Source organism: Papaver somniferum, chromosome 5 (assembly GCF_003573695.1).
Source record: "Papaver somniferum cultivar HN1 chromosome 5, ASM357369v1, whole genome shotgun sequence".
In the NCBI taxonomy this organism is placed as follows: domain Eukaryota; kingdom Viridiplantae; phylum Streptophyta; class Magnoliopsida; order Ranunculales; family Papaveraceae; genus Papaver; species Papaver somniferum.
The window spans coordinates 193,899,540-194,043,718 of record NC_039362.1 but is presented as its reverse complement, the minus strand read 5'-3'; the positions used below and the strand labels follow the sequence as shown (position 1 = coordinate 194,043,718).

Below are 144,179 nucleotides of genomic sequence, written 5' to 3'. Positions count from 1 at the left end.
TCTCTCTTAGTATACCAGCACCGTCGTCTATCCGCTGGACAACCCATAACGATTTTAGTTTCAATTTTTAAGTATATTCACTCTATAATTACCCAAGTTGGACTAAGTGAAGTATTGTTCATTATGGGGACATTTATAGGATCCTGTACATATTTTTCTTAACATTAAATCCGTGTTATTATGTTTAAAATCCACTGAAAATATGAGTGCGTCCAATATGTACTGATAGTTGTGAAACGAAGACTTTCCTTTCTTAGCATTACACATAGGTTTAGATAGAATTAGTTGTGTTTTGTAACGCAATCACTGTCATGGTGTGAAAGGAAGAATTTTGTTTCTTAGCATTATCCATTGGTTATATGATCTTTTTGGGTTGGTAATGGAATTGGCTTATTAAGCAGTTTATGTGTCGGTTCGAAAACGATTTTTTTTTTGGATTATACAGTATGAATTGTTATTCAAGGATGATTTTTGTAGATGTAAAACATGAACTGAGTGTAGGTATACTATCAATAAATTGGGTGTATAAGTACTGTCAAGAAATAGTTATTTGTTGCCTTCGAAAAAGAAAGGACCGAATAAATTGAGTGCAGATGTACTGTCAAGAAATTGAGTACATCATTTATAGACTGGAAAACATTTTGCAGGATTATTACTCTTCATTAGTTGGTATGATTCGCTAAACGCCTACACGTCTTAAGAGTTTTCATTGGTAATGGGTGATAAGTGCCTTAAATGCATCTTTTGAATGTCAATTTTTTATGCTTTTCTTAGTTATTTCTCTTGTATGTTTGTATATTACGTTTGTTTTATTTTGCAGGCATTTTGGAGTCATGTTACATGAAAGAAGAGGAGAAGAGGCATAATTCATCATTTTGGCTACGCTAGGTGCTAACGGATTTGAAGCCAAGGCAGTCACACTTATTAATCGGGGTAGCCACCTGCTGTGATAAGTGAAGCTTCTTGCCGTTGATTTTGATAGTTAACAATGCAGAAGATATGTACTCGAATTTATAAGTATATAAGCTATGTGTACTCAAATTTGTAAGCAGTGCAACGGATATGTACTCAATATAATAAGGGTGTAGACACACACACGTTTGGTAGTAGAGGGTATTATGGTCATTTCAATGTTTTCAATTAATTTTGGACCTCCAGATAAAAGAAAATTCCGATTGGACCCTACTATAAATAACTATATGGGCCCAGGACCAACCAACAAGGACACTTGCTGTTTTCATCAATAACATCAGAGTGTTTGCAATTGCAACTACACCTCTCCGGTGCAATTGATGATCGCCTAATTCATCTTCAACGTCAGCAATCACATCATCAAACGCTCAATTTTGAACAAATAAATCTCGCTGCTTCTTCACTAAATCCACCCGCCGCCCTGGTTATCATGGTCATTCTACCTATATCCATTAGCATTTTTGAAAAACATCACTAACTCGAAAAGAGAAATTTGCACCTTAGCGTAGACTCTCCTTCTCAAAACTGGCAATTCGCTGATGGAAGACTGATTTTCCAAATTCACACGAACAACTGATTTTTCCTTCTTTTACTAATCCAGAAACGGAACCACTCTCTTCCCTTCATGTTCTTTGTATCTTTTTCTACCTGTCAAGATACCTCTTTCCACCATGCCCATCAACATTGCTGCAAAATCCGAAAGAGAGAACCTAGACAAAAATGGAATGGGCATTCAACTCCCATTATTCCATAAAATGATAACCAATGAAAGAAAAACCATCACATACCTCTAGTTTGAAGTCTTTTAAGGAATTGTTTCTGTCTATTCCACAAAATTAATGTTGATATCCTTCCTATTAAACAGTAAAAAATCCTTCCTATTAAACAGTAAAACAATTGATCGAACAAATGACATGTTCAACATAAGCCTGAACACATTTCCACATGTACCATATGCATCGTCGTCCATATGGAACTAAAGTACATCGCTTTGAACGCGGCATTGGATATTCCTTAATGTCTTGTAATATGTCCTCCTCTATTTTCATTGACATGTCATCATGTAACTGAGAATCTACATACCTTTTTGAGCATGAGAAGAGTACGAAGAGACTATATATATAGAATATAAATACCTTTCGAGCCTCAGTTCCTTCCATTGAATCAGATGTCAACCTGCAAGGTATTATGGCAAAAGATAGGTCGTACGCTTTAGGTCATCTCATCTTATCGAGCATATGCAATAAATACTGCAATTATTTTCTTTTGCTTACATGGCTACACCCATTTTCATGGAATACTCCATTCAAATCTTCCAAGTTCCAACATCTCCTCACTGATTACGATCCACTCTCTCAAGCACGAAGTTTTTTGTTAACTTGGTGATGGAACGAAATCTGTATGGAAAACTCGGAACAAAACCTAAAAGAACTGTTTTCGCTATGAATCCCTTGGAATTTTTGGTGTGTTATAGCTTCCTTTCGAGCAGTTACTTAGAAAAAGAGTCACTACGTTTCCGGTTAAAGATGGATCCCTTTCCTATTCAGCCAATACAAAGAGTCACACCGTTTCAGCCAATGCTGCCGCATATAGAACGCTAAATGGTAGTATTAATTCGACGGAGTGTTGTGTATTTGAAATGCGTACAATATTTATGCAAATGAAGTGTCGCCACCCAAATCCAAGAAAACTTGTTCAAAAACCGAAGCAAGGCTGAACTTTGAAAACGATACGAAAGACGTATCCGGTCGTCAATGTACAGTGTCAGTGCCTTTTCGAATTTGCCACTTGGCACCGTATCTTTTGAGAAAACTCACAATTGAATTTCGTTGCGACACATCAGCTTTTACATTCTCCTTTATATAAAGAAGTATTGATTATTAGTTTTTATTAGATGAACTGATTTTGATTTTGACATTTCCAAAAATTGAGTTGAGGTGTTTTTTTTTTTTTTTTGAGTTTTGTAAAAAAAATCTTAGATTTGTTTGTAAAAAGTTCATAGACTTGTTGCTCCAAATTTCCAAACAAAACTATAGAACGTTTTAGAACAACTGAACATATACTTGTAAACACAGTAAGTACTGCAATTAGTCTTCAATAAAATAAACCATGGAGTCAATCAAACTACAAAAAGACAAAGTGAAAATAAAGACACACAAATAAGCTGGATTAACAGCTAGCTAGAAAATACCACTAATAGCTCTTTTGCCAACAGTAAACTGAACTAATAAGCTCCTGATACACTCATCGACTACCAAACAAGCTCTGTAGTCGTTGTAGTATTATCTGACCAGTTAGGTTCAATCCAGGTACAATATAAATGTTTTTTAGTGCTGTAGAAACTTGAAGAAGAAGAAGAAGACGAAGAGTATTGATCACTGCCAGCTAGGAAGAGTGTCCGATACCTACATGTATCAAGCGAGAAGAAAACAATTCGATTATTGTGTAGTCTTGGGAAGTATATCTTGTTCTTCATGCGACTAACTGGAGCGATTGCTGCGGTACAACAAGTATGACTCACGAACAACATATAATTCTCTAGATCTGTAACTTCAGCCCACGCCAGCCTTTTATTCTTTAAGGCACGTAGCTGAAAGATCTGAACCGGCCTCGTCTTATTAAGAGGTGTTACAAATACAGAGATGTTGAGAAATAAACCAAGATACTATGAAGAAGACAAAGATCCAAGTAGTGTGGATTAACTATGAGAGTTGATCCAATGTGGTGTGATGAAATGGTACAGTTGACATGAAGTGGATGGATAAACAAGTGTTGTTGATCCATGGTACAGTTTTTAGAAGTTTACTTAGGTTACAAGTATTACTTGTTTTAAGAGTTTGCTTGCGTGAGAATTATCTAGAAGTTTCTTGTTAGAGTTTGTTTTTGATTAGGAAAGTCTTTTTACTTGAGAGTCAAGTTTGTGAATCATATAAATAGGATGTTAAGCCATCAGTCGATATACATGAATTAAGTGAAGCTTGTTGCAGCTTGTTTGAGTTTAGTCTTGTGTTCTTTTCATTAAGTCTTTGATATCAGATTTTCTACATCTGGTATCAGAGCGCTGGTATCAGATTCTAGGGCTGTGGGTAAGAGTTTGAGTTAGAGGAGATGACGAGTTTAAGTTTAATTAAGGTACCTGTGTTTGAAGGTAAAAACTCTGAATACTGGAGGTTGCAGATGGAGAATATTTTCACATACCAAGAGGTATGGGATATTGTGAAAGATGGTTATGTAGAACCAGCAGAAGGAGTTGTAGTTGAAGGAGCTGCGCAAACTGTTTTAACTAAAAACAGAAAGAAGAATTTTAAAGCTACATATACTCTTCATCAAGGTATTCATGAATCTCTCATGGATAGAGTTATTTATATTAAGCAAGCTAAAGCAGCTTGGGATGGTTTGGTAAGCTACTACACAGGATCTGACAAAGTCAAGAAGGTTAGATTACAAACTTTGAAGAGAAAGTATGAATTACTGCAGATGGAAACTACTGAAACAATATCAGATTTTTTCTCAAAGACATTAAATCTTGTCAATGAGATGAAGGCTAATGGTGATACTGTAGAAGATTCAATAGTTGTTGAAAAGATTTTAAGATGCTTACCTGAGAAGTTTGAAGCAAAAGTAACTGCTATAGAAGAGTGTAACACTGCTGCAACTATGACTCTTAATGAGTTATTGGGTTCATTACAAGCATGTGAACAAAGATTACTAGAGAAGACAACTGCTGCAAAACAAGTTGAAGACGCACTTCAAAGACAAGTTAGCTGGAGAAACAATCAAGGAAAATCTAATACTGGAGATTTTCAAGGAAGATATAACAATGGAGGGAGATCAAATAATGGAAGTTATAGGAAGCCATTTGATAGATCAAGAATGCGGTGTTATAATTGTGGGGATTTTGGACATATGGCTACTGAGTGTCCAAAACCAAGAAAGACAGTTGCTAACAATTACAAAGCAAATTTCAAATCTAACATTGCAGAAAGCCAAGAAAAAAAAGAAGAAGAAAAGAAGGATGGAAATATGCTACTTGCATGTCATACAACAGAATAACAACCTCAACTTAAGTGGTATCTGGATACAGGTTGCAGCAATCATATGTGTGGAAGAAAAGATTTGTTTGAAAGCTTGGATGAGTCTGTAAGATTTACAGTAAAGTTTGGAAACAACTCAACAATTCCAGTTTTGGGAAAAGGAAGAATAAGGATTATTCTTAAGAATGGTTATAAAGCATACATCATGGATGTATATTATGTTCCAGGTTTACATCAAAACTTTCTAAGTATGGGACAATTGTCTGAAAGAGGATATTCTATGAATATTTACAATGGTTTATGTTTCATCAGATATAGAAGAAAAAGATTGATAACAAGAGTGGAGATGAGTAAAAATAGACTATTTCCTTTGAACATTCAACATCAAAAGGAAAGTTGTTACAGTAGCAGTGTGCACAGTGACTCTTGGTTATGGCATAAAAGGATGGGACATGTGAACTTTAACAGTTTACAAAACTTGGCAAAGAAGGAGATGGTGTCAGGTTTACCTTTCATAGAGATACCAGAATCAAGATGTGAAAATTGTATCTTTGGCAAGCAGCACAGAGATCCATTCCCAGTCAACAAAGCTAGAAGAGCTGATCAACATTTGGAGATTGTTCATAGTGATCTGTGTGGTCCTATTGAAGTAACTTCACATGGAGGTAATAATTATTTTATAACTTTCATTGATGATTTTAGTAGAAAAGCATGGGTTTATTTGCTTAAACAAAAGAGTGATGCATTTCAAGCTTTTAGAAGTTTCAAGGCTTATGCTGAGAGACAAATTGGTAAGAGTATCAAGATCTTGAGAACTGATAGAGGTAAAGAATATACTGTTGTTGACAAGTTTATGGAAGAGCATGGCATTCATCATCAACTAACTGCAAGATATACACCACAACAAAATGGGGTTGCAGAGAGGAAGAACAGAACCATAATGGAGATGGCAAGAACTATAAGAATAACAAAAGATTTACCAAAAAGTTTTTGGGGTTATGCAGTTGACATAACTGTGTATTTACTCAACAGATTTCCTACAAATAGTTTGAACAACATAACACCAGAAGAAGCTTGGAGAGGTGTAAGACCAAGTGTAAGACATCTGAAATTTTTTGAGTGTATTGCATATGCACATGTACCCAAAGAACTAAGAAAGAAATTGGATGACAAGAGTGAGAAGTGTATCCTTGTTGGTTATAGTTCAGTAACCAAAGGATATAAAATATACAACCCAGAAGAAGGAAAAGTGTTTACAAGTAGAGATGTGATCTTTGATAAAGATTCAAAATGGAACTGGAATAATGGATCAACAACTAATGTTGATCCATATAACAATGAATCAACAAAGGATATTGATCCACATAATATTGGATCAATATCTTCTTGATCCACCTGCTGCTGTCACAACAGTTCCATTTGAAGTTCAAGAAGAAGTGCAGATTCAAGATAATGTTGAAAAGAAACATGAAGAAGCAAGAACAGAAACAGTACAACAACAAGAAACTACAAGACCAAAAAGAAAATATATCATACCTGCTAGGTTGAATGATTATATTGTATCAAGAGATGATGAAGTGGTGAATTTTGCACTATTTGGAGATTGTGATCCTGTAACTTATGAAGAAGCATCAAAAGAACAAGGTTGGATTCAAGCTATGAATGAAGAACTGAAGTCAATTGAGAAGAATTATACATGGGAACTAAAATAACTTCCACCAGGGAAGAAACCCATAGGTGTTAAGTGGGTTTATAAAACAAAATACAAGTCAAACGGTGAAGTGGAGAGAAAGAAAGCAAGGTTAGTAGCTAAAGGTTGTAGGCAAAGACAAGGAGTTGATTATTCAGAAGTATTTGCACCAGTTGCAAGACTTGATACAGTAAGGATGATCATTGCTTTAGCATCACAAAAGAATTGTGAAGTCAACATTCTTGAATGGAGTCTTGGAAGAAGAAGTTTATGTAGAGCAACCAGCTGGCTACATTATGGAGGGGAAGGAGAATGAAGTATACTAGCTAAACAAAGATTTGTATGGTTTGAAACAAGCACCAAGAGCTTGGTACACAAGAATAGATTCTTATTTCATTAAGAAAGGATTTAAAAGATGTCCACATGAGCATACTTTATACTTGAAAGCGCATGATCTTGGCAATCATATTATAGTATGTTTGTATGTGGATGATCTTATATTTACTGAAAATAGTTCTGAGATGATCAAGGAATTTAGGGAGGATATGGTGAAGGAGTTTGAGATGACAGATCTTGGATTGATGTCATATTTTCTTGGCATTGAAGTTCAACAAACTGAAAAAAGGAATTTTTATTAACCAACAAAGGTATGCTGAAGGAATTTTGAAGGTTTCAAGATGGATAATTGTAATCCAATCTTAACACCAGTAGAAGAGAGACTGAAGTTGACAAGAGAAGGATCAGGAGAGCTTGTGAATTCAACAGACTTTAATGGTCTTGTTGGATGTTTGATATATTTGACTGTTACAAGACCTGATATCATGTATGCAGTTGGATTGGTTAGCAGATTTATGGAAGAACCCAGACAATCACATTTACAAGCTGCAAAACGTATTCTGAGATATGTTAGAGGTACAATCAGTATGGGAATTCTCTATAATGTTTCAGAACATCCAAGACTAGTTGGATTTACTGACAGTGATTGGGCTGGTGATACAGAAGGAAGAAGAAGCACATCAGGTTATGGATTTCAGTTGGGAACTGGTTTTTTCTCTTGGTCATCTAAGAAGAAACAAGTTGTTGCATTATCTACAACAGAAGTTGAGTATATAGCTCCTAGCAATTGTGCTACATAAGCTGTGTGGTGGAGAATAATGTTGAAGTCATTGTTTGAAGAACAGAAGACACCAACAACAATAGTTTGTGATAATAAGTCTACAATTTCATTAACTAAGAATCCTGTGCTTCATGGAAGGAGTAAGCATATTGATATTAAATATCATTACATCGGAGAGCTTGTCAGTAACAAGGAGATAGTTGTGGAGTTTGTTGAAAGTGAAGAGCAAGTAGCAGATATTTTCACCAAGTCTTTGAAGTTAACACTTTCATTTACTTGCGTGGAAAGTTGGGAATGATTAGTAAAGAGTATCTTGGTTAAAGGGAGGATGTTGAGAAATAAACCAAGATACTATGAAGAAGACAAAAGGGATCAACAATGTTGTTGATCCAAGTAGTGTGGATCAATATGAGAGTTGATCCAATGTGGTGTGATCAACTGGTACAGTTGACATGAAGTGGATGGATAAACAAGTGTTGTTGATCATGGTACAATTTTTAGAAGTTTACTTGGGTTACAAGTATTACTTGTTTTAAGAGTTTGCTTGCGTGAGAATTGTCTAAAAGTTTCTTGTTAGAGTTTATTTTTGATTAGGAAAGTATTTTTACTTGAGAGTCAAGTTTGTGAATCATATAAATAGGTTGTTAAGCCATCAGTCGATATACATGAATTAAGTGAAGTTTTTGAAGCTTGTTTGAGTTTAGTCTTGTGTTCTTTTCATTAAGTCTTTGATATCAGATTTTCTACAAGAGAGAAGTTTTCCGTCACATTCCACCAATAAGCTCTGACTGTAAGAAGTACAGGGGTACTAGATCGTCAAGAACTTTCCAAATGTGTGTCCCACCATCTTCATCATCGTTTCCCAAGTGGAAAACTCCTAAATTTCCGCACGTACCTAGGCAGAAGAAACGCCCCACTAGGAAAACTAGATTAGTTCGACACAGATTATATCTAAAATACCCTCCAGTGGACGCCTTTGTATACTCACGGTGAGTGAAGCCCCAAAATTCATCACCCCTTGAGATGGAGTAGATGTCAAGAAACTCTGAACCATTTCCGTTGATGGCAAACAGTAAACAATCTGAAGAATTAGGTATGGATGAGAATGATATTCCCTCGAAGTAATGATCACGTTCTGGTAACTCGGGAAGTCTGATCATATCTCCTGTGAAAGGATTGAAAAAGAATAACAAGTTTCTTCTGCGCGACTGCGACATTAGTAGCCAACCACCATTCGAACAATGAATTGTAGCATCTGGTAAGAATTCAGAGAGGTTTACGAGATATTTCAGGATTTTCTAAGGGAATAATCACTGACAACCGCGGAACAACGGATCTTGAGATATTATGATGAATAATAAGTAAACCAAGCACAAGAAACTATAATAATACGAGAAAGATAAATCAACTCACAAGACGTAATATTTATAGTGGATCGACCAATACATACAACTTTTATATATTGTCTACGTCCACTTTGAGCCGCACCAACTCAAATCCACTATGAAGAAAAAACGATTACAACGTCGTGTGAATCCCAGCAAACCCTTGGTTACACCGCAACAATTACCCGAGACGATAACCTTGTCTCTTGTTTCTTACCAATATGCTCTCACAACAAAACCCTAGCTTTAGCCCTAAAATATATACCAGAAATCTCTCACCGATCTCTTAATCGTTTTCTACATAATACACAAATTCTACAAGGCCTAACTACCTATTTATATAGGTTACAAACTTGGCCACCAAGAATTCTAAACGTTTTAGGAAACCCCTTCGCTAAATAACCACGGATAACTTTAGGAAATAATTAATTAGTCTTCAATAACTAACAATATCCCACTTTGAAGACTTATTGATTGTCTTCCATTCTTCAACTTTGGATTGACGATGCTAAAACATCTTCCTTGTTAGTGCGGCTGCCCTCCCAGATCCTCATTCTGAGAGACCAACTAAAGCCTTGCAGAGCTTTAGCTTGTCTGATGTTACTCCCTTGGTAAACATATCCGCCGGATTCTTCGAACCAAGAATCTTCTCGAGCTTCAACTCTCCTTCTTCTAAGATATCCCGAATGAAATGATAAAGAATATCCATATGCTTCGTCCTAGCATGATAGGATGAGTTATTGGATAAATGTATAACGCTTTGACTGTCGCTAAACAGAACACTATCTCCTTGTTCCTTGCCCAACTCAGCTAATAATCCTTGTAACCAAATCATCTCCTTGATCGCTTCCGTCACCGCTACGTACTCCACTTCCGTAGTAGACAATGTCACCAAATTATGTAACCGTGAGTTCTAACTCACTGCAGCTGACCCCATAGTATAAACATAACCGGTCGTACTTCGCCTTTCATCTACATCACCTGCGAAGTCTGCATCCACATAAACCCTCAAAATAGAACCACCTTTTCCATAGAACAATGGTAAGTTTGTGTTACCTCTCAAATACCTGCGAATCCACTTCACAGCTTCCCAATGTTGTTTTCCTGGGTTGCTTGCATATTTACTCACTACTCCCACTGCATGTGCAATATCCAGTCTCGTGCACACCATAGCATATATTAGACTCCCAATAGCCGAAGAATATTGTATGTTAGCCATGTACTCCTTTTCTTCATCTGTCTTCGCACACTGCATACTTGAAAGACGAATCTGACTTCCAAGTGGAGAACTAACTGGTTTAACATTCTCCATATTGAACCTTTTCAACACTCGTTCAATATATTCAGCCTGACTAAGCATAAGTACACCCTTAGCTCTGTCTCTTATGATCCTCATACCAAGAATCTGCTTTGATTCACCAAGATCTTTCATATCAAAATCACTTGCTAATTGTTTCTTCAAATTCTCAACTTCTTGTAGAGATGTTCCGACAACCAACATGAAGAAGCAAGAACAGAAACAGTACAACAACAAGAAACTACAAGACCAAAAAGAAAATATATCATACCTGCTAGGTTGAATGATTATATTGTATCAAGAGATGATGAAGATATTGATGATGAAGTGGTGAATTTTGCACTATTTGGAGATTTTGATCCTGTAACTTATGAAGAAGCATCAAAAGAACAAGGTTGGGTTCAAGCTATGAATGAAGAACTGAAGTCAATTGAGAAGAATTATACATGGGAACTAAAATAACTTCCACCAGGGAAGAAACCCATAGGTGTTAAGTGGGTTTATAAAACAAAATACAAGTCAAACGGTGAAGTGGAGAGAAAGAAAGAAAGGTTAGTAGCTAAAGGTTGTAGGCAAAGACAAGGAGTTGATTATTCAGAAGTATTTGCACCAGTTGCAAGACTTGATACAGTAAGGATGATCATTGCTTTAGCATCACAAAAGAATTGTGAAGTCAACATTCTTGAATGGAGTCTTGGAAGAAGAAGTTTATGTAGAGCAACCAGCTGGCTACATTATGGAGGGGAAGGAGAATGAAGTATACTAGCTAAACAAAGATTTGTATGGTTTGAAACAAGCACCAAGAGCTTGGTACACAAGAATAGATTCTTATTTCATTAAGAAAGGATTTAAAAGATGTCCACATGAGCATACTTTATACTTGAAAGCGCATGATCTTGGCAATCATATTATAGTATGTTTGTATGTGGATGATCTTATATTTACTGAAAATAGTTCTGAGATGATCAAGGAATTTAGGGAGGATATGGTGAAGGAGTTTGAGATGACAGATCTTGGATTGATGTCATATTTTCTTGGCATTGAAGTTCAACAAACTGAAAAAAGGAATTTTTATTAACCAACAAAGGTATGCTGAAGGAATTTTGAAGGTTTCAAGATGGATAATTGTAATCCAATCTTAACACCAGTAGAAGAGAGACTGAAGTTGACAAGAGAAGGATCAGGAGAGCTTGTGAATTCAACAGACTTTAATGGTCTTGTTGGATGTTTGATATATTTGACTGCTACAAACCTGATATCATGTATGCAATTGGATTGGTTAGCAGATTTATGGAAGAACCCAGACAATCACATTTACAAGCTGCAAAACGTATTCTGAGATATGTTAGAGGTACAATCAGTATGGGAATTCTCTATAATGTTTCAGAACATCCAAGACTAGTTGGATTTACTGATAGTGATTGGGCTGGTGATACAGAAGGAAGAAGAAGCACATCAGGTTATGGATTACAGTTGGGAACTGGTTTTTTCTCTTGGTCATCTAAGAAGAAACAAGTTGTTGCATTATCTACAACAGAAGTTGAGTACATAGTTGCTAGCAATTGTGCTACATAAGCTGTGTGGTGGAGAATAATGCTGAAGTCATTGTTTGAAGAACAGAAGACACCAACAACAATAGTTTGTGATAATAAGTCTACAATTTCATTAACTAAGAATCCTGTGCTTCATGGAAGGAGTAAGCATATTGATATTAAATATCATTACATCGGAGAGCTTGTCAGTAACAAGGAGATAGCTGTGGAGTTTGTTGAAAGTGAAGAGCAAGTAGCAGATATTTTCACCAAGTCTTTGAAGTTTAACAATTTCATTTACTTTCGTGGAAAGTTGGGAATGATTAGTAAAGAGTATCTTGGTTAAAGGGAGGATGTTGAGAAATAAACCAAGATACTATGTAGAAGACAAAAGGGATCAACAATGTTGTTGATCCAAGTAGTGTGGATCAATTATGAGAGTTGATCCAATGTGGTGTGATCAACTGGTACAGTTGACATGAAGTGGATGGATAAACAAGTGTTGTTGATACATGGTACAATTTTTAGAAGTTTACTTGGGTTACAAGTATTACTTGTTTTAAGAGTTTGCTTGCGTGAGAATTGTCTAAAAGTTTCTTGTTAGAGTTTATTTTTGATTAGGAAAGTATTTTTACTTGAGAGTCATGTTTGTGAATCATATAAATAGGTTGTTAAGCCATCAGTCGATATACATGAATTAAGTGAAGTTTGTTGAAGCTTGTTTGAGTTTAGTCTTGTGTTCTTTTCATTAAGTCTTTGATATCAGATTTTCTACAAGAGAGAAGTTTTCCGTCACATTCCACCAATAAGCTCTGACTGTAAGAAGTACAGGGGGTACTAGATCGTCAAGAACTTTCCAAATGTGTATCCCACCATCTTCATCGTTTCCCAAGTGGAAAACTCCTAAATTTCCACACGTACCTAGGCAGAAGAAACGCCCCACTAGGAAAACTAGATTAGTTCGACACAGATTATATCTAAAATACCCTCCAGTGGACGCCTTTGTATACTCACGGTGAGTGAAGCCCCAAAATTCATCACCCCTTGAGATGGAGTAGATGTCAAGAAACTCTGAACCATTTCCGTTGATGGCAAACAGTAAACAATCTGAAGAATTAGGTATGGATGAGAATGATATTCCCTCGAAGTAATGATCACGTTCTGGTAACTCGGGAAGTCTGATCATATCTCCTGTGAAAGGATTGAAAAAGAACAACAAGTTTCTTCTGCGCGACTGCGACATTAGTAGCCAACCACCATTCGAACAATGAATTGTAGCATCTGGTAAGAATTCAGAGAGGTTTACGAGATATTTCAGGATTTTCTAAGGGAATAATCACTAACAACCGCGGAACAACGGATCTTGAGATATTATGATGAATAATAAGTAAACCAAGAACAAGCAACTATAATAATACGAGAAAGATAAATCAACTCACAATACATAATATTTATAGTGGATCGACCAATACATACAACTTTTATATATTGTCTACGTCCACTTTGAGCCGCACCAACTCAAATCCACTATGAAGAAAAAACGATTACAGCGTCGTGTGAATCCCAGCAAACCCTTGGTTACACCGCAACAATTACCCGAGACGATAACCTTGTCTCTTGTTTCTCACCAATATGCTCTCACAACAAAACCCTAGCTTTAGCCCTAAAACCTATAAGAGAAATCTCTCACCGATCTCTTAATCGTTTTCTACACAATACACAAATTCTACAAGGCCTAACTACTGGTGGGCCCGGGAAAGCGTATAAAATTGAAGCGAAATGAAACGGGCCTACAGTAATACCGCAAGTGCACGGTCGTCAGTTGTAGCTCGTGCAAGTACGGGTCGATCCACAGAGACTGGGTGTGTTTTGGAGTGTGTAGCTGTTTTGGGCTCCTAAATTGTTGTTGGTTAACTATGAAGCCTTTTGGGATTTGGGCTTAGGGTACCTTTGGATTATAGGCTTGTTTGATAATGAAGTGAACTAAGCTTGCGCTCAGTTGGTGTTGAAGTGCACTAGGCTTGGCCTTTGAAGTGCACTAGGCTTTGGATATGGTTTGAACCTGGGCTATATTGAAATGGGCTTGTGATGAACTGGGTTTGGATCAGTAGCAGCAAACAAGGCTGGGCCTGGCAGGAGCACAGCAAGGCTGGAGAAGTGAAGGCAACATGAGCTGGGAGCAGCAACAGGATTGCTGGCAGGGTTGCAGGGCAGTGACCAAGGCAGCTGAGCAGAACTGGCAGCAAGGCCAGGGAAGGAGAGATGGCAGTGGAGAAAAACAAAAGTAACAAGGAAACAATGGAGGAAATGGAACAAACCAAGGCTGTTTTTAGCCAAGGGCAGTGGAGATGGTGAAGGTGAGCAAGAACAAAAAATGAAAGGCAAAGTTGGGAGCCTAGGCATACAACTAGAGTGGGAAGAGAACTAGTTTGCTCACAGTCACTAGTGAGCACTAGTTTCTCCCCATTGCTCAATCAACACAATGCTCTAAGGCTTCTAGCCTAACATTCCATCACTTCTTGACAGTGAATTGAACCTAACATTTGAGCAAAGAAGAGTGATATTTACACTAACATAATACTAACAGTTATACTTAAACATGATCATAACCCTAAACAGTGACTAACAGTCTATCATTATCATAGCACAAGATTGAAATTGAAACTCAAATTAAAATCTAACATAACATGAAATTGAAATTAACCCTGACATGAAATTAAAACTAACCCTAACATGAAATTAAACCATAAAAACAGGAATTTAAACATCACACATGGAATTAAAACATAACAATTGAAATTGAAATTGAAAATTAAAACAAACCTAAATTGAAACTGGAATTAAATCGAATTAAAATTAAAATATCAAAACTGAAATTTAACCCTAATTTGTTACTTGGTTAATCCAAGAACACCCTTCTCTCTACACATCAGTTGCCTTTTATAGTTTTACAAAAAAAATACAAACCCTAATTCGAAACCCTAAAATTTTGGGGAAAATCAAATTCTCTCACCAATTTTCTGAATTGAGCTCGACCCATGCTTTGGGTATGTCCCCTCTGCTCTTCTGAAGCTTTTCCTGCCCTCAATTTTGTCTTCTCCTCGCTGTTGGTGAAACCCTAGCTCGAGATTTCTTGTCAAACCCACACCTAGGGTTCAGAGATGTGAATTTGGAAAGAAGCCTAGGCTAGGGAGAGATGTCGTGGTGTTGTCGGGTGGTTGTGGTGGTGGTGTGGTTCGAGAAGAAGGTGTAGCTGGGGAGGTGATGGAGTTGCAGAGCTCTACAAATTTTGGTAAGAAGGGGAAGAAGAGCTCGAGAGAAGAATGGGTTAGGGGCTGTTTGTTTTGGGGTATAAGGGTTCGGTTGCTATGGTGTTGAGCGGGTGTAGCGAACTTTGATGAACAGCAAGTAAAGAGCGTTGGATGATCCCATATAGATTGAATCGAATGGCTACGATGGAGAGGTATGTGGCGACCGTTGGATTATGAGATACAACAAAATTGACGACACCAGATGGAGTAAGGTGTTGTAGTGTTAAGCGGAAGTATCGAGGTTTGATGCGCAGGCAAAGAAGCGATCGTAGGATCTAAATGTGATCTAATCTGAAGGCTTGGAATTTAGGTACTATGGTGTTTTGCAGGGACTTCAGATTTTGATGAACGATGAAGAAGTGACCATTGGATGATGAGATGGATCCGATCTAACGGCTGAGAATGGAGGCGGGTATGGATATAGAAAATGGGTTTGGGTAAGGGTTTTGGGCCTTGGGTATGCCAAGCCCATATCTTCTTTAAGAATAATTCTTCCTTCTTGAGCCCATTTCTAGCCTTTTGGTCTTGTGCACAACATTCTTCGCGGCTTCCTTGTGTAATTCCTCCCGGCTTTTCACTACTTTTCTGCTCTTTTCCGCTCTGCTATTCATCCAAACTTTATTTATTACCTAAAAATGCAAAATTAAGTAAGAAAAATATTTATTCTTGAAAACAATGAAAATACAGAATATGGGATAAAATGTAGAATTACTGCACAAAAGATGAGTTAAATGCCAAAAAAAAGGGATAAATATATACATTATTTGGCACTCATCAAATACCCCCAAACCTGAATTTTACTTGTCCTCAAGTAAAACAAAACTAAGGAAATCCTACCTATACCACTGTCGCTGGTCTCTCGAATGCATTTAGCGTATGCACTAAGCCTTTTAAACCACTAAGTGTCCCTAGTGTACGAGTTGAAGTCTCGTGAAGGTTTACTTAGAACGTACCTACAAAGTTCTAGGTCAAAATATAAGCTCAGATTCCATCAAATGTGACATGTGCAAGTCAGTTAAGCTCACAACAAAATGGAGATGTCAATCTAGCTATCGAAGGCACAATCCTAGCACTGATAACAAATAAAGACATGTGATAAGAGTGTAAAGTGTATCTACACATGTGTAAAGAAAGATCGGATGTTATGACTACTAATCACCAAGAGATAGTTTCTCAGGCTAAGAACCAAGGTCGAAATCTAGCTAGCTGTCCGGACTTTACGAGAATTGTGAATGAGTTGGAGGTATTTCGCAATTACTCGCGTTGTACATCAATGGCATACACCCTTCCTTGCTTATTACAATAAAACAAAAGATGACTCTTTACATGACTCTTATTTACATTGACTACTCTCTTTTATTTTTGGAACAAGAGAGGATGGAATTGATAAATACTTGATTTTTTTTGTATTTTTCTGATATATTTTTTTTTTTCTGAATATATACATCGTTTTTTTTTTTTTTTTTTTTTTTTTAAGAAGAACTTGAAATTGATTTTTACATATGGTAGCTCTTTTGATACATAACAAAAAGAAACAAAAAATTACATGACACTTTGCAAGAGGTAGCCCTTTTTGATGCACCCAGTTAAATTCGATGGTTGTCTTTCTTAATGTAACCTCCACCTTCTATCCCAACCAACCAAATAACAAGCTAGTCAAGTTTCGTTCAGTATTCTAAAGTGATTGGAAATCGTGACTTCTTATCAAACACCTTGAAGATCGAGGCCATACATGTATTGGTAGATCGTGCGCGTGCAAATTTCTTATCACTATGTGAATTGTGCTAGAATCAGGGTGCCTAAATATCTAGACTAAGACTCCTAAAAATTACATATTTGCATAAGAGTCAACATTTCAAGGTAAATGAGCTCCATTTTTATGATTTTTTAATTTTTTGATTTTTTTATTTTGATTTTTCAATTTTTTTTTTCAAAAAGAAGGAGTTCTTGTTTTCAATTATGGCATATATCAAAGTATCTACTTTTCACCCCCAAAACTAAACTAAACATTGTCCTCAATGTTTCAAAAGATAACAAAATTATAATGCAACATATGAAGAGGAACCTGCTAAGTAGAGAAAAAGGAAAGAGAATACCCATTTCGGCGAAAGCAATATTAGAACTCCGTTATTCAAGGCAAGAATCCAACATATGTCAGCCGAGATCATATTGGATTAGCAAAATATATACAAAAGGAACAAAAGGGTTTTTTAAGAAATTTTATCTACTGGATTATATACAAAAATTCACCATACACTAACAATCTAAAGAGTTGAGGATCAACCCAAAAGACAAAGTGTAGAGGTTTCAACAGCTTCACACAATAATAATATGGTAGGCATGCAAGTGAAGCTGTGAAACAAAATGAGCTACCCCCAAACCTGGATTTTACAGAAGATATAATTTTGAAAACAAAATCGCGCAGTTTCGGGGGTTCATCATGCACAAGGTCTAGCTCGAAATGAACTGTGCTAGGGACGGGCAAACATGCTAATTCCAACTGTGGTTCCTCAAATGTATTATACTTAGAAGCAAAATAGTCCAAAAGGACTTGGGAAGCATACAGTTCCAAACCTAGATTAGGGACTCTCAGAAAAGTCGGTTTGACAATATGGGTACAAACCAAATCTAGGTTGGGTGGAAGGCCATCAGATTGTGACTTATGTAGGAAGATAGGCACATCATTACTAATCACATCAACATCTCCTAAGTCTTCTACAAGTGTCACAACATGCTCACAATCATCAAACAAATTGGCAAGATCACAATCAGAGTCATCAACATCATCAACAGATTCATTCTCATGCATCGGCAACAGGAGAAATATCACAATGTGACCTAGGTAGAGAATCAGACACATCAAATATATTTTCATGCATATTAGTGTCTACAGAAGATTCAACTATTCCTATGTCATGCTCATCTTCACAGAATAATTGTACGAATCCCATGTCAATATCAAAATCATATGAATTACAATGAGTATTAGAAAGAACAACATGAATGAAGGTCGAGGGCGAGAAGCCATATGTTTTTGAACCAACGGGTTCCACAATATTTTCATGTTCTTCTAACATATCATCATAATCATCATAATCATCATCATGGTAGCGTGCATATTGGTCCTCATTAACAGTGGTGGTGTCATTAGTCGATTCATGTTCCTCTAAATTAGGTTCATATTCAACATTATTTACATGAATGGGACTAGACACTTGATTAGGGACAACATACATTTCCTCATGAATTTCCTCCTTTTGTAGGTGAAGCAAAATCTGATCTAAATATGCATGAATTCGTGATGTAGATCTATCATAGTCTGGCTTGCAGAGTCTTAAAGCTTCTGTGGTGGAGTCTGAATTCATGGGAGTACCAAATTCTTCATGTTCAAATTGTGGTGAATGGTACATGTGTGCATGGTCATTAGGGTTTACAAAATATTGATCGCAACCCTCAAAGGATTGATTATGGTCCCAATGACTACCATTCTCACAATTTATGGGCATTTCATACCTTGGATTTTCTCTAGATTGCCTAAAATTATGCAAAATATGACAATTCTCAACAGGGTGGTCTAAACTACCACATGCGTGACATGCATAGATTTCAGGTTGCCTAAGAAAATTAGATGTGACAGATTCCTCATGTGATTGCATTTCTAAAGCTGTGATTCGAGCTTCTATTTGATCCATAAGTGATGATTGTGTGAGTGAGGCTCTAGCAGAATGTTCATTTTCACGTTGCGATGAATGATGCATGTATGAATAGTCATTAGGGTTCATGTATTGCGGCTCGGGACTTTGAAAATGTCCATAATAATTCCTATGACTATTGACATCATGGTCCGTGGAAGGTTCAACGTGAAGTTTGTCCATATGCAAGTTCTCTAAGGGATTTGTTGTACTCCCCAACTGTAGAAAAAGATCTATTCATGATTGGCTCAAAAGCTAAGTAAAGAGTTTACAAAGCTCAAAATTTGGTTTTTAAAGGGTTTGGATTTTTGGGAAAAATTTGGTTTTGGTGGGAGACATTTTTTTGGTTTTTTAAAATTTGAGAGCAAGTTTGGTTTTAATGGGATAAAAAGAAAAAATTTGGTTGTTAAAATGGGAGCAAGTAAAATTTGGTTCTTGAATGGGAGAAAAGTAATTTTTTTTTTTTTTTTTTTTTTAAAAAAAGAAAATAAAATTTGGTTTTTGAATGGGAGCAAGCCCACTGTTGGTTTTGTGTTTGCTTTGGCTCAGCTGGTTTGAAAAACGTTGGTGAAACTGAGTCCAAATCTCGGCCTAGAATTTGGGTACTCGGCCCACTAACGAGTTAACCTAGCGTGATCGGTTACAAGCTCAGCTGGGTTTAAAAACCCAGAATACAAAATACCAGTCCAAATTAAACAAGCTCACAAAAATTAAAAACAAGCCCACAAATTAAACAAACAAGCCCACAAAAATTAATTACAAACCCAACAGAAAATAAAAATCCCAAAAATTGGCTTTAATGTTACAAGCCCACAATTAAAAATTGGAAGCCCACAATTCGGGTTCTCTTAAATGGGTTACCTTTTAAGCACAGCCCAGCTGCTCTGATATTGTTGCAAAAACCCAGTTGGGCTTTGGTTCTTTTCCTTGGTGGCGTCCCAGCAGAGGAAAAATTGGTTCAGAACAGCAGGTCCAACAGCAAATGAAGTGAAGCAGATGCAGATGCAAATGCTATGCAGTGAAATGCAAAAATAGCTAATAAAACTACTAGAAAAACACAGCACCAGTCCCCGGCAGCGGCGCCAAAAACTTGGTGGGCCCGGGAAAGCGTATAAAATTGAAGCGAAATGAAACGGGCCTACAGTAATACCGCAAGTGCACGGTCGTCAGTTGTAGCTCGTGCAAGTACGGGTCGATCCACAGAGACTGGGTGTGTTTTGGAGTGTGTAGCTGTTTTGGGCTCCTAAATTGTTGTTGGTTAACTATGAAGCCTTTTGGGATTTGGGCTTAGGGTACCTTTGGATTATAGGCTTGTTTGATAATGAAGTGAACTAAGCTTGCGCTCAGTTGGTGTTGAAGTGCACTAGGCTTGGCCTTTGAAGTGCACTGGGCTTTGGATATGGTTTGAACCTGGGCTGTATTGAAATGGGCTTGTGATGAACTGGGTTTGGAGCAGTAGCAGCAAACAAGGCTGGGCCTGGCAGGAGCACAGCAAGGATGGAGAAGTGAAGGCAACAGGAGCTGGGAGCAGCAACAGGATTGCTGGCAGGGTTGCAGGGCAGTGGCCAAGGCAGCTGAGCAGAACTGGCAGCAAGGCCAGGGAAGGAGAGATGGCAGTGGAGAAAAAAAAAAGTAACAAGGAAACAATGGAGGAAATGGAACAAACCAAGGCTGTTTTTAGCCAAGGGCAGTGGAGATGGTGAAGGTGAGCAAGAACAAAAAATGAAAGGAAAAGTTGGGAGCCTAGGCATACAACTAGAGTGGGAAGAGAACTAGTTTGCTCACAGTCACTAGTGAGCACTAGTTTCTCCCCATTGCTCAATCAACACAATGCTCTAAGGCTTCTAGCCTAACATTCCATCACTTCTTGACAGTGAATTGAACCTAACATTTGAGCAAAGAAGAGTGATATTTACACTAACATAATACTAACAGTTATACTTAAACATGATCATAACCCTAAACAGTGACTAACAGTCTATCATTATCATAGCACAAGATTGAAATTGAAACTCAAATTAAAATCTAACATAACATGAAATTGAAATTAACCCTGACATGAAATTAAAACTAACCCTAACATGAAATTAAACCATAAAAACAGGAATTTAAACATCACACATGGAATTAAAACATAACAATTGAAATTGAAATTGAAAATTAAAACAAACCTAAATTGAAACTGGAATTAAATTGAATTAAAATTAAAATATCAAAACTGAAATTTAACCCTAATTTGTTACTTGGTTAATCCAAGAACACCCTTCTCTCTACACATCAGTTGCCTTTTATAGTTTTACAAAAAAAATACAAACCCTAATTCGAAACCCTAAAATTTTGGGGAAAATCAAATTCTCTCACCAATTTTCTGAATTGAGCTCGACCCATGCTTTGGGTATGTCCCCTCTGCTCTTCTGAAGCTTTTCCTTCCCTCAATTTTGTCTTCTCCTCGCTGTTGGTGGAACCCTAGATCGAGATTTCTTGTCAAACCCACACCTAGGGTTCAGAGATGTGAATTTGGAAAGAAGCCTAGGCTAGGGAGAGATGTCGTGGTGTTGTCGGGTGGTTGTGGTGGTGGTGTGGTTCGAGAAGAAGGTGTAGCTGGGGGAGGTGATGGAGTTGCAGAGCTCTGCAAATTTTGGGAAGAAGGGGAAGAAGAGCTCGAGAGAAGAATGGGTTAGGGGCTGTTTGTTTTGGGGTATAAGGGTTCGGTTGCTAGGGTGTTGAGCGGGTGTAGCGAACTTTGATGAACAGCAAGTAAAGAGCGTTGGATGATCCCATATAGATTGAATCGAACGGCTACGATGGAGAGGTATGTGGCGACCGTTGGATTATGAGATACAACAAAATTGACGACACCAGATGGAGTAAGGTGTTGTAGTGTTAAGCGGAAGTATCGAGGTTTGATGAGCAGTCAAAGAAGCGATCGTAGGATCTAAATGTGATCTAATATGAAGGCTTGGAATTTAGGTACTATGGTGTTTTGCAGGGACTTCAGATTTTGATGAACGATGAAGAAGTGACCATTGGATGATGAGATGGATCCGATCTAACGGCTGAGAATGGAGGCGGGTATGGATATAGAAAATGGGTTTGGGTAAGGGTTTTGGGCCTTGGGTATGCCAAGCCCATATCTTCTTTAAGAATAATTCTTCCTTCTTGAGGCCATTTCTAGCCTTTTGGTCTTGTGCACAACATTCTTCGCGGCTTCCTTGTGTAATTCCTCCCGTCTTTTCACTACTTTTCTGCTCTTTTCCGCTCTGCTATTCATCCAAACTTTATTTATTACCTAAAAATGCAAAATTAAGTAAGAAAAATATTTATTCTTGAAAACAATGAAAATACAGAATATGGGATAAAATGTAGAATTACTGCACAAAAGATGAGTTAAATGCCAAAAAAAAAGGGATAAATATATACATTATTTGGCACTCATCAACTACCTATTTATATAGGTTACAAACTTGGCCACCAAGAATTCTAAACGTTTTAGGAAACCCCTTCGCTAAATAACCACGGATAACTTTAGGAAATAATTAATTAGTCTTCAATAACTAACAATATCCCACTTTGAAGACTTATTGATTGTCTTCCATTCTTCAACTTTGGATTGACGATGCTAAAACATCTTCCTTGTTAGTGTGGCTGCCCTCCCAGATCCTCATTCTGAGAGACCAACTAAAGCCTTGCAGAGCTTTAGCTTGTCTGATGTTACTCCCTTGGTAAACATATCCGCCGGATTCTTTGAACCAAGAATCTTCTCGAGCTTCAACTCTCCTTCTTCTAAGATATCCCGAATGAAATGATAAAGAATATCCATATGCTTCGTCCTAGCATGATAGGCTGAGTTCTTGGATAAATGTATAACGCTTTGACTGTCGCTAAACAGAACACTATCTCCTTGTTCCTTTCCCAACTCAGCTAATAATCCTTGTAACTAAATCATCTCCTTGCTCGCTTCCGTCACCGCTACGTACTCCACTTCCGTAGTAGACAATGTCACCAAATTATGTAACCGTGAGTTCTAACTCACTGCAGCTGACCCCATAGTATAAACATAACCGGTCGTACTTCGCCTTTCATCTACATCACCTGCGAAGTCTGCATCCACATAAACCCTCAAAATAGAACCACCTTTTCCATAGAACAATGGTAAGTTTGTGTTACCTCTCAAATACCTGCGAATCCACTTCACAGCTTCCCAATGTTGTTTTCCTGGGTTGCTTGCATATTTACTCACTACTCCCACTGCATGTGCAATATCCAGTCTCGTGCACACCATAGCATATATTAGACTCCCAATAGCCGAAGAATATGGTATGTTAGCCATGTACTCCTTTTCTTCATCTGTCTTCGCACACTGCATACTTGAAAGACGAATCTGACTTCCAAGTGGAGAACTAACTGGTTTAACATTCTCCATATTGAACCTTTTCAACACTCGTTCAATATATTCAGCCTGACTAAGCATAAGTACACCCTTAGCTCTGTCTCTTATGATCCTCATACCAAGAATCTGCTTTGCTTCACCAAGATCTTTCATATCAAAATCACTTGCTAATTGTTTCTTCAAATTCTCAACTTCTTGTAGAGATGTTCCGACAACCAACATATCATCCACATACAGTAGTAATATGATGTAGTCAGAATCATTCCTTTTGAAATAACAAGAATGATTTGCATTACACCGTGAGTAACCACTTCTATGCATGAAGTTATCAAACTTCTTGTACCACTGTCTCGGGGCTTGTTTTAAACCATACAAACTCTTCTTTAGCTTGCACACCATATCTTCCTTGCCTTTTACTATGAATCCTTCTGGATGCTTCATGTAAATTTCTTCATATAGGTCACCGTGAAGAAAAGCTGTCTTTACATCCAATTGTTCAAGGTAGAGATATTCAGAAGCCACTAGACTTAACACTACTCGAATAGTAGTCATCTTCACAACTGGAGAAAATATCTCGTTGTAATCAACACCAGGTTTTTGCTGGAAACCTTTCACAACCAACCTCGCCTTGTAGAGAATTTCTCCATTTGCTTCAGATTTCATCCGATAAACCCACTTATTATGCAACGCCTTCTTACCTATTGGTAATTTTACTAACACCCAAGTGTCATTCTCATCAAGTGAATTTATCTCATCCTCCATAACAAGTTTCCACTTGCCTGAATCATTATCCGCTAGTGCTTCCTTAATATCTTCAGGTTCGCCTCCATCCGTAAGTAATAGATAATTCAAATCATTCCTTGGGTTTGGTTTAGGAGTTCTTGACGATCTTCGTACTTCTTGCGAAACTGTAGGAATAACTCCCACTGCAGTAGAAGTCTCTTCAACTTGTACTTCTCTGCCATCAGCAACATCATGCTCTTCTTGTTCCACACTTCTTTTAGAAACATCATCAATATCGATATACAACTCCTTATCGACGTTGCTTGACCTGACATCTTCAACTTGTGTTGTATTCCTGTCCTTGTACAGCTCATTCTCATTAAAAGTGACATCTATACCTTAATAACTTTTTGACCCTCATAGTCCCAAAGTTTATACCCAAAAGCGTCAATTCCATAACCAAGGAATATACACTTCTTTTCTTGAGCACCTATCTTAGACCTCTCACCGGGACTAAGATGAACATAACCAACACAACCAAAAACTTTCAAATAGGAAAGATTTACCTTTTTGTCGGTCCAAACCTCCTTTGGTATCTTCATATCTAATGGATTACTAGGTGTCATATTAATTAGATAAGCAGCCCTCTCCGTTTCATGTGCCCAGAAGGTCTCGGGCAAACCAGATTGCAACCTCATGCACCTAGCACGTGCATTCAACGTCCAATTCATACGTTCTGCTACTCCATTGTCATGTGGTGTCCTTGGAACTATCCTCTCCAAACAAATTCCATTTGTAGCACATAACTGTAAGAATTCTGTTTTGTCATACTCACCACCGTTGTCTTACCTTAGACACTTCAACTTCAGACCAGTTTCTGTTTCAACCAAAGCTTTCCACTTCTTAAACACTTCATACACCTCGAACTTATTCTTCATGAAGTAAATCCACACCTTCTTTGAGTGATCATCAATAAAGGTGACATAATACTGCAACCCGCTGTGAGATGCAACATCAATTGGTCCCCATACATCCGTGTGAACCAAATCAAATGTTGCACTTCTCAAGTCTCTTCCTCCTCTGCTGAAACTAACCCGTTTTTGCTTTCCAAGAACACAGTCTTCACAAAAACTCATATCAATAGATTTCACCTTTGGTAGATATCTTCCCGAACATAGAATTTTCATGTTCTTCTCACTCATGTGACCTAATCTTGTATGCCATAAGTTAGTGTCTTCACCACTACTAGCCACTGATAAAGTAGTTCCATCTGAAGTTTGGTGTAGAGTACCGACTCTATCTCCACGAGCTAACACCATAGCCCCTTTCTTCACTTTCCAATTGTGTTTCGTAAGAACAACTTCACAGTCATCATAACAAACTTGGCCCATAGACACCAAGTTCTTCTTCAAATTTGGATCGTGTCATACATCCTTCAATTTCCATGCCTAACCGTTGACTTTCAAGATCACATCAACCAAACCAATGATGTCACATGATTCACCGTCACCTAAGAATACTTGGACATAATATCCTTTTTTATAAGAGATCATAATACTCTTATCACCCGTTGCATGGAAAGAAGCTCGCGAGTCTATAATCCAAGATTCATCTTGTTTGTCCTCAGAGAGTAGTAGAAAACCTTCCGTAATCACCTTATTGTTATCAACAAGGACCTTCACCGGTTCCGCAGCTGCAACTACGTTGACCTCTTCTTGGTTACGTTTTTTTCCACCATTATTAGCACCTTTGTTTTCCGGACAATCGCGCTTGAAGTGTCCTACTTTCTTACACGCCACACACTCAACAACACCTCTAGGTCGAGATTGAGATCTCCCCATAGACTTCCCTATAGACTTCCATCTGGATTTGTTGTTGTTGTTCCTATTTGAACTCCTGCCTCTAACTTCTTCCTGCAAACTTAAGGCCGAGCTTGAAATACTAGAACCATAACCTTGTTCTATTCTTCTTTCCTCTTCGGCCATTAACCTTTGTTGCACCTCATCAAGCTTCAACTTCTCGCTCCCTTTGGAATTGTTAATGGTTGTCCTTGCAGTCTCCCAACTCTTTGGTAATGACGACAACAACCGTAAAGCTTGAACTTCATCATCAAAAGTAATACTAGCTTTTGAAAGCTGAGAAATAATTGATTTAAACTTCCCAAGATGTGCTGAAATAGCTTCTCCTTCTTGCATCTTCAGATTAAATAATTGTTCACACAACATAATCTTCCTCGAGGATGATGACTTTCGATACAACTTTTCAAGTTTATCCATAAGATCCTTCGTACTAGTTTCCTCTTGTACGTTATTGTAGACTTCCTCCGTTAGACATCTACGGATCACGACTACACATTTGCGATCAAGAGTTGTCCATTCATCGTCTTTGCGTGCTCCCTTTTTCGCAACTCCACCCAATGGATATTATCAAGGTCTTTCTCATATAGGTAGTCTTCCATCTGAGACTTCCAAAACGCAAAGTTCTTCCCATTAAAAACTTTAACCCTAGCTACCGTATTTTTGTTATTATCACCCATAACTCCCACTCCAATCGTACTACGATAAACCCTAAAGCTCTAACCCGAGCTCTGATACTAGTTGTCAGGATTTTCTAAGGGAATAATCACTGACAACCGCGGAATAACGGATCTTGAGATATTATGATGAATAATAAGTAAACCAAGTACAAGCAACTATAATAATACGAGAAATATAAATCAACTCACAAGACACAAGATTTATAGTGGTTCGACCAATACATACAACTTGTATATATTGTCTACGTCCACTTTGATCCGCACCAACTCAAATCCACTATGAAGAAAACGATTACAGCGTCGTGTGAATCCCAGCAAACCCTTGGTTACACTGCAACAATTACCCGAGACGATAACCTTGCCTCTTGTTTCTCACCAATATGCTCTCACAACGAAAAAACCTAGCTTTATCCCTAAAAGCTATACAAAAAATCTCTCAACGATCTCTTAATTGTTTTCTACACAATGCACAAATTCTATAAGGCCTAACTACCTATTTATATAGGTTACAAACTTGGCCACCAAGAATTCTAACCGGTTTAGGAAATCCCTTCCCTAAATAACCACGACTAACTTTAGGAAATAATGAATTGGTCTTCAATAACTAACAGATATGTCTCGTCATTATGCATTGGATTTATGAATCTGTATACACAATCCTTATCGTTTGGAAGCAAAACCATCCATGGAGATAAAGTTGTAGTATGTGAGATCTCTCGCGTGGTTCTGTTGCGCACTATACAAGCTACCGATCGATGTGCTTTACAGATAGCTCGGAAATGTAAGTATTCTATTGTATGTAAGTAACTTGCAATCAACTCTATGATGTCCATGTCAAGATTACCCCAGCTGGTTCCTGATTTACCATTTTAGTTCTTCCATAATCTACTGTATGTAGATAACTTGCAATCAATTCTATGATGTCCATGTTAAGATTACCCCAGCTGGTTCCTGATTTTACCATTTTAGTTCCTTCATTCTTCTTCTTATTGTTGCATAACTCCACTTTATCATTATTACATCCTACACTAGTTTTTATGTTAACTCTACAATTTCTTTCGATAAAACTTGTAGGCATTGCCAACCATTCTGCCTGCTGGAAGCATCTTTTTGTAGAACTCGAGGATGATATATTTTCAAAAGAAATAGTACCATCTTCAATATCGAACACATACACTGTTTTATTTTTGGGCAGAGTGAAGTACACATGTCCTCGTATAAGACCCAAATCTGCTGCATAACACGAAGCCTTAGTCGTTCCTCCGACAAATAGAACATGATCTCCCAAACTTGTAACCTTTTCCCAGACCATTAAAGAAAAATTCATCCTAAACACTTGAAAACTAGTGATATTCTCGTAACTACGTCTACCTGGCAGATGATAATCTATAACAACGACAAATAGCTCATCACGTGATTCCAAAAGAATCTTTTTACGGTTAATACCGAAGGCTAATGGGTCCTGTGCTATTGCATATGTGGCTATCGAGAGGGACATTTCTTCGTCATCTGACCCGAGTTGTTTTTCAATGACGATGTGGTTATTTTTGTCATGATTGCATATAACATGCAACTTTCCTTTGAAACAAGTCATTGATAAAGCAAATACTATTTCGGGTAGCGTCTGACTTCTCTATTTCCAAGGTTACTGTAATGGTCTACCTTGGAAATCAGCAATCTTCTTTACTGCTAGTAGGAGCAGCAGTGGGTGTTTGGTCAAACGAGATGTTATAGTGTTACACGCTCCCCAAGACTAAATTGAAAATCCCATTCATCACTTTGAATATCAACAGACGCAGTTAAATAAATGATAGCTTGATTTTGATTGATTGGCATGATGTTGAAATTCTACTTCACTTTGTGTTACGTCCACATGCGTTTGGTTTAAGTATTGTATGATTATGTTACGGTTAAGTGGGTTATGATAGGATATATGCCTGCACCAACTTTATGACAGAATTTACCATGCTAGAGTTAATGATGGCCTTACATTGACTCTGCATGCAGAACCTGCTTGAGAGCAGATTTCCCTTTCTTAGTTTAAAGTTTGAACAACCGTCCAGTTAACTCCCTTTAATAAGTAAGATCAGATGAGATCTTATCCAAATTTTTTAGTTTTTATAGATGAACTGATTTTGATTGGAAACCGAGTAGGTAAGGCTTGGACGAATCCGGTTGTACTATCCAATGTAAAGAATCATTTAGACAGAAAGAAGCACAATTCCCTACATATTCGTCATTAGGTAATTCGAATGTGCTTGGAATCACGATATCTCTCCATGGAACATTATTGCCTCCTGATCCTTCTCCATCAATGAGGTACTTTACCTTTTGTGCTGGTGGCCTCTTGAAAGGTCCACAAAACACCACCTTATGTTCTGTGATTATTGGATCATAACACAAACCGAAGTGACAGGATTCTTCTTCGCCGGGGGCAAGATCATCAATTGGTATGGGAATGCGAAATGTATAGCAAGTAATCGGGTTATAAACATAGCAACTGTAAGACTTTTCATCTTTGGAGCAACAAAAGAACAGCAAAAAACCATTAAAAGAGTGTTGTACATAGTGAACGGGATCATTGCCCGGAAATGGAAGAATAGTCTTTTTCTTGTCATTGTGATCAATAAAAATGAGAGCCTGGTCCTTAGTAACACCAACAAAACCCCCCGATGAAGTGGATTTGTTATAATTTTGTGAATGTAAAGTAGCAAATAATGGATACGCACCTGAATCTGACCAAACTCATAGGAGGAACTCTTGTAAGTATATCATAAATTATAATATCAGACGGAAGAACTTGAGAACTGCATGTCCATCTGTTGGGATGTTAGAACTAGAAACTGGAAAATTGAACGTTTCGATTAATTAAGGATTAGACCGAACTATAGGTCTTTATATGTATAAAGAACATAGAAATAGAGTCCTAAGAGCGTCCACAGAGGTGCGAGCATAACTAAAGACCAAAGACTAAAAAAAAAAGATCAAATTTGGGTTTAGTCCGTCCTGTGGCGTAGCGGGTAACGAGTAAATTTGGTAGCGCGTTGATATAAAGTCCGCTTCATCGTCCAGCGTAGATAAATATTACGTCTGGCATGGGGCGTTGATAAAGATAACGCCTGGTATGGGGCGTTGATAAAGATAACGCCTGTATGGGGCGTGAACTATAGCAACGCCTGGTGTGTGGGACGAAGATTATACGTTCGCCCGGGTTCAAAAATTAAAAAAAAAAAATGGGGCGTTGATAAAGACAACGCCCCAAGCAAAGTTTTCAAAACTTTGTGAAGGTGGGATCATGACTATATCAACGCCTGGGTGTCCGGCGTTAACTTTACGTACGCCCCATCCAGGCGGACATTATACCAATGCCCCATCCAGGCGGACATTATACCAACGCCCGTCGGGTAGGCGGACATTATATAAACGCCCGACTATATTTGGATTTGGTCTTAATCTCCAACCAAATTTGGTCCGAGTTATACTCTTTGATCAAATTTTGATCGGTGGTCCGTCCCACTACGCTAGCCCACTCGACACCAAATTTGGATTTAGTCGTCCACTGCAGTTGCCCTAAACTAAGTAAGGAAATAACGGATAAAGAAACATAGATAAATAAAGACTTAAAATATACGTAACCAAATATAGAATCGGTTTCCTAACACCATCTTAGATTTTCCCTCGTTGGAACCATTCCCCGATATTTAATTTTAGGTTTGGGGTGTCATACTTATATTTTTTCTCCTTTTTGTTTATTTTATTCCAACAGTGGAACTTAAAATTTATATCTTTCCCCTTGTTTATTTTTGCTGAGTCGGATATTTAATCTAACTCGGTTCCCATCATATGTCATATCGTTTATTGTTTTCAATGTCGAACTCAGGGTTTGACTCGGCTCAGACTTATGATTCGTGAGATATCTTGTAATAGTAGTGGTTGTACCCAGAAATATTTCCAGGCACTAAACACGATGATTTTGGTGTTGTTGATGAAAATAGGGATAATAACAGGAAATAATCAGGAATGACAAACACACGGATTTAACGTGGTTCGGCATGGTTTTCCTACGTCCACGGACGAATCCCCTTGGGGAGTTTTATTTCATTAATATTTGAATTATATTGTATCTTTTTCTGTTAGCTACCTCTCTCCCCCTTTTCCCCCCTTTTCAGAATTACATTCCCTCTATTTATACAATCCTGAACATAAATGGTATTTACTTCCCTTGCATTAATTCTGCATGAAACTTCCCTACTCCGCTAATTCTCCTGGCCATAAACTCCCTTGCATTAATTCTGCACGAAACTGACCTGCATGCCTCCTTGTATTGATTTTGCATGAAACTGCATGAAACTGCCTCATGTATTAATTCTGCATGATGAAAAACTAGATTGATGGTTGACATGCATAATGGACTGACGGTATCGATGGAGGCTGGCTGACAGCCCATCTGGCAACATGGCTGGAAACTGGTTGGCAGCACAACTGGCAGCATGGCTAGAAACTGGATGGCAGTGAGACCGAGTACTTGGCTGGAAATTGGTTAGCAGCATTACTAGCAACATGACTGATAATTGGCCAGAGGTGCGACTTGCAACCAAACTTTGACAGTTGACCGGGCGTTGACTTTAACCATTGAACGGTCATTGAATTTATGTAATACTGGGCAGGATGGTGGGATGCCTCGGTTGACTGGTTAGCGGGCCTGGATGACAGCTGAACAGTGGCCCATGTAACATTCTGGCCCAATATGTGCCAATTTTACTCATGGTACAAACATCGCCCCCTCTTAACCTCCAATTTTTTTCGGGGTTAAGAAGTTAGTATTTCCATTTTGTATTAAAAGTCTATGATAAATTCGTCTTCAAGCATGGATTATTGTTGTTTGAAGTAAATGACAACCTTCCTTGGTCGCTTGCGGAAATCAAGACGCCCCCAAGAGTAAATTATTGTTACTGAAGCATAAGGCAAGTTGTCTTCGTTGATTGTGGAAATCATAACCAGGTCTCCCCCAAGTGAGGCTGTTGTGACTGGAAGATCGGAGGGAAACAGTTGACTGAAAGCTGAACTAGTCTGTAACGAAAGTGTGATACTGGAGCGGAGTAGTGTTGAAAGTGAGCTGTATTTGTTGATGTAAAACTGGATTGAGGCAGTTGCGTAGAACTATACTGGAAATAGTTGTTGGAAAAGATGAGCTATATTTGAAGTCACTTGGCTGGAATCTTAATTTGTGAGTTGTTGTTGTAAATGAAATTTGAATTTGCAGACTGTCAGTAATTTCCGACCAAACTAGGCAGTAGTAGCTGTTGGTATTAAGCTGTTGTCAATTACGGACTGAGCCGCGGTACTTGCGAGCGAAAGAGTGTGACCCTTTAGTAGTGGAGATGGTAACAGACTTTGTGTGTTGTTGGACCTTCAATGGTCTTGATTGTGCTACTGGATAGGATATCGATCTTTATATGTCGCAATAGTTATATGAATCAGGATGGAAGCAGCGATGTAGACTAGTGTTATAGTTGTTATGGAACTAGGCTGGAATGACTGGACTGCGACGGCCACAAAAAACTGTCTTCTGCTGTAATGAGCGTAACTGGGTAGTAACAGTATTGAGCAAAGCTGGTCTGCAGCAGATGCGATCAGCTGAACTGCAGGAGCTGCGAACAGAGATGGACTACAAGAGCTGCGAAAATAGCTGGACTGCAGCAGCGACGAGCAAAGTTGCACTGCAGCAGCTGCGATAAGCAGGACTGCAGGAGCTGGGAACATAGCTGAACTGCAGCAGCTGCGATCAGATTGAATGCAGCAGCGACGAGCATATCCGGACTGCAGCAGCTGCGATCAGCTGGACTGTAGTAGCGACGAACAGGACTGCACTGCAGCAGCTGCGATCAGCTGGACTACAGGAGCTGCGAACATAGCTGGACTGCAGTAGCTTCAATCAGATAGATTGCAGGAGCGACGAGCTATGCTGGACTACAGTAGCTTCAATCGGCTAGACTGCAGCAGCGACGAGCAAGACTGCACTTTAGCAGCTGCGATCAGCTGGACTGCATGAGCTACGAACAAAGTTGGACTGCAGCAGCTTCGACCAGCTGGATTGCAGCAGCGACGAGCAAAGATGCACTGCAGCAGCTTCGATCAGCTAGACTGCAGGAGTTGCAAACAGAACTGGACTGCAGCAGCTTCGATCAGCTGGAATGCAGTAGCTGCCGAGGGACTGGACTTAAACAATTCGATAAACCTGAGTGTAACAGTTATAAATAAAACCAGACTACATCAGTTGCGGCCAACTGAGTACAGAGTTGATGAGCAAAACTGGGCTGCATCAGTTGCGTCCAACTGAGTGCAGCAGTTGCTTAAGAACCGGACTACAACAGTTCGATCAACTTAAATATAGCAGTATAACGTTACTGATTTCAATAATCGCATCGAAATATTAGGGTGTATGATCGACCCCTCTTAATCTTGTAACTCGTTGGAGGATTAATAATTTTGGGTTACCTTTTGTTTCGATTCCCAGAAGCTGAATTTCAGATTTCATTTAGGTGCTATGTAACTCACCCCCAAGCGTATGGAGTGCTACGCAGCTCGCCCCAAAAGAGATAGTTTGGACCATGAGGTGTTACATATCTCGCCCCCAAGTGATGGTCATCCACGTTGAAGTGATATGAAACTCATCCACAGAAGATAGTGATTATCATGCTACTCAATGCTCGCACAAGGTTGCACGTCCTTCCTGCATCTTGCTCGCGCATGGAACGAAGTTGACTGTGTCTGCTATTTGGAATTTGCGCAGGGCGCCAATCCCACAATTCCAGATGCGTGCAGAATTGAAATGTGTGCATCTCCTCATGAGAAAATTCTCGCCACATTGTAGGTGTCTCATTGAAAAAAAGTATGCATGAATATATGAAATGATACAAAAATATTTAATTGTATTAGTACCTTATGAGATGTGGTATTGCGACTCTGTGTACATGTGGAAGTTAGGATGTCCACTGTCTATGTTGTTGTTTCTCATTGGTGATGATTGTCAAACAGTGTATTACCCAAAATGTTCCAGACAAAAACTCTGCAGAACTATAAAATTAATTGAGTTGCTCGAGATCGATCTTGCTGCTGACGAACTTTCGAGGGAAAAATCGCGACGAAATTGTTCTTGTGAATGGGGGGTAACTTCATGACGACGTCATGCTGAAGAAGATGGTTCGATCATCTCGTCTCTGTAATTGCTGCCTTTTCTGGTGCAGTTGGCTTAGCGTCTCGTCTTGGCTCGACTTAGCCACTAGATTTTCTGCCAGATTGGATTTCACCAATTGAATCAAAATCGGACTGCTGCAGTTATATATTGGAACTGGACTACAACAGTTATGACGAAAACTGGACTGCAGTAGTTACGATCAACTGGACTGCAGCATTGCTGAGGATAACTGGACTACAGTAGTTCGATCAACTGGACTGTAGCAGTTTAAACAAGCACCAAACATGTGACTCTATGCAACAATCTTGGCGAACATTGAATATGATATGTAGTTTTCACTTGATGGTGTCGGTGACCGTGTGTGATGTCGCCACTCGAAACCTCAAAAAATATTTTTTTTTCAAACTCATGATTTTTCACCTCCAGGTTGTAGGTAATTGAAATACGATTCCAACGAGCCAAAAATCACTTGATTCGGACTTAAAACGAAGAAATTATTTCCGAAACAAGATATCCACTTAGCACGCGCAATGCAGCTAGCATGGCACTGCTGACTGTTTAAACTGCTACAGTCCATTAAACCCCATGCAATCTTAAACGTGTTTTGTCCGAAGTATGGCAAGAAATGTTCAACAACGGCATGTTATACTTGTTTTTCTTATAAGTAGCATCTATCAACAAAATTTGATGAAAGCATTGAGCCAGTTGGATCATTTCGGGATGTGCCAAGAAAATACGAACCACTATACCATCCTTTTCTTCCCTTCTCAAGGTATAGCCGTGTAACTCCGCTAACCACTCTGATTGTTGCATGACCGTTCTACCATCCCATTCAGTCCTTTTGATCGTAGATAGGGCCGACTTAATTGTAGACAAAGAAGAAAAGTTATCGGGGTCGTGCGCCTTTATTTTACTTAAGATCGCACTCTCTTTTTGGATCCGCATAGACCTCACCGTCTGCATTTGATGTGGTTTTAACTTGGCAACCATTATATGTGCAATTAAATCCAACGGATCATCATGGTTGTGACAACCGTTATCAACTTTATACATTTTATACTCTTTACATTTAATACCATCGGGCTTATAGAAGACAATCTTAAATGGGCATCCTATCTTCTTGGTATTGCTTCGGTATTTCATATTCGTCTTCCGTACGTACTTACTATTCTTTTCCTCGTGACTCTTTCGCGTCCCACCTTGCTCACAAATCATTTCAAATCGAGCGTCACTAACATGATTATTTTGAACTACCACGCACATGTTATCTTTTGCCTTGTTCATAAGCCATTCCTTTGCCTCCTTCTTACTTCCAAATGTCTAAACGTGCATAAAACAAAACAAATCTAATAAGCATAACCATTTAACATATAAATTTTGAAAAAAAAATAAAAGTAGTAATGAGTATACCAAATCGTTTGCATAGTATAGGGAAGTGTCGGGCCTCAAATAGAAATCATCAACAAACTCTTCAACGGCCTGCATATGAAAGCAACAAATTATTATACAATAATCGGAGGTTATTAAATAAGTCAAACTGCCGAATATACTATATTCGGAATCCTATCGGTTACCAAAAACACCCGATTTATGCAAATGAATGTACACAGTTTACTGAGTGCAAAAAATGATATAATCGGAATCTAAAATATATAGTAAAACAGCCGAATATAAATAACCGGGAGATAACTTTAATCGATAAACATCCAATTTTCAAGTTTTCGGAAATTTTATTTTGAGGCCACTGTTATATTCGGCAGTCAAATAATGTTAAACTATTACCGATTGTAAAGGATAAGAATACTGAGTTTTGAAATTTTTTGAGGAATTCGTTTTTGGGGCCATTCGGAGGTAAATAACTCTACATAACTACCGAATGTAGATTTTTTTGGAAAACCAGTTTGGGGTTTTTTTCTCATATTCGGCAGTAAACTACTATCTTGGAACTACCGAATATACATATTTGGTACTCAGTGTGTTATATTCGTAAGTTTATTCGAGAAATTATCTACCGAATCTGGGTAGTTCATGGCATTCAATGCATGCAATAATCGGTTTTTATTGTTTACAAAAGCACAAAAATGCATGCAAATCGAGTATTTGAGTTTCTTAACAAAATACCTGTGTTTTACATGCATCGTTAGCTTCAATATCAGGAGATTCTCAATTTTCTTCCATGAAAGGGTCGTCTAGGTTTTCCTCTCCACAAAAGTTTGGATCATTCAACATATATCCCAAATCGTCTTCGCCATGATTCTCACCTTCTTCTTCATATCCATCCATTTTTGTAGTGATAAAATGGGTTTTCCCTTTTTTCCTTCACCTTCTTCTCTATAACTCTAACAACCCAAAAATAAAAAAGAAATGGAAAAAATGAAACAGAAATCATTCTAATACTGCACCGACTACAATCGGAAGTCTGGGTAAATTTTTGTCTTCCGTTTGAAATCGGAGGATAAAAATGTTATCATATCCTCCGATATATAAGGGTAATTTTGTCATTTACGAATTACGCGAGATAAGGGATTTCTACATTTTCCCTTTGGATGACCTTTTTTGTTTTATTGTTGGCCCCTAAATCTTTTTAAGTGGCCCCTAAAAACGCAAGGTTTATTTAATGGGGTTTGGCAATATATATAGGTGGATAGATATTGGTGGTGGATAAAGCTAGCTAGACCAAGGGACTTTACTGTCACGTGTATATATGGTCCCGAAAAAAATAGAAGATATCATAAAATTGGCTAGTTTTCTATTTTCGACTCATTTTTCATTTTTGAAGCATTTTTTTTCTTCTATTTTCGGCTCATTTGATTGTAATTGATCGTAATTTATTGGATTTAATCGATGCCGTCAAGAATAACAGACATTGTAGATAAAAAAATTCAAAATCAAATAGCTCAGAGAAAAACAAAGATTTTGGATTTAATTCATCCTGACATCCCGTCAAGAATAACAAACACTACATATAACATTCAAAGTCAAATAGCTCATACAAAAATGAAGATTTTGAAGTTGCTATTTTCGACTCAGTTGGTTGTAGTTGATCTAATTTATTGGATTTAATTCATCCGGTCAAGAATAACAGACACTGCAGACAAAAAAATATTTAAAATCAAATAGCTCTGGAAAAAAATAAAGATTTTGGAGTTGTTGTTTTTTCTGAAAGACTTGGATATTTGAATAGTGTAGTGGTATTTTGATACTAGAAACAAAGGTATTTTTAGTTCCGGGAAGCAAAAATTAATTCAAAAATCCTTTTTAATCTTAGAAGCAAAAACTAATTCCAGAGTTAGAATCAAAAAATAAAATAAAATAATTAGTTGACAAAATATTAGAGGGTACAAAAGCATAGATCAATCGTATAAGTCAAAAGAACAAATAATTTGTTTCACAAGGTCTGAAATTATTTGCCTAAACTATTTATAAATTTTTTTTCTTCAAAAATTTCTTAATCGTTATCCAAACAGGCCATATTCGTTTTTATCTTATTTTTAATAAAAGTTATTTTATTTTTAACGTGAGAAAAAGAATAATCAGACCTACATAATTTGGGAGATGATGCCAAGACAATGAAAAGGAAACAAACACCTTCTTCATAGCTATCCCAATTACCCTTTGAGTCACTCCATGTATTTGCTGCTAAAATTTGACAAGTGAGCACTCAAGTCTGCCCAACCCAACCTGCAACCTCTTTTGGAAGTTGAAAGTTGATACACAAACAAAAGCACTACAACTACCTTTGATCTTCCTTGCTTTTGTTTTTTTAGTTACCAAGTCCATTACTCATCTTCTACTGGTTTGGTGGTTCATTTCTTGATACAAATTGGTAAGACAATAATCTTAGTCCAAGGCCGAAGTTGATAAGGATTGATTGACAGTCATCTTCATCTTATTTTCTTTTGCGTGGTATAAAATAAAATAAAATTAAATCATAGCCATACACATACCTCAATTATCCAATATTAAAAGTGACACAAACAAATAATCCAAAATTTTATTCTACTTTTGTCGAGAATAAGAATAGGTCAGAGACACTTGTGGTGGTACCATGATGAGAGGCAGAGGTCTCTAGGTTTAAATTTTAGTGGAACCTATTTTGCAAACTTATGCGAACCGGTTTTTGCGAAATGAGCTGCATCCGTCTGATAGTTCTTGTTCTAGCCTCTAAGAGACAAATTACAAAGAAAAATAAATAAATAATAATAATAAATCTCAAGACCAATCAAAGCTCATATTTTCATCTTAAAAATATTTTCTGATCGCGTTTTTGGATGCACGTTCAAAAATAATTTTATTTTCGGACTTTTCAAAGTTAGAAGAAAAAAGTTAATTTTGGGTGTAAAATTTCAAAATAACCTTTAAAAATAAGAAAATTGACTTTTAATGACTTCTGCTTCTGAAGAAATAAAAATACTTTGAACTTACTAAAAATGTACCAAAAATTCCTGTCAAACCTTCGATTTATTATTCCATACAAATTTTATTACCCTCTCGAGTAAAGTAAGTTTGACCGCGGAGTTAACACTAGACTAAGGATGTGCTTGATAGGAATTAATTCCATGAAAATAGTTATCTTTCCATAGAAATAACGTGTATTCCTTCATTTGATCAAAATTCTGTTTCCATACCGACAAACTGTTAATGGTACACCCTTAATATTGGGTTAGGTACTGCAGTGCACAAACTTTGACGTTGCCAACTTAGCATTGTATCCCCTTTTCTTACTAGTTTTATTGTTGTTTAATGTATATCTTTCAGCCGGGGGATCTGTGATGAAAAAAAGAGACTTTAGAGCAACTGCAGTGGACGACTAGGAGCAAATTTCTAGTCGAGTGGGCTGGCGTAGTGGGACGGACCATCGATCAAAATTTGATCAAAGAGTAAAATCCAGACCAAATTTGGTCGGCGATCAAGACCAAACCCAGATATAGTCGAGCGGTCGTATAGTTCACGCCCCACCACCAGGCGGTTATATAATCTACGTCCCACACCAGGCGTACGTAAAGTCCCCGCACCACACCAGGCGTACATAAAGTCTACGCTCCACATGGGGCGTACGTAAAGTCTACGCCCCATTTTTTATTTTATTTTTAATTTTGTATGGGGCGGGCATTATACCCCCGCCCCATTCTTTGTTTTCCAAAATTTTTTTTGTGGGGCGGGCTTTATACCTCCGCCCCACTTCTTTCTTTTTTTTTTCTTTTTTTTTAAGAATCTCCCCAACCAGGCGGACGTATATCCCACGCCCCACACCAGGCGAATATATAGTGTACGCTCGATCAAATTTAGTCTTTCACCCGTAACGTCACACACCAGACTAAGCTTAAATTTGATCGTTTGTTTTGGTCTTTGATCTTTGGTTATGATCGTACCGCTGTGAACGCTCTTAGAATCCCAATTGACCGCCCCACTACAGGATCCATGGTGCCAAAAGTGAGTTTCATTTCTCATAGTGTAAGGCCAAGAAGGGGACATGCACTTTTTGGCTGAGCTGCAACTTATTGCTTCTAGTTTGAGTTTTCAGATGGAAAGTTGACTGTCTGGATACTATCAAGTATCTTAAAATACAAGGAAAAATGACACTTTCTATGAGAATATGATGTGGAAGAAAAAAAAAATGAGTTGTACTTTGTCAGACCATTTTCTATATGTATTGCTTTCAGACCATTTTATTGTTAAGATCGATGGGGAAGGTGTAAGGTATTAAAGAGTCCATGCTTGCGAGTGATAACATTCTTGTGTACCGGTGTAAAGCTAGTGTAAGGGGTTAATCAGAAAATGGAGCACAAGCAAATATACAAAATTGGTTAAAAAGATCAAAATCAACAATTTCTGGGTGAAATGGACAGTTAGATTTTGATCCTGTTTAAACGGAAAAAAATGTAAAAATAGGCAGGATGTAACCATTTTTCATCGTGTCAATTTTCAAATATTTTTTCTTATTTTAATTTTCACAGGATGTATCCAGTTTCATCCTTGCTATTTTTTAAATTTAAGCCAGTTTCATCTTTACTATTTTCCTTTTTGGCCATTTCACCCAAACTATTTTTTACTCGTCCATTTGAACCGTAATTTAAAAATATTTGGACAAATGACCCATTTTCCGAAGCAAATAATAGTGCGTAATTTTATTTTATTTTACTTCACGAAAGAAATAGTACATTATATCATTTTGCTTTTAGAAATTAGAGAAGAAAAATGTTTGTGATTTAACCACAATGTAGCAAGCATGGCATTGCTGACTGGACCACTTCGCTGACGTGCCAATGATGACCGGACATCGACATGGCACTTTCTGCTGACGTGGCATCCCTTATGCGGACATAGCGTGCTGATGTGGCACCCATTTTGCTGACGTAGCACTCCAAGTACTAACGTGGCGTGTTTACCTGCACTTTTCGCTGACGTGGCATCCCCTATGCTGACATGGCGTGCTGACGTGGCACCCTTTGCTGACATAGCACTCCAAGTGCTGGTGTGACATGCTGACGTGGCACTCCCTCTGCTAGCGTGGCGTTTCATCGTTGACGAGGCGGCCAGTGGTTGGTCGTTGTCGCTGACGTGGCATGTAACATCAGCCCTTGACGTGGGTGAACAGTTTTAGAAGTGGGTCGATAGAATCTTAACGAGGGTGAACTAAACCCATTGAAGTGGGTAAACATTTTGTGATGTGGGTCAACAGAAATATGACGAGGGTGAACGACACCTTATGTGGTGAAAGAGTTACGTCGCCGGACTCGGTCGCCGGCTCTCTTTTTTTTTTGAAACTTTCCGCGACGCTTTGCCAAGATTAGTGGTTTTCCTTTTGAACTTTTTGTGACAGTTTTCCAGAACTGTTGTCTTTTCCATCTCTCTTTCTTGTAACGATCTGTGCCTTAACTTTCTGCAACACTTTTTTGAGGACTGTTAGTGTTTCTTATAATTTTCTTAGGGAGTTTAAGCAACGGTTTTGAACACTGTTACCGTTTCTCATAGACTTTTCCGCCACCGTTTTCGCTATACTTTGTGGCCTTTTCCGGAGCCTTTTTTGATGTTTTTCTGGGAAGCAAATTCTTCGAACTTCGAACAAGAACATGCTGCGGATCGAACATCCAGCCAACAATTCTAACGAACCTCAAACTGCGAAGCTAGACTGCAGCAGTTGTGATCAACTTGACTGCAATAACTGTGATTAACTGGATTGCAGTAGCTGTGATCAGCTGCACTGCAGCGATTGCGATCCAAACCGGACTGTAGCAGTTACGATCAACTGGACTGCAGTAGTGGTTTTTGACGGCATCCAAAATGCTTTCTCAATAACACGATTTTGAAGCCTTTTGCACAACTTTCTCAGTGGGAAAACACGATTCCTTTTCTCGTAGTTCCCCTTAGCTGACGCCAACGTTTGCACCCAGAAATATTTTCAGGCACTAAACACGATGATTTTGGTGTTGTTGATGAAAATAGGGCTAATAACAGGAATTAATCAGGAATGACAGACACACGGATTTAACGTGGTTCGGCATGGTTTTCCTATGTCCACGGACGAATCCCCTTGGGGAGTGATATTTCATTAATATTTGAATTACAGTGTATCTTTTTCTGTATTAGCTACCTCTCTCTCCCTTTTTTCTCCCTTTCAGAATTACATTCCCTCTATTTATACAATCCTGAACATAAATGGTATTTACTTCCCTTGCATTAATTCTGCATGAAACTTCCCTACTCCGCTAATTCTCCTGGCCATAAACTCCCTTGCATTAATTCTGCACGAAACTTCCCTGCATGCCTATTGACTTGCCCTGCATGCCTCCTTGTATTGATTTTGCATGAAACTGCATGAAACTGCCTCATGTATTAATTCTGCATACTGGAAAACTAGATTGATGGTTGACAGGCATAATGGACTGACAGTATGGATGGAGGCTGGCTGACAGCGCATCTGGCAACATGGCTGGAAACTGGTTGGCAGCACAACTGGCAGCATGGCTAGAAACTGGATGGCAGTGCGACAGAGTACTTGGCTGGAAATTGGTTAACAACATTGCTGGCAACATGACGGATAATTTGCTAGAGGTGCGACTTGCAACCTAGCTTTGACAGTTGACCGACGGTCGATTTTGACCATTGACCGGGCGTTGACTTTTACCATTGACCGGTCATTGAATTTATGTAATACTGGGCAGGCTGGTCGGCTGCCTCGGTTGACTGGTTAGCGGGCTTGGATGACAGCTGAACAGTGGCCCAGGCAACATTCTGACCCACTATGTGACAATTTTACTCATGGTACAAACAAGTAGTCTAGTTGCATACCCAACAATAACTCTCTATCTTCCTTGTCCAATTTATCTTCCGTGGTACGATTTTGATTGGGGTTGTTTTTCTTATAAGCATGACGGTGTTTACCCATGTACATGTGATTAGTGTTTTGAGCTCACTAGAATCTAATGGTATGTTTAGTCAGAGGGAATGGAATCACTTTGAAAGACAAGGTGCACTAAAAATGGACGTATTGGATAAATATGTTTTGATTGTGGAATTAAGTGATTTACATCATGAAAGCATCGTTAAATGACCCCGCCACCATACATTTGGAAAGCCAAAAGATTTTCCCGAGTTAAGTACTACTTTTGGACCATACCAATCTAAACTTGAAGTTTTGAATATCTTGACGAGAGTGATGCTATATCTAAGCAGCATTAGATTTTGTGATGCCAAGCGGGAATAGAAAAATAAGCAAGAAAATTGTAACTTTATTATTAGATGCATGATATAAGCCCATTACGCAGCAACTCATCCTAGAGAGTATACATTTTCTTGCCGCTACATCCATCATTAAGCTTTGAAACCAGTAGCTAATTAAAAAATTCTAGCAAATAAAAATCCTAATATTCAAATCAAACTACTCTTACAAATCTAGATAGGCTGATATACTGCTTTCAAAAAAGAAAAGCAAAAGGGAACGTCATATACTGATCATCATGTATTGGCTTACTGACCATCATGTATTGGCTTAATCAGAGATCCATCTAGATCATGACTTTTACGCTTTCTGGTGGCATACTGATGGAAGTGGTTCATAAGCAAAGGGACCAACAGTGTAAAGAACAAATGGAAGAGGTTTTTCTGGCTTGGTTCTCCTCAAGTAGGCACCACTTAGACCGCCATTCATGTGTGTTGAGTGTTGGAACTTGGAGGTCGCTGGTGGTGAATGTAAGAAGACTCTGCACCTCTTCTGAGCACCATATTCGCTCACCTTCTTCGTTGGTGGGATGAAGAAATAACCATTCTCGTCGGTCACTGCTGTTAGCATTAGTGCGTTATCCTGAGGCTTGCCGTGACATACCATCTTTACCATAGCACCTACAACAACATATATATAAAACAAAACATGAGAAATAAATGAAGATTTTGTCAGTTTTAACATCACAATTCACAAGATTAGTTTCCATCGAGCTGTAATGACGAATAAAACGAACTTACCTGGGAGTGGTACAGAGTGCATAAGTGTATCGTGGCCGAAATCTGCGCACGGCTTGGCGAAAACAACACCTTGAACCGCAACAAACCTTCTTATTGGAAGATAAACAGGTGGAGATGCAGAAGAAGTTGGTGGAACAGCAATCGGAGATGGTGTGTAGTAGTAAATGGGAGCGGATGCAGGGGCAACAGCAACTGGTGGTGTTTTTGGGGCGGATGCAGGGGCAACAACAACTGGTGGTTTTTTTGGAGCAGGATATCCGTCAACAACTACGGCTTCACTACTAATAGCAATACCAAGTGAAATCAAAAGCATCAATGAAACAATAACCTTAGACAAAGCCATTTTTTTGGTTTCCTTACTCTATCCTAGCTAGCTAGTTTCTGTATAATGTAAAATGTAGAAGATGATATGAAGCAATAAATAGCCAATGGAAGTGCAAGTGATTTGTAATAGTTTTAACGGCAGGATTCTCGGCGTTAACACAGCTGATTGGTAGCTAGCTAGCATTAAACGTCTCACGTGGTTTAAGAGGCGGTGGTGGTGGTGGTTTGCGATATCGATGCATGGTTTAGAAGTTTCCTATGCTATAAATGTATTATGTTAACTGGACCTGTTTTCTAAATCCTATCAATGTGTTCGGTTTTCCGCAATAGCTTTAATTGATGTTTAGTTTGACTAATCCGACATATTTTCTTGTTTAATTTTCTAAACCATTAATGGATGTACGACTTGCACGATACCTAGATCTCGAGCAACCCATAGTACACGCACGTTAAAATCACCGACCTGCGGGAACTTCTGTTGAGCAGCTGTTTTGTTCTTAGGCCTGTTCCCATGGGTATGCCGAACAACATTTTTTTGGCATACAAGGTGACATGGCAAATGAGTTTTCCCACTGTGATAGATATGTCAAATTTAATTAAAAACATATATTTAATCGTGTTGGGTGGAATCTTAATGAATAAAAAATATATTTGTGTGGTTGGATATTTATAAAAGTTTTAGTATTATAATATAATCAGTGGGACCCTTTAAATATAAAAATATATTAGAATAATGAAAATGTAAGAGAAAATGAGAATTTATATATATATATATATAATTACTCCGGGATAAAGAGGATATCGCTGGAGAAATAGAGAATATCGCCAGCGATAAAATGTCTATCGCTCAGCAAAGCGATAGAATCTCTATCGCTCGATGGAAACTCTGTCGTGTATGCTTGTATGTTATTCCTGACATATAGGCATATGAGTTTGGCGGTTTGGCATACTCATAATGGGTGCATATATGGCAAAACTTGATGTTTGCCATATGCATAGGAATAGGCCTTACACGGAGAATGTTGTTTTCTTTAGGGTTTTTTAAAATGTTGAGAAAACCGATTCATACAGGCTCTTGGAAAAAAAAAACTTTATTATTATTTCACATTCCATAGAGAACAAGGTGGGAAAAAGAAACCAAAAGGGACCAGATGGCCCCGACAATGCGTCAAGAACACGAAAATGCATTTTAGCTTAAACATGAGGACGCCAACATGCCAACATAAGGAGGATATTAATGACAAGAGCTTAGCTAGTCTGGTTACCTACAAATTTTGTTCGACGTGGTTGTTACCTTACACTTTTACTAAGATTTCTCTCGGTTTCTCGTTTAAAGCTTAATTGCATGCAGAAAGAATGTATTACTTCTGTAAGTAAGGATTCTGTCTTCAGCTCCTACGCACCACAAATGCCCTTGCAACTCCAAAACACCTTTCATTTCTGCAGCTTCCCAAACAAATTTGAATAACCCAAGAGCCTTGTCTAATTGCTTCACACCAATTCCTATCGTCATCTCATTATCAGATGTCAAAATCTTCCCAATACACAAAAAAAACACATTCTTCTTATCTTTCCTCTTATAAACACCTCCACGGACTTCTATTTCAAGGTCTCTAACATTCCCATAGAGATAATACAGCAAAAGTGTGAACAAGCATTGCGATGAGTGGCCTAAGGTCTTCAGCAATTTTTTCTGCATTAAGCTTTCCTGAAGCCGAGCTTCTCTGTATCCGATATCTCTATCCACCAACACATCCTTGATCTGGTACAACCCTTCTTTCATTATTTCCAGCTTCACCATATGAGGCAATACACCCATCTCATTTTTTGAGCACTTGATGAGATCATTGAACATGTCAAGCAAATCTTCCCATCGGTGAGAAGGCCAAGAATTGTATTTTGGTGAAGGCGCCACGCGCATCCATGAGGTGGAGTCAGGGTTAAAAGTAGTGCACGTTTCAGATAAGAACTGGAAGCATCTAGAAATGATCTGTTCACTCACCGTAATTTCTTTCACGGACAAGGATTGACGCTGTTGATAATTCATGGACTCAATCTCAGCTTTTAAGCCTGACAATATCTTTTTAAGAGCACCTGTCCATATTCTATGCTGATTGACTTGTGAGCAAATAGCTAGCCGCACTGACTTCCTCTGTTGGGAAGAGACATTCAGGTAGCTGCAGACGCTGGTAAGTGTCTTCAACGTCAAGTGTTCCCTTTCATCTGATCGACCAAAGCACAATTCTGGAATGGACTCCGTAGCAGCGAATGAGCTTGTGGTTGCTCTCTTCTTCAGTGATTTTTGAACCGAGGGAGTCCCAAGGTACAACCTACCGACGGACTTGAAGGTTTTTATCCGCTGCTCGATCTGTTCATCCTTCAAAACTGAATCTTCTCCAATACTGACTAGTTTTCCATCAACCAAATCCACATTTCCTAACCCCTGAGCCATCTTGTTCAACTTCTGAAAAGCAAATTCAGGTGTGAGACACTCCTCTTCATTTGGTCCTTCTTCATGATAGTACTTGACAATACCCAATCGCCTAATTTTGAGATAATTTACACCAAAGAGATGATTTAACGCACGTCGAGTTGGCATAGTATGGGATCAAAAGCCTTTTCTTAAAGTTTCATTGGAACTTTCCTACAAACACTTGGTGTGCAAGATTGAGTCTTAAGACAACGTAAACTGAGAAAGCCGAGTTGTGAAAGGAACAATCTGATATTCTCAAATGAACACTAAATAGTTGTGTTACTGTGTAGAATTAGAACTAGGAAACTGAGTTTGTAGAATAAAAAGGAAATTTTTGTTACCAAAATAAAATAAAATAAAGCAGCACTTGCCTGCCTTCCAAATGAAGCAGCTACAGACCCCGTCACCCCGGTGCATCATTATTGGCCACCAAACAAATAAATGGAAAACGAGAAAAAAAAAAAAACGCCCACCGTGGGGCTCGAACCCACGACCACAAGGTTAAGAGCCTTGCGCTCTACCAACTGAGCTAGACGGGCTGGTTATTGATTTGCAATAGGTGAAATGGCTCCTCAATGTCCGAGCTTATATAAAATTGAGGTGTCCACATTTGCCTCTCTTTGGCAGTGGTTTGCGTGCAACTGAATGCTAAATACATGCATACCAATTTTGCATATTGACACGAATCTCAAATATTTGTTGGATTCCTCATTTTCAAATTACCCCAGAAGACATCGTAAGTTAACCCGAATTATTTCTAAATATTTTAATTTTGCACTAGTACACATCCTCATGATAGAGATCATGACGAAGCAGTACTTGTGTTATTCCAGCTATAATGGAAACAAGTTGTGCTACGTCATCACATCGATTGCATCGTCTGTGTAAAGGCTCTTCAATCTTTTTAACTATGCTTCAATTATTTTCAACATTTCTGGACCTTTCACTTCCTCTTTGAGCTTTGCGTCTAAAGTCCGGAGACACCTTGTAATTGATTACCTTGCAAAAGAGCTACTAGTAGCACATATTCTTAATAATTACTAAGTAATCTAATCTTTTTCATTATTATTATTATTATTATTTATTAATAATAAGAGGCCTCGAAGGCTTTTAAATTTTATTATTATTTATTTATTTTCACTTTTTTTATTATTATTATTAATTTTTTTTTTAAATAGTTTCAAATATTATTATATTATTGGATAACGATTATTACATGAAACTAGTTGGAAGCCTAACAATCTAAGCTCCAACGACGTACTAATACATGAATTGAACAGGTTGCCTCTTCTTTTGAACGCGCAATTGAGGGATATGAATTACTTCCCCCAACCAAAGATGTCTGTTAAGGGGTGTTTTTTGGGCCGAAATTACTAAAACATCCTTAGATTAATTAAAAAACATTATGAAAAGACTGTTACACCCTTTCAACTAAACCATAAAATCAAAACCAAATCAAATATCCCCCATTTCTCTATCAGTTCCGGCATTGTTAGTTAGGGTTAGGTTTCGGGAAAAAAAAATCTTCGTCTTCTTCATCGTTCTTCATCGACGATTGATCGTTAAATCAAAAATTTCTTCGTCGATTAACCTACCCGAATCAAAACCATGCCTCCAAGAAAAAAATCAGATGCCCAATCGAAGTCAAAAATTGGTGAAAAGAAATTTAAATCAAGACTTGCTAAAATTTCTCAAGAGCTAAAAGAAGAAGAAAAAGAGTGATTGGATGATCAACTACTCAGAAGTGACAGTTGTAAGGGTATCTTAATGTGTACATAATTATACACATGCCGATTGTAGTTGATATCAAAGTTGCAGTGTCGACATTATTAGAATACTAAGATGTAACTATAGCTAGTTTTTATCATGTTTTAACTTGCCAACTCTGCAATTCTTAGTTGGTTTTGTGTACACGCCTACTGTGTATTTTCTTAGTTGTTGTATGATAGCTACTTAACCGGTGTATTTTCTTGTACACCTGTTATACGGGTGCACATAAAAGTACACCTTTTTTGTGTGCTTTCTATACGAGGTGTATATGCTTGTACATCAGTTATATGTTGTCGTCTCCTTATCAAATTTGGTTGCTGGACGATTGTGCTCTGAAACAACTTTTGATTGATGGCAGTATCGCTGTCTGTGAGCTAGATGGTGCTGAAGGGACACAATGGATGGAAGCATGGGTATGATCATTATTCTTACGGTATGAATTTTAATTTAGGTATGATAAGAAACATTACTTATTCTAGTGTTGGCACTACAATTCGTTCTCAAGAGACCTAAAGTGCGCCACTAGCATTGTAGACAATAATTATTGCCGAGATCAGGAGAGCTCGTCCATTTCATCATATCGATTACTTCCATTATAGAAGAGTTAACTATCAATAACTTTTGCTTATTTGATTTTTCCTTGTTTTTGATTATTGCACCCAACATTTTATCAGTATGAACAATATTTTGTACACCGTGTTTTCTTACATTTGGAGACAGTACAAAATTTTCTTCTAAAATGGGAAATCAATGCAAATATGAGTCATATCAATGCAAATATGAGTCACTATAAATGATGATAGTATATTTATTGCAAAACTTTGTGAACATCTTTTATACTCTGATAAGATTATCGGACGTTGATGTATACCCAAATACTCAGGTAATGAGTCTTTTTTTATCCACCCAACTGAAATTAATGTAGAGGACTTTATTGGCATGATGGTGTCTTCTTTTTCATTGTTGACTACATTTCCATGAACGCATTCCAAAATTCATCAGCCATTGTTCAATCCGGTTAGTGGTACATTTACATATGACAAAATGCTTCAAAATAAGAAAACAACATTATGCAGAAAAAACTCTAGTTAATTTTCATTTATGGGCTATACAAAAAGGTCTCTTGAACAATTGTCACTGATGATTGGTTACTTCGTGAAATTACCTTTACAGGTTTTCCATCAAATTCTCAAAAAGACAAAAAGAAAGAAAGAAAAAGTTTAGCAAAAATTACAGGAGGGTGAGGACCAGTAATTTTTGTTTGGTAAAAAAGAGGGGTAACAGTAATTCATGTCGAATGAAAAGGAGGGAACAATTTTCAATCAAGTGACCGATATTTGTACTCCCGCCAACTACATTCTAATATAAAGTTTTTGTAGTTGTAGGAAATCCCACAACTGCACCCCTTGAATAATTTATAAACTAAACTATGAAACCATGATGAAGAACACTTATAAGAATTTTATTAAGTGTAGTTGCAGGAAATCCTACAACACACCCCTTGCATTATCATGATTATGATTTCTAGATCTAAACTTATTTGATATGAAAATAAAGATAAAGATAATGAAAATAGAAAATAAGACACAAGATTTACGTGGTTCGATCAATTTGATCTACATCCACGGGGTTAGGTTTCACTATGATCATTTAATTACATATGAATTACATTGAGACTCCATTAATGAGTATTTGGAGCTATCTCTCTCTCTTTGGTTTTTGGTGAAGAATCAGAAGATAATAATACAAGTTACTTTTCTCTCTCCTACCTTTCTCTTTATATAGGATGCTAACTAGTGGATGATAGCTCATATTTCCTTTTATTTCATATTTCCTTTTATTTCCTATTTCCTTTTATTTCCTATTTCCTATTCTCCGTGCGACATTATCGCACAGCCTTTTATGAATCTCGCACACTTACAAATACTTGTGCGATATTTGGATCCTACATCTTGCCTGTTTTTTCTTGAATATTTCTTGAAGAGCGATCTTCAGGAAAAAAATCCGTTGTTGTAGTTGTTGGAGCGAGATACGTGTTGTTGGAGTAGTCTTTGATCTTTGTTGATGAAGGAACGAGCGAAAGAATACTGGATTTGAAAAGTACGTACTTGCCTCTATTCTTTTCTGAAGTTCCGGAATGTTGCGAAGTAAATAAGAAGTATCATCTTTTGAAGTACCGAAGTATGAAGTATCCTTGAAGAAGTATAAGAAGCATGAAGTATCCTTGATGAAGTATAAGAAATATTCAATTATCGAAATGTAAGAAGTATCCGTCCTTGAATGAGAATAATAAGTATTGCCTCTATTCATGCGAAATTATTACTCCATTTTTGGTGATTCTTGCCGAGAAGATAAAGAACATAAAATGTTTTCTTGGTAATCCATAGTTTCCTCTGTTCTTTATCAATGAGGGTAGAATCTTTGAGAAAATGTTGAATGTGCGAATTGTTTCTTCATTCTCATCTTGCCACTGTCTCATGTTTTGTGCTCATGCGATAGTATAATCTCTTCAAGTTGCTTATAACTGTGTGAAATAATTTAGCGAAATAATCATATCGTTCGGAATAATCATATTCTACAAAATTCTGACACATTTGACAAAATTTTGAATCATTCTGCGAAATTCTGAATCATTTTGCGAAATTCTGAATAATCCTGCGAAATTCTGAACAATTCTGCGAAATTCTGAATAATTCTGCGAAATTCTGAATAATTCTGCGAAATTCTGAATAACTCTGCGAAATTTTGAACAATTCTGTGAAATTCTGAACAATTCTGCGAAATTCTGAATAATTCTACGAAATTCTAAATAATTCTGCGAAATTCTGAATAATTCCACAAAATTTTGAATAACTCTGCGAATCTAATGCTTATTTGATGATTATGTTATGAAATGCGTAAGCGATGTTTATGCCATGAAATGCTTGTGCAATGCTTTTATGATGCGAGTATGATGTTTGTATGATGAGAATGCTTATCTATTCCAATGTATAGTTAATGTTTGTGTTACTTAGCTCATTTTGTCGTCTAAAATTGATGTAGCTTTAAATTGCTTCCATTCTTCATTTCTCTGGCTTTTTCTTTAGTGTATGCATTCCTCTTCGTCTAGTTATTGTTCCTCACAAGTTCTTACTTGTGTTTCATCTTTCCTTTTTCCTGCACTATTAGTATCTCATAACAGTATGATCATAGTATCAAGTCTGCGGCATTTCCACTGCCTCAGTTTCATTTCCATGTACATATTCGCAAGCTTGTTTGCTTACATATAATCATTCTCGCAAGCTTATTTGCTTACTCATCTTCTTATGTGGTCTTATTTTGCCTTCCTAGTTGAAGGTCTTATTTTTCCACCTCTTGTCATTGCGACAAAATCGCAGGACGTTTTTGCACTTTCATGCAAAAATCCATTGATCTTGCCTTAACTTTTTCTTTTGTATTATTTCCTCTTCAGGAATGTTGCGACGATATGACAGGCCTAAATATTCTTGCGAAAATAAAGCCCCATGACATTTCCGTCTTGCGACGAAATCGCAGGACGTATTCACACTTTCATGTAATGACCCATTGATCTCGTCTTATCTTTCTCTTTAGTATTATTGCCTCTTCAGGATTGTCGCACAAATATGACAAGCCTTAATACCCTTGCGAGTAAAAAGCCTCATGACATTTGCGTCTTAAGACACTTATCATCTCCCTAATGGAGGGTGCCGCCCTTATCTCCCCCCTGGTTTCCCCTTCAAGGAGGCGTACTTCTACCATACAAGGTTAGCTCCTCCCATCCGGTCTTAACAACAACCAGTTGTTTTCGCAGCCTCTTATCCCTTTTACCTATAGGGCTTATGGTTACGAGACTGCACCATAAGTGGGGTTTTCTTCGGGCCGAGTGCAGTATAAGCCAAGACTTGTCAAGAAAGGAAAGGACGCTTCGAACGCCCCTGACACTCTTGACTCAACCTTGTACCTCGGCGCCTTGATCAGATTCTGCACTCCTTGGGAGAGTCCTTATTACCTTAGTCTCCCAACCTAAGTCATATGCTTAAGCTGAGAATCCAAGGTGCCTCTCCCGGATGGGCTTTATTGACCCCAAATCTCCATGACTCGGGTTCCGGGGGCGGTGTAACCTTTACCTGAGCCATGCAACAGGTACCCCCTTATATGACGTACTTTAGGTCTTACATTTTCCTCTTGCGAAATTTTATTCGCGAACTAGGGTGTACACCATAAAGGTTCGCCCCTATCTGCGAAATCTTATTCGCGTTTCTGCGAAATTTTCGCGTCTCTTTGTTTCTGCAAAATGTTCGCGTTTCTTTATTCTCTCATTCATCTTTTCATTTCTGTCATCTCTTTCATCCATTCTTTCATTTCTGTCATCTCTTTCATTCATTCTTTCATTCTCATAATTATCTAATACATGGTAACTCTGAAATCTTTGTAGTTGTGAAATCTTTGTAATTCTGCGATTCTATCGCGTTTTGTAAATCAACTCAAAAATCTTTTTATTCTCTGCAAAAGAAATATTCTAGAGAAATATGTAAAATTAAATTTTCTCAGTTTTCTGTAATTTTGAAATCTCGCAATCTTTGTAATTTTGAAATCTTTGTAATCTTGAAATCTTAATAATCTTTATAATCTTTGAAATCTTGAAATTTTTGAAATTTTTGTAAATCAAATCAAAAATCTTTTATTTTCTGTAAAAGAAATATTCTAGAAATATACATAAATGGATTTTTTTTTTAAATCTTGAAATCTTAGTAATTTTTAAAATCTTGAAATTTTTGTTATCGTGCGATTGAATCGCTTTTTTAAATCAAATCAAAAATCTTTTTATTCGTTCTTAGTATAAACTAAAATGTTCAAGGAACTGGTACTTATCTTTCATGTGAGTCGTTGTTGTTATCATAGAAGTGAATAAATGCCTTGAAATGTATGAATTTTGCGCAGCAAAAAAAAGTGTGAGAAATGAGATTTGAACCCTTGATCTGCTTCTTGGATTTTCTCGCACCACACCAACTTTGCTAAGCCTCTTTTGCGAAATAATCAAAGTTCTTGCAAAGTAATCAAATTCCAACTGTGTAAGAGGCAACTCTGTATAAATTTCGCATAATAAAATAAACATGCGGGAAGCAAGAATTGATCCCGCGACCTGGTGCTTGCATTCATGCCTCTTGACCAACTGTGCTAACCCTCTCCTGCGAAATAATCAAAGACTGTGCGAAGTAATCAAACATCAACTCTGCTAAATGAATATTTCGAAGCAAAAATTATTTGGTCGCAGGGAGAATCGAACCCATGTCCTCTAGTTTGCATACTCCTTCTCTGACCATCTGCGCTACTTGTTGCTTGCGAAAGAAACACACAATGATGTACTTTATTCCATTTCTTCTCCTTTAGGATTTCAAAAATGTGCGAAAAATTAAGCTTGATGAGGGATTCGAACTCGAGTCTTACAAGTCACTCTAGCGAAGCTTGACCAACTGTGCTACCTCTTGTTTGCAAACTAATGAAACAATATTGCGAAATTATTCATTTTTTCGCTATCTGTAAAAAAGAAGAAAACTATGCTCGCAGGGAAGTTCGAACTTGCGACTACGAACGTACATATTGTTCTCTTGACCAACTGTTCAAGAATCTCTTTGCGAAATAAACGCACAATGTTTTTCTCTTATTATTTTATTCTCCCATGCAAATGAGAAGAAAATGAAAAATATGTGTCTCTGCGAAACCCGTGACCTATCACTTACTCGCTCCAGCTCAAACCATCTGTGCGAATTTCTGTTTGTGATAGAAATTGCAGCATCTACCTCTTATCTTTTCTTCGTCCTTCCTTAATTTCTTTCACATTTGCCTTTTTCTCCTGAACATGAAAATATTCCACTGAAACTTCCATTTTCTCCTTAAATTTCACCACAACAACTAATTTTTTTCTCTCACTTTTTTCATGAATTTGAATTGTTGATGATGTTTACTCCCTGAAAGTGTGATTTCTTCTATAAAATTTCCATTTTTGAACCTAAATTTTGTAGATCTAGAAAAATATGAACAATAGCTAATCTTCATGAAAATTTCTTGAATCAACAAGTTACAGGAAGGATAAATCCTTTACTCGTCCCTGTTTCTAGCGCCATTATGTAGTTGCAGAAAATCCTATAACACACCCCTTGCATTATCATGACTATGATTTCTAGATCTAAACTTATTTGATATGAAAATAAAGATAAAGATAATGAAAATAGAAAATAAGACACAAGATTTACGTGGTTCGATCAATTTGATCTACATCCACGGGGTTAGGTTTCACTATGATCATTGAATTACATATGAATTACATTGAGACTCCATTAATGAGTATTTGGAGCTCTCTCTCTCTGGTTTTTTGGGAAGAATCAGAAGATAATAATACAAGTTAATTTTCTCTCTCCTACCTTTCTCTTTATATAGGATGCTACCTAGTGGATGACAGCTCATATTTCCTTTTATTTCATATTTCCTTTTATTTCCTATTCTCCGTGCGACATTATCGCACAACCTTTTATGAATCTGGCACACTTACAAATACTTGTGCGATATTGGGATCCTACATTAAGTTTAGAATTCAAATAATCAATACAAAGAAAGAAGATAAAACCTTAACTTGGGGAGCAAATAACTTTCTCTCTGCTAAAGTTCTATTTCAACTCTCCAAAAAGATCCCTCTCTCAATACAGTGGTGGTTGGTCCTATATGTAGGAGTTTTACATAGTGGAGGAAGCTAATAAAGCCCCTATTTTTGGATCTGACGTGCGACGTTCTCGCACGCTTATGTTGGGTCTTCTCGCACGTGCTCTTTAACTTCGCACAGTTCCCACACTTCCCTCGTGATTTTATGATGTCATCAGCTCTGTTACCCGAAATATGCTATGTGCGAGTGAATTCGCCTCCTTATAATGCTACCGCTTGGCGTGATAACTATGTGTGCGGTATTTTACCCTTACATTTTGCCTCTTCTCTTAGCGATCTTTATTCTAGAAAGAGCGATGAGATAAATTCTTCTTAGTCACCTGACCGCGCCCTTGCATAGCATTTACCGCACCCTAACAACTTTTCGTATTCTCTTCAACCGACAAGTTTCCGGATTTTCAGTGTAACCACTCACACGTTCTCATATTTACACTTTTTACTGACACGTCTCTTCTTCCACCTGGTCCAACCGGTCATCTTCTTTCCTATTTAATCTTGTTGGAGAGAGGAATTCACTTTTTTCTTCCTCACCAAACCTTTTCATTTTTTCCTTCTCTGAATCTTCATCTTCATCCTTCCTGCTAGCGTTGGCCTTCTATGGATTCTTCACAAGGTTCGTTTTATCTTTTCTGTAGTGTATAATTTTTCTTTGATTCATGTTTTTTGCACTGTCAATGTTGCTCTGTTGCCGTTGTTCATGCACCGCCACTGTTGTTCTGCTGCTGTTATTGCTCTGTTGCTATTATTGCTCTGATAATTCCCATACTGGTGTTGTTACAGCAAAGATCCTTCCTCCGGATCTCGTTTCACCGTTCCGAATCCTAATTCTTCTTCAAGGTCTAAAGATGACAAATCTCTCAAGAGGAAGCATTCGCATAACAAGGTAGTAAGAAACACCTTATTCCTTTCAAACAATATTGTTGCCTCTGTTTCTTATCTGCATTGTTATTCGCAGGTAAAAGAAGCAAGCAACCTCCTTCAATTAATACTCACATGTCCCTACCTTCAAAAAGAAGACTAGTTCCACACAACAGGTGTCTTCTGGGGGAACTGCCCCTGTCACTCAGGTGAATACAGCCGCTTCTGATCAAGATAATACTACCACAACTTCACCATCTATTACTTCTTGTCAAGCGAAGACTTTCGCATCTTCGTTATCCTCTAATCATTCGAATGATTTCGTTCAGAACCCTTGTAAGAACCTTATCCTTTTAGCTTCTCTGAATCTCTCTTCCTTTTCAAGAATGACTTCCACTTCCCAGGAACTGGGTGCATCCACTCAGGCTATCACTTTTCTACTGAGGAAGTCATTGCATCTTTGCAAGATATGCCCATCTCTGCCTCTTCGACTATTCCCACATCTATGGAGTATTCTATCTCCCCTCCTTCAAGAATTGCCACAGCTATTCCTTCCATGAGTACATTATTAACTACTTCTCATCTTCGTACATATGCTTTCATCTCAGGCGAAAATTACCACTTCTGAGGTATGTGCCTCTGATGTTGCTTGTTCAGGCACATGACCTCTCCTTGATATTGTCCAGCTCGATCGCGCGTTCAGCTTCCAACGATCCCTCTCAACTTCGCCTGTGCGAGTCTCTCGTCAAGATATTGAGCGATTCTTCTCTAGATAAATTAACTAGGGCGAGATTTTCGCTCAGCTGGACCCAACAGTTAATGTTTCTTTTGACTGCCTGGAGTCTCGGCGCCGCTTTATTCAAGCTGAGGGTTTTTCTGAATCTAGTTCCATCATTCAAGAACTTAATCACCATAACGCCAAATTTAAAGTTGATGTACATGCCGGGAATATCCTAGTTGAGAGGCTTCGCAACAAAAATCAAGAGCTCAGAGGTATGCCCTACTACTTCTCAGTTGCTTTGTGATTTTACAACATTTCTCTCCTCCTTTAAGTTTTATTACATGTATCTCTTCGCATGTATTTTCTCTTCTTTGCCTTTGCTCGCGCGAATATAAAGATTTAAGCCAAAGCCGAGTCATGGAAAGATTTGAGTATCAGCATTCTGCTGAGGATGCTTGTGCGAAGAATAAAGAATTGCAGCATCAGTTAAATCAATTGATTAATAATCACTCGTATTTGCTTGATCAAATTGATAATTTAAAAAGTGAGAATCATGGCCTTAGTACCCAGAGTGACTTCCTTAATTCCCAAGTATCCAATCTTTCTGGTTTGTTGTGTAGTGCTGACTTAAGGAATCAAACTCTATCATAGGAAAATCGCACCCTTATAGATGAAAAACAATCCTTCTTGAGTGAGAAGGCGAATTTTACTCAGCAATACCTTGCTCTTCGGCGAACCTGTACTGAGCAAGAGGATTCTCTTCGTGCTCTAAGGAACCAATATGATAGAGATATGAAGAAAGTGTCTTTGGAAAATGAGAAGATTGTAAATAGCAAGATAAAGATGACCGTAGAAATGAATAAGCTTCGCTAACAACACACTCGATTGGGAAGCTCGCATGACATCTTAAAGAAGAAAAATGCCTCTCTTTCTCAAGATGAGAAGAAAATTCGCTCCTGTCTTGAAGGCTTGATAGGTGATGACTTTGATAAACATTTGAAGAGTATGAAAAATAGTGGTCTCGCCTTATCTCAATATTTCCTTTCCCAGATGGAAGGTAGTCACATTCTTGCTCCTAATGGAGAGATAATCACTATCCCTATACCATGGCCTTCTCCTTTTACAGATACATCGACTAGTATCTCCCACCTTTTTGAATGTCACTCTCTTGTACACTCTCGTCTTCCTCCAATGGGAACTCTGCTAAGAAATCCGCAATGGCTTGTGATTTTGGTGAGGATAATATCTCATACTTGACTTCAAATTGCCCCACTTGTGCATTCCACCTTTCTATTCTTCCGGATCTTTTTGAATTTTTCATTACAGATTCAATTGGTATTTTTATGAGTACTCTGATCTTATGAGCCTGAAAATACGTGCGAAGCTAGTGCCAGGATGAGTCTTTCAATCTTCGCATAATTTTTCTCTGTTGCATTGTATGTTTTGCTTATGTAATAAATTGGTTTTTCAACTCCTCCATCTAAGCGAAGTAGTACGACACTTAATGCATGCGGCGTCGAAGCTAAGTATAATGATAATTCTCCCCTGGATCAGCTTTCTGCAAAATAGATACATTTATTAAGTAATCCTTTATGCTTTGTAGTGCCCTTTCGCATTCATCTGTCCACTCGAATTTGGCTCCCTTCTTAAGAATGTTGAAGAATTGCTTGCATTTATCTGAAGAGCCCAAGATAAATCGTCCCAATGAAGCTAATAGTCCGTTCAACTTCTGCACATCCTTCAATGTTGCTGGTGTTGGCATGTCGCGAACTGCTTGCACCTTCTCCGGATCTACCTGTATTCCTTCCTTTGATATGATATATCCTAGGAATTTCCCTGATGACACTCCAAAGATACATTTCACAGGATTTATCTTCATTTTGTATTGCCGCATCTGCTCGAATATTTCTTCCAAGTGGTCTACATGATCTTCCGCCTTTTTGCTCTTTACTAGCATATAATCCACGTACACTTCTAAAGTTTTGTGGATCCACTTCGCGAATATCTTTTCCACCATCCTCTGATATGTAACACCTGCATTTTTTAAACCAAAAGGCATTATGGTGTAACATTATAATCCTCTTGGTGCGAAGAAAACCGTGTGTTCCTGGTCCTCTTCTGCCAATGGGATTTGATTGTAGCCTTTATACCCGTCCATTAGTGATAATATGCTATTCCTTGATGCAACCTCTACCATCTGTGGTATATCTGGTAATGGAAAACTGTCTTTTGGACACGCTTTGTTCAAGTCGCTGAAATCGATGTAAATTCTTATCCCATTGTTCTTATTCGGCATTACCACCATGTTCGCTATCCACTCTGGATACTTTGCTACTCGGATTATTCATGAATCTAGCATCTTCTGCAACTCAGCTTCTATTTGCGGGTGATAAGTGGTTGTTATTTTCCTTATTCTCTGCTTGAATGGTCGCACGTCCTTCTTGATATCTAACCTATGACATGCGACATTAGAATATATACCTGGCATTTCATCCATGTCCCATGCGAAGACATCGTTATATTTTCTCAGAAGGTTAACTGTTTTTTCTTCCTATTCTGCCCCCATTCCGGTTCCTATTCTTATCATCTTCGACTCTTCTTCAGTTCCTATGTTTAATTCTTTAGTTGTTTCTGCTGCAATAAAGTTCGCCTTTGGTTCTCCTAACGGGGATGGCTCTTTGATCTCCTTTACTGGTGCACCTCCTTCATCTGGGATTTCGCTTGGTATTCCTCTGCCTTCTTTCGCTCGCACCATGTATACCCTGAGTTCTTCTTTCTTTCTTTAACTGCTTTGCCTTTCTCCATCTATCTTTTCGCTTTTTTGCTTTTCCTTCATAGTTCTTAACATCTAATTGGTTACACGCTTTTGCTCTTTTTATGTCGCCTCCAATTTCTCCTATTCTGCTCAGCATTGGGAACCGTATGCATTGATGTAAGGTTGATGCCACGCCTTTTATACCATGCAACCATGGTCTTCCCAAGAGCATGTTGTACGGTGACTCCACATCCACTACACACAATGTTACCTGCATTTCTATTTATCCTAGTGGCATATTTATAGTTACCTCCCTTTTGGCTTTGTTACTGCTTTGTTGAAACCATGGATGTTGTATGTATACGGCATTAAGTCCGTGTCGTTATATCCCATGTCCTTGAATGTGCGATAAAACAAGATGTCGGCTGAGCTCCCGGTATCTATCAAATTTCTTTCAACCGCCCATTCCTCCGAGTCTTTCGCATCTTTATCCTTCTCCACCTTTCGCGCACGTATAGTTACTACCAATGGATCTGTTCGCCACCAGCTTCTTTGTGGTATATCGTCCGCTTTGAATATGATCTTCTATTTTTGCCATTCGTGCAGGGGCGACATCTTCTCGACAATTGAGATCTTCCTTCCTTCATAATTACGCTTGTGGATCTGTCTTGTAATTCCTTCATGAAAATCTGTGACATCTACACCTAATTTCGTTATCATATTACATTATAGACGCCTGCTTCCATTGTTCGCTCCGATGGTCTTTATCACTTTTGTGGATTTGCTCGTTTCCCGCTGCATATACATGTTTGTTTGCTTTGTTTTTCGCATCAATTCGTTCCCCTTTTATCTATAGACAACCTTGATTAGTTTGTTCCTGAAATATGAATAATCTCTACAAATACCTCTAAGAAAATTCTCTTTCAGATCTACAGAGTTTGTTTTTCGAAAGAAAACTTATAATCGTTAGGATTACTCCATAGATTCGAAACCAGCAATATTAACAAACATATTTGTTTTATGAATCAAAACCTTTCACAGACTTTTCCTAGATTAAACCCCGTTTTAGATGAGTGAACCTAGAAATTGAAACTCAGCAAAAACAATCAAAATCTTTCACGAAAATAAGAATAATAAGAAATTTTAGAAAAAGAATCAGTTTAAGAATTTCACAAGCAGGTGAAATCCCTTCCCCGAGCTGTATTCTAGCGCCAAAATATAGTTGCAGGAAATCCCACAACTACACCCCTTGAATAATCTATAAACTAAACTATGAAACCATGATGAAGAACACTTATAAGAATTTTATTAAGTTTAGAAATCAGTACAAAGAAATAAGATAAAACCTTAACTTGAGGAGCAAATAACTTTCTCTCTCCTAAAGTTCTATCCCAACTCTCCAAAAAGATCCCTCTCTCAATACAGTGGTGGTTGGTCCTATATATAGGATTTTTACATAGTGGAGGACGACTAATAAAGCCCATATTTTCGGATCTGACGTGTGATGTTCTCGCATGATTATGTTGGGTCTTCTCGCACGTGCTCTTTAACTTCGCACAGTTCCCACACTTCCCTCGTGATTTTATGATGTCATCAGCTCCGTTACCCGAAATATGCTATGTGCGAGTTAATTCGCCTCCACATAATGCTACCGCTTCGCGTGATAACTATGGGTGTGTTAATTTACCCCTACAGTTTTAGTGCTCTAGCTTTTGTCCCATGTAGCTTAATTCGTCAGATATTGTGAATGTTGTGACCTATAAAGGCTGGAATGATAAATAGGTGGAAGCATAACTTTTTTAATATTTTTTTTCATGGGGGAGTTCCCATCACAGTAGCTTGCTGCAGGGGCTCTCATGCGTTGTCGGGATTGACTAACAGGTAAAAGATTTTTATTTTATTTTATATATATTTTCGGAAGGGCATTGGAGGTCTGGTTTAGGACATGTTATTCAGTAGCAATATCAAGGTTTTTGGTGCTTTGTTGAAGAAACAAATTAAGATATAATTAAGGAATACACAATAATAGCCTCATTACCTAAATCACATCTGGTAGAAAGCACTCACCTTTGCCATCGTTAACGGTTTCTGTCACCGTTGTTCTTCAGTTTCAAAGAATTATCACTATCATCCATTGGATACAATTTCACCGCACGACCTTGTTTTTTTCGTTGAGTTTAAACATAATGCCCGAATAATAGACCCCATGTCACTGCAAAAGCTATACTCGTAATTTCCCATGCGGACTTAGAAGAATACATTCAAAGGTCTTTTTTTCAGACTTACACCTTGTTTGTTTACTCCTGACTCATCTGAATCGTCTGGATCTGAATGAAATCATCCGACTTGAGTCAGATCTGACTCATTATGTTTGTTTTGAGTCAGTTCTGACTCAAATGACTCAAAAATAGGTGAGTCAGTGGTTTGGTCCCATGAGTCAGGGGTATGGGGAAAAACGGTTATGTCCAAAAACTCGTCAAAAAGTACGGATTAGTCCATTCTGAGTTAAATAGGTACAATTTAGTCCAAAAGTTATTTAAAATATAGAAAATACATATATGACCTCATGATTTACAATTTAGTCCAAATATTTACAGTTTAGTCCAGAGTGACTCATGATGATATCAGCAGTTTTAAATAATATAAAAAACAATCGATCTTTCGAACCGTTTGTCCAAAATTCGTAAACTTTATATATTCGGAAAGCTCTTTCCGAGAGCTACAAAAAGAGTACCATATGACTATATAATTCTCATTTTTTTTAAAACTTAGTTTATATTGGTGTACAAATATGTACACATACAAAAATAACACTATCCATATTAAATAAACATAACATGGAAACTCAAATGGATTTAAACCATCAACTTCTGCAAACTTTGGCGCTCTACCATTTTGAGCTTATGAGTGACATAAGTCATTGCTATGCAAGTAATTTACCAAGTGCAAATAACCTTGTGATAGTTGCCTCAAACATATCGGTGTCTTCCAATGATATTCCACCAAATGGAATAGACCGATGGTCATTCAGTGACATTGCGAGTGCTCGCTCTAGCAATGCAGTGTCATCATCCTGTTACCATATTCAGAAGAAAAAGAAGAAAAATGTTAGATACATATCAACATTCTGTCATAGTAAATTAAGCAGAAAATCTGCAAACAACAGTTGTTCAAATTTCCAAGGATTAAGAATAACCTAGAGGAACCTGTGTGTCCTACATCAAGATTTTTGTGACAAGACAAAAAAGATTGTCTAAAAAAATATGAATATACAACAGTGGATGCTAGAGAGTGCATGGAGAAATGAAGTTAAATCAGTGCCGGAATAGCAATAAGCACCGCAAGAACGACTTTACGTGGTGTTTCCTAAAATTTTGAAGAAGCTAAACTCTAAGCTACTCTAACAAGACATGGCAGTTCCAACTATAATCACGGAGATGTGGACCTCAAGGATATAATATCTTCATTTTTGAATATTATGTAATTCACATTCACAGTAAGAAAATCAGATGATACAAATATCAAAAGCATGAGACCTACCATCAAATCGCATGTATTAGCTCCATCAGACATAATGCCAGCGTTTTCAGTCATAGTTGTATCATGTGAACTTGACGTCTGTCCACCTCTTTTTTCTTCTGCATACCTTGCATCAACGTCCTGTCTTGCCCTCTCTTCCTCCATTGAAGCTTTACGAGCAAGAGCAAGGTGTACAAGCATATACACCTGGTATAACAATAACGAAAAAAGAAGAAATGCACTTTTATATGCATCCATATTACTGGTGTACAAGAAAATACACCAGTTAATTCTTACATACTTTTAAGAATATATGCTTACCAATACTTTTGTTGAATGATCTTTTTTTTTGTATATCTGACCGAGATTCGAGAGGTTGTTGGCAATTTGAGTTACTTCCGTTGATGGAAGTTCCTGTGGTCAAATAGAAGCAACATTTATAAAGCTACAATAGATATGATTATTTGGCTGGATTGATACATTAGCAAGCATGTGTTTATTATGTGAATCAGATCTAGTTCATCAACGACTTTGGATTTTAGTTTAACTTACTCCTGCACTTGGCCTTGATTCTACAATCTCTATGTTGTTATAGTGGAAAGATGCTTGAATTCCTGCTTGCTGGAGAAGTATTGATACAATTGATAGTATTGGAGCAATCAGACAGCCCTAACATTTCTGTCGTAACCGACATTCAGTTAATCATGGCATCACTGATTCGACATCCAAAAAGCGAAAAAAAAATAGTTCATTAAAACCTGATTAAGAGTCCTAAAATGGGCTACTATGTACACATGTAATTTCTGTCACATGTATATGACAATGTACACTTATATTATAGGTGTAGAAATATGTACACATGTAATTTCAGAATTATTTTAATGAGGTATCATGATCAATAAAGTATATGTAATCATCTCACTAACCTATAGTGTCACTTCATTTTAATGCCCGAAATCAGCATACTTTATTAAGTGCATTGGTGATTGAGGCTGTAAGGTACACAACTTCTAACGTCACACGTTTAATTAAAATATATCACATGTGAAATTTCTATACTAAGTGAACAAATCTTCGTATGTTACAACTTGAACCAGTTTATCGACACGTAAAGTTAAAACCAAGAAGAAATATAGGTGAAGATCACTAACCGAGTATTGTGAAACCGGAAACTCTATTGGGAATTTCCTTGAATAACTCAAAGGAAGCACCTTTAATCTTCTTGAACTCTGCGAACAATACAATGGTCAAAATTCAGTTTGGAGATTGAATTTCAAAGCTTACTTTTACCGATAAAAAATCTAACACCTGTACACATTAGTGCTTTCCATAATTTATTTTTTGTATACATAAAGTATAGCTCCGCAAGTGCACAAGTGTACAACTATGTACACCTAAATAATCAATATATGGACAACTACGCACACCTAAATAACATAACATGTGTGTAAAATTATGTACACTATCATCTGCTCGTTCATGTTGTGCCTAATAATGGGAAGTTAAAATTCAGCCATTCTTAACTAAAAAGTGAAAGAAGAAAATTTATATCAGACAGAGTGAGCACGGTTTACCTTCATCTGGGTCCTTCTGTTCTGAAACCAGAATTAGTCTGGCGAGGTTCGAGACCTAAATCTCTACTTTGTTTCTCATCTGGATGAGGACAATCCTTAAAAATACTAGACACCAAAAAACAAAAACTCTACGATGATGTCCACAAGTCACCACCACATATGAGCATTGTTACTAGTACAGAGAGTAATAATATCCAAGTGAATCAGTCTTCTCGACTCGAGAGCGAGATGGATGAGATGCAAATAAAGAATATTCAGATTACGATACTGATACAATGAACTACAACCAAAAAAACCTAAGTCTCAAGCTACATACACAATCCCAGTGACGTGAAAGTATGGAATGTACGTCCAAGATATCAATTAAGTTGAAATCTAGAGGAAATAAAACTTGACCTTTGATTGCATTTTGCATTAAGAATCAAAATAAAATATCCAATCCAAGAACAACATGTGCGCTCATTAACAACCAATATGTGTATAACTATATGCACATTAACGATCAAAGGGTGTACAACTATGTGCACATTAAAAACCAACAGGTGTACAATTATGTATACATTAAGAATCAACATGCGTACAACTATGTGCACACTATGTGCACTGTGCACATTAACAATTCGATAACAAAATGTGAAAAAACTTGTAAGGCGAGTGTTCAAAGTATCACATAGTTTTCAAGGATCACCACTTTTGGAATCAAGCATATAAGCTTATGGAGTAATTTTTTCAACATATGCACTAGTTTGTACACCCTAGTATTTATCCAAATGTAATCTTATGTAATCAATTTTTTTTAACAGGTGCACCAGTTTGTACACCCTAGTTTACAACACAAAAAATTATAAGAGAAGCAACTAAACGTTTTGTACCACGATCAAAGGGTTATAAAATAAAAAACATCAGGTGAATAACCGAGAATTGTCAACCAAAAATGAACTACAATCTGCACTGGAAACAAATTCCATATGATTACGATGGGTTTTTATACACGCTGCATGTCACTGCTTACAGAATTCATTTTTAGTACATAATGCGTTGAAAATTTCATTGACATGACATTTTAAGTACAAAAGGGCGAGTATAATTCATCTTTCTTCACCAAAGAGAGCTGTCTACTTATTATCTATCGAAATGTTAACTAGGTATTCAAATAGTTACTTATCAATTTGGAGTTTGACTTGGGTTTGTTGCTGCTGAGATTCTATACTGAAGACTTTTCCTTCACATGTTTCTTTGCATTTCCAGTCACAACTTGAAAGATGGTTGTGAGATCATTCATCATACATACTAAATAAACGTTTCCTGATCACAAATACCAGCAAACGACTTTTTTGAGTTGACATGAAAGATTGTAAGGCCTTATTATGAGAAACAAAAGAAATAAAATGTATTGTAAACGCAAGGAAACAACATACTGACATGACATCACCCCCACTAAGATCAGCCACATAACCATGAATATTACATAATTTATCTTTGTTCTGTTTGCTCATAATTTAATAACATTAAAAACTATACTAAAGAAAATCTAGGGAAGACAATTCAAACAGTACTGACAACATTCATTATATACTTTTGTGGCAATTTTCCATTATGCACATGCCTGGTATTAACAAAATACATGTTTATATATAGTTGGTGGAAAGAAAAAGCATTACGTGTTTCACCCAATGCATATGCCTACTAACTGCTGATATATCTCCATAAGGACACACCATGACCCTACATGCACCAAAATTAATGAACGTATAGGACCATTATTTAGTGCCAGGTCATGTGTTTCCATAGAAAATATCGTGTATTCCACTTAATGGACCCTCTAATGAGAATCTAACAACCAGTATAAGAGCTAGAAAGTTTTGATGGTCCAGTTCATACTCTAGAAGATTTGGTCTGCCATTTCTCTGTGAAAATATTATCATCTTTTGTAGCAGTTGGAAAATGTTTTGGAAAAAAAAAATTACCTGTTATTTTTGCTTCTCCTTAGCCAATGATTCATCATCCTCAACCAAGGGTGATTCAATAGTACCCAGTTTGGAAACTCTGCTTTTTTCCTAATCAAACACATCAACCAATAAATTCACAAATAAATGTCAGTATATTTCCCAAATTGATACCAAAATCCATGATCTACTTTCTTCAAAGCCAATACTATGTAGCAAAGGAACAAAAATTTATTATTGTCTTAATAAAATTGTGAATATGGACGACAGTTCAGACCAAAACCATAAATAATCTCTAATAACAGAGATAGATTCTTTAGAAATACGACCATTGTAATATTTCAAACAAGTAACAACTAACAAACTCAAAAATGAAACCCTAGATTGACGTTTTGAAATTAATTTTGAGCTCAGATCTAGATGGGGATGAAAAAGAGAAGAAATAAAAGTAAGAATAAATTGAAACCCTTACCTTCCGATTTGAAAGATGGAGATGAAGTAGATAATCGATGAAATTTTCATCAAAAACGAAAAGAGAAAATGAAGATATCTTTGGTTTTTCTTTCATCGAAGATTCGCCGTTTGAGAAGAGGAAGAGAGAAGCTAAATGAATGAGTACTCGAGGTTTTCATAGGAAGGTTATACTTGTCACTAGAAAAATTCAATTTGGACTGAATCGTAAAAGAAAGCACTAACCCGTTCTGGATTCGGTAAATTTGGACTTCCGAGTATGAGGCTTTAGATGACAGGACTAGACTATCCAAAGCCCACTAAAAATGGTACTAAACGTCAATTTCTACCAGGGGTATTTTGAACCGACTCAAATGGGTCTGAGCCAGAGGTTGAGTCAGATCTGACTCAAAGTAGAAAAAAAATAATCTGACTGCTGACTCAAGGCGTCGACTCAGACCCAAACGCCGAGTCAGCTGCAAACAAACAAGGTGTTAGAGTTTAAATTTGCTGGCTTCACCAAAGAATCCATATTTACCCGACATATCACTTTTTTAGTACACTTGGTCTCTTTTTTAAAGTCATTTCCGTGTAACGGTCCATAAGGCTTGCCCTACTAGAGTTCCAATGTACGATTTAATGAGCTCAAACACCACTCATATGCCGTGCTGTCTTCTGCGGGGTTCACCGGGACCACACACAACAAAAAAAAAAGAAAAAAAAAAAAAAAAAAAGACTCTGTGCGGTTTTAAAATGGTTTGTTTTTGGCGGTCTGTTTGGAAGCGACTGTATGTGTATATGGAGCAAATGTGAACTCTGACATCATTTATTTTTATGTGTACATGTATGTGTACATGGATCCTATTTAAAAAGTGTGGAGATTAGATCTAGATGTCTAGATGTTGACAAGACAATCAGACACATTGTTAGAGTCCCTTATCGCTCAGATAGACAGAAATGTACGTTTTAAATACCACCTGCGATCATTTGATTAACGAGCGGTGATATTAGGTCACATTTTTTCACATTCTATTTAATATACCCTTTTGTTTTGAATTTTTGATGTCAATTTTGTTTATGATTTGAAGGTGCGCACAATGCAAACTTGTACGCAGCTATTTTTAATGTAGTATTGCTATCAGAGAGTATTGCTATCTTGTGCGTGCATTTTGGATTTGGATGCCAATTAGAGAGGATTGCTATCTGACGGTTGTGCATTTCATGACATTGGCGTTTGCATACAAAAGGAATATAGATTTGGAGTGGGTTTATAAGAAAGAACCAGCAAAAATATAGAACCATTTTCTCCCATATCATCCAACTGAACTGAGCTCTCCTTTTGATATTTTATACTTTACTCTTTTCTTCTCTTCCACAGACAAAACCCCTCCATTTTCCCGTCCTTGTTTCTTAAACCCTGAAACAAATCTCAGCTTCACTCTATAAAGATTAACGAAGGGGTTTCATGGAATATTTCAAGAATCTCCCTGAAGATATTACGTTAAACCTCTTAAGTCGCGTTCCAACCGAATCGGTCCTCAATTGCAAATCAGTATGCACAAATTGGAGAAGTCTTGTTCGTCGTCCATCATTCTGAAAGATGCACTTCATTCATCTCTCAGGTCCTGATTCAGGTGCTGATAAGTTGGGTTTTCTAGCTTTGACCAATAATGATGAAAATTTTCACTATTTTGAATATGATGAGAATAATCATGATCAGTCAACAATACCCCCCATTCAGAGAATCAGAAGAATTCATTTTACCCCTCCAATTACTGGTGTTGTTACCTTTCTTGGATCGTGTAATGGTTTGGTTTGTTTTGCTAAATACCCAATACAAACTCATAGCACAGTACCTGTTTGTATTTGGAACCCCATCACTAAAGAACATGTTTTGCTGCCAAAAATCAACACAGATTCTGATCTTGATCAGTATGTTTATTGGGGTGGAGGATTCGGTTACGTTTCTTCAACGAATGAGTACAAAGTTGTAGGATTATATAGGTTGAAGACGACCCAGTTTCTAGAAGTCCACATATACACTTTAGGTAGTGGACATGGATGGAGAAACCTTGGAAAGTTCAGTACTTATTATCGGGAACAAGGTATCTTTGCGGATGGAGCTCTTTATTGGATGAGTTCTCAGTTAGAAAACATCTTAACTTTCGATTTGTCGGATGAAAAGTTTTGTGAAAATCTTTCACCACCTCCTGTGGCATCAGTCACTGATTGGGATAGTAATAACATGATAAGAGTTTTGGATGGGTTTTTGTTTTCTTCTATCAATTTAGGTGTCGAAGAAGAAGAAGACAAATGTCATGACATATGGCTGATAAAAAAGAAGAATGAGAATCATGAAATGAAAGAGCAAGAGGTACGTCAGTCATTGGGTTGGACTAAAGAGTTTAGGATTAATGAGAGAAAATTGTTAACCGTCACGAAGAATAAGGGTGTTTTAACTTTCACTGATTACAATGTCAAAATTTATGACACAAAAGCTTCAACCTCCGAAAGGCTTTTAAATTTTGAGGGACGGATTGTTGAATTACTTCCTCACAAGAACACCTTAGTTTCATTGAAAGAATTAGGGGAAGATGATGCGAAGATAATGGAGTTAGTTGAAATTTGAGGAGACAGAAAGCAATGATCAGACTTTGCGACCAGCTGTAGGAGGATGAGACCTTGGATACCTGCTTATAAACTGGTAAGAAACTCTTCGTTTAGTTTTATTTTGAAACTGAATAACAAGTAATGTTTCTGTGAAACTGAATGCTATTGACATTGCTTTGGTGAGTAATATTTCAAGAATACTGTTGTTCTGTCTTTGTATCATCTATCCACTTTTAATTATGGAAGTGTTCTTTATTTCTTATTTTTAAGCTATAATGCTTTATTACTCTGCTTGTTGAGAGATTTGATTTTATCTCAATGGGAGAGTGTGATGTTACTTTAATGACTTTGTCGTTGATGCATGGAAGTCGAATAAGTAGAAGCAGGAATTTACATTGCTAAAAGTGAGAGTTTACTGAATAGTACGACGGAAGACGTTTTCATCTTACCTCTGAATACTATTTGGTAGATAATTTCAGGTCCAAATTTACAATATTTTATACTTTTGTTTTGTAAGTGTTCTAATTCTGCAGTAACACATGCTCTGCTACTGTTGTACTTTATAGAAAGTGGTAGTAAGGATAGTAAAATCGTTGTCTTCAATTGTTAATCACATTTACTAGAACAATAGACTCAACTAGGAAAACATGTTCTTTATGATGAGTAACCTCAATTAGCAAGGTACATTGCAGAGATTTGAAATAATGATTTCATTCAACTCAGAGTAGTAGTTTCGGTCATTTCAACCTCTATTGTATATGCTTATCTGGTATTGGCCGTTATAACTTGGCAAATGCGGTTTATCTCTGTAGTCATGCTATTCCTGTCTGTCTGCTTACAGGTAACGTACAATTTTTTTGAATTTGAAACTTCAGCATATTATCAAATATTAACTATGTTTTAGTGCATTTTTACCCTTAGACATATTACTTTGTTGTTATTCTCTATAGTATGCAGTTGTGTCATTAAACCTTTGCACTTGCAGACAAACTCTATGAGATTTGGAGCACATAACATAGTAAGGCTAGTCACAGTATGATCAGTCGACCCACCATTGCTTGTTATGAATTCCACTAGTGTCTAATCCAAGAAAAATTAGGCTGAGAGAATCAACAATGGAATTGGGTTAAGTTCGTATATCAAAATAAGATTCATTCTGACCGATTTCTACGGTTATTTCTTGACTATTACGCTTAACAGCAGCAAGCATATCCATTTGTTAACATATCCTGTGACTGTTCTTTCTAATGCGCTGTTGTCCGTATCTGCAGTGAACTTGTGAATATTAGAATCATTAGGAAAATATAATACCATGTTTACCAAATTTATGAACCTGGCATTATATTTGGCTTTTTTCTAAGAATGAATTCCCGTTGAAGAGTTCAGAAAAGGTAGATATGTGCAAATATGAATCCACATTTTTTGACAAATCACTAGTTCGTACTGCATTAAATTAGTCATGGTGCCTTTTGCGCTTAGATGATCTTTTTCAAACACATCCTATAGCATATTAGTTATGGAGCTAGAATAACAATGTTTAGTACTTGGTAGCAGGAAATAAGAAGAATAATCTCGGTCCTTTTGACATTTATTTTGGGTCCTTAACGAAGTACCAACAAAAGCTGGAATTTCTGAGTTGGTATCCTTTAATCTGTTGCTCTTAGATTCGAAGGTACAATGTCGTACACAACTTTTCACCCACATACAAAATATTCTGAAGCTGATAAGCAGTCTCTTATACCTGCGTCGAACCTGAGCTTGACAAACTCCGAAGGAGGAGGCAGCCAAACAGGTGAGCCTTAATAGGAGATCATGACTAGATCATCGATTTTCTTCCTTAATACGGGAATGTTTTTTACTTTCTTATATTAGGTAAAGCTGTATTCCTTTGTTAACTCTGCAATTTGGTCAGTGGCTTACCCATTAGTAGCAGCATTTTTAGCGAAATGGTCGATTTTTAACTCTGCAATTTGGTCAGTGGCAACTTAGTACTCAAGCTGTCACTGAAGTTAAAGCACATGAGAAATGGTCGATTTTTAGCGAAAATGCAATGTAGTATTGAAAATGGAAAGCTAATACATGTTGAAATGAAATGGGAAACATTTTCTTCTTCAGTAGAGACATTTTTCAGCTAAAAGGACCAAGATCATACTGTCCATATATAGCCTACTTGACCAGTACAAGTAGTTCAGGAAAGCTAAGAATCCAAGAATAGGAAGTAGCCAATAGAACCGTCGATGTAATCCAAAATTATGCTGTTGATATGTAAGCCCAAAAACTGTGTTTGGTAAATTTTTTTCAAAGTGCTTTTGGACAGAAGCATTTTCATTTTAGGGCTGATTTTAAAAGCTACTCAGCACTAGTTTTTAAAAGCTGGAAAAACAGAAGCTGTGGACCCACATAATTCGATTTAATTGATTATCTATTTTAACCTTATTAATTTATTATAAAGACAAGTTTTACCATTAAATATTGTACATTTAACATTATATTTCTAACTTTTATTTTATTTCTTTATTTTTTCATTTTTTATTTAAAATAATAAATACAATAATAATTAAAAGTTATTATTTAAAATAATAAAAAACCTAATAAATATTAAAATAATGAAATTTTCTAAGTAAACCATAATCATAATTTTTTTATTAAATAATAAAAAATAAAATAAATATTACTTATATTTTATTAAATATGTTAAAATTAGAAATATAATTTATTATAATAAAATTGTATTTAATACTAATTTTTGAAATATGTCTATTTTCCTCATTAACTACATCACCAGCACTTTTAAATACCAGTTTACCAAACAGAATTTACAGTTTGTTAATTGCACAGTGCTTTTTAAATTATAGTTTATCAAACGTCATGCCGATTTATTTGCACAGCACAGTACATCAACGCACAACACATCACAACAGAAAATTGCTTTTCTAAAATTCACATCAATACCAAACTAGCATGTAGCCTCCTTGTTTATGTAAAATGTAAAAAGTAATTTAGGACGCAGAAAGTTACAGAGTGGGATTCAGTCCAAGATGTCCTGACAAAATAGCAAACCCATTCTTGCATTTTCCACCTAACCGTCACACACTGTTCGTATGATCCAACAAACTTCTCTTTCTTCTGCTGCTTTATTACTCTTTCCATGCTCCATGGTTTCCATCACTATTTGTTAAATCTCTAACAAATCTCTGCCTCTTTCTATTTGCTTTACTTGCAGAAGAATTTGCATTCAAAAGGTTTCGATGGAGTATTTTAAATTTCTACCAGAAAAAAATAAATTAGACATTTTAAGTCGTCCACCAACTGAATTAGTTTTAGAGTGCAAATTAGTGTGCACAACATGGAGAAGTCTTGTTCGTCATCCAACATTCTCGAAGATGCACTTTCATCGTCTCAATCATCCTTCTACTGTCAATTCTGGTAAGTTGGGTTTCCTTGCTATGACTAAGATTGTAAATGCTCCAGGTCTTACGCCAAAACATTACGATTTTGAACATAATGAGAAGCATGAGTCAGCATCATCCATTCATGGAATTAGAAGGATTAGTTTCACCCTTCCGTTCAAGCCATATTTCTTTCTTGGTTCGTTTAAAGGTTTGATCTGCCTTTCTCTTGTTTTCTGATTGCATTTTGAATTGCTCAGAGTAGTTACCCGCAACTTCAGTTACGTAGTCTTAGTGTTTGCGCTTTTTCTTTAGGCTTTAGAAACTGTTCTGCTTGCTATTGTTGATTTGAAGGAGAAAGAAAATTTTTAAATTTACTACAATATTTGAAGATAAATTTCAGTTTCCGTTGTGTAAGATGGGGAACCCAAAAGAAGACTGGAATTCTACGAGTAGTTACAAGAATGTTTATTTTCCAGAATTATTCCTAGAATCTTAGTCCTAATTTTTTTCCCTAGTGTTTTATGTTTTAACTGCTATGACCAAAACAATGCAGCTGGTATACTGGGCAACTGAAGCTTGCTTTTGGTAGAAAATGTCACCAAAGTTCATAAGAGATAGAGGAATGCTCCAAGAACTGAGATAGGTATCTAGCGTGTTTTATGCAGAAAATGCAGCAATTGGCCAAAGCGTGGTCTCTCCTTGGACGATTATCAAGTGTGAAATTTTGTCAATATGAAAAAAGTTGTCTGAAAATGGAAAAATTGAGATTTCAAATGAAACATATGGGTAGAGAGAGGAACCTGGAGATACAAGCAATCAGTACATAGATTTTGCGTGTGCACACAGTAGGAAAAGTCCATTTGGCTGAAATCGGAGGGTGTCGTAGATATGCTAGCCGAGGTAGTCATGGGTTCATCAGATAGAGATAGGAAGCCTGAGACCTTCTAGACTTGTGTTAGCAGAACTTGAAAATTGTAGGATATACCATTAGGAGGAAGAGTGTGCAGTCAAGGATCCTATGATCAAATGTTTGAGCCAACCTATCCTGAATTACCTCAAACCTAACGTTTTCTTTCTCAGAAATAGGAGCCATACCCGTTTTCTTAATAAAGCTGCTTTTGAACTGCTGGAGTTTTTCCCACTGTTTTATATTTGTGTCTGATGATGTTTAAATAAAAATTGATTTGATGACTTAAGTTGTTTGGTGGCTTAAGGTGTCTGCTGTCCGAGTGTTTGAAAGGAATGTATTGCTTTGCTTCTTTGCTGCTCTAATTTGTGCTATCCTCCACTAGTCTGTCCTTTATCAGTAACCATTTCCTTCATAAGTAACTTGATAGGTATTTTGGTAATAATAACACTTCTGATGAAGAGAGTTAGAAGACACTTGAGAATGACTACCAGAACTTAGAACTGCGATTTTTATATCAAACACCGTTTTGCCTTATTTGCTGGAGTGTGATTGTCTAAACTAACTGTCAGGATTATTCTCATTTCTCAGGAGGTAGCGTATGACCAAGCATTATTGTTCACTGGGACCGCAAGGTGGTCTGCGAGATTTTCTAGAGAACCTTTTCCAGTCACAACAGCCTGAACGAAGAACCCAAACATGGAGAACATAGCGAGGCGACCATTCTTAAGTTCCTTTACCTTCAGCTCCGCAAATGCCTCTGGGTCTTCTGCCAGGCCTAATGGATCGAAGCTGCCCCCTGGGTGAAGTGAATTGATGACCGTACCTAGTGGACCACCGGCAACTCTGTATCCCTCAATAGCGCCCATAAGGATGACCTGTGTTGCCCAAATAGCTAAGATGATTTGTGCATGAACCAAGCTGGAATTGGCCAAATACTCTTGTCCTCCTTCACTGAAAATCTCTGATCCAGCTTTGAACCAAACTGCTTCGCCAAATTTGACTCCATTTCCGGAGAGGAGTTCGGAGAAGACATAGCCCAAAGCGCCAAGCATCGCCCACCTTGAATGGATCACTTCAAGTTCAGGGCTCTTCGCAAAGGTCTCTGGGTCAGCTTATAGTCCAGCAGCGTCCCAACAGTAGTCACCAGCGAATTCACCAGACAGGTAAGAAGGAGACTCACCAGAAAAGGGACCAAGATACTTGACACGGTCTGGACCGTACCGTGGACTTCCTGAAGAAGCAGCAGGCTTCTTTGCTGACGTCTTCCTCATAGAAATTTTACTGTTGCTGCTGGATCCAACATTGCTTGGGAATTCAGTCTGTGAGTTTAAGAGTCACAGACTCACAGCGTTGTCCTGCAAATGAAGGAGAATGAGATACAGAGACAGTGAAAGATACAAATCTGGATGTGTATTATTGGTTGATATTTTGAGAATTTGGGGTCACGGAATCCTTCGATTAGGAAAGCAATTCAGGTGTTGAAAAAGGAGTTCAAGTCAGCAAGGATACCTGTTCCACTATACCATGTACCTGAACTTGTTATTACCTCAATTAGTAGTACAAGTCTTGACAATATTAGCCGATAACTGTAACCATTTGCTGAAGATTCAGTCCGTCCCGGTCTCTAGCTTGATAAAATGAGTGTATACGTAGTGCCATTCTTCACTTACTTTTTTTTTTATTATTAGTAAAACTGGGTTCGATTGAGAGCACTCTCCGGGTATATTGCACCATGCTTTGGTTTATGCCGATCAATGTTGTTTTCCCAAGCAAAATGTGTGTTATGGAAGGTCACACAAGTTCGGCTTGGTCATACTTTTTACTAAAGACATTACCGGTGACAAAGAAACAAAACCATAAACAAAAATGGCACATCGGAGTCCCCAATATGTATGGGACGCATATCTTCTGCGTCTGAACATAGAACCCTATGAAACAGATGAGCAACACTGCCCCCATAGACATAACTGTGAAGAAGACTGAAGAACCCTATTTTTTCTTACATAAAAGTTCGGTCAATCATCACTGAATAACAGTCTTAATTAACATTTAACAAAGTCCCTAACACACATTTCAGCATTCTTTTCACAGAAGCAAAACAAAAAGAACAAACGTCAAAACACTCGTATGTTAGGCTTCCAAGGTATTTTCTCACTTCTTAAACAAGTGTAGAAGTATCCGGTATTAGGTTACTAAATCTGATTATCAGGTTCATTTATGAAACACTAGTTCAACATCTGAAGAAGCTGTAGGAACTGCTCTTAGCATCTGCTTAAACCGCTGAACTTGCGAGCCAGCACAAGAACAAAAGGATATAACAACTTTTGCCAAATCATTTGCATTTTTCAACAAAAAACTTAGAATGTTGAACTCAGCAACACATCCTTCCACATCTTCAATCTCGACAATCTTGAGGTTAGATAACATCCCTGGTGATGACAAGCCTGCTTCCCAGTCGTCTCCAACATCCACTGAATTTGACTATATACAAACAATCACAACAACAGATATGTCACTCAATCGTAATGAAACACCTCAAATTAAGATTTCACACAAAAATAAAATGTCGCCAGAAGAGAGATGAAAAACATAGAGTTTCTAGTAGAACTGTTTTAATGACATCACAGGCCAAATTAAAAAACACAAAAAGCATGAATGAATGTGACCTCCTTCAATTCAAGGTAAAGTTCGACTATATTAGGAGAAATGCGGAGTAAGTATGCTATAGCCCGCAAGCAACCTCTTGTAGACCACATTCCGAGTGTCAAATATTGAAGATCACATAAGCGAGGGTGTTGACAGTCTAATACGTCAGGAGCATGTGAGAGAACCTTGAGAAACAAAAGAAAATTCTTTAAATAATGTAGCAGCTATAATTTCACGAAAAATAGTAAACCAAAATACTTAAAAGAGCACGATAATTATTTGTAAAATAGAAATACTAATGAAGATAATCATCCCGGTAACTAAGAAACATCATCATTATAACTAAAACTTCTTATAAAGTAATGAATGTTGGGTTGCTTAAGCAGCAGCACCCTCGGCCTTCTCATAGATTTGACATGGCAGTAGTTTAAACCATATATGCAAATAAATACGTTAAGAGTTTACTTACCTCAAGGAATCCGGGTGATAATCTCATTGTTTTCACCATGTAAACCGCTCGTAGAAATTGCATTGCCCGTTTAGCATACACTTCTTTTTCATCTGGAAGCAATTCTGAACAATCTTCTGCATTCTCATCTTCTTCGTTTTCTTCTGTCATGTCAAAGCATACCAAGGATGGTGGAGAACAGATTTCTAGACAATAATCTTGTTTCAAGAAAGATCTGCAAGTGAATTCTTCCAAATTTGGAGCACTTAACTTGATAACGTTAGCCATAGTATCATTTTGCAGCAAAAGACCTCTACTCCAACACGTGTGTGCAAACACCTTAAAGGTGTCAGAATGAACAACCAAATTCCTCTGATTGTCAGTCTGTATATTGCAATCAACCATCTCTAAAGCTTCAAGAACTGGACAACTTGAAAAGAGTCTTTTAGATGATTCCACATTAGAGATTGATAATCCACATAAGTACAACTTTTTAAGCTGAGGTAAACTCATTGATCTTGGTAGAATAATATTTGTATATCTGTAGTTACCCTCTGCTGAAATTTTCAACTTTGTCAGTGATTTACAATTAAAAAGACGGTGAGGAATTAGATTTCCAAACATGAATCCACCGTTTCGACAGAAAACTAGTCTGCACTGCATATTTAGTATCCATAAAAGACATGATGTGATGAATTAAGTTATCAGGCAACCTACTCACATTATCTTCCACATCAATATATGGTGTACCTTCCATTGTTAACCTACTAAACTGAACAGTAAACTTCAGAAAACCCACCCAAAATTTGTAGTTGAAAATCTCAGAATTAAAAGATGGAAAAACAAGTAGTACCTACTGAGAGTGTAGAAATGTCTGATGAAGTAACTCTTCAACTGCAATTCTTTGAACCCTAAATTCCAATTTTCTTCAAGTGAAAAAAAACCCCAAATTCTTTCAGTCTAATGAACATGTGGACTGATTGATTATCTAACTCTTGAATGCTGAAAACCCCCTTGGCTTAAATGTTGGATTGGACCAAATCCAATTTAAAATCTTGAGCAGAGATGGAAACCCCTAAATCTCCAATTTCAAACTCAGGGAATTCTCTTTGAGTGTCAAACCCCCAAATTAGTCAAAAACCCCTATTGAGAAACCAATTTTTGATAAAAACTGAAGTTGATGCTGTAAATTTAGGTCAGAGAAATCGATTTTCGATATAAATTTGAAATTGATACTGTAAAAGTAGGTTAAAGAAATTTGAAATTCTAAAGTTTACTCAACCCGTTCAGTAGAACTAAGTTTAGGGATGAAATCAACGAAAAAACGTGAAATCAACTAAGTTTAGGGATGAAATTCTAAAGGGGTATTTAGGTAATATTGCGTACACATATATTACCACAAAAAGTTCGCCAGTAAATGTAAAATGGTAAATTGTATTCTGTTTTTAATATTAAACCTCGTTTACGCTTTCAAATTTCAATAGTGCCACTACTGTTAGCCTTAAAAATGGATTTTTTTTTTGAAGCATGAATTTTATTAGACTACTAGGAAATTGTTACATAAGAATATATTATACCCCATGATTCATCAGGTACAGAAAAATTGGTAAGCCATGATGAATCTACGTCAACTTGATATTGGAACCGAATAGCCGTCTTTAGTTCGGAACTGCATCGAGGGTGGTTGGTGTCGAAGGTCGAAAAGCCTTCGGTTAATGCTTTCCACAAGAAAAGTTGTACTTTTGGGGGACACGACAGTGTCCAAAGGAATTTTGTTGGCGGTAGCGGTGTTCGACGCAGTTGATTGAAGATGTTAGTCAGGCCTTTGTATCTTGTTGCTGCAGTAAGCTGCCCGAACGATATATGATCCATCTCTGCTCTTGATTTTTAGCTTTGGTTGTGTCTTGAAGTAGAATCCAATCTCTGCTCTTGAAGGCGTAGTGCTAGAAGTCCTATTTTGCTATTACAAGGTTACTATAACTAAAAGTAGATATGAGAGGAATTGCAAACTCAACTAGATTAACCTAAGGTACTAGACTAGTAACTACTACAATTACTAAAAATCGAAAAAAAATATAAGAGGGATTACAGACTTATAGACTAAAGTAAACTAGCTAGGAACTAAGAGACAAGAGATAACTTGATAAAAAGAAAAACTTGTCGAGTAAAATGTCCAGTTCACCAGCCAATTCGCATATCAAATTGGATTGAAGCTTGCTGTTGAGGAATGAAGTAAAGTTGAGGCCGTGATACCTTCCCAGGATTGAAGTAAACAATTTTCCAGCATGAGAAAATGCTGAATATGCTGCGCGAGTATATGGTTCGCCACAGGTTTCACCAAATACACAAACATGCTTATATGAGGTTAATTGTGAAGCTGTAGATAGGTACTGACAATCTAGTGGAAAGGGGTGCTGAAATCCTTTAGCTGGGTATCCCGATTATTGGCGCAGAAGTGAAAATATTCTGAAACATGAAATCAATGATGCTATTTTCTGTGATTGGATAGGTTAAAGCTCAATACTGTTATGCCAGAGACTTAAAAAGGTTAAAACCAAATAAGAATAGGGTGTAAATAATACCCGAAAATACTCGGCCTGTCTGTACCCGCTTGACCCCGCCTGTACCTGAAGTAGCTCAAAGCCTGTTATGGCCCGTCATGGGCTACCCGGCCTGGCCTGGATTAATTTATTGGGCGGTCTCGGGCTTTGCAATTAATTATGATGCCCGGCCTGATACCCGGCATAGTGCCCGGCCTGAAAGCCTTCTATGTGCCATTAATCATTTAATATCCTCTTAAAAAGACTTAAAAGTTACCATTTTATAATTGTCAATTTTGTGTGAAGAAAAATAAAATATATAGTTGCTTTTACTTATAATTAACCTTTTAAAAACATTAATGGTAATAAATTTTCTTATTAGAAAGTTTATTGTACTCTAATTAATTATTTATTATAGGCTAAAATTAAAAGTTTGTCATTGTAATTTAAATATAAAATAATACTATCACTTACGGTATGCAATGTTAGAAAGGAAAGGATATTGTATTAAAAAAATACATTTAATACCATTCATTTGAAAATTTAAACTTAAAATAAAAGAAAAAAATTCAAAATAATGGCCTGTCCGGCCCGATCTGACCTGCCCGTATAAAAGGCGTGCTTTGGGCGGTCTTTGGGTAGCAAATTATCTACTTTTACCGACCTGCCCGGCCTGAATTTGTTTACGGGCTCACAAATGTTAAGCCTGGCCTACCCGGCCTGTCTTAGTTTTTGGGCCGGACGGCCTGGCCTGTCCGAATTTACACCCCTAAATAAGAATGGCTTCCAAAAGGATACAAACTTGATCAGAAAACAAAAAAACACAGATCACACACAATCTACAGGAAAGAACCAGATCCTTCGAAATTAAAACTATCAAAAAAACATTCGAACATACATAAACAATTCTAAAAAACAAAACCACACTGAACTTTGCAACAACCAAGCAAAGGTCACAGGCATTAAGTAGACACCACCATCAAAACAAAACCCACACTTTTAAATGAAACTAGACTAGTGGATTTGAAATGCCTTCAATTTTCAAAAACAGGTTCAGAAGTAAGCAATTGGAATCAAGGGATCTTCACTATCCCATGATAGGCTATGAAGGAAAACATCAATCGGATTTTAAAAATGAACAGGTTTACTACCTACACATAAATCCAGAAACGGGCAAAGCGAATCAGAAATCGCTTGCGAGAGAGACATACAGGGTCAAAGAAATCCGAAGTTGAAAACAAACAACTCTGGGCATAACAGCGAATTGAGGCTTAAGAAGATCAAACATGATGATATGATATAATAGGTAAACGGATAATTGCCGAAGAACGATCCTTCTACTTTTCCGGCGAAGATGAAATTGAACATGTACCAATCTGAAGATTACCTCATGGTTGAATAGACAATAGGATATTGTAGAAGAAAACCAGGGCCAGAGAGGTTATCTGAGTAGATCAGAGCCGATAAATTTCAGATGAAAAGACCATATCCCATCCAGCAGCAAATTAGATTCAAATCTCTAGGAAAAAAGTTGGGTATCACAAATAATTAGCAAGCAATCAATCAAATTAAAATCAAAGGGCCGATGAACAAAGATTTAGCCGATGACGTCTGCTAAATCCATGGCGGCTTGGTTTAGGGTTTTGAAGGAGATGGTAAATATTAAACTAAGGGCTATCGTTTACTTTCTTTGTTTCTTTCCGTAGAAAATTAATTGAAGAGATTAACGTTGATACTGCCCAGATCTGAGAAGATCTGAGCAGTTAGGCTGTCAGAAAAAAAGTTTCTCTCTGTCGGAAATCGCAGTTCCAGAGAGGAGAGAGGTTTGTTGATCTGAGAAGATCTGAGCAGTTAGGCTACTGGAAAAAAAGTTTCTCTCTGTCGGAAATCGCAGTTCCAAATTGTGCCTTAAAAATGGAACGTTGCGTCATTCAGCTAACATGCATGTCTCCAAGTGTGCATTATTGTGTTCGATAATAAAAGAAGAAAAAGTAATCATCTGCATCACTATATAAATGGGTTTAAAACTCTCTATATTCTCATCATAAGCTCTACAAACAACATCCTTTCCTTCTTCCCAGCATTCATTGTTCAATACGGCAAGGCTTTCAGCTTGTCTGATTTATACTTTAACCTTATTTTCTCTAATCAATGTTGCACTAGCTGATTACGAGCCTTACACACCCAACTACAAAGAAACTCCATACAAGAAACCAGTTTTGGCGGTTACTGCCGGGGTATATCTTCCTGAGCACGAACACAAGCCTAAACATGAATACAAGTATGCTTCTCCATCACCACCAGCTTACGTTGCTCCTATGTACGAATACTCATCACCACCACCACATGTTTACGTCGCTCCAAAATACCCATCAACCAAGTATACTCCCAAATATGTGTACGCGTCACCACCACCACCAGTTTACGTGGCTCCCAAATACCCAACACCAACATACACTCTTAAATATACCTACTCATCACCACCACCACCAACTTACGTCACTCCCAAATACCCAACACCAACATATACTCCTAAATATACCTACTGATCACCACCACCACCAACTTACATCGCACCCAAATACCCAATACCAACATATACTCCTAAATATGTCTACCCATCACCACCACCACCTTACGTCGCTCCCACCTACCCATCCCCACTACCATCGGCTTACGTCGCTCCCGTAGTCTACCCATCGTCATCACCAACACCACCAACTTACGTCACTCCTGTAGTGTACCCATCTCCACCACCAACCTACCACTACAAGTCTCCACCACCACCAGCTTATGTTGCCCCCAAACATGAATACAAGCACCACCAGCTTATGTTCCCCCCAAACATGAACACAAGCCTAAACAAGAATACAAGCCTAAACACGAATACAAATACGCTTCTCCACCACCACCCGCGTATGTTGCTTCCAAATATGTGTACCCATCACCTCCACCACCGGTTTACTTCGCTCCCAAATACGAATACTCGTCACCACCACCAGCTTACGTCGCTCCCAAATATCCATCACTAAAGTATGCCCCTAAATATGTCTATCCATCTCCTCCGACACCAGCTTACTACTAAAAATGTTGGCCTCACAAAGATCCGTTTACTCGGCCAACTAACAACACCATGATCGTCAGAACGTTCAGTATGATGTATCGTGTGTGATACACATCCCTGGCATTTTCTACATTCACCAAATTGTTAATTAAATTTATCGTGGGTTTTATTTCTGCATCTGGGAAGGTTTACTGGTTGCAGGAAATAAGAGCATTTTTGCTTTACATGCGTTTTTGTATAGTTTTTGTGATATCTTGCAATACAAATCCAACATTGGTAGTTAATTGAAGACTAATTATTATTTCCTAAAGTTAGGCGTGGTTATTTAGGGAAGGGGTTTCCTAAACCGGTTAGGATTCTTGGTAGTCAAGTTTGTAACCTATATAAATAGGTAATTAGGCCTTGTAGAATTGTACATTGTGTAGAAAACGATTAAGAGATCGGCAAGAGATTTCTTGTATAACTTTTGGGGTTAAAGCTAGGTTTCGTTGTGAGAGCAATTGGTGAGGAACAAGAGACAGGTTTATCGTCTCGAGTAATTTTTGCGGTGTAACCAAGGGTTTGTTGGGATTCACACGACGTTGTAATCGTTTTCTTCATAGTGGATTTGATTTGGTGCGGCTCAAAGTGGACGTAGAGAATATATACAAGTTGTATGTATTGGTTGAACCACTATAAATCTTGTGTCTTGTGAGTTAATTTATCTTTCTCTTATTTTCATAGTTGCTTGTGCTTGGTTTACTTATTATTCATCACAATATCTCAAGATCCGTTATTCCGCGGTTGTCAGTGATTCCCTAAGAAAATCCTGACAACTGGTGTCACAGCTCGGGTTAGATCTTTAGGGTTTATCGTACTACGATTGGAGTGGGAGTTACGGGTGATAATAACGAAAGTACGGTAGCTAGGGTTAAAGTTTTTAATGGGAAAAACTTTGCGTTTTGGAAGTCTCAGATGGAAGACTACCTATATGAGAAAGACCTTGCTGATCCATTGGGTGGAGTTGCGAAAAAGGGAGCACGCAAAGACGATGAATGGATTACTCTTGATCGTAAGTGTGTAGCCGTGATCGGTAGATGCCTAACGGAGGAAGTCTACAATAACGTACAAGAGGAAACTAGTACGAAGGATCTTATGGATAAACTTGAAAATTTGTATCAAAAGTCATCAGCCTAGGGGAAGATTATGTTGTGTGAACAATTATTTAATCTGAAGATGCAAGAAGGCGAAGCGATTTCAGCACATCTTGGGAAGTTTAAATCGATTATTTCTCAGTTTTCAAAAGTTAGTATTACTTTTGATGATGAAGTTCAAGCTTTACGGTTGTTGTCGTCATTACCAAAGAGTTGGGAGACTACAAGGACAACCATTAGCAATTCTGCAGGGAGCGAAAAGTTGAAGCTTGATGATGTGCAGCAAAGGTTGATCCCTGAAGAGGAGAGAAGAATAGAACAAGGTTATGTTTCTAGTTCTTCAAGCTCGGCCTTAAGTATGATGAAGATGGAGGCAGGAGTTCAAATAGGAACAAAAACAACAAATCCAGATGGAAGTCTAGAGGGAAATCTAGGGGGAGATCTCAATCTCGACCTAGAGGTGCTGTTGAGTGTTGGGCGTGTAAGAAAGTAGGACACTTCAAGCGCGATTGTCCGGAAAACAAAGGTGCTAATAATGGTGGAAACAAAGGTAATCAAGAAGAGGTCAACGTAGTTGCAGCTGCGGAACCGGTGAAGGTCCTTGTTGATAACAAGAAGGTAATTACGGAAGGTTTTCTACTACTCTCTGAGGACAAGCAAGATGAGTCTTGGATTATAGACTAGGGAGCTTCGTTCCATGCAACGGGTGATAAGAGTATTATGATCTCTTATAAAGAAGGATACTATGGACAAGTGTTCTTGGGTGACGGTGAAGCATGCGACATTGGATGGGTGATGTGATCTTGAAAGTCAATGGTTCGACATGGAAATTGAAGGATGTACGACACGTTCCAAATTTGAAGAAGAACTTGGTGTCTGTGGGCCAAGTTTGTGATGATGAATGTGAAGTTGTGTTAACGAAACACAATTGGAAAGTAAAGAAAGGGGCTATGGTGTCATCTCGAGGAGTTAGAGTCAATACTCTATACCGGACTTCAGATGGAACTACTTTAGCAATGGCTAGTAGTGGTGAAGACATTAACTTATGGCATAGAAGATTAGGTCACATGATTGAAAAGAACATGAAGATTCTATGTTCGGGAGGATATCTACCAAAGGTGAAGTCTGTTGATATGAGTTTTTGTGAAGACTGTGTTCTTGGAAAACAAAAACGGGTTAGTTTCAGCAGAGGAGGAAGAGACTTTAAAAGTGAAAAACTTGATTTGGTTCAGACAGATGTATGGGGACCAATTGATGTTGCATCTCACAGCTGGTTACAGTATTATGTCACCTTTATTGATGATCACTCAAGGAAGATGTGGCTTTACTTCATGAAGAATAAGTTCGAGGTGTATGAAGTGTTTAAGAAGTGGAAAGCTTTGGTTGAAACAGAAACTGGTCTGAAGTTGAAGTGTCTAAGGTCATACAACGGTGGTGAGTATGACAAGACATAATTCTTACAGTTATGTGCTACGAATGGAATTCATTTGGAGAGGACAGTTCCAAGGACACCACGGGAGAATGGAGTAGCATAGCGTATGAATTGGACGTTGAATGCACGTGTAAGGTGCATGAGGTTGCAATCTGGTTTTCCCGAGACCTTCTGGGAACATGCAACAAAGACATCTACTTATCTAATTAACAGGACACCTAGTAGTCCATTAGATATGAAGATACCAGAGGAGGTTTGGACTGGCAAAAAGGTAAATCTTTCCTATTTGAAAGTTTTTGGTTGTGTTGGTTATGTTCATCTTAGTCCCGGTGAGAGGTCTAAGATAGGTGCTCAAACAAAGAAGTGTATCTTTTTTGGTTACGGAATGACGCTTTTGGGTATAAACTTTGGGACTACGAGGGTCACAAAGTTATTAGAAGTAGAGACGTCACTTTTAATGAGAATGAGCTGTACAAGGACAGGAATAAAACACAAGTTAAAGATGTCGGATCAAGCAACGTCGATAAGGAGTTGTATATCGATATTGATGATGTTTCTGGAAAAAGTATGGTACAAGAAGGGCACGGTGTTGCTGATGGCAGAGAAGTACAAGGTGAAGAGATTTCTGCTGCAGTGGCAGTTACTCCTATAGTTCCACAAGAAGTACGAAGATCATCAAGAACTCCAAAACCAAACCCAAGGTATGCTCTGGATTATCTATTACTTACAGATGGAGGCTAACCTGAAGATATTAAGGAAGCACTAACGGTTGATGATTCAATCAAGTGGCAACTTGCTATGGAGGATGAGATAAATTCACTTGATGAGAATGGCACTTGGGTCTTAGCAAAATTACCAAGAGGTAAGAAGGCGTTGCACAACAAGTGGGTTTATCGGATGAAATATGAAGAAAATAGAGATATTCGCTACAAGGCGAGGTTGGTTGTGAAAGGTTTCCAGCAAAAACCTGGTGTTGATTACAACGAGATATTTTCTCCAGTTGTGAAGATGACTACTATTCGAGTAGTGTTAAGTCTAGTGGATTCTGAAGATCTCTACCTTGAACAGTTGGATGTAAAGACAACTTTTCTTCATGGTGACCTAGATGAAAAAATTTACATGAAGCATCCAGAAGGATTCATAGTAAAAGGCAAGGAAGAGATGGTGTGCAAGCTAAAGAAGAGTTTGTATGGTTTAAAACAAGCCCCTAGACAGTGGTACAAAAAGTTTGATAACTTCATGCATAGAGGTGGTTACTCACAGTTTAATGCAGATCATTGTTGTTACTTCAAAAGGTGCGGTTCTGACTACATCATATTATTACTGTATGTGGATGATATGTTGGTTGCCGGAACATCTCTACAAGAAGTTGAGAATTTGAAGAAACAATTAGCAAGTGATTTTTCTATGAAAGATCTTGGTGAAGCAAAGCAGATTCTTGGTATGAGGATCATAAGAGACAGAGCTAAGGGTGTACTTATGCTCAGTCAGGCTGAATATATTGAACGAATGTTGAAAAGGTTCAATATGGAGAATGCTAAACCAGGTAGTTCTCCACTTGGAAGTCAAATTCGTCTTTCAAGTATGCAGTGTGCGAAGACAAATGAATAAAATGAGTACAGGGCTAACGTACCATATTATTCGGCGATTGGGAGTCTAATGTATGCCATGGTGTGCACGAGACCAGATATTGAACATGCAGTGGGAGTAGTGAGTAGATATGCAAGCAACCCAGGAAAACAACATTGGGAAGCTGTGAAGTGGATTCTCAGGTATTTGAGAGGTAATACAAACGTACCATTGTGTTATGGAAGAGGTGGTTCTATCTTGAGGGGTTATGTGGATGCAGATTTCGCAGGTGATGTAGATAAAATGCGAAGTACGACCGGTTATATTTATACTATGGGGTCAGCTGCAGTGAGTTGGAACTCACGGTTAAAGAAGTTGGTGACATTGTTTACTAAGGAAGCGGAGTATGTAGAAGTGATAGAAGCGAGGAAGGAGATGATTTGGTTACAAGGCTTATTAGCTGAGTTTGGCAAGGAACAAAATGATAGTGTTCTGTATAGTGACAGTCAAAGTGCTATACATCTAGCCAAGAACTCATCCTGTCATGCTAGGACGAAGCATATAGATATCCGTTACCATTTCATTCGGGATCTCTTAGAAGAAGGAGAGTTGAAGCTCGAGAAGATTCTTGGTTCGAAGATACTGGCGGACATGTTTACCAAGGGAGTTACATCAGACAATCTAAAGCTCTGCAAGGATTTAGTTGGTCTCTCAGAATGAGGATCTGGGAGGGGAGACGCACTAACAAAGAAGATGTTTTAGCACCGTCAATCCAAAGTTGAAGAAAATGAGAATTGAAGACAATAAATGAGTCTTCAAAGTGGGAGATTGTTGGTTAATTTAAGACTGATTATTATTTCCTAAAGTTAGCCGTGGTTATTCAGGGAAGGGGTTTCCTAAACCGGTTAGGATTCTTGGTGGCCAAGTTTGTAACCTATATAAATTGGTAATTAGGCCTTGTAGAATTGTACATTGTGTAGAAAACGATTAAGAGATCGGTAAGAGATTCCTTATATAACTTTTGGGGTTAAAGCTAGGTTTCGTTGTGAGAGCAATTGGTGAGGAACAAGAGACAAGGTTATCATCTCGGGTAATTGTTGCGGTGTAACCAAGAGTTTGCTGGGATTCACACGAGGTTGTAATCATTTTCTTCCTAGTGGATTTGAGTTGGTGCGGCTCAAAGTGGACGTAGACAATATATACAAGTTGTATGTATTGGTTGAACCACTATAAATCTTGTGTCTTGTGAGTTGATTTATCTTTATCTTATTTTCATAATTGCTTGTGCTTGGTTTACTTATTATTCATCATAATATCTCAAGATCCGTTATTCGGCGGTTGTCAGTGATTCCCAAAGAAAATCCTGACAAACATTTGTGGTTGTAATGTATGGGGGTCTTCACTCTTCAGAGTAATAACAAATTTGCTTCCTATCTTGAATTATGAATTCCTACATTTCTTTATGTTTTATGTTTTTATCTTTCCCTTTCACGAACAATCAAATAATTCAGTTTTTGTTACACTGGAAGACTGACTACCGTACGTATATTTAGATGCCTAAGATTGTCCTCATCAGATTAGGTGGATAACTTATCAATGCTTTTGGGTCTGGATACCTATGACATGGGACAACAGTTAAGCACAACAGTTGTGCATTACTGAGAATGTAGCCTGGTAGATGGAGCTGCACATGCCGACGATGTAGCTCCAACATGGATGAGACAAGAAAGGCTACTTAGCACATGCAACAACTATGAGGTAGTGTTGTATATCCTTATTCAGAGTTATCCCATCTCAATGAAGGAATAAAGGATGATATGCAAATTCATGAAATGACTTTGGCATGGTCTTAAGCTTTGGCCAAAGCTTGGACTATGCATATGCAACAATGGTGGGGCCAAACACGCCATTGGTATCAACTGCTCGTTAAAAGAGATGCAAGTGATGCATATGAAGCATGAAATTGAATTAAGCAAGTCAAGACTCAGTTGGCATGATATTTGGATGTTGGCATCCAAATGAGCTGAGTGCGTAGCAGAAAGAATAAAGCGCAACCATTGTTGAATACTTGGCATAAGTGCAAGTTGGATGAAGCGTGATCATTGTCGAGCACTTGGCGTAGGCCAAGAGTGAGTGAAGCACAATTATTGTCGAACATTGGCAGGGCCAAAGTCCAGTGATTCATAATGATAGTCGGACTTGAGTTCAAGCTTTCAGCTGCCAGTGTATGTGCATCACACACATTCCAAAGTGAAAGAGCAAGTTAGAGACGATTATAGAGTGGGTTTATAACCGAGTTTGGCATATCCTAACCGTTTGAGACAGGGTTGGCACCATTGTGCAAGACAACACCAAAGCTAGCAATGAAAAAGTAAGTCAGCGGTAAAGGAACTTCCCATGAACAGATGGTTGTTCATGGGGCGTGCAACAGAGTTGCATACAGATTGTCTCTGGTTCTTGGCATTATAAATAGCCAGAGAACCCTTGTAAACGAGTTGTTCAATAGTTCAAGTGTTGAGGAACCACAGTTGCAGTAGAGAGTGATTTCTGCGTTAGGCTTAGATAATAAGCTTGTAAGTCCATTGGTTGGACTAATTTTGTATCTTTCCCTTAAGCTAATAAAAGTGAGTTTGTTGGCTTATGCGCTTGGCTTTGGTTTACTGTTGATTCGATAATGCTCCCCCAATTCCGTGAAGCATAAACATTGCAGGAACCTCTTTGTAGTAGATGGGCTACATTGTTTGGTAGAGAAAATCTAAGTAAGTCTTTTGTTGCATACTCAAGGTACACTTGGTTGTTTTCATTGGTGCAAACTTATAAGGCTGAAATACGAGTGGGTGATAAGAGATCACTGAACCACTGTATTTCCGGGTTATACCTTTGCGAAAAATTTCTTGGAGCATTTGAAGGTGTGACAATTTGGGTATCAGAGCCAGGTTTCTCTGTTTTAGCTTTGTGTTGGAAGATTTTCTCTGTTTTTTCTCGAGTTTAGTTGCTGAAATTGCAAGTGATAATGGCTGGTAAGAAGAGTACGTTGGATGCCTTAATTGATAGGGTAGCGGACTTGGAAGAAAAGATTGGCGATGAGGTGCGCCATTCTAACAATGCCAATTATATTGCAACGGTGTTGGATCGCATTCAGGATCTTGATGAGTACATTGCTGATATGCTGGAGTCAAACCAAGAAGCAACTAAGAAGCATGCTGATTTGGAAGGCCAAATCACTGCTGTTAAGACCATGTTTACAGGTTCCTTGAAAGAGCTTATGATAGGTGTTGTAAAGCACCTAATTTTATATCTAGTATCTAAGCTTTCTTTTCTATTATCCTTGTGAATTTCAACTTTTATTTTTAGTTTTGAGTTATTAGGTGCAATGGAGTCCTTTTGAGCAAAAGAAGGAGAAATCGTGCATTTGGAGCGTAAAAGGAAAAAAGGTCAATCACGGCGAGTGATACTTGGAGCCAGCTAAAGTGATGCAGCAAAAGAGGTGAAGAATATCTGTCAGTTCCGCGCAACTGACAATTGAGTAAGAAAACAGAATAGGCAGTCAGTTCTCTAGAACTGACAAGCCAAATATCATTTTGGTGGCCCTTATCAAGGAGTGCAGGGTGTCAATATCAATTTTATTCACTACAGCCCTAAAACCTAGAGAATTCTCCTCATTATTGTGTTTGTCTGAAACTGAGAGACTTGAGGAAATAGAGGCGCAGTTGAGAGTAATTCAGAGATCCATGAAGTTTTGATCGGAGATGATGGAAGCGGTGGTGAATACTGGTTCGAATTGAATCTATATATTACATGAGAAGATTGTGGTGGTGATTCTGAGCAATTACAGAGAGGAAAAAGGTTTATTGAGAGAAGAACTGAGATAAATCCGCTGCTACTGGTAGGTCAAGAAAATGGAGGAAGTAATGAAGATTAGGAGATGGGTTTGTCGGATTATTGGGTTTGATGGTGTCGTAATGATAAGAAAATGATGCTAGGGTTGCTGTTCAGATGGGATTTATGTGATGAATTTCTAAAGTTGAGAATACACAGAGAAGGGAGGAATTGATGTTGCTGACTCGAGTTCATGGTGGTTTTAGCCAAAGAGGAAAGGGGTTTTGCTCAAATTTGATTTGCACAACAAACTTGGAAGAGATGGTGGTCTCTGTGTTGAACTCGTAAGAGGAAGACGAAGAAGAAGGTAGATCTGAGATGTTGAAATTCATGGGAAAGTTATGTTGAAACTCATGGGAGATGTTGAGATTATGATGAAATTGAATCGAGAAGAAATTGAAATCTTGGGTTGTTTTGAATTGCTCGAAGTTGTGCTCATGACAGCATAAGATGGAATTCTGGTGATGTTAATTGTTGATTGGCAGTGAAGCTAGAACTGAACTGCAGATTGGTGGTCTTGAGTTGAGTCATGGGTACTTGATGTGTAGATGAATGTTAGGACTTGGTGTTCATTTACAGATGCATCTATGGCTACGTTGTTCAGATGAAGTTGCAGCTCAGGTGGAAAGGGTGTTGTTGAAATGTTGATTGTGAATGTATGGTTGTGGAACTGAATCTGTGTGGTGTTTGTTGGATGTCCTGAGATAGAAGCAAGCAACGAAGCTAAGTTATTTCCGCTGATGTCTGGTGCTAGTAAAAGAGCAAAGTGGATATTTCGAAAGTGGTGTCAGCTGTTGCAAATGGTGATGAGGAATAGCTGCTGCCAAGAACAAGGAAGAACGAAAGCCGAAGCAATAAAATGGTGTTGTTGTAGCTGAGAGTGAGATGATGATGTATTTGATTGTGTAGTGATGCAGGTGATGGATGTGTATGAGATGAATGGCAGTACAATGATAGTTGTGGCCTGAATGGATTACTAAAATGAATAGATGGATGTTAGGACAGGGAATGTGAGCATGGGATAGTTGTTGTTGGTACCTGTCTTAATAGAGAAGAGAAGCAGCTTAAGTACTTGAAGCGAAGAATTGCAGCTGCAGGAGCTCATGAGTCAGGTTTTAATGGTTGTATGCTGAGAGATTGCAGTTGAAGATATGGGAAATTGCAGGTGCAGTGATGAGCATTTGGAGATGAATTGCAATGTGCAAGTGAGCTGGAGTTAGGCTTGAGATGCCGCAGGAAGTGGTGCTGAAATATGGCAGTGCAATTGCAGGGACTGAGATGTTGAGAATGTCAAATGGTTAAGTTGATATAGCTTATTGCCAGGAACTGGTGGTTTTTATGAAGTACAGTTGCAGGTTGGAGTTGGGACTGTATTGCAGGTTTATGTGATATGAAATTGCAGGTGGAGTTATTGAATTGCAGTGGTGACAGATCTATTGCTTTGAAATAGTATATGAAGCCGCAGTTGGTGCTAGAGAATGAATGTTGTTGAGTTTCAGTTTGCAAGGAGCCACAGATGGAAGAAATGTTGGCCTGACTATGGTTGCAATTTGGTGCAATGACTTGCAGAGTAGGAAGTGCAGCATTGATGATGAAGCACAATCATGGTGCAACAGTGGGTTGGCCTGGAAAGATGACCTGCAAGCTTAATTAGACCCTGACTCAGCTGAGTTGTCTTGACTCAGAGCTGACTCCTTTGACCGTTATGTTTGACCGGTGACTGGGTGGACTTTGCCGGTCACCTGAGCTCTTTTCCGGTCACTTCTCCGGCTATTTTACCAAGTGGGACATCTTTTCACACGGGTATTCCTCACATATGGGCTTGGTGGACATCTTTGTATTGGACTTTGGAGATTGGACCTAATTTGAGAAGTGGGAGAAAAGCTATAAAAAGGAAAAGTCTTCTACTTACTGGAACGTATTTTCTACTTGGAGTATTGGAGAACGGCGACTAGGATTTGCTTTCATTTTATGCTCATCTTTTTCATTTGATTATTGATTATGATGAACTCCATAGCTATGAGTAGCTAAACAACTATTATTGGTTATGTGATAAAGTTGATTTCTCAACATGATATTTGATTCAATGCATTAGTTTTTTCTCAATAATTTATTGTTTATGATTCATGGTTTATATTGTCATATGATTTGATTGTTTGTTTAGTTGAGTCTGGAATCAATCCGATTTTCATTCATTTCTAAAGCTATATTAGGGTTTTCAATAGGAAAAAGTTGTTTATCCCTGATTCTAAGTAGCATAATTGTGGGTAGTGCTTGTAGTGACATATCCGACTAGTCACAAATGAATCATAAACTTGGTGTTGATGGTGGTTTTTAGCTTAGGGTTAAAATCGTAAAACTGTACATCTGACATGAGCGACCACTAACACATTTATTGAATCAATCAGCATGCCTACGTAAGAATTACCAGGGTACCTTTTTTTATATACGTGTGTCATGTTCCGCGCTAAGGCATGCCAGCCGCACCACCGTGCCAATGGAAAACCATGCCATACACGTCTCCGCGCCAAGGCATGCCAGCCGCACCACCGTGCCAATGGAAAACCATGCCATCCACATCTCCGCGCCAAGGCATGCCATCCATGCCAGCCGCACCACCGTGCCAATAGCAAACCATGCCAGCCACGTCTCCGCGCCAAGGCATGCCAGCGTCTCCAGCCGCACCACCGTGCCAATGGGAAACCATGCCATCCACGTCTCCGCGCCAAGGCATGCCATCCATGCCAGCCGCACCGTCGTGCCAATGGCAAACCATGTCAGCCACGCCTCCATGCCAAGGCCATGCCGGCCCTACCACATGTCGCTGGATGCCAAAACAAAGGGTTATGATAATCAACGTATGCCCTTCCATCTGAGATGCATATCTCAGCCGTCCAAGTTCGCCACCCAAGGCATCGAAATTTCCGGCCCAAGGCCAAACATCACGGTTTGCACCAAACCCTAATTTTGGTCGCGCCTAAACTATTCCAAAGCCATGCCGGACCTACCACATGCTGTTGGATGCCAAAACGAAGGGGTGAAATAATCAACGGCTGCCCTTCCTTCATAGATACAAATCTCAACCGTCCAAGTTCGCCAACCAATGCATGGAAACTTCCGTCCCAAGGCCAAACATCACGGTTTGCACCAAACCCTAATTTTGGTCGCGCCTAAACTATGCCAAAGCCATGCCGGCCCTATAACATGAAGATTTAAGTCCATCAAGCATATGATTTAAGAGTAACTCATAGTGAGGAAAAACATGATGTTGTTTTTCCGCTATATTAAAGCGTAGCAGTATGAAAGAACAAGTGCGGCCTTGTTAGTTTCAAAGGCGCATGAAGAGGATGTTACTTTTGGAAGTGACGGTGGATAGCCCCGAGTATCCTAAGTCATGGCTAATGTCATGCATTTCAGTCGTATTTGCGCAAGAGGGTTGCAAAATGATTGAAGAACACTTAGTCTACAGTAAGGCATGTTGAATCGCAAGAGTGCAATGTCAGTCGGACTTGGAGGCAGTAAGCTAAGTTATGCATATCAAGGTGATATGGTAGTTGTTTGGCGTGTACACTTAGGCGCAGAATGGCTTGAAGGAAAATTTGTGCGGTGATGCAAGAGGCATACAGACAGATTCCAAGAGAATTTGGGTGTTGAGATGTTAATAAATTAGAAATTGAAGCATAGTCGACGATGCGACAATGAAGCTAGAATTCATATTCTCAATGGCAAGACAAAAAAACTAAGTGGCGACATTAAGTACTAAGCAAAGAAGGTTTGGCAAGGTTAAAAGCCAAACAAAGTTACTGATTTCTGAGAATTGCTCAGATGCGTACAAGGCCAAGGAAGGTTCAGTAGAAGCTGAACTGATGTTGCATTCAACTAGGACGTTGAATGGATTGGACGGGGGAGGTCTGTGACATGGCCCAACAGTTAAGCACAACAGTTGCCCATTACTGAGAATGTAGCCTGGCATATGGAGCTCCACATGCCGACGATGTAGCGCCAACATGGATGAGACAAGAAAGGCTACTTAACACATGCAACAACTATGAGATAGTGTTGTATATCCTTATTCAGAGTTAGCCCAGCTCAAGGAATGAATAAAAGATAATATTCAAAGTCATGGAATGACTTTGGCATGGTCTTAAGCTTTGTCCAAAGCTTGGACTATGCATATGCAACAATGGCGGGCCCAAACACGCCATTGGTATCAACTGCTCGCCAAAAGAGATGCAAGCATGAAGTTGAATTAAGCAAGTCAATACTCAGTTGGCATGATATTTGGATGTTGGTATCCAAATGAGATGAGTGCGTAGCGGAATGGATAAAGCTCAACCATTTTTGAATACTTGGCAGAAGTGCAAGTTGGATGAATCGTGATCATTGTCGAGCACTTGGCGTAGGCCAAGAGTGAGTGAAGCACAATCATTGTCGAACATTGGCAGGGCCAAAGTTCAATGATGCATAATGATTGTCGGACTTGAGTTCAAGCTGTCAGTTGCGAGTGTGTGTGCATCACACGTATGCCAGAGTGAAAGACCAAGTTAGAAACGGTTATAGAGTGGATTTATAACCGATTTTGGCATATCATAACCGTTTGAGACAGGTGTGGCGTGAAAAAACGGGGTACAACAACCACACCCAACAATTCGATTAGCAATCTTTATGAACAAACTGCAATATACTTTCTAGAGAATCAACTAGATAGTCAGACTCAATCTAAATAAAAGTATATCAAAGAGTTTATATCTCAATCTCTCAATTTATATTTACTCAAGCAAATAGAAATCTGCGAGTCTTTATCAAAGAGAGAGAACTTGGATGGTACCAAAACCTAATATCCAAGTGTCAATCAATTTAAATCAACAACCAAAAGGTCGGATATTCTAATTGATTAAACAACGCACAACCTGTGATATTTCAATTATATAACAAAATATAACGCAGAAAATAAATAACACAGACACCAAAATTTTGTTAACGAGAAAACCGCAAATGCAGAAAAACCCTGGGACCTAGTCCAAATTGAACATACACTGTATTAAGCCGCTACAGACACTAGCCTACTCCAAACTAACTTCGGTCTGGACTGTAGTTGAACCCCAATCAATCTCACACTGATCCAAGGTACAGTTATGCTCTTACGCCTCTGATCCCAGCAGGATTCTACGTACTTGATTCCCTTAGCTGATCTCACCCACAACTAAGAGTTGCTACGACCCAAAGTCGAAGACTTTAATCAACAAATATGTATCACACAGAGAATTCTACGATGATAGATAAATCCGTCTCCCACGAATATACCTATGAGTTTTGTTCCGTCTTTTTATAAATCAAGGTGAACATGAACCAATCAATAAACCGGTCTTATATTCCCGAAGAACAACCTAGTATTGTTGGTCACCTCACAATATATTAATCGACAAAGCGAAAAAGATATTGTGGAATCACAAAAGATGAGACAAAGTGTTTGTGATTACTTTTCTATCTTGCCTATCGGAGACTATTAAAATCTCGAGCCAATTATTGCAATCATACTCGTAACAATATAAACTGCAAGATAAGATCACACAATTACAAGAAAAGTAGTATCGGTATGGCTTGACAATCCCAATGAAGTCTTTAAGTCGTTAACCTGGTTTAGAAGAAGAAACCAAAGGTTAAAGGAGAATCGACTCTAGCTTAGCACAACTAGTATCACACAGAATGTGTGGGGATTAGGTTTCCCAGTTGCTAGAGTTCTCCCTTATATAGTCTTTCAAATCAGGGTTTGCAATCAATGTTAGATTGGTAACAAAGCATTCAATATTCACCGTTACATGAAAACCTGATTAGATTCAAGCTAATATTTTTCAACTGTTGGATCGAAAACTCAGCTTGGTACACACAAATGAAATGTTCAATTTTGGGTTTATGTAACCGTTACCAAACATTAACATTTGTTGGTTCAATAATATTTAACCAAATGGTTAGTCATATGATCACTTTCATATCCACCATATTCTTCTTCACCATAACTAGTTCAAATGACTCAAATGAACTAGTTAGACAGTTGTTCTTATGTAACTACACAAGACACAATCGAAGCAAAAACGGTTTGATTCACTCGAATCAGTTCATGAACTTTATAGCCACGGTTTGCAAAAGCATTTGAAGAAGAGGGGATCTAACAACACTACCCAATATTTCTCTTAGCAATCTGTATGGACTAACTCTGAAATACTTTCTATAGAATCAACTAGACAGTCAGACTCAATCTGGGTAAAAGTATCTCAAGGAGTTAAGATCTCTCTCCTGTTTTGATTTACTCGAGCTAATGGAAATCAGCGAGTCTTTAATCAAACACAAGGAATAACTTGGATGGTACCAAAGACCAATATCGAAGGATCAATCAATGACAATCAACAACCAAAGGTTGGATTACTCTAATTGGTGATCTAATGCACAACCTGTATTATTTCAATTATAAAGATAAAACAATATAATGCGGAAATTGAAATAACACAGACACCAGAAATTTTGTTAACGAGGAAACCGCAAATGCAGAAAAACCCAGGGACCTAGTAAAGATTGAACACACACTATATTAAGCCGTTACAGACACTAGTCTACTCTAAGCTAACTTCGGACTGGACTGTAGTTGAACCCCAGTCAGTCTCCCACTGATCCAAGGTACAGTTGTACTCCCTACGCCTCTGATCCCAGCAGGATACTGCGCACTTGATTCCCTTAGCTGATCTCACCCAAAACTAAGAGTTGTTACGACCCAAAGTCGAAGTCTTGATGATAAAAAAATCTATCTCACACAGACAAGTCTATCGAAGGATCAATCTATCTCCCACCGATAAACCCCAAAAGGTTTTATTACGTCTTTTGATAATAATCAAGGTGAACAGGAACCAATTGATAATCCAGTGTTATATTCCCGAAGAACATCCTAGATTTATCAATCACCTCACAACAATATTAATCGTATGGTAACAAAACAAGATGTTGCGGAATCACAAACAATGAGACGAACATGTTTGTGATTACTTTTTATATCTCTCCTATCGGATATATCAATCTCAAGCCAAACAATATGATTGTACTAGTACTATAGAAGATACAAGATCAGATCACACAACTACGATAAAGTTGTATCGGTCTGGCTTCACAATCCCAGTGAAGTCTTTAAGTCGTTAACCTGGTTTTAGAAGAAGAAAACCAAAGGTTAAAGGAGAACCGACTCTAGCACGCAAACTAGTATCACACGTAAGGTGTGGGGATTAGTTTTGCATTGATGCTAGATGTCACCTTACATAGTCTTTCAAATCAAGGTTTTCTATTAGGTTACCTTGGTAACAAAGCAATCAATATCCATCGTTAGATGAAAACCTAATTTAGATTCAAGCTAATATTTCTCAAACGTTAGATAGAAAACTTAGCTTGTCACACACAATTGAAATGCACGGTTTGTTAACCGTACCCAAACGTATGCACTTGTTATTTCAACAATAGTTAACCAAAAAGGTTAGCCATATGAGCATTTCATATCAACCATGTTCTTCTTCACCATAACTAGTTCACATGACTCAAATGAACTAGTTAGAGAGTTGTTCAATTGCAACGAAATCTTATGTAACTACACAAGACACAATTAAAGCAAAGATGATTTGATTCACTTGAATCGGTTCATGAATTTTTATAGCCACGGTTTGCAAACTGCATTCCTTAGTATTTTTAAGTTTAAGTTCAGAAATCATCTTCAGATATATAACCTTCTTAAGTTCGCAGACTTGGTTCACAGGCTTAAATTACCGGGCAGAGTTTTCAAACTCCAGCAAAAATTCTAGGGAATGAGAACTTCGCCGGTTCGCGGACTTAGCTTCACGCACTAGTTTGTAAACTCCAGCAGAAATTCTCGGGTTTGAGAACTTCGGCAGTTCGCGGACTTGGCACTTTCCATTCTTCTGGTTCACTTGATCAACACCACCCAATATTTCGCACAACTACGATAGAAGATGCAAGATCAGATCACACAACTACGATAAAAGTAGTATCGGTCTGCCTTCACAATCCCAATGAAGTCTTTAAGTCGTTAACCTGGTTTTAGAGAAGAAAACCAAAGGTTAGAGGAGAATCGAATCTAGCGAGCGCACTATTATCACACAGACGTGTGGGTATTAGTTTAGCCCAATGCTAGATGTCTCCTTTATATAGCCTTCAAATCATGGTTTTGCCTTAGTTACAAAGCAATCAATATTCACCGTTAGATGAAAACCTGATTTAGATTCAACCTAATATTTCTCAACCGTTAAATCGAAAACTTAGCTTGTCACACACACTTGTGATATACGTTTACTGGGTTTGTGAAAACCGTGCCCAAACGTGTGCGTGTATGTTGGTTCAACATAGTAACCCAAAAGGTTAACCATATGAGCATTTTATATTAACCTTGTTCTTCTTCACCATAACTAGTTCAATTGAATCAAATGAACTAGTTAGAGCGTTGTTCAATTGTATAAGATCTTATGTAACTACACAAGACACAATTGAAACAAAGATGATTTGATTAGATTGAATCGGCTCATTAACTTTATAGCCACGGTTTGCATACTGCATTCCTTAGTAATTTAAGTTTCATGTTAAGAGCACATATTTAGATCATAACCCACCCAAGTTCGCAAACATGTTCGCGGATTTAAGGCAACCGACAGAGTTTTCCAAACTCAACAGAAAATCTCGGCAAGGAGACTTCCGCCAGTTCGCGGACTAGGTTCGCGGACTAAACACGCAAAAGAGTTTTTGGAAAATCCCAGCAGAAATTCTCGGCAATAGAACTTCCGTCAGTTCGCGGATTGATTTCGCAAACTGAGCTCGCGGACTTGGCAAAGCAAATTCCTCCTGTTTCTCTCAATCAACAAAGTTCACAAACTTCGGATTAAGGAATATGACTTATGCATATATGTGTTACCACACAATGCTTATATCCATCATTGGTTATATAGACCTAAACTATCATTCCAACCATTGAAACATTCTTAGAGGATGTTATATAGTTGTTACACTATTTCTCGTCAAAGAGATTTTCAAAGTGATTGAAACATTATGACTTTCGTCACTAGGTGAAGATAAACCCGATCAAAGCGAAACTCTTTACCAACACATGATTTCGAGATATAGATAGGAAAGATATACTCGGCTCGAAATATCAAATGTGTATGATCCAGCCTATATAGCATACTACTTTTGTCTCAGAAGAAGTAGGAGATAGAGTAGATAGACTTTTGAGTGATAGATAAGTTCAAGTCTCCATATACCTTTTTGTTGATGAAGTTCCACGGTTCCTTGAGTAGATCTTCGCCGTTGTATGATGAATCTCCATGAAGTCCTTGAGCTCAACTACACTTTTCTATCCTAGTCCGAGACTTAGCTATGTAGACTAGAAATAAAGACTCATAGTTTTTATCACTAACATTGACAAACATGCTTGATATAGCAACGTATGCGAGGTCAACCGAGCTATGCTCTAACAATCTCCCCCTTTGTCAATTTTAGTAACAAAACTATTAACACATATGGAATACAAAAAAGATAAACTTTAGTGGATCCTATTCCATAGTCTAATCTTCAACGTTCCCTGAAATCTTCGTCCTTCCAAGTACTCCAATGATCCCAAAGGTTGTAAGTTTAGCATCATCATTGTTGAAGATCCGTAGCTATAACAATGAGAGAAATCGAGATTCTCGATCATCATTATACAGTGACATAGTATTATTATGTAACATCAAAGTCCAATTGCATCACGATTTTAACAATAATACTACGGTGATGTGTATCACTCCCTCTTAGTCAATACTCCATCTCACATGAAAACCACTACAATGATCCGAAAACCATATGTATATGTAGTAGAACTACACATTAATTCTCCCCTTTTTTGTCAATAAAATTGGCAAAGGTACAAGAACAGGATCCTAATGAAATTTCCGAGAAGAGACGTTTCATAGACTAAAATAAAAAAAAACATACCAATTTAATTTAGATGCAATCATAAAGCCGAAGCTAAATGCATTCATCAATGAGTTTTAAGATACAAGATAACCCCTATAAAATTCCACAGCCACACACCCCGCAAGATATTACCATTAAGCACAAGTTCAAAAGAACTCTCCCCCATTTGATGTCATTCTCGAAAGAACAACAAGAGCGACCTTAATTTCGAAAGAAAATAAGGATTTTTAATTGGACACCAAAAATCATAGGAATGATTTTCTATATCCAAAACTCAATCAAATTAATCACAAGTAAACGGAAACGAGCCCAGCTCTTCACTATTCTTTGCTTCGAATGATTCATTTTGATCCTTAACTTATCTCGCTTTTTTCGGTCGATGAAGAGGAAGAGATGATTAATTTAATTGGAATACGCAGCTAAATTAAACCACAAAAGTGATCAATTTAATTGGTTGTGCTCAACATAAGTAAACTTACGGAGCTACGACTAAGTCAATCATACGGAGATGACTAACTTAACCGTTCAAATAATCAACAAAAGAAAAACCTTACGGAATATGCGACTACATTAACCAATAGGACATGATTAGCATAGTCGTTCATATACTCAACATAAGGACTTGTGGAATATATGAAAACTCAACTAGACTAATTACAAAAGAACCTATAATTAATCTAATTGGAATACAAACAACCAAATTAATCACGAAAGTAATCAATTTAATTGTCAAAAGTTTTGCTCGACAAAAGAAGACTTTCAGAGCAAATAACTAAATAACCAATCAAGATGATTAGTTTAGTTCAAAATGCTCAACATATAGCATCTTACGTAACAACCAACAAAGCCAATCAAAATAATCAACTTAGTTGTATCGTGCTCAACATAAGACACATTATGGAGCCTCAAGGTAATATAAAAAGAATGGATCAATGAAGATCAATACCATGGAATTCATACAAGGATCTATTCTATCTTTCCATCACTATTTGTATAATGACATAATAGACTTTATCCTTGTCACACAAAAGACTTTATCCTATTTTCCATCAAATACATGACTGCATAGGCATAACTTTTGTATTTGTGAAAAGTCCATTCGTCCTTTCATCAATACGAATATCAATTTATGAACGACTTTACTTTTGACAACATATGGGACCTTCAAGTTCACGGACGCAAACAATACATATCCCATAAAAAATATTGCAATACTTCAAAATCAAACAAATTAATAGTGCAATAACATCATCCTCCAAATATTTTTAGAATTTAATACCAATAAACCTAAAAAATAACATAAGAAGATGAAAACAAAAATAGCTATGTGTAGTCACAATCTTCGCTATTCAAAACACTAGTTATTCTTCCAACTAAACCAAAAACAAGACATACTAGGAAATAATCCTTTTGGGAAATTCTTTATCATTCCCGAACTCCTTGTTATCGACAGCCATCAAGACATAAGGTTCACGGAGATAAGTGTCAATACCCACGAATTGTCTTGGCTAAAGAGGTCGAATTAGGGTCCTCTGAATTTCCAAGGATTTAGACACAAAAGTCTTTATTTCACAAATATCCCTTCTTATTTCCTTTAACTCGTCAAGAACATTGGAAAACTACTGAGAGTTAGATGGAACATCCCTGGGTTTTCTTGTATTCCTTCTTTTTCTTTTGAGGGACTTAGAAACATGAGATTTCTCTTTTTCCTTGATTGATGGCTTAACAATCATGTTGATATCCTTTCCATCTGATGACATGGTGCTTTGAGAACAGTTATGAAAAACTGGATTTGTGTGATGGAATCACTTAACTCAACAAGCTGTCTTATAAAGGATGTCAAAAGGAAAAAGGAATGTAGGGTTCGAAACCTACTGACAGGTTCGAATACGCCCAACTCTAAAACCCTATAAAGAGTAGAATTATCGATAATAACCCTTTCTTTTATTTGATAGACAAAAAAATAACAAATCTAAGAAAAGAAGGAAAAACTTTTCTGAAGCCTGGATCAACACTCAATCTTGTCTCTTTTCGATCAGGAACATGAGACAAGATTTTCCTAACAACACAATGAAGTTGTGTTGCGATGAACAACGATTTGTCTATCTTTTTCCTCATGGGAGGAATCTTCTGATCTTTGTCTATCAAACCGATTTGACCGTATTTTCTTTTCAAATGGTCTTATTCTATCCCTGGGAACCAACTTCTTAGACGAAGATAAGATCCTACATACCTCGGCGGTCTTATGAGCAAGTTTCAGCTTTCGTTGAAGTTTTCTTGCGTGCCTTATTTGGTGCTTGTATTTGTAACACCTTGATAGTTCATGTCCCTTCATCGACCAAAACGAGCACGTCAATCTTGGATAGTATTCTGGCATCTGAGATGTGTAAGCAGCTAAACATACACTTGATCCTGAAACATCACTGATAGGGTTTCCAGTAACATGATTCAGTGAATCTTCCAGCTTGATTGGGTTTCCTTATTCTCCGAACCCATTGAGGTTGATATATGTATTGCTACAAGTATCAAAATCGATGTTTTCACAAAGAAGCCCTGCACTTGGTTTTCTATCTTCATCAAAATCATATGTTTCAAACATTTCATCAAGTGTAACAGCTAGACCTTTGTTCCCAGTGTATTTTCTACAATTTGGGCATTCGTTAGCAAAATGGCCAAAACCTTTACACTTAAAGCACTGAGGCATGTCCTCGTCATCAGCCTCGTCAGCATCCCTATTTTTAGGAGGTACGCGACCGTGAGGTTTGTCTGATGACTTAGGTTTGTCTCTTAAAAACCGTTTACTTCTCTTCATCAGAAGATCCCTAAACTATCTTGTGATCAAGGAGACTGATTTGTCAAGATCTTCATCCGAAAAATGATCCTCAAACTGATCATCCTCAGAGACATAAGCACTTTTACCTTTGACAAGTAATTTAGTATTCTTCTGTATTTTAAAGGCAACATCCTTTCCGACTTTGGATGTATGCTCACGGTCAAAGATCTTTAGCTTTCCAACCAAGGTGTTTCTGGAAAGATTATCGAGGTTATTCCCCTCAACGATGGCATGCTTCTTAAATTCGTATCTAGATGGCAACGATCTGAGAATTTTCATCACAATATCCTTTTCAAGAATAGTCTTACCCAATGCAAAAGAGGCATTAACAATTTCAGAAACTTTGTGATTAAACTCATCAAATGACTCTTTATCTTCCATACGAAGGTTTTCCCAATCGGAATTAAGGTTTTGAATCCTAGCTTCATTTTCGCTGGAGTTACCTTCAAATACGCTTTCTAAGATATCCCAAGCATCTTTAGACATAATGCAATTAGACATACGGTGTTGAAGACTTGGGAAATGGCATGTATGATATCATTTAACCCTTCAGAATTCTGCTTTGCAGCAAGAATCTCGGCAGCATTATATTCACCGATATTCTTGCAACATTCACGTCTCCAGCTCCAACAACAGGCGCACCATAGCCATTGACAACATATACCCATGATTGAAAATCACGCGACTAGATGAAGGATCGCATATAAATTTTCCACCACAAGTAATTAGAGCCATTGAAGACTGGTGGTACGTTAGTAGAGATAGCACCTCTGTCCATAGAGTCAGATCGCTACAAAGATGAGGTCTTAGTGTGTTTTCCTGCTCTAATACCAATTGAAAAAGCGGGGATCTAACAATACCACCCAATATATCTCTTAGCAATCTGTATGGACTAACTCCGAAATACTGTGCTAGAGAATCAACTAGAAAGTCAGACTCAATTTAGATTAAAGTATCTCAAGGAGTTAATATCTCTCACTTGTTTTGATTTGCTCAAGCTAAAACAATAGCGAGTCTTTAATCAAACACAAGTAATAACTTGGATGGTACCAAAGACCAATATCCAAGTGTTAATCAATGAAATCAACAACAACAAGGTCGGATATCTAATTGATTAAACTTCAACGCACAACCTGTATTGTTTCAAATTATAAAGATAAAACAATATAATACGGAAATTGAAATAACACAGACACCAGAAGTTTTGTTAACGAGGAAACTGCAAAGCCCCGGGACCTAGTCCAGATTGAATACACACTGTATTAAGCTTCTACAGACACTAGCCTACTCCAAGCTAACTTCGGAATGGACTATAGTTGAACCCCAATCAGTCTACCACTAATTCAAAGTACAGTTGTACTCCTACGCCTATGATCCCAGCAGGACACTGCGCACTTGATTCCCTTAGCTGATAATAAACAAAACTGTCTCACATAGAAAAGTCTATCAAAGGATAAATCTGTCTCCCACAGAAGAACCCTAGGTTTTTTTCCGTCTTATGATATGAAATCAAGGTGAACAGGAACCAATTGATAATCCGGTCTTATATTCCCGAAGAACATCCTAGATTAATGAATAACCTCTCAACAATCTTTCTTGACTACACAAGAGGATGTCGAGGAATCACAAACAGTGAGTCAAAGATGTTTGTGACTTATTTATCTTGCCTATCGGAGAACTCTCACGATCTCAAGCCAATCAATAAGATTGTACTCGTACGATAGAAGATGCAAGATCAGATCACACAACTACGATAAAAGTAGTATCGGTCTGGCTTCACAATCCCAATGAAGTCTTTAAGTCGTTAACCTGGTTTTAGAGAAGAAAACCAAAGGTTAGAGGAGAATCGACTCTAGCGAGCGCACTAGTATCACACAGACGTGCGGGGATTAGTTTTGCGCAATGCCCAAACGTGAAATCCTGACCTAGATTCAAGCTAATATTTCTCAACTGTTAGATCGAAAACTTAGCTTGTCACACACACTTGAGATATACGTTTACTGGGTTTGTGAAAACCGTGCCCAAACGTGTACGTGTATGTTGGTTCAACATAGTAACCCAAAAGGTTAACCATATGAGCATTTCATATTAACCTTGTTCTCCTTCATCATAACTAGTTCAATTGACTCAAATTAACTAGTTAGAGAGTTGTTCAATTGCTATGAGATCTTATGTAACTACACAAGACACAAGTGAAACAAAGATGATTCGATTCGATTGAATCGGTTCATGAAATTTATAACCACGGTTTGCATACTGTATTCTTTAGTAATTTAAGTTTCATGTTCAGAGCACATCATTAGATCATAACCCACTCAAGTTCGCAAACAAGTTCGCGGACTTAAGGTAACCGACAGAGTTTTCCAAACTCAGCAGAAAATCTCGGCAAGAAGACTTCCACCAGTTCGCGGACTAGGTTCGCGGACTAAACACGCAAACGAGTTTTTGGAAAATCCCAGCAGAAATTCTCGACAAGAGAACTTCCGTCAGTTCGCGGACTTGGCAAAGCCAATTCCTCCGGTTTCTCTCAAACAACAAAGTTCGCAAACTTCGGATTAAGGAATATGACTTATGCACATATGTGTTACCACACAATGCTTATATCCATCATTGGTTATATAGACCTAAACTCTCATTCCAACCATTGAAACATTCTTAGAGGACGTTATATAGTTGTTACCCTATTTCTCGTCAAAGCGATTTTCAAAGTGATTGAAACATTATGACTTTCCTCACTAGGTGAAGATAAACCTGATCAAAGCGAAATGCTTTACCAACACACGATTTCGAGATATAGTTAGGCGAGATATACTCGTCTCGAAATATCAAATGTGTATGATCCAGTCTATATAACATACGACTTTTGTCTCATAAGAAGTAGGAGATAGAGTAGATAGACTTTTGAGTGATAGATAAGTTCAAGTCTCCATATACCTTTTTGTTGATGAATTCCCATGGTTCCTTGAGTAGATCTTCGTCATTGTAGAATGAATCGCCATGAAGTCCTTGAACTCAACTACACTTTTCTATCCTAGTCCGAGACTTAGCTATGTAGACTAGAAATCAATACTCATAGTTTTGATCACTAACATTGACAAAGATGCTTGATATATCAACACATGCGAGGTCGACCGAGCTATGCTCTAACAGTGACAATGTCCATCCTTGGAATCCATGATAGTTTTCTAGACAAGTACATAAGAATCAGCTAGCGACCTTGCAATATCGAGGAAAGCTTCTGAACGGAGTCTAGGGACTTGCATCTGTTCGAATTCTGGAAGTGACCTTCCCTTACGTATTCCCTTGCAACGTCACGTTCCACCAACTTTTTTAGGATAGCTGTCAAGCAATTGACCAGGAAGATCTTTGATGGCGGTCGTTTCATTATTCTACAATCTGCATGCATATAAATCATTACTTAATAGTTACTTTTAATACCAGAAGAAAAGTAACTTAACTAACACAATCTAAAAACAAAACCTTTACAAAATCAACGGATATTTGTAAAACAAAGCCAATTTGCACCTTGCTAACCCGAGAACGATGATGAGTTTGAAGTTTGAACTGCTGTTTGACAAGAATCTGTACTGAAATGATTACATAATGAACCTAAAGGATGTGTTGGCCCCACACAACTGGAGCTTTATCCTGGCCTTCCTGAATGGTTAGATGATCACACTGGATAGACTGAAGTAATAACAGCAAGATTGCATTAACACCAGTGTTAGAGTGAATGTGAGTTTTGTTGTTTTTAGTTCTACCTTCTCTCTTTTACTTTTGTTAAGTCACAGTCTGATCTGCTTATCTCATTGTACTGTGATGAGTCTTGTTGTTGTGGTAAGTTATCTCTCCCTTTTGTGTGACTGTCTGTAAACCAAAACTTCTCTATATAAATAAGTACTCTCTTGTAATGTCTTTATCACAACAACTTATCAATGAAATCAGTTTCATTAAAATCTGTCATGGTATCAGTTTTTTGCTAGGGATGTGATCTACTAGGGTTTATTAAATCTAAGGGCTCTCCTTAATCCTCATCTTGCTTGCGCCGATTATAAGAACTAAACTTTATCAAATTTTACCATACTTTACCAAACTTTCATCAAACTTCAGTTCTCTTCAATGAGGCCGCAACCTGAATCTCTGCACTATGAAGTTACTACGGCCTTACCATTTACTTTAATTATTCACTTTATATCACTTAAACTTGATGATACCAACTTCTTATTGTGGAAATCACATATGCCTTCCTTCTTGATCAGTACAGATCTATTTGGTTATCTGGATGGTTCATTGCCTGCACCAGCAGTCACCATTGGCGTTGGAGAGGCAGATTCTCCAAATCCTTCGTATCCAAAGTGGATAAAATGGGATAGATTTGTTAATAACTACTTGAATGCAACCTTCTCTCCATCTATTACTTCATCTGTTCTTGGATACAATACAGCTGCAGAGGTTTGGTCTTATCTTGCCACTAAATCTCAAAATAAATTTTCTGCTCGTAAATCCTTGCTTAGAAATCAGCTGTACAATATGCGCAGAGGGTCTAAATTTGTTAATGATTATCTTCAAGAGATTAAGACTATTACTGACTCTTTCGCTGCCATTAATGAACCTGTGTCTGAGAGTGATATTACTATGCACGTCCTACAAGGTTTGGGTAAGGACTATAATGATTTTACTGTTTCTATTCAGTCGTGATACTGAGCTTACTTTTGATGCTCTTACATCTAGACTCATAAACCATGAACAATAGTTGAAAAGTCAAGATCTTGAATCTTCAGCAGCCTTAGATCTTGCTTCATCTGCTTTCTTTGCAAAGAAAACCTTTAGTTCTGGCTCTAGTTCTACTTCTGGTGCTAGATCTGAAAAACCCCCTTATGTATATGTTGATTATGACTCCATGGAGTGTCAAATTTGTAAACAAATTGCGGATTCAGCTAGTGTGTGTAAATACAGATACACTCCATCAAGATATTCCAAACCAAAATCCCCTCCTTGTAAAAACTTCAAACCTCAAGCTCATGCATGTGTTCAAGTTAATCCTACATCTTTCTCTCAGATGTCTATTTATCCAGCTGCGACTGATTGGCTACCCGATTCTGTAGCTTCTCATCACATTACAAATGACTCTACCCTGCTCACTAACACCTCAAATTAAAATGGGGTCATCTTAGGTGATGGTTGGTAATGGAAATTTTCTTCCTATAACTCTTATTGGTGATTCAGTTCTTCATACTTCAACTGCATCTTTTCACTTATCCAATGTGTGTTTTGTGCCTACTATTCAAATAAACCTCATTTCTGTGGGGAAATTCACTGCACTATCTCTTTTTCACCATGGGCTTATGAGATTAAGGACACTGCCATAAAACAAGTGCTAGCTGAAGGACTCAAAACCAACAATCTTTATCCCATCAACAGCTCTGTCTCTCATTCACCAACAATACTTGTCTCACTCACTGCTACTTTACCCATCTGGCACAAACGTTTGGGTCATCCTGCACACAAGATTGTTCATAAACTGAGTGACAGGGATCAAATAAAATTACTGGATTCAGAGTTTGATTCTATCTGTCACCCCTGTCAGCTGGGAAAGAGCAAACACTTACCTTTTAAAGCCTCAGAGAGAAGTGTTGATTCTCCACTTGGTTTGATTCACTGTGATGTATGGGGTCCTGCACCAGAATTGTCTACACTTGGTTACAGATATTACATTCTGTTCATTGATGATTTCAGTCGTTTTCATTGGATTTATCCTATGAAAGAAAGAACTGAAAGTGTAGCTTGCTTCAAACACTTCAAGACTATCAATGAGAACCTTCTTACTTCCAAGATTAAGGTGTTTCAAACAGATGGAGCTTTTTAACTTGTCAAAGGAAAGTTAAGAGAGTATCTAGTTGAATGTGGCATCACTGTTACTATTTCATGTCCTAACACGCCTCAACAAAATGGCTTGGATGAGAGGAAGCACAAGCATATCACTGAAATGCGAAACAGACTCTCCATGCAAGCTTGCCTGCCCAAGTCATTCTGGTTTGATTTATTCATCACTGCCACCTATTTAATCAACAGGACACCAACTAAGTTGATCAACTTTCTTACTCCTTATGAAGTTCTTTTTTTCAAAAACTCCAGAGTATTCATTGTTTAAAGTGTTTGGTTGCACATGTTATCCATTCCTTGGTGATTACAGAAAGGAAAAGTTAAGTCCTAAATCTTCAAAGTGTACCTTCATTGGTTACAGTACTAGTCACAAAGGTTATAGGTGTTATGCTAATGTTTCTAAGAAGGTTTACATTTCAAGGAATGTAGTGTTTGATGAGACATCATTCCCTTTTTGTACTTGTCTTCCATCATCTTCACCAACTACTGTTACTGTTCTCATTCCTCAAGTAACCTCTTCAACTTTAACACCTACTTCAGATTCACCAACTACCTCCTCAGACTTACTTGTTGAGTATACAGACGATGAAGAACATTTTACTTCTCAATCTTTGGAACCTGCCACTCATCCAATACTTACAAGAGCAAAAGATGGTATCACTAAACCTAAATATCTTACCGATTTTGTTACCCAATTTACAACACCTCATGCATTCTGTGCTGATCTCTCATTTCCAACTGCACCAAAGACTTACAAGTTAGCAGTTAAAGATGCAAGATGGGTTGCAGCCATGCAACTTGAGTTTGAATCACTGCAACCAAATGATACATGGACTCTTGTTGAGCTTCATCCTGGTATGAATGTTTTAGGCTCTAACTGGGTTTACAGGATTAAGCTAAATCCTGATGGAACTGTTGATATATGTAAAGCTCGCCTAGTAGCTCAGGGTTTTCTTCAACATGATGGAATTGACTACAATGAGACTTTCAGTCATGTAGTTAAAATCACCATTATAAGAGTTTTTCTCACTATAGCTTTATCAAAGGGGTGGATCATCAAGCAATTGGATGTTTCCAATGCTTTTCTTCATGGAGATCTTTCTGAAACAGTTTACATGAACCAGCCTCAAGGATTTGTTGAAGATCTGCTAAACCAAACCATGTATGCTTACTCAAGAAATCACTATATGGACTTAAAAAAAGCCCCTTGTGCTTGGTATGAAAAATTCAGTGGCTTTCTTACAAAACAAGGTTTTGTTAGAGAAGATACAGATCAATATATTTTCATATTCAACTCTCCTACATCTATAGTGGTACTTTTACTCTATGTTGATGACATAGTTCTTACAGGCAACAATGCTTCTTTCATTGCTTCATTAATCTCCAAGATAAGTGAAGTTTTTCCAATGAAGGACTTGGGTGAGCTCCATTATTTTCTGGGTATTGAAGCAAACCTGACTACTTCAACTGATTCAGCTATTCTTACTAAGACAAGATACACATTGGATCTTCTTATTAAAGCTGATATGCTAGATAGTAAGCCCTGCAACACACCAGTAACTACAGATAAAAGAACTTCAGCATTGGATGGTAGCTTGCTCTCAGATCCTTTCCAATATCGCAGCTTGGTTGGCGCGCTTCAATACCTCACTCTCACCAGAACTGACATCATTTATGATGTCAATTATGTCTCACAATTCATGCAGGCCCCTCGTGACACTCAGATGCTTCTTGTTAAACGTACCTTATGCTATCTCAAGGGCACCATTGGTGAAGGCATTATTCTGTTTGTTGTTGATGTGTCCTCTATTCATGGGTACTCAGATTCAGATTGGACAGGGTGCCCCGATACATGTAGATCAACATCAGGCTACTGCATCTTCTTAGGCTCCTCCCTTATCAGTTGGTCTTCCATGAAGCAACCCACTGTTGCTAAGTCATCTACTGAAGATGAATACAAGGATGTCAGTCTGCTTTCCAGTGAAGTAATGTGGCTTTCTCAACTGCTTATTGAACTAGGAATCTTTCCTACAAAGCCTTTTTATCTCTACTGTGACAATCTTGGTGCTAGATACTTAGTCAACAATCATGTCTTTCATGCACGCACTAAGCATATTGAAGTTGATTACCACTCAGTGCGTGAACTTCTTGCAACAGGAGATGTTAATGTTGAGTTCATTCCCACAGCTGCTCAGCTCACTGATATTCTTCTCACTAAAGGACTTATATGCACTCGTTTCTCAATTTTGAAGGAAAACCTGATGCATTGTTTCCCATCTGCTCAGATTTGAGGGGGAGTGTTAGAGTGAATGTGAGTTTTACTGCTTTTAGTTTTACCTTCTCCCTTTTACTTTTGTTAAGTTACAGTCTGATCTGCTTATCTCACTGTACTGTGATGAGTCTTGTTCTTGTGATAAGTTATCTCTCCCTTTTGTGTGACTCTCTGTAAACCAAAACTTATCTATATAAAGAAGTACTTTCTTGTAATGTCTTTATGACAACAACTTATTAATGAAATCAGTTTCATTAAAATCTGTCAACCAGGAATGCATGTATTAATTTCATAGTTCATACTATGCAAAATATAAAGTGACTGCATTAAAGACTGAGAGATGATGGATCAGTGACGATGTGAAGCTAAGCCGATTTTTCTCCATTTTAACTTTTTAAATATGGATATATCTTTCGTAATAGGGTGGTTTGATGGTCATATACAGGTTTAACTTTTCGTAGATGTAAATTTGTTTGCATGTAGGAATCTCAATCTTTGCAAATTGAAATGTATGGGGCTCTGTAAGATTTAAAGACTTTATGACGTTTACTACCCCAACCTTGAATCTTGGCACAAATATTTTGGTACTATCAGTATGTTCAGCAAATTCGATGACCCAACCAAAACAGAAAATGCATCTTCCTGTAATATTACTTTCATCTTACCATGTTTGATAAGTCTATATGATCTATAGTTAACAAACAGCCCACCACGTACAAGAATGTGTCCATATTCAATCAATCATTGATCACCCAATTAAAAGATCGTGCATGACTTGACTTACGTTAAGACATGGAGTTAGTGGTACAACGCTAACCTGCATGTCTGCAAGTGTGCATTATTAAATAGATTAAGTTTGATATGAGAGGAAAATGTAATCATGTGCTGCACTATATAAATCAGTTTAGATTTCTCTGTATTCTCATCATAAGCTCTACAAACAGTATTCTTTCTTTTCTCTCTTGCCTCCACTATTCAATATGGCAAGGCTTTCAGCTTGTCTGGTTTATGCTTTAACCTTCTTTGTTCTAATCAATGTTGCACTAGCTGATTACGAGCCATACACACCCAACTACAAAGAAACTCCCTACAAGAAACCAGTCGTGGAGGTTACTGCCCAGGTATATCTTCCTGATCATGAGTACAAACCTAAACATGAGTACAAATATGCTTCTCCACCACCACCCGTTTACGTCGCTCCAAAATACCCATCACCCAAGTATACTCCCAAATATGTCTATGCATCACCACCACCACCAGTTTATGTAGCTCCAAAATACCCAACACCAACCTATACTCCCAAATATGTCTATGCGTCACCACCACCACCCGTTTACGTAGCTCCCAAATACCCAACCCCAACCTACACTCCCAAATATGTATATGCATCACCACCACCACCAGTTTATGTCGCCCCCAGATACAAACCAACATATACTCCTAAATATGTTCACCCATCACCACCACCACCGGCTTATGTCGCTCCCACATACCCATCACCACCACCACCAGCTTACGTTGCTCCCGTAGTTTACCCATCTCCATCCCCACCACCACCAGCTTACGTCGCTCCCGCAGTTTACCCATCCCCACCACCACCAGCTCACGTTGCTCCCATAGTTTACCCATCTCCACCACCAACCTACTACTACAAGTCTCCACCACCACCAGCTTACTTTGCCCCCAAACATGAATACAAGCCTAAACATGAATACAAACCTAAACATTCATACAAATATCCTTCTCCACCACCACCGGCATATGTTGCTCCCAAATATGTCTACCCATCACCTCCTCCACCAGTTTACGTCGCTGCCAAATACCCATCACCCAAATATACCCCTAAATACATATACTCATCACCACCACCACCAACTTACGTTGCTCCCAAATACCCATCACCAAAATACATTCCCAAATATGATTACTCATCACCACCACCACCATCGGCTTACGTCGCTCCCAAATACTACTAAACATCTTCGCTTCACAAAGATTCCTCCACTCCCCCCACTAACAACACCATGTTCCTGAAAACGTTCATTTTGACACATCGCATTAACACACATCCCTGGCATTTTCTAAGTAACCAAATTGTTATTTATATTTATCATGGGTTTTATTTCTGCATCAGTGAAGGTTTACAGGTTGCAGGAAATAAGAGCATTTTTCCTTTACATTCGCTTTTGTTTTGTTTTGTTTTGTTTTTGTGATATCTTGTAATACAAATCCAACATTTGTGGTTGTGTGTTCAGAAAGAGTAATAACAAATTTGTTTCCCATCTTGAATTATGAATTCCCACATATCTTTATGTTTTCTTTTTCTCTGATAACAAAGATGTAGTGTTACTATTTTAGGACACATGACTTTGGTCTTTGACCAACTATGAGCTAGTGCAAAGTTGTGCACACAAAGCATCTGAAGTTAACTAGACTGCTTGCAAAGTTGGACACAAGCTTCTGAACGGAGTCGAGTCGAGAGACTTGCATTTTTTGGAATTCTGGTAGTAACCCGCCGTGACTTCCTGGAATGAGGCCAAAGAAATCCCTCAAATACTCTGAAAATGAATCCGCTAACACATTATAACTGTTTCTTCAATTTCAGAAAAATTCTGGATCAAAGAAATCTTGTTTGACAAACCACAGTTCTTTAGGATGGAATCAACCTCTTTTTCCACGAGCATATTACGTGCTTCTTAATCATGGATTCGAGGTTCCTCACATATGCTCCTGCAACATCATGACCCACCAATGGTTGCTGGATGGCTGTCAACTTGTCAAGCAATTGACAAGGAAGATTTTTGATGGCGTTTCATTATTCTGCATGCAATCATTATCTAAGAACAAAACCTCCACGAAACTTCAATTTAAAAAATAAAATACCTCCACGAAATCAACTGAATTTGGTAAAACAAAGTCATTTGCAACTTGCTAACCTGAGAATATATGAGTTTGAACTGCGGCAAGTGGACTCATGTATTCAAACTCAGCCATTGTTTGGCTCATCCTGTTTGCCAAACTGAGTAAAGCACTGTGGGTATTAGTTTGAAGTTTGAAGGGTGAGTTATCAAAAAGGTTTATCATTCCATACCGGTAAAAAAATAAATGATTAATAAAAATGATACAACCTTGGATAAAAGGTTATAGCAATCAAAGGAGAAGTTGCATCAAAGGAAATGCTGTACATCAGCCTTCCAAGATATACCCAGATGATTTTGCGCAATTGCACCTGCAGCACCCCTATTAGGAACAAATGCTGCATCAACATTGACTTTAATAAAACCAGCATGATATCCTCAGTACTTGCACTGCAACTGCTGAGTGCCTTGTAAATGCTGGAGGAGAAGAAGGAAATGCCAAAACAAAGTTCAGGTAATCAAATTTTAGTTAAGTTTCCTCGTAACTCATCCCCTATGCGTAATGCCAATTTCCAAATGAATAGCAAAAGCAAAAATGAAAGCATGCTTTCATTGAGAGTTGAACTCAAGACCTCCCGCTTACTAAACGGGTGCTCTAACCAACTGAGCTATGAAAGCAGTTGTTGTTTAAATCAAGATTTAACAGATAATAATCATCATCCGAAAGAAGACCGTTCATGGCTCGACCACCCTCTGAACCACAAGAAGGTTTCTGAAGCCAGTACCCTGCCACGAGGCGCCATGAGCATACCAGTAAAAGCTTCAAAGCTTGAATCATAAAGAACTTGAAACAACTGAAAGGAACATATATTTCTATAACATATACATTGTTGTTGTTATCAGAACATTAACTATACATCATATACAGTTCTGATGTTTCTTATTAGTGCTTACATTTATTATTCATATGGCTATAAGAACAAAAACCAAAGACAGTACCATAAAGGAGACGGAGATATCAGCAAAAGTAATCCCTTCTTACAACGTTGAGCTCGAGGAGAAGAGGAGGACGAAGAAGAGCAACTTCTGCTATCGACGAACTGAACACAAAAATACTTCTCAAAGATGCTAACACGCCCTTATTTCTACTCCACCTCAATACCCTCGCCAATCTTCTGCTAGTGGTGGTAAAAGCTCAACATCCATGACTGACCGTCCGACTTTACAATCGTGGAAAAGTGCAAAATTGCTTATTCAAAGGTCCTAAATACTAAGATGTTACAGAAAACAGTATAGAGCTTCCTGGGTTCCTTGGCTTTGGAATCCATTTGTGCTCTTTAGAGCATTTTTATAATCCAGAGATTGTACCTGTCTATATGCATATATACAAGGGCAGGTCCAGTCAGGTTTTCTTCAAAGAGGCGCTTCAAGAGCTTAAGATAGGACTCGTAATTTCCAGTCTGTTGTATCCTTTTCCGCAGTCCCTGCAGCACGGCTGCCCTGTCCAGATACTCGGGACACAAACCCATGTCTAGCATCTTCACTAAAGTTTCATAAGCATCCTCAAAATGCCCGCCTTTTACGTATCCCCTCAACAACCAGGATAGTGTTTTCTTCTTGACAACAGAGCTGGCAAACTCCATCCCACTAAGCAACCGTGTTACAGCATTGGCTTCCTTTTGGGAGGCACATATGGCCAAGACTACATCGTAAAGCTCTCGACCAGGTTGTTTACCCACGAGCTTCATTTCCCACAATTGTCGTTCAGCCTCTATTCCTTGACCAGCACATATGTACATAGCCAGCAATCTCTCATGTACTAATTCAGACTGCGCAGTGCTTCCTTCTTGAGTTACCCAGTTGGATAATTTGACCCCAACCTCAACAAGATCTGATTGATACTTTTCAATAAGCCTGACATTCTCAATATCAAGCTCCGCAACCAAATTGGCTTTCGTGTAACCTTTTAACTTGCGCAGTGCTTTAGAGAACTCATTCAACTCCTTAACAACAGCTGACATGGCAATAAGGTAACTATAGGGCTCTGGTTTTAGTCCACAGTCCCTAAAGTCAATTACCAATTTAACAGCACCAGAGTAATCTTCATCAATCTGAAAGAGTCAAAGCAAACAATTGACAATCATTCTTCACATCAGAACTCAAGACAGACATAGAAAGTGGTTGAAATGAAATCAGCAGCAAAAGAGTACATGTCAAGATTCAATACATTAGCAGACAAAGCATTGGTGAAAATCGCTATTTGAGGTAATACTCTTAATCGGCCATAACACTAAACACTATGAAAGCACTCGGTGCAGGTGAAGTCACCCATTGGTAGAGAACAACTAAAGGAAACGACTCCAAGGCATCAAACTCATCGGTAGGCATTAAAAGAAACGACTCCAACGCACCAGTACATTTCAGTAGGAAAAATTTCAAGAAAACACACGCATAACTTAAACATTGAAGTATGATTAACTGCAATATATTGTTAACAATGCAAGAATATCTCACAATTCAATAGTGCATCAATGCTCCCATCAGCATCTCACAATCCAAGAAAAGATAACTATACAATTTTAGTAATAACTAACTTAACCGAACCACAAGCACCATGCAAACAACCAGCCAATCACCAAACAAGTCATCAAACCTCTATTTCTCAGACTAATCAAACAAAGTAATCAAACAAAGTAATATGAATGTTAATCAAACGAATGCCCATATCAATCAAGTATTAAATGAATGTTTTCAGACTAGTGAGCAAGCAAAAAAGCATTTAAGCAACAACAAGATAGGGTGAACTAAAAAAGCACATACCATCATCTTCCAAGCAAGATAACCAATTGGACCACCTTTCCCACTATCATTATCCTCCACAGTATACTCAATCCCTCTCTTCAACACTTCCTTAACAAACATCACACCCATCTCCCTCTTCTCAACCTCCCAATACAACGAAATAACTTTCTCAATCATACTAAAACAAGGTTTCAATCCAGCACAATCCATCTCCATTAACAAATCAACAACATCGGACACAACATGATTATCATCTGTAATCAATTTCTTAACCCAACCACACATAATTGAAATCATTAGTTCCATTGTTTCTTTATCAACTCTATTCTCTTTTTGCAACCATTCAAATACTTCTAATGCACACCATGAATCCCTCCCTTCTTGTGAGAAATAAACTAAAACCAGCTTCAATTCTCTGGATGTGAGTCTTGTATTCATTTCTTGAAGAACATCTGATGGTTCTCTAACCATTCTCTCCATTTCTTCAATTGCTTCGAAAAACCCTTCACTCATTTCATCTTCTTTCTCATCATCATCAGTAGTTACTAAACCCCCTCTATCCAATTCAAGATACCCAGATAATCGAAACCCCCAAATTTTGCTCCTTTTTGAAGAAACAAGACATGGAGACTGATTCTTCTTATTGAAAGTTGACTTCACTGATTTTTCTGTTGTTTCAATACTAAAATTAAAACGAGGTGAAAGAAATTGATTGTGTGGAAATGAATAAGATGATGAGGTTACAGGGAAACTGAATTTGAGTTTTGAAGAAGAAGTTAATCCTAGAGTTGTTGCAGCCATGTTTGTTCTTGAAGGGTTTTACAGGTGGAGTTTGAAAACCATAACAGCTGCAAATTGAATGGAATCAGTTGAAGGGTTTATGTGTTTTTGACAGAAAGGATATCCGAGGAAACCTTAATTTTGAGATTTGGGGTTTCTCTGTGTGTTTTTTTTAATGATTATTTCTTCAGTTTGAGGAAGTAGAAGAAGGAATATGTGTTGGGTGAGAGATGAAGAAAAGGGACACGTGGAGTTATCATGCCACACCAAAAATCCACTTGAATTTTTTAATACTTTGGATTTATTAGTTGGAGATCAAGAGGCACCTCTAATGGGTGTGATGGTTCACCAAAGATACAACCATTCCCATTAGACACCTTATGTGTCTTTTGGAAATGAAGAAGCATCCCCAATAGACATGGTTTCCCTATAAGTAGTGATGATTTTTTTCCATTCAAAGAAGTAGAATCTCTCAACTTTTTTTGTTTTCTTTCTTACAGGCATCATCAGTTTCAAAACCAGTGTGTTCTTGGTTGGATCAAGGTCGTACAAGCTTTGAATCCAACAATCGTTGTGGGGCTTCAAGTATCCTGACGGCGATATTCATTGACCTGTTTGTACTCGCCAATTCAATTGGGAAAGGGTCGAATGATTGTCGAAAAGAATCTTTCATTGGGGCCTTGAACCCTAATACAACATTCTTTTCTTCACTTTGTTTTAGTGTCAATTTTCCATCAGTTTTCGACAGTTAACTTCGATAAAAGAGGATGAAACTTCATTTGAGTTTTTTGAAGTACGGCTTCAGGGAAGAAGAGTCTTGGATAAGTATAACGGAGAGTTGGATTTTTCCTAAAATACTCTGAATCGTTAGAGGTGTGGACGATTCAAATTTGGTCCTTCATCCTATCTCCAGAAATTGGGCCTTTTGATTAGAGATCATATGTTACCGAGTTTTTGAAGAAGGGTGATTTGGGTTTCGTCGTTGATTTGCTATCTGATCAGTTGTTTCCTGCAAATCGGAATTCCTGGTAATGAAAAGCAAGATGGAAATCGCAATTTGTTAGGGTTTTAGACCTTTTGACTTGGAAGAAAAGCTGTGAAGGTAATCTTCACAAGAATAAGGGTCATGAAGATAATCTTCACATGATTTTTTGTAGTTAGGAACCAGATAAACCCTTTGAGTTGGGGGTTAGCCACCAGCTTGAGAAGGAGAAACTAGTTAAACTGAATTGTTATATTGATTGATGATTTAATGCAACCCAAGTTACGTACTTATACTCCACCAAGACTTGGAGTTTACGTAAGAGAAACTAATTTTAAGAGTTTTATCTAAACATGGAAACTAGCTAAAAATAAGTAAACCAATTAAGAGAACTAAAACAAACTAATTAAGGAAATCAAGATAGAAGGTGTTGGTGTCGTAACATCCCACCCTGCTGGAAAAATAGCTTGTCATCAAGCTTTAAACTTTGGAAAACGAGCGAGAATTTCATCTGCATCTTCCCAAGTTGCTTCTTCTTTGGGATGACCTTTCCATTGAACTAACCACTTAGTTCTAGCATTATTGTTTTTCTTGTACATTTGTCGTTGTAAGACAGAGTCTGGTTCCCATTTCTCATAATCGATTATGCTTGGTAAAGTTTGTTCAACATCAGCAGAAAGGCCAAGTTTCAACTTAAGCTGAGAAACATGAAAAATTGGATGTATACGGCTTGTAGTAGGTAATTCCAATTTATACGCAACTTCACCAATCTTCTCAATGATGCGATAAGGCCCATAAAACTTAGGAGAAAGTTTATAAAAAGACTGAGCAGCAACTGACGATTGTATGTATGGCTGAAGACGTAAAAACACCTAATCATTAATCTAAAATTTTCTTTCAGTGCGATTTGCGTCAGCATTGTTCTTCATTCGTTTTTGGGCTTCTTCAAGATGAAACTTTAAGATCTTTAATGTATGACCTCGATCTCTTAAATTGACATCAACATCATTCACAACTGTAGAACCAGGAAGATAACTAGCAATTGTTGGAGGAATTATGCTATCAATAGCTTGATAAGGTGTCATGTTAATAGCTGAGTGATGACTGGTGTTGTATCATCATTCTGCCCATGGCATCCATTTAACGCATTCAGTTGGCTTCATTCCTACAAAACATCGAAGATAACATTCGAGAGTCCTATTTGTCACCTCTGTTTGGCCATCTGATTGTGGATGGTATGCAGTACTTCGAAAGAGTTTGGTATTCTACATGGAAAAAAATGCTTCCCAAAAATTGCTGATAAAAATTGGGTCTCTATCACTTACTATACTATTTGGCATACCATGAAGTCTGACAAATTCGCGCACAAACACTTCAGCAACAGAAGTTGCAGTATATGGATGAGAGAGAGGTATAAAATGAGCATACTTAGATAGTCTGTCAACAACGACTAAAATAGAATTTCTTCGACTAGAAGTTGGAAAACCATCAACGAAATCTAAAGAAATATCCATCCAAATGTCAGCTGGGATTGGAAGAGGACTCAAAAACCCTGGAGGAGATAATGCCTCTGACTTATTACGATGGCAAGTATCACAATGAGAAACAAATTCTTTCACTGAGTGTTTCATGCCTCTTCAATAAAATTTTTGTTGTAGACGCTTGTAAGTCCTTAAATAACCAGAGTGACCTCCAATAGGGTTTGAATGAAATTCTTCCAGTAGTTTTGTGCACCAAGTAGAATTTGAAGGTACAACTATACGACCTTTAAAACGTAAAATACCATCAGTGTAGGAGAAATGTACCTTAGAGGTCATATGTTGCTGCAATTGTTGGATAATGATTCCCAAATCAGCATCATCATGGCATTCTTTACTAATCTCATTAACTCCAGAGAAGACAGGTGTAGAAATATGGAAATTAGAGCCAACATTTCTTGATAGTACATCAGATGCAACATTTTCTTCGCCGCGACGAAAAACAATTTCATAATCGTACCCCAATAACTTAGATAACCACTTTTGTTGCTCCATGGAAGAAAGTTTCTGATCAAGGAAAAATTTGAGACTGTGATGATCAGTAAAAATCTTAAAGTGTCTGCCAAGTAAGTAAGGTCGCCATTTTTGAACTGCAGAGACAATGGCCAGCATCTCTTTATCGTAAATAGAGAGATTAAGATTCTTCCCAGAAAGTGCTTTACTATAGAATGCAATCGGGCGTTGTTGCTGAGTTAAGACAGCGCCAATGCCAATACCAGAAGCATCACTTTCCAAGGTAAACTCTTTTGCGACTTCAGGGGGCTGTAGAACTGGAGTTGAAGTGAGAGCTTTCTGCAATAAACAGAATGCATTAGTTGCCTTATCAGACAATACAAAAGCATCTTTTTTGAGCAGTTGTGTTAATGGAGCACTAATGTTCCCATAATCTTTGACAAACTTTCGATAATACCCAGCTAAGCCAAGAAAACCGCGCAATTCCTTTATTGTAGAAGGAATTTTCCATGAAAGGATGCATTCAATCTTGTCATTCGCTACTGAAACACCTTTAGAAGAAATTACATGACCAAGATAACCCACTGTTGGTTGAGAGAAAGTGCACTTGGATTTTTTGACAAATAAAGAATTATCTCTTAGTATATCAAATACAGTAGATAAGTGTTCAGTATGCTCCTTCATATTCTTGCTGAAAACAAGTATATCATCAAAGAAGACAAGAACAAATCTTCGCAAATGTGGTCTGAAAATATGATTCATCAAACTCTGAAATGTAGCAAAAGCATTTGATAATCCAAAGGGAAAAACTAAGAACTCAAAATGACCATCATGTGTTCTAAACGCAGTTTTTAAAACATCAGCTCCATGAAGTCGAATTTGATAATACCCTGATCGCAAATCTAATTTTGTAAAAACAGTTGCACCAAATAACTCATCCAGCAATTCATCTACCATTGGAATAAGGAAACTATCTTTGATAGTGACTTTGTTTAGAGCTCGATAATCTACACACATGCGCCAAGAACCATCTTTTTTACGCACCATAAGTATAGGAGAAGAGTAAGAACTGGAGCTTGGACGTATAAATCCAGCCTGTTGTAGTTCTTGAACTATCTTCTCTATTTCATCCTTCTGAAAATGAGGATATCTGACAGGGGCAGTACCAGGTTAAAGTGGGATTTTATGATCATGAACTCGTTCTGGTGGAAGAGATGTATGAGTTTTGAAAATGTCACCAAACTTGGAAATTAATGTAGATATTTCAGGTGGAAGATCTGAGTCAGGTGGCAAATATGTAGAAGTATGTATTGCAGACAATTGAATGAAAATTGGATGAGTTTCAGTGCATAACAAACGTTGCATTGAATCTGCTTCTATAAGCATGACAGAAGGGTTGTTATCCCCAATTAATGAAATAGCTGCGCCACTGCTTGGTCAGCTTTGCAAAATCCCATTTTATTTGTCCTAAAGTTCGCAACCATTGAACTCCTAATACTGCATCGCATCCACTAATATCAAGTAGATGAAAATCTGTTTTGAAATCCCGCTTCTGAAGGCAAATGGGAACATTAAGACAAAATACTCGAGTATCTAACTTACCACCATCTCCAACCGTAACACTAAGTGGCAAAGTGTTGGATTGAATTGAATAACCACATTTCTTGGCCAAAGAAGGATGAAGAAAATTGTGTGTTGAACCTGAATCAATTAGCACCGTAATAGGTTGAGCTCTTGTAAAACCATTAATCCTCATTGTTCTAGGAAAGGGAGATCCCATCAAGGAATTCAAAGAAATGTTAGGCTCGGATTCAGATATCTCAATGTTATCAAAAATAGTATTTTCTTCAGTTTCTGCAGCTGATAAATCAGGTTCCACTTCATCAATGTCTAGTAGAGTTAATCTTGGATTTTCACAGATATGATTTGGTGTGAATAATTTATCACAATTAAACAAAGACCTTGAGCTCGTCGTTCTCGTTGTTCAGCTGGAGATAATCTTCTAGCACCAGGAGGCAAAGAAGATTTATTGTATGGGGTAGGTTGCATTGTGGATGCAGGTCTGAATTGAGGAGGACGATAAGGTTGTCGTATAGCAGCCTTATTGACAGCTGCATAAGCTTCTTCTTGATGGATTTCTTTAGTAAAAGCCTCAGCTAAAGTTGGTGGTGACATACCAATGTGAGGTTTTAATGAACGAATAAAGCAACTAATCAAATAATCCTCTGAAAAATCAACAAAATTTAATAATCTTTCAAATTCAGGGATATGTTCACGTACTGATCCTTTTTGTTCGATTTTGCTAATGGCTAGTCGAGCATCAACAAATTTGGCAGGGGAAAATCTAGCACGAACATGAGAACAGAATTCTGCCCATTTAACTATCGTAACTTTGGTTTGTTTCCAACGATACCATACACTAGCATCACCTTTAAAACTAGCTGCAGCAATGGTAATCTTGAGAGCATCATCAGCTGTATGAACCGAGAAGAATTTATTAGCGTTGAAAATCCAGCCATCATGATCCTCTCCATCAAAGTAAGGAAACTTGAGGTTAATGACACTAGGTCTGGCAAGCGGAGGTGGAGGATTTGTACCACGATTGTTACCATCACCATTAGGAGTAGGCTGAGGAATATATTCAGCAAAAACTGTCTTCAATGAATTGGTGATCTATGTGGATAGGTTTTGAGAGAGGTGAGTATATAAAGCTGTGGATATACTTGTCGACGGAGTTGTGGACAAGGTATTGAAAGTTGTTGTAATAGTGGTAGCAATGGCATCTGAGAGAACTTTATTATTCGTAAGTGTCTCTTGTTGACGAGCAACGCGTTCTTATTCTCTCAATTGACGTTTTTCAATAGCCTTGATTTTTTTCAGCTCGGCTTCTGCCAGTTGTTGTTTAGCCAAACCAGTTATTAGTGTATCGAGGTTTTTAGACATATCAGAGATACCGTCACTGACGCTTTTCATATTTTCTGTATAGTTTTGACCCATTGTAAAAAAAAATTGTGTAAAATGTAGGGTTTGATGAAAACCTGCTCTGATCCAGGTGTTAGGGTTCTAAACCTTTTGACTTGGAAGAAAAGCTGTGAAGGTAATCTCCGCAAGAATAAGGGTCGTGAAGATAATCTTCACAGGATTGTTTTGTAGTTAGGAACCAGATAAACCTTTGAGTTGAGAGTTAGCCACCAGCTTGAGAAGGAGAAACTAGTTAAACTGAATTGTTATATTGATTGATGATTTAATACAACTCAAGTTACGTATTTATACTCCATCAAGACTTGGAATTTACGTAAGAGAAATTAATTTTAAGAGTTTTATCTAAAAACTAGCTAAAAATAAGTAAACCAATTAATAGAACTAAAGCAAACTAATTAAGAAAATCAAGGTAGAAGGTGTTGGTGTTGTAACACAATTGTACCCATCATCAGGCCATCGCAAAATCAATTTCCACGAAATGTCGATTTCCGAACATTGGTGCGTAGACGAAAAGGCTATTGTCAGGGGAACTGTCGCCAACCAGGGGAGGCGAAAACTAGATGGATCAGACTATGCAGGGTACAGTACCATACGTACTAACTCCGGGACCGTCATAATTAAGAGATAAGTAACCAATTGCTCTGTCTTATTCGTAGATTTTGAACATTAGTTAAGACATGTTTTAGTGCTTATGATTCCATGATTCATGCATTTATGGAATGGCTAATTATTTGGTTAAGGAATTTCTGATTAGTAATTATCAGAACAGATGCATATGACACATTTGTGTTGAAATTTGAGAACTGCCCATGGTGTTCCAGGCATTGTGATACATGCTGGCATTGATAGGAATATTGTCAAAAGAGAGCTAGATCCAAAGAGTAGTAACAGAACTGCTATATGGGTTTGAAGATTTCCTTTCTTTAGGAATTATGTGCAGGCATTGATTGGAATGTTTGGAAAGGAAAGCCAAATCCATAAAGATAGTATCCGTACTGGTATGGATTTGAGGATTTCTACTCGAAATCTATGTGTACCATGTGGTTGACACAAATCAATAGTGGTGGTTTGTGCCTGTACGGACACATAAAGACAATCTGTAAACAATCAAATTGTGTACATGGGCTACGGACATGAGTATCCACTTTTGAAGTAGCCAGAGAAAGTGGCAGTAATTTTCTAGTGGGGATGCAAATTGTTTTCCATGGGTCAATAAGTTTGACTTTATTTTTAGTAATAGTTTTTAGTTCTCATTACAACATGATCACTATTAATTAGTATTTGTTTTACCCACACGTTCTGATATGTTGCTTGAGCTCCTACCTGTGTTGGTGTGTGGTGGATTTGATGATTTCCTTTTCTTAGGAAGTTTTTGTGAAAGTATACAATAGGAACTTAACCAATGACTAACAATGACTTGATTAGTTGACAACTGACAAGTCTGTCATCGAGATCCAAGTCTTTGGCTTGTGGATCAGTGAATTAGTGGAAACATGTAAATTAATCTATTACCTAATGGCGTGGTTATTTACTTGTGGCGAACTCTGGGTACATAGTCACAGATGCTGGTCCAATATCGGAACATTCTGAAACTGTATCCAGATTTGGGGGCAATTTTATGGGAGCCCACACTCACTGATCGAAATGATTATTTTGTATCTATTATGGAACTAGTCCATATACAGAACCACACGCCTTGAGGAGTTGCAATATGATCCATTTGTGTCAATTCAAATGATGTGTATTAAATTCTCGGAATTCAGCAGTACTTCGTTACATAGAGCTATGTCACGAAATGGGGGAGAACTGATATGACAATGTCATACAAATATTCTCAGTGTGGGAATTCGTTGATGAATGTTGAGTACAGTGGAAGGCCAACTTCTGTAGCCATCATTGTAGTGCTCAAAGAGACCCAAATCCAAAAGGACGGTACCCGTACCAGTGCATTGGATTTGAAGTTTTATTTCTATTCAGAAATGTTCTGAGCCGTGTTTCGGAAGAAATTGACACACACGGTACTTGGAAAAGAAGTGTCGTTAAATAACATATGATAGGTTGCGTGACACTAGAGGAGTATTGTCATGAATGCTCTAAGATTAGAGAACCAATAGAGATCACCAATGATTGTTGAGACTACAATTCTTTGGTACGGGTATGACTCTTGCAATAAGAATTATAAATTTAGAAGTCTGAAATCATCAATAAATGTTGAGAAACATTTAGATGTGAACATAATTCTTGCATTAAGAGTTGTATGGTTCCAAATCTGGAAATTAGCATGTCTTAAATGACATCAAAAGGAAAATTCCGGTTAATATGTAAGTATGTAACGTATTGGATGATTGGACGGTCGACCAAATATCCCATGATGAGGTGTTACGATATTATCGATGCATAAATTATGAACATTTGCATTACATAATGTAAAATGTTAAATAGACATTGTCTATGTCTTTGGGTAAAAATTTGTAGAGGATTGGGCATGAGTAGAGGAGTTATTCATCGTGATATTGTGCTTGTTGAAGTAACAAGTAAATTGCTTACAAATTTCTTATGCCTCTAGTGAATGCAAGTCTATAATGACAGAATGGCTTCTTGTGAATTAACAGTAAATGTTAATTATAATCACTAGAGAAGTTATAATTATTTTGTAAAATCAAATAAGGACATTTTAATAATGTTGTCAAAATTGATTGCATAACTAGATGCAATTAATAAATAACGAGGAAGAATGGCTTAGAAATTTACTAGTAGAAATCCCATAATGGACGAAGCCAACTCCTTCTGTTATGATTAACTGTGACAATCAGGCTACGATCTATAAGGTCTCAAACAAGACTTATAATGGAAAGTCAAGACATGCTAGTCTTAGACATCAGATTGTCAGACAACTACTCAAAAGGGGAGTAGTTGCAGTAAACTATATTGAATCGAAAAACAACTTGGCAGACCCTTTCACAAAGTGTCTACCAAAGGATGTGCATTCAATAAAGTGTAAGGAGATGGGACTCAGGTCTGTTTGATCACCAATAATGGAAACCCAACTTATGTTATATCTTGAAAAAGATAAACTAAGTTCAATGTGGTACTAACAAGTTATTGAAGTGGTTGTGGTACACTAAACTAAAACTTCCCATTGTCCTTCTAGTGTACTGATTCTGCGTGATCTTAGGGATGGATGAAAATCCTTAATAAGTCTAACTTTTATCACAAGGTGTCTCGCAGAAACACCTTCGAGACTTACCTATATGAGTATTTGGAAATCAGGCCGTTTCCTATGAGAATAAGTCCGTTCTCAGAAAAGGACTCATGAATCCAGGAGAAAGCACAGGGCCATTAATGTGCGAGCTTCGGAACACACTACTTCCTGAAATCAATATGTGTGGAGGTTCTGACTTTATCACAAGGGGTACTTGGTTCAAGATTATATTCACCATAGGACCTCGATGAATCTTTGAATATCTTACCTCAGTACCTATCATTTATGTATTGGTTTCCACGATGATGCTTTCTCTCAACTTACCTTGAACTTCGCTGGCTTGATCCCACTCGGGTACGTAGGCAGTCACTTGAGTGATGCAGCCATTATTGTTTTATAAGTTTTACTTTATTTTTATGTTTTTGGTTATTGAAAATAGGGGGAGATTGTTGGATATTTTCAATAACATGGAAAATAAAATGATTTTCATTTTTGGTTTGCCGCTATGACGGGGGAGTATCCTGTGTTGAATAAACACAATGGATGTTAGTTGGAGATCAAGAGGCGCCTCTAATGGGTGTGATGGTTCACAAAAGATACAACCATTCCCATTAGACACCTTATGTGTCTTTTGGAAATGAAGAGGCATCTCCAATATACATGGATCCCCTATAAGTAGTGATGAATGTTTTCATTCAAAGAAGTAGAATCTCTCAACTTTCTTTGTTTTCTTTCTTACAAGCATCATCAGTTTCAAAACCAGTGTGTTCTTGGTTGGATCAAGGTCGTACAAGCTTTGAATCCAACAACTGTTGTGGGGCTTCAAGTATCCTGACGGCGATATTCATTGACCTGTTTGTACTCGCCAATTCAATTGGGAAAGGATCGAATAATTATCGAAAAGAATCTTTCCTTAGAGCCTTGAACCCTAATACAACATTCTTTTCTTCACCCTATTTTACTGTCAATTTTTTCCAACAAATATTGGCTGAATCTGAATATCCAACCAATATATTTTGTACCAAAATTTTCAAAAGAAATTGAATATCATGGGAAAATGAGTCTAAAAATTGAATTACCTATCCCTAGACCTTGCCATTGCATGCCATGCCAAAACCATCGAAGTATATTGTGGAGGATGGTACCATAGGATCATTTTTTTTGAAGCATGAGATTTATTAAACTAGTAATAGATTGTTACACGAGGGTATATGATACCCCAAGATTCATCAAATACAATTCGAATGGTAAGCCAAGAGTCGGCAGAGACATGATATTGGAGCAGGATAGTTGTCTTCCAGTCGTAGTTGCATCGGGGACGAATGTTGGAGTCGAAGGTCAGAAGGCCTTCGGTCAGTGCTTTCCACAAGAAAAGCTATACGTTTTATGGACACAACAGTGTCCGCAAAAGCTTAGTTGGTGGTGAAGGAGATCGATGCAATGGATTGAAGTTGCTAGCCAGGTCTTTGCATCTTGATGCTGCTGTAAACTGCCCGATTGAAATCCAAATACTTCTTTGTTTTTCGTCTTGATCCATCATTAAAATTGAGGCTATAGCCTTGATTGAGTCTTGTAGTATAATCCAATCTCTGGTCTTACAGGTTTAGTGCTAAAAGTGCTATTATTGCTATTACAAGTTACTAAAGACTGAAGTAAAGATACAACAGGAATTACAGACTCAGCTATAATAAACTAAGGTAATCAGAGCTAGAAAAGGAACACAAGTTCACTTGAAAGTAAAATGCAGGAAATTTAAAGAACTTGATATGTAAAGAAGTCGAGTTTACCGTCCCATTCGTATATCAATCAAGATATTGCTTGTTGCTGTGATGAGGGTTAAATTGAAGTTGTGATACTACTGTGAATTTATAACCCAATGATTCCAACTTGAGGAGGTGATAATTTATGTTGCTAGTTGTGGTATCTCTCCTTGGCCAAGACAGTAGATGGTTCTGAAATATAATAGAGGACCAAGGTGGGAGGTAGTAATAGACAAGCTTGGTTTCGGTTGCACCATTGTAGCACCAAGAATGACAAATATTAATCATGAAAAAAGGTATTGAAGCTGAAGAAATACTGCCAGTTTAATTGAATTGGGTATAATATATCGTTTTGGTTTTGTACCTCAATTTGTTGTAGACGAGAGAATGTGCAGAACAGTGCAAATCGACAATGCTATTTGCTGATTGCTTAGGTCAAAAAACAAAACATGAATCTTAGGACTAACTAAGACTCAAACACAGAAGGGATGGCTTGTAAGAGACCTAACACTATCCAAAAATAAAACTTTTCCAAAAATAAAACAACCTCCTTGAAACACAATTCAAACTGCAAAAGAAAGAAAGACGAATCCTAACAATGAACCTGAATGATAAACTATCGAAAAACATTGCAATACTAACCAGGGAAAAAACACAGGCATGTGAAAGAACAGAAACAGACACAGGACACCACCAACAAACCAAACTAACTACGAGATAAAAACTAAACTGGTAGTTGGGTAAGAAAATGCCTTCAATTCAAAACAAACTCTTCACTAATAAAAACAGGGATGGTGCTTAGAAAGAACACAATTTTTTTATTTTTTTTAAGAAAACTTTTCTAGGTTATGAAGAATCACAGGATTCAGAATTTCAGATGCAGAACAAACAAAGAAGAAAATTTCACCCAAAGCAAAAAGTAAAGAGAATGAAAGATCGATTGCAAAGGGGTTTATAGATCAAGGTTTATGGTACTTAGAAATCCTATTTTTGTATTTACTGTGAGCTAAAAATAGCAGTTGGTGTTCTCAAGGATTATAGATGAGTTAAGCTAGATTCAAGAAAATCCTGAATAAAGCCTGAAAAATTACCTGAAAAACATTACTAAGGTGTTATTGCGATTTGAAATCAGGCCGAATAAGGGTTTTCAATGAAGACCAGAGTTTTGATAATCGAATCCCAGCAGCAACAAAACGAAGATAAGACATGATATAAGGTTGGGTTTCACAGAAGAATAGGCAGCAAGCGTTGATTGAATACGAACGGCCGGTGAATCGAGATTAGCCGATTAGATCGACGAGAACCATGATTGTTGATTAAAGGTTTGCAGTGGAAGGTGAAGATTATGTTTGGATCTGGTTATATATATGAAGATTTGAAACAATCACTGCTCAGATCTTCTTAGAGCTCTTTCTGGCCTTTAAGGAGCTAGTTAATCAAAACATGTAATTTTTCAGTACCATAGGATCATAGAAGCTGCCTTCTAAAAAAAATGGCTATATAACTTGCACCATAATGCTTTTTCTAGAGCATCCACATTGGCGGATACGAAAATACCAAAAAGATAATCCATATTAAGGTGTAGCAATGGTTTTTCTTCGCGAACTCCACAATAGTAAAATTTTCCCCATGCTACTCGAGGATATAATCTACACATATTATATTTTGTGTCTTTTGAAATTTATTAAAACATAATCTAAAGGGTTCAGCCGTATTTTGAACTCCGATCAGTGTCAGGCTCACTTTAAAAATGCATTCGGCCAACTAAAATTGCACTCACCATCTGGGCACACATTAAAACCGCACCTAACTAAATTTGGCAAAAGCCGAATTTCGCCGTCAAATCTAACTATTCTTTTTAGTTTTTTTAACTTACGAGTTTTATATATACCAACGCTGCGTCTCGTGTTTTTTTTCCAAGATATCACTACAAAATAGAAGGCCTCTTGGGACGGTTAAAAAGCGTCCCAAAAATCCCTAAAACCGTCCCAAGAAGCATTTGTGACGGTTTTGTGTCCGTCCCCTATTCTACCGTCACTAATACTTTTTTGTCATACTTTCTTTTAGGGATGGCCTAAAAATAGCCTTAAATTAATTATCCCGTGACCTATAGGGACGGTCAGACCATGAACGTCCCAAATAACCATCTCTAGGGACGGCTTTGAAAAAATGACCGTCCCCAGAAGCCACCTGTTTTGTAGTGTATTTTACTTTTATAGCCGTGACTGTGGATGCTTTTACACAAAATGGGTTAAAAAGACCAAAATCAACAATTTCTGGATGAAATGGACGGTTAAATTTTGATACTATTTAAATGGACAAAAATGTGAAAATAGGCAGGATGTAACCAGTTACATCGTGCCCATTTTCAAATATTTTTTCTTATTTTTAATTTACACATAATGTATCCAGTTTCATCTTACTATATTTTTTTGGCCATTTCATCCAATCTATTTTTCATTACATCAGTATTTCACCGGTTTTTTCTCGTATTTCCATACTCTCCATCGACCGGTTTCCCTTTCTTATTTCGGTTTCCCTTTATTGGGCTAAAGAGTAATCCCCTTATATACCTTGTTTTCAATAAATCGTCTTTTCAACGATACAAAAGAAAAAAACTCCATCCACTCGGTCAATTCTCAAACGGGTACTAAATTTTCCCTTATATACCTTGGGTTCTTAATTTATTTACTTTTTAAATTTTATTCTTTCTTATTTTAGAATACAAAGAATAAGTTATTTTTGGCAATATTTGTATCTATTAAGTTTTGTGTCCATGATTAGTGGTTGTATATAAACAAGCTGAGAAGAACAGTTTTAACTAGTGGTGATTGTAACATTTCTCTCTAACGAGAGACATTTAGAATGGCATGGGCTAGTTTATACAAAAGAATTCTTCCGTCTCCACCTGCAATTGAGTTGGCTGCCGCACAAGGAAAGGTAATTTTTTTCTTCTCTTTAAAATATTAGGGTTTTTTCAGTTGAGTTCGATAATGCAAATTTGCAAAGCAAAATAAGTATGCGTGTATATATACTTGTTGTTATGTTCAAATCCTAAATTAGAATAGACTTCCCTAATTTCCTTACTGGTCGCCGGTGGCCAAGAAGGTATTGAATATACTGTCAATGAGCAAAAACCCAAGAACTAATATTTTGTCAAAAAGTGATGCTTCTCGTTCTCGCTGTTCCTTTCATTCAGTATCTTGTAGAGACTTAAGAGACATCAGCTTGTATGCACTACAGTGCTTCTAATGGTGCATACACTAGAAAGACAACGTGCAGTAAGACTACGAAACCAATGTTTTTCTTATCTAGTCAAAGTTAATAATTCATCGCTGATTATATGAGTGGTGGTGTGTTGATGCGATGTTGAAGTATGACTATAAATTAGGTTTCCGTATAATATCAGTCTAGAAACAAACCAATCGTTTTAGGAGTTAAAGAGTTCCATAACATTTATGTTTCATGATCAATTGGAAAAACGTGAAGCACTTTGAAGCGATCACATTCCTGTCTTATAGTCGTAATTCTTTGTGCACTTGGTTTTTTCTGTCTTAGTATGCAGGTGTAATGCCTAGGGGTTTTCTTTTTTCCGCAGTAACTTTGTTTTTTTGCTGTTCCTTCCTTCCTTGATGGTCTTTGTAATTGTAATTCGCTGTGCTCTTGTTGCCTTTCTCTAAATAATCTTTTTATTTTCCTATCAAATTTTTCTTATAAGCATTTATCTTGACATCCAGAGTTTTCTTCAGATGATATCCAGAGTTTTCTATAGAGCATGAATGATGAACGTTTGGAGTACACTTGTTTTATTCATTTTTATTTGGTTTTGCTTCTAAGGTTTGGTACTTTGTATTTTCAAAATTTTAACCATTTTTTGGTTTGTGGTTTGACAGAAACTTTTTGAAGAAGCACTTCAAAATGGAACAGTGGAAGGATTTTTCAAGCTACATTCTTCCTGCCAGACACAGTCGGAATTTGCATTTTGTGGACTGGCCAGCTTGTCGATGGTCTTTAATGCGCTTGCAATTGAACCACCCAGACTACATAAAGGTAATTACTTAGTTATGATAATAATCGTATTCTCATTATTTGTCTGTCTAACATTTATCTTCCATTTTGTGGGATTTCTCCCAGGAGCTTGGAGGTGGTGGGACGATTCCATGTTCGACTGCTGGGTACCTTTAGATAAGGTTATGGGCAAAGGATTACCATTTAAAAAAGCTGTATCTGTGGCCCGTTGCGCCGGAGCCAATGTTGAAGCTTTTTACTCAAACAAAAGCTCTATTGATGATTTTCGCAAATGTATCATGTCATGTACGTCAAGCGATAAGTCTCACATGATAACCTCATACCACAGACCAACTCTAAGCCAGGTAATGTATGCCTCTTCTTACCCATAACCTGATCTAAAGGTATGAACAGTAGATTTTTTCTTAAAAAAAATCTCATGGAAGCTTACTTCACAATTACTCGTCAAATGTTAAGATTTTTTTCTTCTAAAGTGTGGTTGCTGTGTATTCTGTAACATTGGTAGCGGTAAGATTTTTATCTCCATAATGCTTGTGATACGTATTAGATTTTTCAATCCATATTGCAGACAATCAGTTTACTACTTAGATTTTTGGGTTATCGTATTTTCAAGTAAATAGCTTAGTGGAATATTGTGCATGCTCGTTTTCAGACGGGAAAAGGTCACTATTCTCCAATTGGTGGGTACCATGCTGGAAGAGATATGGTGCTGATATTAGATGTTGCTCGATTTAAATATCCTTCTCATTGGATTCCATTAACACTTCTATGGAAGGCCATGAATACTATTGATGGAACAACTAGGGGGTATGAACATCTTTCTCTTTCACACAATTTATCCGTTAGTATATAAATTTTTTTACTTTTATTTGTTTAACCTTTTCGTATTCACTTTTAGTTTGGGCTTGGGATACTAAATTCGTTCATCATATTTCAGGTTCATGATTGTCTCAAAGCCTCCAAAAACACCATCTTTGTTAAATATTTGGGTATGGTTTAGCAATTTAATTTCGAATATTCTTAGTATTTATCCATGTAAGCAAATACAAATGTGTGTTTGATATTGGGTTGTGATCTTGATTAATTTGGTTACACTGACTTCTATTAACACAATTGCATTTAACTTGGCATTCTTTGTAGAGTTGTAGATACGAGAGTTGGCTTGATGTTGCGAACTACTTGATGGATGATGTTCCTGTTAACCTTCAATCATCTAATGTTACAAATGTTCAAGAAGTTCTATCGCTTATCTTCACATCATTCCCTACCAGTTTTGCAAAAATTATCGAATGGATTGAATTGAGAGGACAGACGGGGCCAGAAATCAAGGTTTTTCTCGGTTCTAAATTTTTTCCCCTCCAAGTTCTTCCTATGATTTCTTTCAAGACTCATATCTAAGTGTTATTACGTACACCTCGTCCTATGGGTTTCTGGAACAGGTATTGGAACAAGTTCGTGAGACTGAACTATTTAAACATATGGTTATGGTCGACCGTTCTCAAATATGGAGAGAAGTTCAAACGATATTTTTTCTTTCATTGCCTCCACAGACATGGTCTGGTATAAAAGATGAAAACTTATTGCAAGAGATTTATAGTTTATTCTCATTAGATGAGCTTCCCCATATGCTTCGAGAGGAGGTAATCTTATTTATACCAAATCTATGACATGAAACTCTTGGCTGTTTTTATCCTTATGTAGCTATTTTAGATATCTTTATGAGGTCTAAATTGTTTTGGTTAATCTATATCTGCAGGTCTTGAACTTGAGGGGGGAGCTTGATAGGTTGAAGATATGTCAAATGGAAAAATACAACAACTTAGCGGACTAAAAGGTCGACCTTCCCTTTGTCAAAATCACTTTTGCTTCTATCTTCTAAAATAAAATACACTACTTATGGTAGAAACAGGCAGTAAATGCCAAAGTCATTAACTTGTAATACTTATTGTTGTCTGGATAGAGGCTTAGAAATAGTTAGCTATACATATTCCATTCCAATGTGTTGAAATGGAACTTTGCAAAAAATCGTTTGGAAATCAGTGATTTATCAATAACTATAACTATAATACTCACAAAGAATTTACCAACTTTTCCTTTTTTTATTGTCTGTTTGATAAAAAATACAATGCAGGTGGCAGGAGAAAAAATTTCACTAGACGCAGAAAGCTAGTGTGTTTTACCCAACTGCATTTCACCTCTTATCCGAGGATAAAATGTAAAAACATTCTATCCCTTAGGATTTGCTCATAAGAAAAGTAATTGCCTCTTGTTATTTTTTGAAGAGAGGGTGAGGAAGAGATGAACAAACTTGCACCACGAAGTGGCACTGTATTCAGAGTCCCTCGTGGAACGTACGTAATTAGGAGGGAGGTTCGGACACAAAAAAATGCGGGCAACATGAGAGTTTTTCTCTAGACTGCAAAAACCTATTGTGATATTATCAAACTGTCACCCAATTCACACCCCCTCAAGGAACATGATTGCAAGGATGGTTAGGAGCAACGCATTGACCTCATGGCACCTTTTGTATGTTTATGTTAACTCGTGGCAAAAATTCTCATAGACCATGATATAACGTGCCATGCAATGTTTTGGTTTCTAATTTTTTGTTGTTTCAAAGATCATAATGATGTTTTTATACCTCATGGACACACTAGAAAACAGTTGGACCGGAATTGTCAAGGGAATGAATGAATAGTACTCGTCGGTTTTGAAACCTGGGATTGGAATGTTCTGACTGGAAAATGCTGAGAGCTCTGGAGTATCATGCGTTATGCGTTGATTTGGATCATTTGGGAGGAAACAAACTACAGGGTATTTGGGGGTAGACATAAATCAGTTTATGAGCTTATCATTCACATTAAACAGAACAGACTCTTATTCTGTGGAGCTGTGAAAAAGATACTTTTAGATTCATTAATAGCTCTCAAATTTTGCATAATCGGGAGAACGTTATTCATATGTATCCAGTTTTTTGACTAGTGTGTTGTACTTGGATGCTTTTTCTCTTTAATATAAACTTTGTTTTCGAAAAAAAAATAATCTTTACGTGATAACATGATACCAAAAGCCGTAAACACTCAAAACAATAGATTAGTATTGGTAAAAACAATAGAGTAGTATCTGTCGGTTTTAAGGTATTGACTGTATATGTGGTTCTTACAAACTGACACTAGAAGCCCGTTCTAGGAGACTGACAAGGTAAATATTGTCTTAGCTCGATAAGTATACCATCATATCATCATATCCCCAACCCCATGTTCCATCATACGCAGAACTTGATTATTGACATCTACCATCGCAGAAAGGGTAATAAGAAATAACTTAAAAAATCGAAATTGGTGAAAGAATGTGCAAAAGTGTGAACCGTGTCGCACTTCTGTCGTTCAAGCGTGAATTAAAAAAGAAACAACATAATTTGCAGTAGGGAATAGACGAGTTCATGTTAAGAATGATGTAAAATCTAAATTCAATTCAATAAAATCTAAAATTTCTAATCTTTACTGAAACAAAAATAAGACGCATGCAATTAAACTTATAACAGGTGATAATTAAGAAACCAAATCATATTAATCAGATCTAATAAAAATTTCCTGGACTATTCAATAAAGAAACCACATAGTAAAAGAAACCAAAAAGAAAAGAAACCCTAGATAAATGATCATCATCTGGTTTGCTTAGGTTTGGAATCATTCAAAAGCCCACTGGTTCTCCCTTCTGACCTCCTCCTCTTCCTCAGGGGTGAAGTCATTCTTGATGTTGAATGTCTTGCGGATCTCCTCTGGGGTCTTACCCTTGATCATATCAGCGACAGTCTGGCAAGTCAAATCCAGCAACTCCTTAATATTCAGATAATTTGCAGCCAAAATTAAATCGAACAACGTAGGCTGATCGACCTTAACAAACTCAGCATCCCAGTTCTTAACCTCATCTTTATTTTTTTCATCGGCATCACCGTCATGCTTCCTGCAGTATTCAATAACTTTAGCCAAAATCTTGCTTGTTACATTGGGTAAAGGTATTCCGTTATCAGCACAATCATCTTCGATCATATGCTTAATTGTTTGAGATTGAAGAGCAACGGATTCTTCAACATCAAAAGTTTCTCCATCAGAGCTCTTCAACGTTACCATCTTTGAAGTCGACATCTCCTATCGGTTAAGGGTTGCAAACAAAAAACTAATTTGTATGAGCAGAGAAAGAAAAAAGCCAAGAGGTTGAACGTGAAAACCAGTACCTTCCTTCACAGATATATATATATATAGGCTTTATGATGAGACTCTAGAATCAGAAAAGATTGCAATTTGGAAGTTGTCTTCGTCTGGGAAACGGAAAATTATGGTAAGAGTTAAAAGACGCGTCTTTAGCAGTAGGTTCCAAATTGGATCTTGGGCCTTGTATAGAATGCGGTTGGACTTTGAAGCCTGATTTTCTCCACACCCACATAGGCCCATGCTATTTTCAACATGAACCCACATGGTACTGGTTGGTGCATCTTGGTGTCTCTTAGCTAAACTTTTTTTTTTTTAATGTATGCTATACTCCATTATTATTTTCTGCTTTTTTTAACGAATTTCAACTCAATTTGATGATGCTTTAGATTCATAGATTAAGATAATTCCTTAAAATCCATGTTGCAAGTGATTAGCATATGGAGATTGTTCATTTGTAATGAAGGCTTTGGACCAAAAAGAACAAGAGTATCTTTCTTCACGCAATAAAACGATAAAGTTAGAGAATTTAATTAATTTTATCCAGCGTAACCAAAATTAAAATATGGCTGCAAAAAATTTATAAGTTCAAAATAAAATTATATCAAAAGTTAATAGGTTCACAATGTAGTTTTAGTCCGAACAAATTAATAAAATCACTTCAAAATAACACAATCAGATCGCCTTTAAGTTCGAACGAATTAATAAAATCACCCAAAAACAATAAAATCATATTGTCTTTAATGATCTAAACCATATTACCGTTCAAAAAATGTTGTTTGAAGTTAAAAGTATTTTTTGGCAATCATAACCGGAAGTCTTATTCATAAGTCATAAGTAAAAAAAAATTGTTTCAAAAAATAATAATATTACTATATTCTCTTGCTTCTCAAAGTCACTGCCAAACTTTGTGTCAAATATAACTTCAAACTTTTCGAATTAATTAATTCTTAAAATGTTGAGAATTACTATACAATTTAATGACATTGAGATATTGATTTTGAATTACTAAGTTAGGGTTTTATTTGATTCAGTTAATCGGTATTTTGTTTGAATTAGAAGTAGGGGTTTCAATTTATTGAAATTGAGGTTTTGATTTGGGAGAGTAATTGATCGAATGGCTTTGTGACTGAAGAAATCAGAGAAGAAGTTTATGAAGTTTGCGGTGGTTTTGTTCTTGATCGAAATCAAGAAACTTGATTGATAACTTAACAAAAACAAATTAATGTATAAAGAAGAAGAGGAACCAATACCTAGTACAATTCTAATTTTTAATTGATGTGTGAGTTGCTAAGAGTGGGGGATTCAGAATTGAGGCAGAGGAAGAAGAAGAAGACTGAGTTAGGTATGAAGAAAAAGGAAAAGAGTTAAATATTAGGGTTATTGGTCTTTTGTATCCGAGTCGTATACTAAATGATTTTTTTTAACCGTTGGATCTTAGACCCACCTCAGGGCTAGTTTTGTAATCTAAGTACTTTACAGATTTTTATTTTACAAAATTAATTAAAGTTAGCTCGTAGGAAGTCAATTAGGGTCAACGTCCATTCCAGGTACCAAGCCCTAACATTGGACAAATGTTAGACCAAAGCCTAGTGTTGGAAAAAATCTGAGTACTAAAGTCTAATTAACCATTTTTTATTTCCATGTATTGAATTACAAGGTAACAAGAGTATCTTCTTTCCATCAACGCAATAGAATCTTAATTTACTATGTAAATGAATCACATTCATTGATCTGTGTTTTTGTAATCCATTGACGATGAGGAATTAGATTCTGAAAATTGAACAAAGTGTGATGTTGTTAGGGTGGTGAAAGTGTTTAATTTTCTTTGTTTTGCAGGTTGGAGCAACGTCCACCATGCAACTACCTGCTGCCGCTTTTACTTCGACTTTAAGAGTTTCTCCTTTTTGGGATATTTGTTGTTTGGTATATGGATTTTTCCCAGAACTGCGAAAACCGACAAAAACTCTAACGAAATGTTTGAAAGATCCAAATCCATCGAGAAATGAGAAATAAATTTCTTTCTTTAGTGAAAGAGTATGTGAAATCATGACGGACGCTGAAAAATACACTTTCACTGGCACAACTGCAGCTAAATATACCACAAGAGAGACTAATGGAAAATTATATCCGGATGCGTATTCGAAAAGGATTGAAAAAATTATCAAAGAAAATTCAAGAAGTATTACAACAGATGATGATGCATGCTAAACATCAAGAACAGCTTCGAAAAGAACTTGAAGAATTAAGGATCAACTCTTAGGTGGTATATATTCTTATGACCTCCCATGTCTTTCCCATGTGGTAGGGATGAAGGTGGTGCTAGCTGCGACATGTCATATTATATGCATATGATTGTTTTAATTTTTCAATAAGGAATAGAAAAATTACTCAATTAGTATAGACTATAGTTAGTTATATGTTATTTTGTTTTCCAGGCCACATTTCTCGCTTTTCAGGATGACCTTAATGCTTCCTCAGTTTTATGTTCCTTTGATGTTACTTCTAGTGTTTTTATTTGTTCTTGTCTTACAACTTAAACTCTATCCAATAATGATGCGAAAATTTGTGTTAAATTTAATCTTTAACAGTAAAATCATATGTCCAAATAATATCAAGTTTAGACTTATAATAATTTTAAAGTCACATGGACGACATGGTGAATTTGCTGCGATATTTCTGAATGGGATGTTGAATTGAGCAAGTAAAGGAAAAATGTTTAGAGCTGCAAGATGGAAGAGTAATAAGAACAAAACCAAGATATATTGTTTCAAAGTGTTGTTTTACGCAACCCATTTCTACTCCAATGCAACTGATATTGTAGAAATAATCAAAACTTACAGCTTCCAATATCAAATCTGAGACGGCCGGCTTGTTTTAGTTTTCTTTAAATTGATGTCAAAATTTATAAGTGAGATCCTGAGTTTTTTTTTTTTTCTAAATCTCATAATTAAAGTTTCATTCATGATAAAATAGAGATTACATGGACTTCAAGAACATCAAGATCAAAGATCGAAATACAATAAAAAAGGTAATAACAAAGAGTAACTCGTGAAGAGAAGTAATGAACTACCAACAAGAGTACCAAGCAATCTGAAGATTAAAAGAATGCGTTTACAAATATATTGCATGTCTTGGGTCAGCCAAATAAAAAATCAGATATATCTAATACAGTGTATCATTTGAAAGATCATACGAGTGTTACAACTTATATCATGTTGATTAAACATAATATGTTCATGGTCTTTTTTTTTCTTTTTAATAGATAAAACAGATGATAAACCTAAAGTTGCATTCCTCAGATTACATTTCTAATAGAGTCAAATCCTTTTTGTCTTGCAAAAGTAAACAAAAGGAAAGAAAGGGATAGCGTATCCCATTATTTGAAGGTAGAAAGATTCCGACTGTAGTTTGCTAGGCTATCAGCTATATAGTTGTTTTCCGGAGATATTAAAGTTTTAGTCTTTAAGTTTTTAATACCATTAATGAACTTTTTGAGTTTCCAGAGTGCAACTTAAACCTATCATGTTTGTACTCCGTTTTTAATAGTATGTTCATGGTCACATTATATAATTTTTGTAATAATAGAACACTAGTGCATCTGCCTTATTTCGATCAGGTATGATAGTTTTATCACCATACTTTTGATGAGAGCTATAGAGTCAACTTTTAAGAAACAATAACCATGTACTAGACCACCAAATTGCTAAAATCTAGTTATAAAATACACATAAGGGGTGGCAGTAGCTTCCTTAGTTGGTTTTTATAACCATACCAAAAAATACAACTTGTATCACAGAATGATATACATTATGTTCATGACAATATTGCTATACTGTCATAAAAACCAGGCCATCAGTGTACATATATATAGTAATACTAGTTACTCTTTTTCCACTAAGCACTATTTCAGGGGAGAAAAAATTCTTCAAAATAATGAGGAAAATACCAGCAACAAGTGGAAGAATTCTAAGTTCTAGTTTTTCCCAATTTTATCTTTTACATAACATCACATTATTTGGACGACATTTTAAGTGTCCTACTGCTAGAAACATAAAACAAACACCATATAATGTTATTTATCAAAACTAGATGCAAGCAAGACACCAAAATGCAGTGAAAGTAAAACAGGAAACTTACATTGTATTGTGCCTCCACTGTTTTTAGAGTCATTCTTGCATGCCCACGCCATAGATTTCAAGATTTCCTCAATGTGAATTTCTATATCAACACCAGATTCAATTAACTTTTTCCTAACACTAAGAATACGATTTCCATACTTAGCTCCAGAGCCATGGCAACAGAAAGATATCAAAGGATATTCTTCACCAGTAAATTTGACGTAACCTTCTTCTTCTGATTTCTTGATCACATTTTCCAAGTCGTCTCACGTTCCTGATTTCTTCGCACATAAGTAGGTTTAAGATCTACCCCTGATTCATTGTACGATGAAAAAAGCATACTAGAAGGTTGTTTTTGAATATCGATGTTTTTTTTGGGTTTCAGAACGATGAACACGTGTTTTGTCTTTAAAAACTTCTAGTGCTTTTTGCACGCATATTTGAGGTGTACAATTTTCACCTTGAGTCTTAACCTGTTGTTGAATAAACAAAGTAGCATAACCAAACAAACAACCATATTAATACAAGTCATAAATTGAAAATTGAAGGAGTAAGAACAAAATAAGGAAGTTGTGTTGTTACCTCATTTTTCAAGAAATCGGTGATCGGAAAAGACTGGTAATTGTTTCCATCTATAGTGACATATAGATGTTCTCCTATTGGGACAACTTTTACAACATTTCCATGAGATGGAACTGATTCTCCACTTTTCTCGTATGATTTCTCCTCTTCGAGACTAAGAGTTCTGGTTGCTCTACTATCAAAAAAAATATATGTACCAAATATATGTAAATAAACAAATATATATTTACAAATGAGATAAGAATTACAAAACTAGCTCAGTAAAATATGAAACTAAACAATGCATGTATTGAAATGGGCCATGATGGTTTGTTCTCTGTTTATATTTTTATCTACTGATTACAATAAGACTGAAAATGAGGCTACAAATTATTAAAAAAAAATCATGTCTGATATAGAAAATCAATTCAATTTACTGAAATTAGAAAAACAAGATAAATCTTCCATAGTGTCTTGGTAATATTGTTTTCATTCTCTTCTAATAATAGATATTAGAACAAAAGATAAAGGAAAATAAAGGAATTTGAAAGACATTTACCTAGCAAATTTGATGACTTTTCTAGATATATAAAATAAAGGAAAATTATTATTCTCGGTTAATTTTCTCTTCCATCCATGACATACTCCCTCGTTTTTCTAAGATTACATTAATGTTCTTAAATGGTTGTTGTGTGTGTTTCTTAGGTGGCAACATAAACATGACATCTTTGTTCAAATATTTCGCTAAGTTTAGGAAGAGGTGCGAGGCATGAGTGAAGAAGATCAGATGTTCCAATTTATGAGTGGTGTGACTTCGTTGGTTGTTGATGAAATCAAGAAGCGCAAAATTCAGAGTATCCAAATGGTTGTTCAAGCGGTAAGAGAGCTTACCAGTTGCACGATAACTGAAGATGTGAAAACCTGTGAAGGTAAGGCCAAAGGAAAGGAAAAATCTGTAGGCAGTAAGCGTAAGCATGATCCAAAAAAAGATGAATTATTCCTTTCAGCTCGGAATTATAGGGGATGTTTCATTTGCAAAGGTTTACATTTTGCTAGAAGATGTTCACTCAAGTCACAACTCAATGCAGGATGACTATGGGAGTCATTCTAGCAAGACTCTTGAAGGCCGAAATAAAGGTTCAAGGAAGAGACCACGCAGCGAAGTTGTTCCTCACTTCAACAAAGGTAGAAACTAAGCTAGAACAAGCAGTAGTGTTGTTGTCTCCATTGGAAACACTTGGTACCAGAAAACATGGTGCTTTCTGAGCTTGTTTTATGTAGCTTTAGTTGTTGGTTGTTGTAAACTCTGTGTGTAGAGTTTGGTTGTACAGAATATTATTTGAATCTTTAAGTTTGTATATATTTTGCTTTGGTGTAAGAAAGTTGCTTTGTTAATGAATTTTTAGCTTTCCAAAATGATCGGTGGATCAATCATGTAATGGTACATGGTCTTGTTATGTAAGAGCAGTAATGAATGAAGGTGTTTTCTTTTATAAAGTCTTGCCTCATTATTTACGATGTAAATCTAGTTCATGGGAAGATGTTGCAGTAGCATACTTATCCTAACGTATGCAGCACCAAGACAAGTCGAAAGCTAATAAGCAAAGCATGGGACAGGGGTCCTAATTGATGGGAAAGTGATATTGTTGTTTGGGGATTGCAACATGACACGACGACGGATGGGAAGCGACAGTGGAAGCAATACAACAAGTTAGAAATCATTTCATCAACAAGCATGAGTTGGGTAGAACTCATGGCCAAGTGAAAGACACACACTTTCCAGGCGAGCAAGCAATGCAGTTCAAAGAAATAGTTGGGGACCTTATTGGCTTTGAAGGCATGGCGTATGGACAGCTAAAGGGTTAGTTATGTTATGTCCAAAAGGATAGTTAGTCACAGTTGCGGAGATGGGTTGTGCAGCTCAATAGTTTTTCTTTAGCGAGTTAGGCAAAGAAAACTTGCAAGTCTGGTTCGGGGTATGCAAAATGGCATAAGTATGAAGAGTTTATAATTGGTGGCCACTAGAGAAATAAGTTCTTGGATGATTTTTGCATGAACATAATTTGGCAAGGCATGAAGTGGCAGAATCGGGAATTCTACGGAGGGAATAAGAAACCTCTATGCACTTTGTGACATGCTTAACAGAGGGAATGAAGGAAAATAGTCCATGGAAAGTGCCAGCAAAATTGATTGAAGAATGAGGCCAAGTCTTATATAAGTCCTGTTATGTTGCATGGTGCAACTAAAGTTGGAATTGAAGGCATAAGGTTATGGCAATGATCATTGGTAATCAGGTGGGGAGAATCATTATTTGTGTACACTTGCACAAATGATTCATGCGAAGTTCAAGCCTAATTCATGGAATTGGCAAGAAGAATTTCAAGTTTGTGTTTCAGTGTTGATATGTGATTTGTAATGGAGTTGAAAGCGGTCGCGACGCAACAACAAAGTTCAAGATCATTAGGGATCAATGACAAGGAAGTAAAGCTAAGTGGTGTTGATGCTAAAGCATAGAAGTCGGCTAAGTGCGTTGTGCAAAAGCTAGCAAAGATTGTTAAATTTCCGAAAGGGTTCTGAAAGTGCATGCAGCGAAAATTCAGACCAGTATAGAGTTTATGCTTGGTTGCATTCAACGAGGGCGTTGAACGGATTAGGCGGGGGAGGTCTATGACCGGTCCGGAACTGATTGTGAATTAGAGAGTTGCAGGCCAAGTCAGTGTACGACAATGATTGCGTGATACATCATAGGTTGTCAAGTGCTAAAAATGACATAACCCCGCAGGGCCAGTGAAGCGAAAAGGTAGTGATGCACTATAAAGACATTGGGATAAGTAATGAAGATTATTG

The 144,179-nt window shown here is 37.4% G+C and overlaps 9 protein-coding genes, 2 non-coding genes and 1 pseudogene across 15 annotated transcripts; 4 read left to right on the top strand and 8 right to left on the bottom strand.

The window, feature by feature from the left end:
• Positions 1 to 42,723: 42,723 nt before the first annotated feature.
• Positions 42,724 to 43,749, bottom strand: LOC113278407 (non-classical arabinogalactan protein 30-like). The gene is made up of 2 exons (XM_026527258.1): positions 43,340 to 43,749; positions 42,724 to 43,219 (listed from the first exon to the last, which is right to left on the bottom strand). Exons 1-2 carry the CDS (start codon positions 43,680 to 43,682, stop codon positions 42,900 to 42,902), a joined length of 663 nt encoding a protein of 220 aa, XP_026383043.1. The 5' UTR covers positions 43,683 to 43,749; the 3' UTR covers positions 42,724 to 42,899.
• A 1,244-nt stretch (positions 43,750 to 44,993) lies between these two features.
• LOC113280460 lies at positions 44,994 to 46,262 on the bottom strand. The gene has a single exon (XM_026529079.1). The coding sequence runs from the start codon at positions 46,260 to 46,262 to the stop codon at positions 44,994 to 44,996; it is 1,269 nt and encodes a 422-aa protein (XP_026384864.1).
• Positions 46,263 to 46,602: 340 nt separating this feature from the next.
• Positions 46,603 to 46,675, bottom strand: TRNAK-CUU. The gene has a single exon. It is a non-coding gene; the product is annotated as a tRNA-Lys (tRNA).
• Positions 46,676 to 67,825: 21,150 nt separating this feature from the next.
• On the top strand, positions 67,826 to 74,302 carry LOC113284165 (putative F-box protein At4g09190). Of its 3 annotated transcripts, none has more exons than XM_026533577.1 (3): positions 67,826 to 69,150; positions 72,280 to 72,482; positions 73,947 to 74,302. In XM_026533577.1, exon 1 carries the CDS (start codon positions 68,047 to 68,049, stop codon positions 69,073 to 69,075), a length of 1,029 nt encoding a protein of 342 aa, XP_026389362.1. In that variant the 5' UTR covers positions 67,826 to 68,046; the 3' UTR covers positions 69,076 to 69,150; positions 72,280 to 72,482; positions 73,947 to 74,302. The 3 variants fall into 3 exon arrangements, with proteins under 3 accessions (XP_026389362.1, XP_026389363.1, XP_026389364.1); XM_026533578.1 differs by having other exon boundaries at positions 72,280 to 72,656; XM_026533579.1 differs by lacking the exon at positions 72,280 to 72,482.
• Positions 73,943 to 75,119, bottom strand: LOC113280459 (annotated as a pseudogene).
• A 209-nt stretch (positions 75,120 to 75,328) lies between these two features.
• Positions 75,329 to 77,744, bottom strand: LOC113284164 (putative F-box/FBD/LRR-repeat protein At1g66290). 3 transcript variants are annotated; one of them, XM_026533575.1, is made up of 4 exons: positions 77,306 to 77,744; positions 76,474 to 77,009; positions 76,025 to 76,189; positions 75,329 to 75,839 (listed from the first exon to the last, which is right to left on the bottom strand). In XM_026533575.1, exons 2-4 carry the CDS (start codon positions 76,963 to 76,965, stop codon positions 75,570 to 75,572), a joined length of 927 nt encoding a protein of 308 aa, XP_026389360.1. In that variant the 5' UTR covers positions 76,966 to 77,009; positions 77,306 to 77,744; the 3' UTR covers positions 75,329 to 75,569. The 3 variants fall into 3 exon arrangements, with proteins under 3 accessions (XP_026389360.1, XP_026389359.1, XP_026389361.1); XM_026533574.1 differs by having other exon boundaries at positions 76,474 to 77,744; XM_026533576.1 differs by having other exon boundaries at positions 76,099 to 76,189; positions 76,474 to 77,744.
• Positions 77,745 to 80,596: 2,852 nt separating this feature from the next.
• Positions 80,597 to 81,541, top strand: LOC113280457 (extensin-like). Its single transcript, XM_026529078.1, has 3 exons — positions 80,597 to 80,647; positions 80,799 to 80,946; positions 81,156 to 81,541. The coding sequence occupies exons 1-3, from the start codon at positions 80,597 to 80,599 to the stop codon at positions 81,539 to 81,541; spliced, it is 585 nt and encodes a 194-aa protein (XP_026384863.1).
• Positions 81,542 to 112,033: 30,492 nt separating this feature from the next.
• On the top strand, positions 112,034 to 113,029 carry LOC113280456 (extensin-2-like). The gene has a single exon (XM_026529077.1). The coding sequence runs from the start codon at positions 112,034 to 112,036 to the stop codon at positions 113,027 to 113,029; it is 996 nt and encodes a 331-aa protein (XP_026384862.1).
• A 1,486-nt stretch (positions 113,030 to 114,515) lies between these two features.
• On the bottom strand, positions 114,516 to 114,589 carry TRNAT-AGU. Its single transcript has one exon. It is a non-coding gene; the product is annotated as a tRNA-Thr (tRNA).
• A 167-nt stretch (positions 114,590 to 114,756) lies between these two features.
• LOC113284163 (pentatricopeptide repeat-containing protein At2g30100, chloroplastic-like) lies at positions 114,757 to 117,723 on the bottom strand. Its single transcript, XM_026533573.1, has 2 exons — positions 116,732 to 117,723; positions 114,757 to 116,022 (listed from the first exon to the last, which is right to left on the bottom strand). The coding sequence occupies exons 1-2, from the start codon at positions 117,512 to 117,514 to the stop codon at positions 115,249 to 115,251; spliced, it is 1,557 nt and encodes a 518-aa protein (XP_026389358.1). The 5' UTR covers positions 117,515 to 117,723; the 3' UTR covers positions 114,757 to 115,248.
• Positions 117,724 to 131,275: 13,552 nt separating this feature from the next.
• On the top strand, positions 131,276 to 134,270 carry LOC113280455 (glutathione gamma-glutamylcysteinyltransferase 1-like). Its single transcript, XM_026529076.1, has 8 exons — positions 131,276 to 131,350; positions 132,304 to 132,460; positions 132,545 to 132,783; positions 133,092 to 133,246; positions 133,377 to 133,428; positions 133,580 to 133,785; positions 133,872 to 134,079; positions 134,196 to 134,270. Exons 1-8 carry the CDS (start codon positions 131,276 to 131,278, stop codon positions 134,268 to 134,270), a joined length of 1,167 nt encoding a protein of 388 aa, XP_026384861.1.
• Positions 134,271 to 136,128: 1,858 nt separating this feature from the next.
• LOC113278406 (SKP1-like protein 1B) lies at positions 136,129 to 136,587 on the bottom strand. The gene has a single exon (XM_026527255.1). It carries the CDS (start codon positions 136,585 to 136,587, stop codon positions 136,129 to 136,131), a length of 459 nt encoding a protein of 152 aa, XP_026383040.1.
• Positions 136,588 to 144,179: the final 7,592 nt, after the last annotated feature.

Bases quoted from the DNA above. Each gene is read 5' to 3' on its own strand.
- LOC113280457 (XM_026529078.1), top strand. From the start codon at position 80,597: ATGACGTCTGCTAAATCCATGGCGGCTTGGTTTAGGGTTTTGAAGGAG. The intron at 80,648-80,798 runs GTAAATATTAAA...CGGAAATCGCAG, and splicing joins TTAGGGTTTTGAAGGAGATG to TTCCAGAGAGGAGAGAGGTT. The intron at 80,947-81,155 runs GTGTGCATTATT...ATGTTGCACTAG, and splicing joins GCTAACATGCATGTCTCCAA to CTGATTACGAGCCTTACACA.
- LOC113284163 (XM_026533573.1), bottom strand. From the start codon at position 117,514: ATGGCTGCAACAACTCTAGGATTAACTTCTTCTTCAAAACTCAAATTC. The intron at 116,023-116,731 runs GTATGTGCTTTT...TGACTCTTTCAG, and splicing joins ATCTTGCTTGGAAGATGATG to ATTGATGAAGATTACTCTGG.
- LOC113278406 (XM_026527255.1), bottom strand. From the start codon at position 136,587: ATGTCGACTTCAAAGATGGTAACGTTGAAGAGCTCTGATGGAGAAACT.
- LOC113278407 (XM_026527258.1), bottom strand. From the start codon at position 43,682: ATGGCTTTGTCTAAGGTTATTGTTTCATTGATGCTTTTGATTTCACTT. The intron at 43,220-43,339 runs GTAAGTTCGTTT...ATGTTGTTGTAG, and splicing joins GCACTCTGTACCACTCCCAG to GTGCTATGGTAAAGATGGTA.
- LOC113280456 (XM_026529077.1), top strand. From the start codon at position 112,034: ATGGCAAGGCTTTCAGCTTGTCTGGTTTATGCTTTAACCTTCTTTGTT.
- LOC113280460 (XM_026529079.1), bottom strand. From the start codon at position 46,262: ATGCCAACTCGACGTGCGTTAAATCATCTCTTTGGTGTAAATTATCTC.
- LOC113284164 (XM_026533574.1), bottom strand. From the start codon at position 77,115: ATGCAGTGCAGACTAGTTTTCTGTCGAAACGGTGGATTCATGTTTGGA. The intron at 76,190-76,473 runs GTAAGTAAACTC...TTGTTTCTCAAG, and splicing joins TATCACCCGGATTCCTTGAG to GTTCTCTCACATGCTCCTGA. The intron at 75,840-76,024 runs GTCACATTCATT...GTTTGTATATAG, and splicing joins TTTACCTTGAATTGAAGGAG to TCAAATTCAGTGGATGTTGG.
- LOC113280455 (XM_026529076.1), top strand. From the start codon at position 131,276: ATGGCATGGGCTAGTTTATACAAAAGAATTCTTCCGTCTCCACCTGCA. The intron at 133,786-133,871 runs ATTTTTTCCCCT...CTATGGGTTTCT, and splicing joins AAGGTTTTTCTCGGTTCTAA to GGAACAGGTATTGGAACAAG. The intron at 134,080-134,195 runs GTAATCTTATTT...CTATATCTGCAG, and splicing joins CCCATATGCTTCGAGAGGAG to GTCTTGAACTTGAGGGGGGA.
- LOC113284165 (XM_026533579.1), top strand. From the start codon at position 68,047: ATGCACTTCATTCATCTCTCAGGTCCTGATTCAGGTGCTGATAAGTTG.